General features: G+C 36.2%; 4 protein-coding genes across 4 annotated transcripts in view; 3 read left to right on the top strand and 1 right to left on the bottom strand.

Annotated features, from left to right (window-relative positions):
• ATG2B (autophagy related 2B) overlaps positions 1-40939 on the bottom strand; it is a 47455-nt gene extending 6516 nt beyond the window's left edge. The window contains exons 1-37 of the mRNA XM_059819168.1: positions 40778-40939; positions 36947-37109; positions 35071-35223; positions 33975-34077; positions 32485-32647; positions 31833-32012; positions 28543-28643; positions 27286-27464; positions 26469-26623; positions 25676-25787; positions 25257-25518; positions 24211-24361; positions 23740-23832; positions 23376-23564; positions 21781-22054; positions 20841-20946; positions 19592-19784; positions 19313-19455; positions 17994-18151; positions 17564-17736; positions 17097-17247; positions 16020-16219; positions 15044-15124; positions 13246-13352; positions 12897-12989; positions 12001-12071; positions 10918-10994; positions 10510-10680; positions 9887-10028; positions 8714-8916; positions 7494-7720; positions 6671-6779; positions 4651-4845; positions 3977-4078; positions 2227-2305; positions 1181-1385; positions 138-207 (exon numbers count right to left, since the gene is read on the bottom strand). Of these exons, the coding sequence (XP_059675151.1) occupies positions 138-207; positions 1181-1385; positions 2227-2305; positions 3977-4078; positions 4651-4845; positions 6671-6779; positions 7494-7720; positions 8714-8916; positions 9887-10028; positions 10510-10680; positions 10918-10994; positions 12001-12071; positions 12897-12989; positions 13246-13352; positions 15044-15124; positions 16020-16219; positions 17097-17247; positions 17564-17736; positions 17994-18151; positions 19313-19455; positions 19592-19784; positions 20841-20946; positions 21781-22054; positions 23376-23564; positions 23740-23832; positions 24211-24361; positions 25257-25518; positions 25676-25787; positions 26469-26623; positions 27286-27464; positions 28543-28643; positions 31833-32012; positions 32485-32647; positions 33975-34077; positions 35071-35223; positions 36947-37109; positions 40778-40939 (5496 nt within the window). The remainder of the gene's footprint in view (positions 1-137; positions 208-1180; positions 1386-2226; positions 2306-3976; positions 4079-4650; positions 4846-6670; positions 6780-7493; positions 7721-8713; positions 8917-9886; positions 10029-10509; positions 10681-10917; positions 10995-12000; positions 12072-12896; positions 12990-13245; positions 13353-15043; positions 15125-16019; positions 16220-17096; positions 17248-17563; positions 17737-17993; positions 18152-19312; positions 19456-19591; positions 19785-20840; positions 20947-21780; positions 22055-23375; positions 23565-23739; positions 23833-24210; positions 24362-25256; positions 25519-25675; positions 25788-26468; positions 26624-27285; positions 27465-28542; positions 28644-31832; positions 32013-32484; positions 32648-33974; positions 34078-35070; positions 35224-36946; positions 37110-40777) is intronic.
• A 1720-nt stretch (positions 40940-42659) lies between these two features.
• On the top strand, positions 42660-44523 carry GSKIP (GSK3B interacting protein). The gene is made up of 2 exons (XM_009820461.2): positions 42660-42947; positions 43577-44523. Exons 1-2 carry the CDS (start codon positions 42660-42662, stop codon positions 43736-43738), a joined length of 450 nt encoding a protein of 149 aa, XP_009818763.2. The 3' UTR covers positions 43739-44523.
• A 1985-nt stretch (positions 44524-46508) lies between these two features.
• On the top strand, positions 46509-73370 carry AK7 (adenylate kinase 7). The gene is made up of 18 exons (XM_059819753.1): positions 46509-46586; positions 47210-47386; positions 48496-48604; positions 49596-49690; positions 50498-50608; positions 54426-54509; positions 55091-55179; positions 55710-55800; positions 57479-57556; positions 58303-58452; positions 59954-60082; positions 60383-60524; positions 61978-62106; positions 63142-63210; positions 65134-65331; positions 68709-68929; positions 71978-72136; positions 73332-73370. The coding sequence occupies exons 1-18, from the start codon at positions 46509-46511 to the stop codon at positions 73368-73370; spliced, it is 2148 nt and encodes a 715-aa protein (XP_059675736.1).
• A 10553-nt stretch (positions 73371-83923) lies between these two features.
• On the top strand, positions 83924-123096 carry PAPOLA (poly(A) polymerase alpha). Its single transcript, XM_059819503.1, has 23 exons — positions 83924-83964; positions 87612-87782; positions 88441-88507; positions 89939-90020; positions 90562-90671; positions 92655-92708; positions 95829-95940; positions 97261-97350; positions 97448-97586; positions 98867-98939; positions 100426-100546; positions 101496-101580; positions 106269-106322; positions 107096-107215; positions 108910-109019; positions 111713-111834; positions 113500-113642; positions 114850-114950; positions 116503-116720; positions 117124-117189; positions 118729-118803; positions 119002-119070; positions 120952-123096. Exons 1-23 carry the CDS (start codon positions 83924-83926, stop codon positions 121045-121047), a joined length of 2319 nt encoding a protein of 772 aa, XP_059675486.1. The 3' UTR covers positions 121048-123096.
• The last annotated feature ends 21083 nt before the right edge of the window (positions 123097-144179 follow it).

The following is a 144179-nucleotide window of genomic DNA, read 5'->3' as shown; positions in this document are numbered from 1 at the left end:
AAAAAAAAAAAAGTTCTACATTTCTCAAGATCACATTAATAATGAGTAGGGAGCATATATACCCCAACTCATGGACTCGCGGGGCGGGGGGAACAACATCAATTCTTTGTTCTACAGCATCAGCATTATACACAAACCTGATCCATTGATACATGTTTGCCATGGTAATCAAGCCGTATTGGAACTTCTGATGTAAACCGAAATTCTCTAGGATATACAAAGAAAATTTTACAGTGAGAAACATGAAAAGGAAATAAAATTATTCTTCCAAAAAGAAACCCATGGTTTCCCCATCCTCCTTGATTAGGGTGCCATACCCTTTTCTGTAAACCATAAATCCTCTAGTTACCGTCTTAGTACTTCAGAGTAAGTGTACAAAATACAAATGGCAAATTCTGCTTTTCTTGGTTTATTAACATCTAGTCAAGGTTAGCATTTTTAAGAAATTTTAAGTCCTGCAATAGAGCTACTAATCCTGCAGGTGAAGATCTTCCCTCCTTTTTCACAGCATGAATTTCACTTACAGAAAAAAAGTATGGCTAATGATGGTTCTGTGGGCAAAATTTAATAAATTCCAGCTTCAGGGCTAAAAAATTGCATTGGTGAGGCATGTGATGAAATAGAACCACAGCCATTCTCTCATAATTTGGCTCTGCACTGCTTACCAAAGTATACATCTGTTGTTAGAGGCACTTACGATCTGAATACACAAGAAAAAACTTCTGCATAAGCTGAAATTTTTTTAATCACTTCCCAGTCAGGACATTAGCGTTTCTCTTGTGATATATTAATCTCATACCTGTCCCATGATAAGCTTTTCCTTTATAGACTCTTATCTCTGGTTATATTAGATCTAATTTACACCGTTAGACATAAAAGTACAAAGACTACTCTTTGTACTTATTTGTAAAACATCTCATTACTGATTCTGTACATGGCAGTGATTTAATTGATTTTTTTTCTTGTCCACAGCAGTGTGCAAAAGTTAATTAAAAAACCGTTAGTTATCTTCCAGTGATAGAAACAAATATATTTGATTTCCACAATCAGTCAATAAAACAAACAAACAAAAAAACCCCCTGCACCTTATTGTAAGGTCTGAATAGTTTATCACCACACTTTCTGAAAACATTCAGCAGAACAGCTCTATATCACTGAAAATTTTGTAACAAAAGTTTACCTGAAAAATACTGGCTGATCACTGTATGACGTCACTTCTTGTGAGAAATTATAATCATCTCCATTAACCACATCCATAGAATCAATGATACCATTTTCATTTGCTTGCTTGTGTGATGAGAAAGAAATGACTGGACTTGGGTCCTTAAGGCTGCTGACATGCCTGGGCAAACTACACATAACTTCAGCACCAGGAGACTTTTTAACTAAGATAAGAAGTTATACACAGTAAACTGACTTGTATTTTTCACAGTGATTACAAAAAGATTGTGTTTATACAATTACTGTGTCCTTAGTAAGCTCTAATGCTTATTAATAGGAATTACTAGCAGGACAATATTTAGATTCTCTTACTAAGATAATATCTTACAAGAAGCTTAAGTTGAAGTTTATGCATCAGCATAAATCATCCATCTAGTTTTAATGGTAATATTGCATAGTACTTCATTACCTATGCATTTCAGTATGACATCCCAACAGAGATACATAAAGCATAGCTGCTAACAAACTCACAAATATAGTTAATAGACAAAATATGCTTTTCAATATATACTTGTTTTTGCATCAGATGGTGTAATGGATTAGAAGTACTGCTTTAACTGTATACATACATTGTACTGCTTATTTATAATCTTGAACTCTGTTCCCTTCTCTAGCGGTTACACAACTTCAAGCTATTAGACACACATACACTTTTATGCAAGAGGTATTAAATAATCTATTTTGTTTGTCTAATAAAAACTCCTAACATCATATACACAGTGCTCAATTTTTTTCAGAAGTTCTTGTTAAATATGCTCCAATTTTGTTGAAACCTTTTACATAATGGAGATCCCAGGTGTTGAAGACCTTTCTTGGTATTTATAAAATACAAAACTAAAATACCCAAAGTTTCTGTGTTCTAACAAATTAGTTACTAATGTTAGTGACCAAACCCGAACATAAGTTCTTTTACACAGACAAGATTTACATGTGAATTTACTGACATGTACACACATTAAAGCAAAAAGAAGCAGCACTTTCATATTAGATTTTTGAAAAGTATACCTTCAGGATCTGGAGTAACTAAGAGTTCTACTTCTGCGGAGAGGCTAGTGAAAAAATCCTTCAGGAAAAACAAGGCATCCTAATGTCAAAAATAAAACACGATCAGGTTAAAAAAAATACCCAATTCTCTAAAAAAAAGAAAATCTCTACTATTTCAGCTCTTTATTTCTATACAGATATGAATCAAAACACATTTCTTCTGTTTGACCCTTTAACATGTGCAGAAGCCACACAAATATAGGACAGAAAACAGAAAGACCCTCTTGGTCATTGCCCCCTTCTACATATAATACGATTTCATTATCTATCTAGCTGTCTTAGAAGTCTGGGGTTGTTTTCATCATCTCTACTCTCATCTTGGAGACTGTTCCAGAACCCAAGTGTTTTAATGGCTATAAACTTTTCTCTGACTTCCAATAAAACGGTATTCAAGTATAGCTTATATTCATCTCTAATACTGCCAATGTCAGACAAATCATTCCAGATCAGAACTTGCCACTGCTTCATTATAAGTCATTAATATCTCTGCTGTTAATGTCCTGTTAATATCAGATGCATCACACTGATGCCTTGTTCATCCTATAATTAATGGCATCTGGGCTTTCTTTTCCTTTTTTTGTTTCCAGCTGATAAGCAGACAGCTTAAGTAGTAATAACAAGAATTTCTAACATGACTGCATGCAGCCTTGTGCTTCCAAGAAAGCTGTGGTTAATTTTGCGGAAGTTGTAAAGGTAAATTTTGTTTATGGTACAAAAGATAAGACTTTAAAAAGTAATCAAGAGGGAACATATTGCCTCACTAGATGGCAGTATTTCCATGCTATTTTCCCATATGAAATTATTACAAACTATACAGAGTTCAATTTTTCTAACAGTAAAATGAAAACCTCATCTCTCATGTGTGTTGAGGGAAACAGAAGATAGGTATGGAACTCCTAATTGTGCTCCTCAAAAAAACCCACACCTCCCTGCAGATGACAGATTAAGCAAGAAATGCCTCAAAGAGTAATCACTGCACTTTAAATTTGAATGCACAAACATATGTGGCTTCCTTACTGGTGTATAAAAAACCCAACTGTTTCTTGAGTATATGAAAAATACTTTGCACAAAGACTTGCTAAACAAAGTAAAACAATTTCTCCCATTTCTGTTCTTTGTGCTACTGCAATTGATAGCACAACCAAAGCCTTCAGAGTATAGAAGCAGTCCTCAAGTGTAGAGTGCCCTTGACTTAAATGTTGTGAACAGCTTCTGGATTAATGATTAACTTTTTCCAATTAAAAACACCAAAGCCACTTCAAAGTAAGATCGTTCAAGAATAAGTATATGCTTTTTAAAAGCCACTATTTCAAAACATTGGAGATCATCAGAAATCTCAGGAAGTAAACTGGTATTGAGTAAATAGCCAAGTCTATAGATATTCTTAGTTTTTAAATTTAAAAAAAAAAAAAAAGGCTAGTCTCTGTAATAGCTGGAGCAGAAGGCAAGTTCTAACGTGGATATAAACAGAGCAGCAGAGATCCAAAGATATGCATGATTGATCATAAATAAAAAAGGTATCAAGCCAAAAAAACAAACCCATAAAACGTGTATGACAGTTACAAGTAGCTGGTAAAAAAAAAAAAAAACAACCAAAAAAACCCACCAACTATCTTTAAATAAATAGGGTGGGGGGGGGGGGGTTGGGTTTTTTGGGTTTTTTTTTTGTTTTTTGTTTTGTTTTTTTTTTTTTTACATTGGCACAACCAACCTGGTCAATATTGAGGCGAAGTGGCATTAGCGAAACACGTAAACAACATTCCTGTGGGGATCTGCCAGACTCTGGACGGACATGTAATGCTTTAACCGTTAACTGAGAAAAAGCAACAAGAAAATAGAAGTAGTAACATTCACAATTATTAAATCTCAGAACACTAGCTAGGAAAAACCATTTACTGTAAAACATCTCTACTAATCTGATTCCACTTACCAATTATAAAGCTAATCTTGAATAAACAACTTAATTATGGATGTTACAAAAAAGAAAATTAAAATAAGAAACCCCCAAAAACCAAATGCATAAATCCTTTATAGAACCAGAAAGACTACTGTATATCATAAAACTATAACTCTGCATGTGTAGTGAAAAGTCTAATCATACTCATACAAGCAGATGTTTGTTCAAACCCCAAATCTGAAAGCTACCAAAGTAGTACTGCCCATCTACTTTTTTTAAACTGACAGAATCTCAAAAACATTAATACCTGACATACTAATATTTAATATCAACAAGGAGTCAAGCAAATAACTATCAACACGTTATACTACTTCAGTGTTCCATGACTTCATGGTCCTTCTTCTGCAAGATTAAGAAATGTATACAATCCCCAAAATGATAGTCCAACCACTATAATTACAATTAATTAATATATTCCATCACTGTACCATGTTTGAATGTGCTTTTCTGGGCATCTCCTTACTGCAGTAGAGATAGAGAAATTTATTCATCTGTGATGTAGCTAAGCGATCTCTAATCTCCAGGTCTTGAACAATAAAAACCTGCCGTGACACTGGCTGCTCCAACAGACTGGATTCACCTTCTGCACCACCTGGAGGATATACCTCATGCTGGAATTTCACCTTTTAAAAAGAAAAGAAAATCAGCATAATCAGCTTCACTGAAAAACGACCTTTAACAATAGAGTATTACTTTTAAAAAAAAAACCACCACCACACATAAGAGCTTTAAAAGCTGTCTACTTTACATTTACAGGAATAATATTAGGATTTCTGAGAACTATTCAGATTTTTACATGTCTAGCAGTAGAAATCTTCCGATTCCTAGTTGTGTACATGTTTGTATTTTAGGATGCAAAACACCGAGCCAAAACGAAGAGTCAGTGTAAGACAAAGAACAAGTTTTGCTTTTTGTTTTAATATCGACTCTGCTTTTTCCTCTCAATCTTGACATCTTTCTTACATCATGTTGAAGCCTGTACTGGGCAATCTTTCAATTCTTGAATCCTGCACTGTCTACGCTTAGGAAAGTAACGTTTCTTCCCCACCAACAGAATTCTCAAGTAGCTTCTTCCAATCTCAGTTTCCTTTTTCTTTACTCACTTTAGTCCATATAAATTCTTATCCAATACCTTTCCTAAATTCTAAAGAATTCTGAAATCTCTCCTTTTCCTCATCTCTTGATGTAGCTCTCATTTTCAGTCAAAGACCTGTGGCTACCTACAAATCATTCCCTGTCTCAGTAACCCCCACAGCACCCTTGCCTGCAATGTAATGAAGCAGAGCACACATAGCAAGCAGAACAGTGGCCTCTACTGGCCAGATAAATACATCTCAGTAAGTGCCCTGTATTCAAGATAGATGTGATAAGGAACATTTCAAGTGTTGAAGAGAAAAATAGATGTTTATCATAAACTCTGCTTAGAAACTTTAAGGAGAAGAGTGTCAAAAACGTAAGTTCTTGTTTAAACATTATTAAGCCTTGTACCAAGTTAGGGGTACAAGTAGGGGGGGAAAAAAAAAAAAGACACTATGCCTCAGTACAAACACCAACTCATTAAATAACTGCAAATTAAGAGAGATTGCTATATTTCTGCATATGAAGTTTTCCACGTGGAATATCAAATGCTTCTTTTTTTCCCTCTTTTTTTATTGCCATGTCATGTTTTTTCTAGAAAAGGCTAAAATAAGTATCAAACATTCCTGGCAAGTTTCAAATGCTAATGGGATGAATTTTAAGCTTTAGAAACTCATGTAGACTACAAAAGGCATTTAGTTTTATGTAGTACCTTTCACGTTTATGGCAATGTTTGAGAAAACCTTATTTTAAAAAGGTTTTGTTATTGATCCATTTAACATGAAATTTGCTTAACTCCTTGCCAATATTCTTCACAGCACCAGAATCAAGCATCTAGTTTATATGTTAGAGCTAAGTGCAGGCTTAAAAATAACAGTAACATTCTTATATCTGAAGGGTGCTAAATATGTTAGGGGAAATACAGGAATGATACTGTGATATAGCTGGATGTTATTTAATATCCAGTTATCAACTGATACACTGAGTGTCTCAACAGATCTACACCCTGGTTATTTTGCTAGAACTTTTGATTTCATAATGGGTGTTATCAATTCAGAGTAGAACTAAAGACAGAAAAACAGAACATCAGTTGTAAAACGTGGTTATAATAAACAAAAACTTAAAGAATATTATAATAAATATCCTTCATCTTTAGAAACATGTCTATTCAGCAAATAAATAATACTGTGCTAGAAGAACAAATACATTTTTTGTTAAACAAATTCTAAATTCATCACCTGCAAGTGATTGCTTAGATGTAGATACGAATGGAAGAAATCCTACTGAATTCTAATGGAAAGCTGTTATCAAACAGATATAACACGTAAAGATATTCACAAAGAGACAGTCACAGCTGTTTTTGTCATTCACCTTGCTTAACTGTATTTCCATGAGGAAGTCTGGGTTTCTTCCTCTTCCCCCACATGCTGTACCCCGGCCATGCCTCGTTGGTGTATGAGAAGGAGAGCTATGGGGACTTCTGGGGAAGTAAAAAAGAAAAATACACTTTTGCAGATTAAACTTAAATCTACCTCACTGTTAATCTGACTCTAAAAGCATTTATGTTTCACCGGATATAACTTATTTGTTTTTTAATGGTTACAAGAGAAAAATACTAGAAAATACCAACACAACTGGAAGTTGTGTTACTGTTAACCAAATAAATACTTTCTTTTTATTGTTAAAGTAATGCATACTTAAGCAGAATGCTAGGTGTATGCTTCCCATCAAATTAACATCCATAAAATATTTCCTTAATTTTGGCTGCAATAATATTAATTACTCTTTATTTTACACGACATCCTGAAAACCAGACTTCAGCTACCATAGCGATAGTCTCTCATGCTCCTTAAGCCCCAATCTATTCAGGAAAATTTAACTTCTAATATAATGCTTAAAAGCAAACCCATTCCTCCATCCCCAAAAAAACACCAAAACCAAACCCGGCTTGTCCAGGTTAAGACACGGGAAAAATACACTCTGGTGTGTGGAGCTAAACTGAAGACGACTCTAGATGATCTATAAAGATCCCTTCCAAGCCAAACCATTCTATAATTGATTCCTTGTGAGGAGGGAGCAAAGAAGTAAGCAAGGGAGAGTTGAGATTGAATAGTGAGCTTAACCTCTAATCAAAGGAAAAGTAAATAAATATTTTTAAAATGTTCTAATCTACAGAATTATATCAAATGCTTACATGAAACTTTTAGCTGGAGATGTTGGTGGTGCATTCCCAAAATCCCTTCCGCCATAAAGATGCCAAATAAGAGAGATTTCCTTTACAACATAGCGTACCAGAGGAACAGGAAAATGAAGTGGAGCTTTGCTTGTATCTGTTTTTTTAATAGGTTGGCTGAAATGATTTTCTTTTATGATAATTGCATCATCAACCATTATTTTTATTACTGGCTCTTCCTCTTTTTCCTAAAAAAAGAAAAAATTTAAAAAGTATATAGCATTGAGAAGGTGAAATCTCCTTCCTTTTTTGAGATGTCTATAAAAAAAAGAAAATATTCTGTACTGTCTTCTAAAGCTTATACAACACAGGCTTGGTTTAGGAATGATTCTTATAAAGTAACTTAAACACAAAAGCACATAAAAATAAACTAGAAGCTGAGAAGCAGTTAAAAAAAAATCCTCCTCCAAACTGTAAACAAAACCAAAAGAAAACAAGAACTGAAAACAAACAAAAAACCATGGAAGAGCCCAGGCTACCATATTAGCACTTTTGGAAACAAACAAGCTCAAAGGTAACTGGGCAAATACAGCTTCTAATCAGGGACTCAGAACTGTCTATTCTGTCTATTAAGAAGAATACAACCAGAGATACTATGAAAAACATGAACACAGGCTGTTTTCAAAGATTTTTGAGTATAGTTTCTTAAATCTTTTAATGCAGTGGACAGACAGTGGTGTAAAGTGACACACAAGCTTTTCTCTGATGTTTGGCAAGGATCTTAGGCCCATAAAAGCATTGAAAGCTTAGACTATGAGAGAAATGAATACAAGATTAGATGTGCGAAGCTGCTATTTTGCTAAATACTGTATTTTGCTTAAAACTTTTTTTTCTAGCTATACCATTATTGTAAGTCAAAATGGCAATGATAAGCCATGACTAAAAGGTAGGAAAACTGCCAATATAGTTTAAATGTAATATTCAGATCAGAGAACAACTACATACTGCTGAGATATAGCAAAATCATATATATTCGAAAACACTTGCATTGATTCCTAACAGTAACAATGCTTTAAGTCCTTTCAAACAGAAAGATTATTTTTCTGCTACTCTGCCCACTAAGAAAAATATCACTAAGCAATCACAAAAAGCTATGAAGTCTAATTTGTCCAGGTCTTACATAGGCTTTTCTCTAATTCAGTTATATATGGATTTTTTCAGTAATTCTCAAAGCTTCTTACAGCAACAGCAGCTTTAGGTGCAAAAAGAATGCAGAAATCGTCACTTTCCACAGGAACATCTCCCATGGCCTCATTTATCAGGTGATGAGTGAATGAAGCATAAGTGGGACTTGGCTCTTGTGAGACATTTCCACTTTCGTCTGGAAACAGGAAAAGATCTGAGCAAGATGGCTCCTGACTTTGAGATCTGTCATCCAAAACTCCTGGGAGTTGAAGAAGGGTGAAGAAAAAAACGTGTTTCAGTGGGGAAAAAAAATAAATCTTTACAAAATACATAAATATGAACAAAATAACACAACAGTTAACTAAAATTTGTTACTTCAATTACATCAAGGGAATTTGTTTATTATATCTTGAATCAATTCTTACTATAAATAAAATACAATTTTCAAAAATTAATCTACTGTACAATTGAAAGTGATTACAATATAATCATAACTAGTTACTAGTAGAGATGAACTGACAGAATATAGAATAACTATTTGTAAAAATTCCCACATACACAAAAAAACCCCAACATTTTTGTGTCCAAGTTTCTCATTGTGGTAGTAAGACCACAGCATCAATAACTTTCAGTAGTTCACTGACTGCTCCCCTTCCACCATTAAAAAGAGGACAAGACACCATGGAAATAGTGAAATTCTCTATTTGCAGTACAAAATCCTTAGCCAATTTAAACCTGGACTTAAATCTAGCCATGATGCAGAAGTCATAATCCTGTGATAAAATCAATTATCTTGTTCTATCTGCTAATCGAAAGATTTCCTCATAGCTAAAAGCTCTTTCTGCGACTCAGAACTGTATCATCCTTCTGGACTGCCTTCATACACAGAACAGAGATCTTTGATTCCTTCACACTGCAGTATGCCATATAAACTTACACCCATACTTAGACTCCTAGAGAATTTGGAGTCTTGACAGAGTCTCACAAAGTCAGATTCCGTCCTTGCTGTTTTCATTACCTCAGTAATGTGTATTTGACTAGAATCTTTAATTACTTTTGCATTACTGTTATTAAAAGCAAGAATCTGTTCGACAGTTTGAAGACTTCAGGCGTCAAAGGTATGCACCCATTCTTGTTGCAGCATCTCTACATACACAAAACTTTCAATTCCACTTTCCGTCCAGAAAAGTGGTACTTTATGTGCTTTTATGCCTCCAGAGGATTCTTACCATTAGACTCTGGCTTCATAGTGGAAGCAGTCTGCTGAGTCTCAATTTCCTCCATTGCATCACTCATCAAATCCCGTAAAATCTGTTGCTCCGATTCAGCGAGTACTGGTCCATGGGAAGATGGTTGGCTAAAGGTCTCTACCTGTAGGACAGGAACTATACACAGTTACATCTTAAAGACAACTGCAATATCATGCTGAGTAAGTTTTTGCTAGAACGGCTTGATACACATCTCAAACTGTAGAAGTAACACCTTAACTGTATAAATAATCACGTGAACTGAACTCTAAGCTAGACGATTCGTAAAGTAGGTTAGAACATTATGGTTCAGGGTATTTAGATCAGAGTATTTGGACAGCTTGTATATGTCCTGGAATTTCCTTCTTTAGATAAGAATAAAGTACAATAGGTAAACAGCACAAAATATTTTAAAATATTAAGTAGTGACCGAAGCAGAAAAAAAAGGCACCATTTTACTCTCAAACATATTTTAAGTTAGATGCACTCTGTTAATTTCTTTGCAGGAAATCTCATATTCTTTGGAAATAGAATGGGAATATCAAAATTAAAACATATTACCAGGAAGCGTAAAGTTAAGTTGATACTATTTTGCCATTTTATACCTTCATTTTGGGCTTGCTTACTCCACGTTTAATCTCTGTCTTAGCAGGTGGATGTAAATCACCATAACTTGCAATGTATTGTATAAGATTCATTAGTGCAGCACATGAATCAGAGCAGGTGCGAATATGGATTACATCACTGGAACAGTGCAGCTCAAAACGTGGTTTAGTCTAGACAGCAACAGTAAAAAGATAAGAATACATTGCAAATCAACCTAAGGTTCCATAAAAATAGCATCTATACACAGTTATTTTTAAATTAATTTACTTAACTAGTCAAAAAAGGACTTCAAAAATAGTATGTAAACTGAAAAGCCTTCCTTGATTCTAAGCATAATAAAGTAATTTTCAAATCACTATCTGTCATGGAGATTTTACTTTTTTTTTTTTTTTTAATTAAATACTTACTCTTTCCCCATCAGAATCAGATTTTACTGCTGTAATGGTCAGTTCCAGCAGTCCCATATCCATAACACGAACATAATCTGAAAGACAATGAGTAATTAAAAAAAACGATTAAGACTTAATAACAAACACCATCCTTACTATGTTTTTTTAGTTATTAAACCATTGGAAATAGCACGAGCATAAACAAAAAAGATTCCTTTTAAAACCTTTTTATGTCTGCATTTCCTTCTTTTATGAGGATTACTCTCACAGAGTTCAAGTTTCAGCTACTCAAACCAAGAACTCAAATCTTTTCAATCCAATATATCACTCCCACTGCCACCATCTGTGTGCAGTGTAATCTTTTAAGATATTTATCCTCATCCCATCTGTGTGAGTTAGAGAAATAGAGGCACACAGAAGTTAGGTGACTAAGCATCCTAGCAGTTTTTTAGTTAAAGTGAGAAAGAGAACATTTTCACATTGTACTAATTTTTCAGTACCATGAATAACTTCCCCTCTTTCTTGTTTAAAGAGGCATATCTTTACTCTGTCCTTCACTAGAGATCTCTTACCTAAGCTAAACACACGCATTTGTGAGCAAGGGGTTTCATTATTTCTCCAGTTCGTTTGTTAAATATTGATTCAAGTTCCTCAGCCCTAAAAGGTTGTTACTGTATGAATGACAGCAAACCAGCTGGTATCATTCTTTTCGGAATCTAGAACCCTGTGCCATATAACACCTTTCAAGTTCAACTATTTAGAAATATATATCTATGAAAATTTCTATTTTATGAGAAAAAAGATCTTTTCTATGCCAACTCCAGATTTTTAAATATATGCTTTTTTCAAATACCCATTATGGAAACGTAACAAGAAAATTAAGGACTTGCAAGTTGCTGTTCTCTGACATATCTCTGCATCCACAAATCCAAACTAGAGCACTCAGATTTTCATCAACACTGCATTATTTATTCATATTCAACTTGCTGCTCCTTATGTCCTCAGATGACTTCTTCAATAACCTTTATATATGCTGCATATGCCTGTAATTTTGTTTCTTTAGGCTCTGCAATTCATTAGTCACATCTAAAACACCCTTACCTCTATGGAGGTTCACCGTAACAGTGTTGCACTTGTCAGACAGATGCAAAGCAGCTTCATCTAAAATTATCCTAAAAGATAAAAAAAAAAAAGAAATAAAATGCTAGAGAAATGCTGTGCCATTAACAGACAAAAAGAAATTAATATAGAAAAAAATATTTTAAAACCCAAATATATCTAGCATATCTTAAATCCAAACTCTTCACTTCAACCTTTCATCACTTCCAAATCCATTGGTAATTAGCCACTGCAAGATATTTTTGCCATCGCTAATTATATTTTATTTGCATTTCAATGTATATATTTGATCCTTCCTAGAATGAAAAGTAATGCTTTTGGCATACAGAATTAACATTTCTTATTTCCTTTTTTGCCTTTTTTTCTTTTTAATAAAGTAACAGACACATTTGTTTCAAAGTTCATTTATAAGGTTTTATCAATAGAAACAAGCAACTTGGCAGATGTTTCACGCCAGAACAGGCGTAACAGAATAAATATTCAACTAAAGTTGCAAGAAAAGTTATTAAAAAGTTTCAGAGATGTTCAGTAATCACTAAGTATTTCCTTAATTAATATACTGTCTCCAAATAACAAATCTTTAAGAAATCTTAAGGTGCTACTAATTAACAAAATAGACACATTTTCATTTCAGGACATCTTTCAACTATATTAAAAATTGCAGAATTCCTAGTTGTCAAAGAAAGCAATCCAACTAAAAAAACCCAAAAATCTATTTAACTTAATAAAACAGAAGGATTACACATGAGCAAAGTATATTTCAAGAGATGCAAACCACTGAACATTTACACAACACAAATGCTTCCTAGGTCAAAAAAGCAGGCAGGCATTACAAGTTTTACAGGAGCTTTCCTGTTTCACAATCACTTAAGTTATACCTGAGTGTAGAAGAGGATTTATCTACTGCAACACTGCTGGAAATGCTGAAAGTTTCAACAGTAAGTAGAGATCTGACTGGCAAAAACAAGGGCCTAACAACAAATAGGAAACAAAAATAAATTAATACTCTGGTACCTATTTAGTATAGGTTACCTAACTAGATCTTCCCAGACCTAGGCAAGTGTTTATCCTACTTTAAATTGCTTACAGTTTAAGGGATTTCTGTTAAGTACTTTTTCCAAACAAGCCTAAATATATATTCTTTACAATATGCAAACTCAAACATTCCTAAAGAATAAATATATAGCTGCAGTGCCACCAAGTGACATATACTTGCATTTTATTTACCTGTAATCAAGAGCACAACTCCACAGATGTACATGAAAAGTTGTAATTGTAGCTGGAGGATTATATCCCAGAACAGGCTCATCAGAAATATTCAAAAAACATAAAATCTAAAAGTCACAAACATATTATTATAAGAACTTAATATCTGTTAAATTAACAATTATGCATGAGAAAAGAGAAAATCTGTAACAGGTATGACAATAAAATGTTTGATTAGTAGAAGGAAAAGCGAGTGAACAATCTCAGATATTTAAAGGCACTTACCCAGTATCTGAATATAGAAAAGCACGGAATGTAAACAGGGCAAAAAATACAACATCAAGACACCTAAGTGGCTACTTGTACAAGGCCTCACAATCCATTTTTAAAGCATTTCCCAAATACAGTCTCATTCATCTTTCTCTGCAGTTATTATTATAGCATTAGTATTTTCTTTGTTCTCTTTTTCTGAAAAGCCAACTTCTCTTGTAATACTGTACATTGTTAAAGTTGCTTTCACGTTATCTTTCTTCTTGGGGGGAGGGGGGGTGTGGTGGGCAGGAAATATGCTCAGAATCAGAAATATGTGCACAAGCATTGTATACACTGCTTTTTCATGTATTACTGCATAAAATAAACTCCTATCCTCCTCTAAGATCTGTCACAGTTCTCTCTCAAATCCGTTATGGTGTAAAAGTTCTTAAATTATTCCAAGCCTGGGGCATACTAACAGTGCTAGCTTTTTAATCGTTTCTCTACTTATGTCTTTGGCCAATTTTTTATTTCCGCCCTCTCCCTCCAAAAAAGATTCCCAAGTGCATTACAGGCAATGTTAATTGAGCAAAAATTCACAAAGCAAATAAGCGACACGGTGTAAAGCAGGCTACATGAACACATAGGAATACCACGCTGAGAAGAAAGTAATGACACAGCGGAGTCCAAAGCACTAAGTTCAGGTCCATGCAGTTATACAATAAAAATGCATGTAAAAAATAAGCATACCATACATACTGGAAGATAAGCAGGATAAACCTGAGTGTCAGGACTTACTATCTGTAATCCAGTTTGGAGTCAGTACATGCAGCTATACTGCTACTGTGCTAATGGCATGTCCTAGCTCATGCATGTTTACACAAAGCTTCTGGATCAAGGGTCTCTAGCCCTGTCTGCTATGCTATACCTCTGCATCCGCACATACCAGTACAACCCTTCTAATTCAGAAGTTTGCATTATAACCTTTTATGTAAACTGCTGCTTACTACTTCCCCAAAGTCTTATTCTCCATTACTGCTACACAAATGATGTAAAAAGGAAACAGACAAGGAAGAAAACAGGACTTGAGGAATGAAGTGAGCAGAAGGGAAAAAATACAGAAACACTTTCAGCGCTGCAAGTAGCATGTTTGTTTTGAGGGTGGTTTTACACGTCAAGGATTATCTAAGTACTTGGATAGCACTGGACTACTGAGATTTTCCATCTGAACTTTTTTAAAAAACAAAACCAAAGCCATAAAAATGAAAAAAAGACCCCAAAAAACCCAGAACCTCCCTGGTATGTTGTGGGCAGAGATTTAGATGAGAGGAACTGTAGAAAATGAATACACAAGTAAGAATTTAAGACCAAGAGTACAGTCTGCCAATGGTCTCAAAGAGAGACAAGAAAGAAAGTAAAGAATAACACTTTCAAGAGCAGAGTAAGATAATAAGGGACAACCTAACACAAAGATTTTCCATCGAGGTTTAGTTTGATACTTAAAGCAGCTGTTAAAGCAATGAGACTGAAATTGAAGATGTAGTTGAGAAAACTGTAGCAACCTGACCTGTTCATGCCAGCTTAAACCTGAAGGAAGCACTCTATGCTGAAGTGTGGCTCCTCTTAGTCCAACAGCAACTAGAAATTCCTGCACAAGAAAGTCATACAAGTTAGTTTACACGTACTTTATGTAAACTATTTGACATCTAGATTATGAAACACAGTCATCCTTCTGCTCCCAGAATCTCCAAGTGTCTAGAAATAAAGGACTGGGCCAGGATTAAACATTCAAAAAACCTTGCTTCCTAACACAGAAACCCTGGCTAATATAGTCTAATACTTTTTGCAACAGGCTAGTTTAGAAATTACAATGTGTTGGTGGTGGTAGGAAGGCAGGCTACCTTTTCATTCATTCTGGGATTCACCAGGAATTACCATGAGTATCAACCCAATGTAGTTCTTTCTTATGCTGTTCAAATCTGTCAATTGAGCACCCATGACATTGTGCTGGTCTGCAGATTCCTTCTTCTCTGGATAACTCTACCAAGCTGTTTGTCACCACTATGCCAGCTAAGAGGTCATCTTTTAGCCACGCTAATAAATGCTACTGTCAAAGCCAAACATACCACTCATTTACCAGTGCCATTCCAAACAGGTAAGCAAAGGCTGTCTATTAGATCACACTGCTAATAAGCTGAGCAGAAAGCTTTTAACTCTGTATTTGTGCTGGCCTGGTTTGGTGCCAGATTAAAACTCAACCAAAGGAAAACATGAAAAAGGTCAACTGTCCGAGAAAAGCATTCAGTAAAGAAAAATAGTGTGATCAGCAAAGTGAAGCCCTGGAAGAACTAGTAAATTATGCTGATAGTTAAATTTTACAATCCACCCAAAAGATTCTAACAGAAAATTATAGTTTGAGGATGAATGGCTCAGAATTATATGGCTTCTTCATCTATAGCCCTTGTAACCCCACAACTAGATGCTTCCATATAAACTGAGATAACTCAAATAATTTATATAAGCACAAATTTGAAAACACAAACCTTTGTATTGCTCTCTATTTTATCTGATTGGATTTTGACTGCAACAGTCAACATACTTGGACAATCCACTCCTACACCATCTGAAGCAGTCCTACTAAGACCGTCATCTTCAGAAAAACAAATAGTAGGTTCTAACCAATGGGGACGTATTGTGCTGGGCAGTCGTACTTCAGAGGAAGGGACAACCCCATCTACCATACCTGCAAAGAGATTTTAGAATGAGTTACCTCATGCTTCAAAGCTGTTACTGATGAAGAGGAATCAAGGAAAATCCTTTTTACGCTTAATGCCTTTAAAATTATTTTAATTACCAAAGTTAATCATGCACACTGACCACCAAAAATTGTGAAGGGGAGGTTACAGGTGATCCAATATTTAAAAACATGGTTCTAGCCAAAATCTTCAGTGTTACTACAGGATTTCATTTTTTATTTGCCCAACAAAATGGCAAACTTGAAATAAAGGACAGAAATCTCCCATGGCTTACATAGAGGGAGAAGAGTATGTCTCCCCTTTTCATTTTATGAGATGGTGCCAAGTTAACCTCTAAAGACACAATAATTAAGCCTTGTACTTAAAATCCATTAACTTGACTACCACTGATTCAGAGACATTTGAGAGGAAAACCTTAAAAGGTTTAACTACATAGGGGTTACCAGCCATACAAACTACATAAAATTCTTCACCTGCTGACTACAATTAGCTACCCAGGAAAGATACAGCAGCCACCGGTAACCTGTACCTTTTAAATTAAGTAACGAATAACATGTAGGAAGTGTGTACTTTCATTATAAAGAACAGACTGTACAGTTAATTTGCCAGAGGACCACAATATCTTTAAAGACCAGCAGTTGCCAAGGGAAGTTTGAGCTAAACTGTAACTATGTAAATACAGTTATCATGAAGCTGTATTACTGTAGGATTTAGGAGCATTAGTCATGAACTGAATCTGTCATGCCAAATGATACGCTATCGGCGCAGGGGCGGGGGGGGCGGAAGGACAGCATTTCTCCTAAAAAACTTCAAGTTTATCTCATTTCAAATTTAGTCCCAAAGCCACCTCAATCCCACCCCTACCTTGATGATACAAATTGAGGCTGCTAGAATGGAGACAAACATAGTGTCTGTCCTCAAAGCCTTCATATTTAGTCACGCTGAAAAGTGAACCACTGTTGAACTCTAGCCAGAATTCGCCGTATTTTCCTTCCAGTGTATTTCCATCATCCTGCTGAAGGAAGAATAGAAACGAAAAAAATGATTGCTTGCTGAGTTTGCTGCAGTTAGACAGTCTAAACTAACATTACACTTGCTATCAATACATATTTTCCTGCTTGCATTTAGTTATTCTCAGGTAAAGCAAAGTAAACAGAATCGTTAAAATATTGTGTTGTATTATTGTCTAGTTATAATACAATAGTATGAAGATTACAGAATTACTGTTATAAACACTTGTTCCTTCCAAAAAACAGTACATACAGCATGAAGGGGATCCCATGGTCAAAAAAAAAAAAAACAAACAACTTTTTCCAGCCCCAATGCCTCACCTTTACATCTGTGAATATTGACACTAATCCATGTGTCACATTTAGCAGAACAGACAGAAAGCTTTGTGAGTTCTTATTCTGAGAGTCAAGCTTTTTCCTTCTGCGTGAACGATAATTTGGATCCACAGTGGAATAATACTGTAGTGTTTCTTCCTCAGATCCACTCTCGTCATCTAATAGATAAAATGAAAAATAACTAACTCTCTAGTTAGTACACATATTATGCCAATAACTCATTGTTTTTCTATCGGTAATGCAATTCAATTTCACACTTATTTTACTTAATTAAACAATAATCTACGTTTTCTCTTCTTGGTTTACGTAAATCCTTTCTTATAAGTTTGCAAATTCTTTCCCTATCAGCTTCATCACTTCAGCCACTTATGCTTTTGAATCATTATAGCTCTAGATGATTTATTAAGTGTATTACCATAATGAACTGCAGATTTAAATTGACTAAAGCTGTCTTTACTGAAAGTGTTGATGAGCTGGCTGGCCACAGATAGTCCAACACCGTAAGAAAGGTTTTCAAAAGTTTCTACAGGAGATGGAGCTGTGGGTTCCCACAACAATAAATCATTGCTGATCCTAGGAAGAAATACATTATCATTATATAAAATATATGACCATATTCCCACTTAATATAAGGTCAGTCAAGCAATATTTCCTTTACTGACTTCATATAACAGATTTCTGATTTCATAAACAAGGAAGAGAAAAAAGTTTAAGAGCACAAGAAAGAATAATGTATTCATGTGTAAAAGCAATAAATAATGAAAGTAACTTTTCTTCTGTAATTATGGTACGCACATATCAAAGTCTAACATTTCACAGTGACACAAAAGCCTCTATTAGTAGGTCTATATTAGCTCAGTAGGTTGGGGGGGACGTGACAAAACCCTATTTTGATGACATCAATTTTCAAGCAAAGTTGGAGGAAACATTAGTTCTTTTGATTTCAAGTGAGTCTATGTCTGTCGGGGTAAAGATATATGTGACATTCAGTACAGAAGTACACCAACAGAATATTCTATGAAAGGTTCAGCTTCGCCGCTTCAGAAGTGAAAAAATCCTTTGAAAGTAAAGTAATGCCTATCAGAGGCTAAAACAGATCAGCATCTCTCTCTATGTAGCTAATGTGTAGCATAATACCTATTTTTTAGTTGATTTAATTTAGTTGTATTTCTTTGTTTTTCAGAGAGAAAACTAAGGGAAATAAATGCTGAACACCTATCTGTAAGTTGGGTTCACTTTCTCTACATTTCTCTACGTAGAACTGGGTTGTTAGGGTTTTTTGTCCCACCTGCCTTGTGGGCTCTCCATTTTTAGATGGAGAATCACTGAATGAAAAGGAAAGAATAAAACTGAATGCAACAGTTTTTGAAGTACAATGATCTATTTATAAAGGACAATCCAGAAAGATTAGAGCAAAATGAAACACTGTGAACAGAGATCTGAACAAAGTATTCACTGAAAGCAAGAGACTCTTTAACTTTACCTTTACCTTTGGTTCACAAAACCTGCCAAATGCTTTTTAGCACCTGGCTGCTATGGCACTGATCAGATATATGACAGAGTGGAGTCTCTGATGTTAACTTGGAAGAATATTCATATAGCATTTTATATTCTTAGAAAAACTATACAAATTAATTCCTTCTATAGCTGCTCATTCAATTGCTTTTATCAACAATGAATACAGAACTAAAAGTACAGGTCATGATAACCAAGCAAAACAATTATCATACTTGCCTATTGTAAAGTCTTTCATAAAAGCTTTTGTTTGGTAATGTTAAGTGAATGTTTGGTAACATGAGTTCCAGTACATAATGAGAATTGCTAATTGTTTTATCCTGAAACTCAGTCATTTCAACTACATCTCCTGGCATCACCATCTGAAAGAAAAAAGAAAAAAAAAGCTCTCAAATAAAAAAAAAAAAGTACTGATAGACAGAAAATGCATATAAAGTAGCGAGAATATATTCATTTTGTCTACCATAAGCACAAAGCAATAACAAAATTTTATAGTACCTCTTCATTTTCAAACATGACCCTACGAGAAGAAAAAGGAGAAGGCTCTGGTCTTCTAATATCACAAACATCCTTCAAAGAATGAGACCCTCCTTCTTCCTCCTCTTGAAAGTTATTATCACCTTCTTCCTCCTCAGCTGCTATCCTTTCCAGAATAGAGTGCACAGCCAGAGGGTTTATTTTCAATACAATCCTGACATTGGAGAAGTTATGCAGAATAAGCCATTAGAGATATTCAGAATTTTTATATTGATGCACAGTCACATGTCCCCTAGCTCTACTAACTAGCCATTAAATACACATAGTCTAAATAGCTCAAAGACCAGGGATTTTTTTATTAGACAGTAACCTATTTTATTAGGCAAAGCAATACCATTAAGAAAAACACCAAACAAAGGGACATGGAAAAAGAACCATCAGGCGAAAAGGTTAGTGTCTGCTTTTTTCAACTCCATCAGGTGACTTAAGAAAAACCTAGCACTCTCCCAGAATAATGCTAGTATCATCACATCATCAACAGCTATTAAAAAATGCTCTGCTATATGACGTAGTGTATTACGTGTACGTATCGTTATACAAAAATTTATTTGTACCATTATAAAAGAAACCCACGCTGAAAAAATGTCCATCAAACATGCTGTCAGAAAGCCACTAAAGTTTGTGGCAGAAAACGTATGTGGCAAATTCTGTGGCAAAGCTAAAATTACCTCTTTAAACATCTTATTACATGCTACAGCTGTTAGGTCCTTCTGTTCAGTAACTCTGAAGTATTGTATTGCCTTACACGTGACGTAAGCTGCAATAATTCAGTCACAATATAATTATTCTTATTGCTGTTATGGCTTTATACTGGCTTATATTAATATTTTGAGTTAAAATTTGACTGGGATTTTTTTTTGTTTGGTATTCAGTCTTGAATGTAAAAGTACGAGAAAAGGTAAAGTGACAGAAAAACCATAAAAATGGGAGAAAGTTTCAAGTCTCTAATCACCCACCTAACTTTCAGTGAAATTTATGCAAGTCTACACAGAAACCATTATACATTAAAACCATTTTGCATTATGATAAATGGAGAAGTTTTGGGTTTTTTTTTTTTATAAATTCTTGGGTTCTTTTCAATAGCTACATGTTCTTTCTTCGCAAATTTTAAAGCATTTACCACACAGGCAGTCTGCATTAAAATTAGAAAAATAACAGTGCTTCATAAAAATCCAAACAACCTGCATTAAAAACGAAAACATTATTTTACCGAGGCCAGTCAAAATTGTCTGATGATGATGTTATATCTCCATCTATGCCACCAGACACTTGAAAAAATTTTATTGGCGCTTCTGCATTATCTTCTTCAAAGGAACCTAAAAAAAAAAGATTGTTTTAAAAAATTAACACAGGAATGACAACTGCTAACTTCAGTTTGCCCGCTCCTCAGGTTGGAGTCCAACAGGCTAACTTGTCAATGCTATTACTAAGGTACTTATAGAAATTTTGACTTTTCCTCCAAAAATTAAATATCAATTTTTAGAAACAAAAATTATTTCACATTATCTTCTAGCTAGCAGCAGATAGAAAACCAGATGTAAATGCAGATATCTATGCATTGGAAGCATTTATATCATCACTACATTACATCACAGCCTTGAAAAGTACACGGAATGATAAATCAGCAGAGAAGGTTGCAAATACAGACCAGTCTCACTTATTACTTTGACAGATATTAGAGGCATAAAAGTATTAAAGTTTTCTCAATGACAGTTACTTAGGACCTTATTCACTTCATTTCTAGACAAGACTTGAGATTGCTAATTTGCACAGCTAATTGATATGTTGTAGTATTCCCCTACAAATCTACAAAACTTACCCTAACACCATGATAGAGATCCCAGAGATACCTGTTTGTTTCAATTTAGGGTATAACAATATAACAGAAAATAACAGAAATTCTAGCTCAGATCTCATAAACAAGAATGCAGGCACTACACCTACATGCATTAGCCTCTCCTCCTAGCAGTATTATTTTGACTTATGCTAATACTTAGCACAGAACACTAAACTGCAGCAGAGATATCTGCTCCAAAATTCAGGTGGAAAGACACTTCCTGCGTTAATCCGTATGAGAGGACCTTTGTCTCAACTACGTAGTATCTGGGAAAATAAAAAATAATATTTGGATATAATGTTAACATTCTTACCAGTTAGCTCTTTAAAGGTAAGTTCTAATTTAACTTGTTCTGGAGTTGACCCTCCTATAAACTCAGTTTTAAATTCCATATCTGTAAATTCAAGGTGAAGAATCTCCTTCTGAAGTGATTTCTTAAACCATGGTCCTCTTTCCTGATCTGACCGTAGGTCAGGTATTGGGAAGCGAACAGAGAGATTTAATGTTGGGGCAGTGACTTGAACTGAAACTCTACAGTTTGCAGGAGTGTGTGAATCATCCAGAAAAACTTCAGTAAATGCTTTATGCTAAAAAACAAAGTAAAGGGAAAAAAAAAGCGCTAAATTAGAGAAAATAGTATTAAAAATGACCACGCGGAAAGCTTTTGATGATGTAATATCTGAAAATGAAAGATTATTCATTTTTCATGTATCACACACAACACAGATATTAGGACCAATTATTATTACTTTTAGGATATTCTTCTATTATTGGTGCTGTTAAGATTCTACTTAGTTAAAAGTCAAGTATTTGCAGAGGTTAACAATCTTTCAAAAACATCTGTCTTTGTATTTTTTCCCTTAAATTAGAGTGAGAGTACCAAACAATACTCAGCTGCAGTTCAGAAACTTCGTATCACATTTCACAGATTTTTTATTTTTTTTTAAAATGCTATTGTTGAGAAGCCAGGAACTATTATCATGCATATTTGCCCGTTTCAGTAAGTCATGGCTTCCAGCTCCTGTCACTGATGTGTCATTCAAAACCCCCCCTGAGTGTAGCTTATTGCTGACCATCACTGAAAAGAATCAAACTTTCAGGGCGTAACTGTATTGATAGAAATTAGTGGTCTTACAAACTTTTAAAATAAGGATTCACTTAACTAAGTTTTGAAGACTAATTTTTCTGTAATCAATCAATGCAGGAATAAAATTACATGAAGGTATTTGTTGCTTTGTAGAAAGTCAGTTAATTGCATTAATCCTTCGTCACATAGTTCAAGAAAAGCCTTCGAGTTAAACATTATCGTGCTCATTATACTAATACTTAAATCCTACTGACAACCTGAATCAAGACAAACAAGCTCCAACTTCTTCTGCTGGTCCTCAATCACTAGAACGCAATGCGTATATTCCCCATCGCTTCTATTACCTACCCCAAAAGCGGGTAAGTCACAGCAGAGGCAACTGGGCTCTCACTGTGACACCTGAAGATTTCAATATAGAAGTGGAATTGTCAACAACTGTTTATATCAGCTGCTAGAGAGCATGATGGGACAGATTAGGGATTAGAAGTCAGTCAAGATTCCTTTTTTCCCAGTTCTGCTTGCTTCAGGAAGCTGAGAACTTAGGCACTTTGTAAAGTAGCTACCATTGTCTTTAGGTCTGTTATCAAGCATGCAATCACTGAATCCAAAATGAGTATCTACATCAAATGGCTACTGTTCTGTACCAGGGGGAAAACCAAAAAAACCCCCCACACACCACAACACCCACAAAAACCAAAACCAAACAAAAAACCCAACCACCACAAATCAATCCGGATTAGCAATCCCAGGCTTAGTGCCATCCTGCCTTCCGCCTGCAAAAAATCAGCAAGTTTATTCATCAATTTCACTGTTAAACTTACCAGACTTACGTGCTGTTTGTAAGAAGTATACATGTGAGATGCCATCATCTCCACTGTAGTTAGTTTCTGTGGTTGAAGTAAGGAATTTAATCTGTCTACAATACTAATATCCAGCTCACAAAACACTGGACTTAACTTTATTTGTAACTCTGCTTTCTGTGGAACAGAACTGAGTCTCCCTTGACTACCCTGAAAAGAAAGAGAAAAAGCACTAAAATCTTTAAAAACAATTTAATGAAACAAATTATAAATAACTGAAAATTAAGGACTCTGTTTTACGAGAAAGACACCTTTCTGTTAAAATGAACAAAATAAGACAAAAACTATTATACAGAAACTTGGTGGTTTTAATCTCCCACCTTACCTGAGTTCCTCTATTATCTGAATGCTTATAATGAAGCTGAAGGCATGGCATAGCATGAGAATCATTTCCTTCTTCAGAATGAAATGTCAGCAGCTTTAGAATAAAAGAGTTAAAAATACTTAATAGATAAGGAGAAAAGAATAATTATCACACAAAGAAAACCTTCACATTGCTCAACTCCATGGGTTAGTTTTTGGGAAACGTTTACTCTAATTCCCAAACTGTGTTAAGCATATTTAAAAGAACAGTAAACTAGTGAAGTTTGGCTACTAAACGCTGTTCCTGTCAAGTATGACAGCACTATTTGGTTCACTATTTGAGCCTGCAATGAAAATATAATTTGCAGGTCAAAACCATAACATACTAAAAAAAAAAAAAAATCAAAATTACAACCATTTTAAAATCTAACATTCTCAGTTATACAATTAACATTTCTTTTCTAGGGAACTCCCTGTAATTTTTTTTACATACCTCTGTATAGTGAGGCTGAATGGAATGAGAGTCAGTAGAGAAAAGGCATTCCAGGAACTCCATATCCCCAATGGATAAATCAGTACTAAAACTTCGAGAGGCAGTCCTTTGTCTTTGTTCATAAGACACTTTGATGCCAGTACCTATAAATCTGAATTATGAAAATTATGAATTATGAAAAGTAGCATAAACCAATAAAAATTACGAGAAGTCAAGATTTAAATATGTAAAAAGGATCACTACTATCCATCCAAAAAAAAAGAAAAAAATCATTAAAACCGCCATAATTTCTTCAAAAATAAGGAAAAAAATTCTAATTATAATGGATTTTAGCTTTAGCAACAAAGACCATGGAGCTCACTTATGCTACACGTTCAACAATGGTCGCTGTAGAGAAATTTGTGAAGAATACTTTAGACATCTAACCCAAGTTGCAATTCACATAAAGCTAGGAATCTAACATCCTTACATAGACAATGAAAAAAGTCAAATGCCTCAGGATATCTCTTATGACATGCATAAGATAAGAAAAGATATATACACCCTCAAATATTTTACTTCATACACTGTACTGGGACATTAACAACTTCTGGAAAAAAAGACTGTTGACTAACTTCACGATTTTGCTCACACTTAATTTTTATCCCTACTGATATACTATTTTGCACTAAGTAAAACCCTAAGCTACTTCAAGCAGAAATCCCTATATTGGAATAAAGATGGTCCTGTAAAATACAGCTATTTCTAAAAAAATAATTTACTTAATGATTCTTGACTCTGCGGATTTCTGTGGTAGAAACTGTACTTAGCTTAATTCATCTATCATTGAAAACAGTAAGTTGATTTTAATGTTTATGCACTTTTTTTAATTAAAAAAGAGTCTTGGACAACAGGTATCAAAATTCAAGGCTATTTTGAAATTAAAAAGAAGTCTAATGCAATTCAAATATTAGGTGACATATCCTATGGAAATAAATTTACTTTATTCTAGGTTACTCAAAAGATAATTCTGTTAATTATATTTATTAATAAAGCAAAAGTTATACCTAAGGTGATCATGAGAACAAGCTTCTGCAAATACTTCTCGGAAAGACAGAAAATCTTCTGTTGAAAACTTAACTGGCTCAATCTTTTCTATGCGGGTAAAGAAATCCCGAGCCATTGGTGTCAATGGGTTAAGGTTCAGTGAACTTTCAGGTGGGGGTAAAGGGTCAATATGAAGTACAGACACTGAGAAAGTTCCAACTGCCAGTCTAAAAAGAAGCTCAGGTCTGGATTCATCCACAGAAACAGATCTGGATGGAATAGCTGAAATACAAAAATTAAGTTCACGTAATTTTTCAGCAATAACACATTTATAAATCATCTTACTTTTGATTTTCATTTCTTTTTGCCAAGTTGTTGCATAACAATTCATTTCCAGAATTATCTAAGGAGCAGAATGCAAAACAACATTTTTACTTACATGTTCTTCTTAAGGAAGTCTGGTGAACCATGTTGGCTGTAAGAGAAGAACCTCTTGGAGGTTGTAGTTCTTGTTTGTTACGATCAAGAAAATCACCCCAAGTTGGTTGAAGCTAAAACAAAAATATATATGATCTTAAGTTTGACAAATAGATGTCAGACATTACCTTATTATTTATGTTAGATCTAAAGGAACAAAAAGAAAATACATGCATAAACAATCAACAACATGCCATTTCACAGTATATTAGTGCTCAACTAAACCATGTTTTTATCCAGCTTTAAAATTACATGGGTTAAAGTTGCTGTCTCCATGAGCATATATTCTCCTGTTTCTCTGTAAAACGCACAACTGTTCTTCATGGCTTTCATTAACCAAAACAGTAGGCACGTAACAGATTTGGGAAAGATGGTGATATCAACAGCGTAATTGTTATATTGTTTGAGGAATAATGTAATACAACAATTTTGTATTTTTTATTGTCATTGCCTGTATAAGCCATATTAAAAGAAAGCCCAGATGGCAAATATGAGTTATTAGAAAGAAAATAAATCATAAAGTGTCAAGGCATTTGAAAACGATTACATTCCACTTCCTTCCTGTCTTGGTAGCCAAACAGATGAGAAACTTTCCAATACAATTTCCATAGCAGAAAAGGAATACTATCAGCTTTAAACATTTTCAGTTGTCCTAGAATTTGGCAATAGTTCTTGATATTATAAAAAATATTTATGCAACAGTTTTATCTAAAAGTGTTCAGTTAAAAATATTTTAAGTGTAGTTAATACTATACCACTGTAGTGCTCAGTGGAGATCCTGCTGGTGTAGTTGTATATGTACTGGTTAAAGACAAGTCTAGATCCATAGTTGGAGGGTCTCCAAGAGGTGGAAGGGAGGAAAGGCTGTGAGACATGTCCATTTCAGCCATCGAGAAGAAAACTTCTTCTTCTAATAAGAACCATAGATAGTAAAGAGTTATTTTCTAATGCAAAAAATAACTTTAAACAGAAATGTATTCCTAAGTTCAGAAATCTAACCGCTAGACAGAATAACCAACTAAGCATATTATTTACAGAAGTTCCAAGTTCTCTTGACACTGAAACTAGTAGTATCTTTAGACAGAGATTATTTTAAAAAAGGCAAAAAACCTAATAAATACTAAAACAGTTAAATGTTCCATTTTCATATTCCAGTTGGTATCATTTCTATCAATTCACACACTCCTTTTGACAAATCAAAGTTCACACTTTCACATTAAAAATAATCAGCAAAAAATTATTCAAATAAAAATACAAGTATCATGGCAATGCAACTATTATTCGATATTTAATTTCCTCAACCATGCATTTGAAAAAATGTTACACTGCATGTGTATTTACTGTGCTGCACAGTAACATACAGATTACTGAACAGTTTGAATGAAATACTGAATCAAGTCTAGCCTGATACCTAAACTAGGTGTTAATTTTTTTATTCAACAGTACAATTAATAGCATACAATTATTCCATGTCAAAGTTCTTTTGATACTTAAGTTAGTAAGATTAAAAGACAAACAGTCTATATAACCTTAACAGGCTATTTGCTATGCTGCATCATCTTTTATACTTGCCACGACTAGAAGGCGTTCTGGCACTCTCTGTGTCATAGAAGCTTTGTTCAGATGACGCTCCTGCAGATAAAGACTCTTTTCTTAAATAACGTTTCAACTCCATCTGAATCCGATACTCATCTTCCTGTTGCATTGGCCGGTTCTTCCTATCTTTATTTGACAGTTCTATCCTGCTTAGGCTTTCTGAATTCAAAAAAAGGACAGAAAGCCCACTGTAATTTCCTTGCCAGTATCCCAAAGAAAATTCAAAAATGAACCTGAAAATGAACCAACTGTTGTTGTTGCATATATCTGCATCTGTATAGATATACACATATCTGTTGTATATCGGATGTCTATATACATGCATTTTGTTGTATTGGAGATTTTAGTTGTCCAGCACAGATTACTCTCTCCCTAGAATTCATTAATTTCAAGTCTGAAGAAAATATTTTTAAGGTCATGTCATATATGCAAATGTGTTCACATATAATATCAGCATATATTTCTCTTTTCAAATCAGCTTTAGGGACTGAGGACAAAATATCTTAAAGGTTTTACAATTAAGGAATTATTAAAATTTCAGGTTTGAAGATGACACATATGGAAAACTATATGTAATGCTTTTCCAGTTATCCAAAAAACAATGAACAAGTCCAGTACAACAAATATATCAGTATCACTGTAAGAATATTAAGCACCTACCCAGGACTACTTCATTAATCTTCAAAAAGAAGATTAATGATCTATACCTAATGTAACAACACTTATTATTAGGAGATTGGGAAGGGGGGGGGGAGCAAACCAAAACACCCTCATACTGCTACTGCAGTAGTCTAAACACTGCAAATATGGATAAACGAACTCAATCACTGTCTGTTTTATGTTTTCTGTGCCTGTCACTAAAGCACAGGACAGAAGGAACCAGGCTGCTAAGCCCCTCTGTGAAACAGAAGCTACAAGAACCAAAATTGTTCCAACCTCCTGATTTTCCCCACCTACCATTTCCCCATCTCTTGTCCTATTATATAGTCAATTGTCAAGCCTTATTTGTTACCTAGATTTTCATTACCAGCACCTACAATTTGCAACTAAAGTCAATAAATTGATCATAGTCCTACTCAGAGCAGCTACAAAACATTTTGCTAAGATCAGACAGAAGTTAATAATAATCTACGACCACAAATATATTTTTTTTCCACTGAGGAAACTTGTTTATCTTGCGAAGTTTATTTTTCATCCACCATAATACATATTTAACATTTACAGAATGTTCACTTGCCTGGTCCAGCAATAGCTGCTACCATGTCCAATAGAAGATGCACCTGCCTCGGTGAAAGAAATAAATGTACAGAGTCTATTTGTCCATCTACGTCCAACTAAAAAAAGAAAGAAAAAATTTCAAGAATACTTAAAGAGTTTTTCTTTAAAAGTCTTGAATCACTTCTTTTGATAATAGATTTTGATGCTGTAAAGGATACAGCCATTCCAGCAGTATCTTCATATTCTACACAACAATAGCTTGAAATTTAATTGTGTATTTTTTCCAATCTGTAGCTTGGCAAGACAAATGCAGGTGTGTCACTGACAATTTATTAGCTTAAAATAAATACACAATAGGAAAAGTCAAGAATACCATTAACCTGCTAGTTGTTTTGCTTCTTTAATAATTCCAGAAGTAATCAAAAATATAAAATTAGCATTATATACTAATTATAAAATACTGAAGTCAGCACTTTCTGAAGTAGACCTTAAAAACTGTAAAGGTTCTCTTCAGGACTTCTCTTTAGTATACAGATGAATAAATTCACATACTTTCTTCATAAACATCCCACTCTTTATAGAAATCAATTGGTTTGATATGGTATACAACAAAGCAAGCCACTTATCTTTTGAGAACAGCTCAAGCTAAATTTATCCTAAGCACTTGTATAGATTTACTTTTCAATTCTAGAATCCTGTACTCCCAGACTTTGGTCCATTCATGATTTTTACTCATTGTATTGAGTGTAGGCAGCAAGGTGTTGGCAGCAGAGTATGCTGCAGGGGCAGCCTCTATGCTAAGAGGTCAGGGTCTGCCCCTGGTTCCAGCCAGTCCTGTAATGGAGCCACCTCAGGACCCACCTCAGCTGAGCCCATTAGCAAAGCTGGTGGTGCCTCTGTGAAGACATATTTAAGAAAGCGTAAAATGCTGCACAGGCAGTGAGGAAAAAACAGCAAGAAAAACAATCCTGCAAACACCAAGGTCAGGGAAGAAGGAGGGGGAGAAGGTGCTCCAGGTGTCAGAGCAAATATTCCCCTGCAGCCTGTGGAAGAGATCACACCAGAGCAGATACCGACACTGCAGCTCATGGAAGACCCCACTCTGCCACAGGTAGATGTGCCCTGAAGGAAGCTGTAGCCTGTGGAGAGCCCACACAGGAGCAGGCTCCTGGCAGGTGCTGCAGCCCATGGAGAGGAGCCCACACAGCAGCAGGTTCTCCTGTCAGGAACTGTGGTTCGTGGAGGACCTATGCGGGAACAGGTCTATCCTGCTGGACTGTAGCCCACGGAGGGGACCCACACTGAAGCAGTTTGTGAAGGACTGCAGCTTGAGGGAGTCACACCGGAGAAGGGGAAAAGCATGAGGAGGAAGGAGCAGCAGAGAGCAACTCTTACGATATGGCTGCAACCCCTCAATTCCCCATCCCCCTTGCACTGCTCAAGGTGATGAGGAAGTAGAGGAGTTTGGAATGAAGAAGTAAAATTGAGCCTGGGAAGAAAAATGGGTGAGGGGAAGGTGTTTTAGTTTGTTTCTCATCATCCAACTCCAGTCTAATTGGCAAGAAATTCAACTAATTTTCCCCAAGTTGAGTCTGTTGTGCCTGTGACAGTAACTAAGTGGTCTCCCTGTCTTTATCTCAATCCATGAGCTTTTTCCATCACATTCTCTCCACTCCTCTTGAGGAGTGCAAGTAAGAGCAGCTGGATGGGTGTATGACAGCTGGCCAAGTTCAATCCACCATACTCATGGGGAAAAAGAAAAAGGGCATGCAGTGGAATGCATTTATATGAAAATACACTTTTGCTCATAAAGACCTTAAGGGAATATTTACCTAAGCAGGGAAAATATACAAAACTAATTGATCATTTACTGTTTCCTACTATTTTTTTCCATCTTTTGGAAAGAGTTGAAAGAAAATTAAATTATTGCAGTGTGTCATACTTGAGATGAACTTATACAGCATATTTTGTAGTTTACATGCTTGAAACACCTATTCTAATCAAAGGTGTTCTAATATAATTCAGTTTCCAGAAAAAAAGAAAAAGGTTAACCTAGACTAAGCAATATACTGCATCTATGTTCTTTCCAATCTGCATGAACTCTAACTAATAAATCAAAAACCAAGTCCTTCTTTAATTTTGTCATGTAGTATTACATCCATTCACTAGTTCAGATGTTGCTCTTATTTAACATACCAACAGTGTTTTGCCTCTACTAAAAGCCAACTTGCAGAGACCACTGCTCTGCATTCTGTTATATTCAACTTCTATAAAATAAAAGTTACTCTCAACTCTGACCTTGATGTTTTTCTTCTGGCTACCTTAAAATACAATTAATGATATCAAAGTGGAAAATTTTGATCTTTAGAAACATTTGGACATCAGTTAATTCAAAGCTTCTAACTGCATTAATTATTCATACTTTTGAAATACCTAGCATTTTTCTATTTCACACCAAACAAAATACATTATTTCACTTTTCAAGGGCTTTTCTTAACTGAATAGACAAGTTATAAGGATTGACTAGAAATCGCTGAACATAAGAAACTTTTCCACTGCAGTAGATACTTTCTGCTTTCTGTAGACTATAGTGCACTATAGAACACAGGTCAACAGCCAACTGTAAAATTGGAGACAAGGGGAATATATTTACACGACTTTACTTATATACTCACACTTTAAAAAAAAAAAATAGGGCTTTATTTTCAACTGCTTCGCTTCATGTATCTTTATGTAAAAGTCAAATAAAATATTACTTTAACTAGTAGCATTTAAATATAGCATTATTATTCGATTTACTATAAATTTTAATATAAAAATTCAGAAGTACAAATGTTCATGTTACTTTTACAATGCTGCAATGCTGCAACCTAATTAACCATGTAAGGTTTACTTGTAATTGTTGAAGTAAATTATATCCTTTTAAAACAAAAGTGATTTTAATCAACCAGTTAAACATTTGATACATACATAGGCAAAGTAAGTCATAGTGCTACAAGAATAAAAGAATAAAAGAATAGCAGGAGTTTCATGAAAACAAAACAACTTTCTCAGGAGTTACTCCAATACATAAAATCAGTCTCTCGTAACATACAGGAATTCTCCTTTAACAGATTTCAGTGTGCTATTGACTTGTCTGGCAACATTAAAGATGTCTTATTAGACATATATTAGTTTTGAGACTCTAAAACAAAACTAAGGCGTTTCTGTCCCCTTGAGAATCTCACCATTTTCTGTATACAGTTGAAAAAATTAAATCCTACATAACTATTAATTTAGTTAAAGACCAGGAAAGCATGACTAACCTTAGCTCCAGGAAGTACTTCATTTTGCTTTAATGTTAGGCTCAACTCCATTCTACCAATCAGCTTACTGATCTGTACAGGGTCAGAAGGAGTAATTTCTGGCAAGTTTCTTGTTAACTGTGGATGTGGCTCATAAATGATTTTTGGATTCCAGCTGGGTGAAAGCTTTGGTTCAGTTGCCTTAAAATGTCACAGAGAAGGAATAAGAATGTATCCCATTTCTTATTAAAAACCCCACAAGTATTTCAAATAAACTTATCACACAAATGATCATTTTACACAAATATAAATTTGGCAGTGGCATTAAAAACATGTATTGGTAACTCTGAAAGAAACAAGGCATGTAAAATGTGAAACATTAGGTCTTTGCAAAAAAGTGGAGCAAGTTCCCACAGAACAGTGAATTATAGAAGGACTTTTACACATTAAAGTTGCAACCAGATTCCAGTACTGTACATCCTAAATTTTACTCAGTCCTAGAGTCTCTATTTCCTGCCCCCTCCTCAAAATCAACAGGAAGTGATTATGGAACTTATCAAACACAGATTCAAGTGAAAGTTCAACTCCTATATCCTTCAGAATTAATCTGATATATAACAATATACTCTATCCTTCATCAATTTACATTCTTATATAAAGTATTTAATTTTACCAGCTGTGTAGCTGAACACACTGGGGAGGACTTTGCTGATGCAGGAAACTCATCCCAGAAGAAAGAGACACCTGAGAGCTGCAGTAACTTGTGAGCAAAAGCTGTGGGTTGATGTACGTTAATTCCAGAGCATTCATCTGCAGTTTCATCACAGTACATAGTTCTGGGAGACAAAAGCAAGGAAATAAATATGGCAGGTGCATGCAAATTGTTACCTTTATTGTGCCATTTAGCCTCTAAGTTTGTACATGCTCTCTCTCTTCATATGATTTACAATGCCATTGACTGTCCTGAAAGGAGAAACCACCACTCTCTGGGAATGGGTGGAAATCTTTAATTTTCTACAGGACACCACAGGACAATTGTGACATGTTTCCAGTGTGAATATATCCTAGTGTCACTTCTATACACGTTTCCATTAGGACACACACAATTCTTCCTTCAGAATCTGAATTTTTTTAAATATGCCATCTAACATTTTTCTGTTGTCTAAAAGTACTGCTTGAAAGTAACATTCTGTGTCAAAATGAAAGTTGAAAATTGAGAGAATAGTCTCCAATCCTGTAAGATTTTTGTGAAACTAAAATTTCTTACATTATAATACTGAGAGCATAAACAGTAAACTCTTAAAAAGATTCAAGTCTCCACTTAATAAAATTTACAGTGGAAAAATACACCTACCTTTCCATAAATAAAATGTATCAAACACCAAAACAACATGTTATTTAACAGTTTGTTTCAATCTAGTTTTTAAAGTACAGAAAAGGAGGTTTGTTCTGGGAATGGACTTCCATAAGAAAAATAATCACAATTTTACTGACATCTCTCCTGAATTGAACATAACAACCTGAAGTTTATAAACGTTTAAAACCAAATGTATTTCACTAGCAATTCTCAGTTAGAACCAGTTCTATTTGGTAATGATTTCCACACTTTGCAAGAAAGTATGATTATACTATCCCATAGGTCAGAAAAAATACTTTTAGAACACGTACATTATTCAAGTTCAAAGTAATTACAGAATACATGTGGGCTCTTCTGAAAGCTCACAGAGCACCTAAAAATCTTCCAATTTAATTTTTTTCAGGACTGTATCCTTCTTTCTGAAAATACTGAAAGTGTCTTCGATATACAAGAGGAACTGTTAAGATATTAAAACCCCTTTGTGTAAGACATAGCCTGATTTGCCAATAATATCCATAGACTGTTGAACATCTGAGAAATGGTATTCATTAATTGTAGAAGTGGTCATTAACTTACCTTTGGAAAATCTAGAACTCTTCTAATTTGATGGTTAAATATCCTTAGCTTAAACATGTTAGGTGGAAGTTGAGTGGAGAAAATGCTCGCTGGCATTATAAAAAAGGTGCTCAAGAGGTAGTGTCTGACTATACTAAGAGTGTGTGTGCACGGGTGAAATATATTGTACGGAAAATGGCAAGAAGTACCTTGGAAAAAAAAATACAGGTTTTAAAAGAAAAAATCTTTACCTTTCGATTCTGATTTCAAGTGCAGTTCCACTTTTAGAGTTTTCCGGCACATGTTCTATTCGCAAAACAGTATCTAAAAAGATAACCTTCACTCTTCTTAGAACTTAAATGAGAAAACAAAAAGATACCACGCAAGCATTTAAGCCAAGTTACTCAACAATGACTTTTATAACCAATTTAAAACGGTCTTTCATTTTGTTTAAGTTCTCAATATTTATTTTAGTGGAAATAATCAATTGAGTTTAATAATGTAACAAGACATCAAGTGGCAATGTAAACTCCTATTACATGTCTAGTATGTACATCCATTTCAAGCAATGGACCTTTAATGCACGTATATTTGAGCAAGTGACAACTCAGACTAAGTTGTTCTATGGTTCAGTGTGGACGGTCCTCAAAGAAAGTATTTCATTGTGCACTATGTTTGAACTCCTAAATGTTGCTATAGCACCACACTACTTTGGCTGAATACTTCTATTTCTAGATCTGATTTTAAACATTTCCCTTAGCTCAGACATTTCAGTACAAGGTTCTCCACTGCACAATGTGGTCATAACTCCTTAGTTTCTTCCACTTAAAAAACCCACCAACAACAAAAAACAGAGTTTCTAAAGTACTTCTCACAACACAGTGTGATTATTGAGATACATATGTCATAACAGGTCAGCTTTGTGAAAAAATAGCTGAAAAGCCATTCTCTGTTTCTCCCTCAACAGCATCACCACTAACAATCTAAGTTTGTGTGATGAACTAAATTGGAACCTCCAAAACTAAGGCATCTCACAAATCATTCAAGCACAGATTTAGCTGGGTTTGTTCTGGTGCAAACAAACACCAATTTGCCCTGAAGTAGCGTTCATTCTGTCCACTGAGAGAAGTATATACATATTTTAGTAGGTAAATGGGCTTTTTTCCCCCCGCTTCGAAAACACTATCAATTGTCCTGCCTTCCTGTTTAAATTTTATAAGTAATGCTAACAAGTGAAAATTTGTGAGACAAGTTATGGCAAACAAGATACCATTCTGTAAAACTGAGACACAACATAAACTGATTTAATCTCAGGTATTCATTCAGATCTCAATAATTAATTCATACCTGTTTCAATAGTTTCTGCAAATTTCTCAAGTCCTTCAAAAGGCTGGGACCCTTCTCCTTGTTCATCTGTCAATTTTTGGCTAAGACACTCTTTTGCAAGCTGCATACTACTGGTCATAAAACTTGACCAATACATAGGCTCAGACCCAGATGCTATGGAGTAAGAGAAGTCTTAATACATTTGACTGTGAACATTTTGAAACAATAAAGACAAAATTAAATAATACATTCAGCACATCCAGAAAAGAGTTTCAACAGCTTAGTAAGAAGTCATACTTAAAACCAAATGTAGTTACAATCTCTCTACACTTTACTACCTTACAATTACTTTAATCTATTTAGATTGCATTGATAAGATTCTGGTATTTGAAAACTCAATTTAAACAAGATGAAACCAGGATTTAGTGTAACTAATCTTCAGCACTGGTTTAAGTGAATGATTTCTGAAGTACTTTTATTATATTGGTATGATTTTGCAGGCATAACCAGCAAAATTAAATCAAGGAAATAAGTTTGGTTTTTTTTAGAATTAATTTCAGGTTTCTTATTCCATTTGAAACATATCCTAGATGGGGAAAGACTAAACAAGGTTTAAGATGTTATCTTAGCATATTAGAACACATTTTATATGTCTAACACAGACCTGACATAATAAGTAAACCATAATAAAATCCAACAACACAGCACATATTAAGCTGAACAAGTTTTTTTAGCAGCCAGATTAACTTAATCAACAGTGTGTTCCTATCAGCTAATGCCAAGCCCATTGTGAGCAAATACTATAAAACTAGATGAGAAAAGTTAATCAAATTCAACTATAATACTCTAGTAAAACTAGCACAAATACAAACATGTTAAACAAGAAAAACATTCCAGTTTGGCATTCAGGTCTGGAAACATCCATGTGGCCATAGAAGTGTGATAAAACCAGTATCGTGGTTTTTTCCTACTGTATTATAAAGCACTGTGCATCAAAGATAACTAAATGGATGCAAGTGAATAAATGAAGCTTCCTCCTAACACTACCATTCTTTCAAAGCAATAGTCTTATATAAGAAAGTAAGATAGCTCCAAATTTAGTTCCAGTTAAACAAATAAGAATGAAATGCAGCATATATATAAGCAAGTTACTTAAGGTAATTTGCAAAAGATGGAAAATAGGGTTTATGCATTTTTTTCTCTTCTTTATGATGCATTTAAAGAAATATTTTCTTCCATCTTCTCTACACTATAAAAAGGAAAACAAATTAAAATCCTTCAGACAATCATTCAAAATTTCCACAGACTAAAAATGCCCTAAGTGTCCCACACATGCTATAACAACACATCTTAACAGAATTTATGGAGGTTTGATAGTCAGTGAAAATTTATCACCAGGACAGTCTAAACTAGATCAGTTAGATTCATATGGATACAGACAAGCTAGAAGAGCTCAGCCAATCCTCTCAGCATTATGATCAGAGTTAGTAAGTATTTAGAGTAACCCCTCCCCATAGTCTTAAGCTATTGTGTCATCCTACTACCACCTAACAGCCAGCTACTAATGCTGACTAACAGCACTTGGCATACAACACCCAAAAAACCTAGCTAACAGAAACTCCTTTCTACATAGTATTATTTTCATTTCAGTATGTCTGAAACAGCTTGGAAGAAGAGATACAACAGTAGGAACATTATAAACATTTTAAGTTATTTAACAAAACAACAATCAATTGAGAAACACTTGACAACCAATTGACGAACACCTGACAGTTTCTTTTTTATTATGCAAATTAAATGGCACTTTAAGACTAAGAAGTGACTAAAGCAAGTGTAGCCTTTTGCCTTTGAAAAACTGTAAAGAATCTCCTTTTCAAAAATTATAAAATAAGCCTACCAAGCCTTGGTCTTGGCCTGAAGACCATCTCTAATCCTTTTACTTCTAATGCACAGTTATCCTGTAGCAACGACCCCCATGGAACAGATAAAGAAATTGATTGTATAAATCCATCTGTGACTTCCAGAGGTGCGTCTGCAGACTCCAGGATCTCATTAAGACACTAGAAGAAGAAAATAAAATAAAAATAATAATAATTTAAAAAAATCATCACATCCATAATTTTGAGTATAACAAATAAATCATATTGCGGCTACCAGAAAATTAATTATACTCAGAAAGACAATAAACTGGCCACTTTCAAGTATTTTGATTCCATCATAACTTGTTTCACATTAATTACTTAGCTTTCAGCATAATACAGATTTCTCTGTGGTAGCTGTATAACCTTTATTTTTGCACTCTACAAAAAAATTCTGATATCTTACTGTTATAAATACTACAGTACTGACACAAGTTAATCTATTCCTCCTCCGGCAATATTTGAAGAAGGCTAAAAACAGGCTGACAGTAAAAACGCCAAAAGTACCTGGTTTCTGCAGCAAGAGTATTTCACTAGCATGTAATTTCGATGTAATGTTCATTTTAACTTTCCCTGTGACACTGGAACAACAGAACCAAATAATCATCTCTTGCTGTAAAACATACTTGCCATTTCTAAATCATATTTTAATGTGTTTAATGTTCAGCACTAATTTAAAAAGTGAAGCTTGCTGGACAGACAAATATTCTACAGAAACTGTTCTGTTAATCCAGTCCTTTATAGTGACATTATAAACAAAACTACAATCCAGTTGCCCTCAGTATCAGAGTAAGTGAAATTGATGAGAAAAAAATGGAACACCAGCTCTGAAGAAGTAACTTAGGATTTTTAAGTTTTCCACAATCCTCAGAAAAGACTTACATGTTGCACTATATATCTTTCATTACATCCATACAGAGTCTAAAGAGCCTATTTTCAAAGAAAACAATTCTTCGCATTTATGTTTAAAAAGAAAAATGCAAATCCCCGATTCAAAAACTTAGTTAAAACCGAAATTATTGAACAAGAACTATCTAGGCTGTTTTAAGAAAATAAAAAAAAACCAATCTAGATCACATACCGAATCCAGGGAGTGCAACTTTCTAATATATACAAGACCCTACTGAAGACTGGGGTTGTAATATTATAACACAATGTTCATCTGGCAAAAAAAAGTGTGGTTTTGACCTTCCTGTGTTGAGCAGGGCCACCGATTTTACCTGAGAAAATGCATAAATTCGACATCAAAAGTTTTTAAAAAAATAAGGATTTTAAAAGTTGCTTTCCATTTAAATTATATTTAAAATGTTGTTTTAATTATGCAGAAAAATTTAAAAATAAACAAAAAAAGTCTTCAGAAAAATGACATTTTTCATTCTTATGTCTTCAGGTGCAATTTTCCCATCATGTTAACTTGTTGCTCTGCTTATGCTCTTAATAACTTTGCTTTTAGAATTTTGTTTGCTTGCATGTTTGACTTTTCTAGTTTCTGTTCCAAAGTCCACTCAAGCAGCAGAAAGACATCAGCTTTAAAGAAACAGAACCTGAAACAGTTCTTTCAGGAAATTATTTAAGAATCAAATAATCAACTAAGATTCAGTGACATTAAAAGTTCGTTTTGAACTAAAAGTAAGAATTATAGATGTGATAATAGCATAAGATAAGGCAAAAAAAGTTATTTGTCATGAAACCTATATTTGAAAATATCACACATTCATTTAAATTACTTTAACCTTTACAAAATAATTTGCTATAGCAGGAAGTAAGCTAGCTACCATATTTTGCATAAATCTGACCTCAGATGTCTTTTTGCTATGAACATACATGGCAATAAAAATGAGTGTATTTTAGTACATTCCTTATTACTTTGAAATAGAAATTTACTATCTAAAAGAAAAAAAAAATCCAGTATTCTTATAGCTAAATTACTTCATAAATGAGCCAGTTGTTCCCAGAAAGCAGCAATTAGAGCATTCCAAGTGAAATTTTAAAACTGAAGCACAGTATTCACACCACAACTTGTTCCCACGTTACTGTCTGAAAATCTCCAGCTGGAAATCACAGTAATACTCGTAGCGAAAGTACTATTCAATATATATTAAAATTCCACCACAAACATCATGGATAACATTTTGATTTTTCTAAACAGCCCAGGTCCCAAGAGGCAAAGGAGTTACACTAATAGCCCCAGGTATTCCTATATATCTCTATAAATACGTACAATTTTGGCTGAAGTATCTACAATGTTAAGATGAACAGAAGTATCCGTAAAAATGGATAAGATAATATCTAAAAATACAGTCATCCTGGTGATTCATAGAGAACAAGCTTACAATGACTAGGGGGAAAAAAAAAAAAAGAGCTGTAGTACTTCCGCGACATCTGTTTTTGCAATCTGTCATACACGAGTAAGTCACGTGCAGAGAACCTCAAACATGTCATTGTTTACAAGCCAAAAAGAAAAATGCTGATCTACAAAGGGGGAAGATAACCTAACCATTATTGTATATACATTTAATCACTGCGTATACATAATTAATTGTTCATTTAGCACTGGTCCATAACTGCTGCTGTTTCAAAGTATTTAGATCTTAAATAATGTCACTTTCAGTAGCGAAGGGTGCTGTGATACCCACTAGAGGGCATAATAATTCAATTAAAGCGAGACAGCCTTACCGCCTGCCCCAGAAAACAAGCTACAGACACAGGCAGAAAAGAAAAGAAGAAAACAAACAAGCAAACAACAAAAAACCACACTAAAACACTGGTAATATTGAGCATTTCTGCAAACATCAGTCTCCTGCCACTTTCAAACATATTTTCACACAAACAACTGGAAAAGCATTATTTGAAAATACCACATATGCACAACTATTTTAAAATGTACCCAGCATGGCCTAATACCAGAACATAGTACAGTAAAGATGTGTTTTGAAAGTACTTTGTAAAGCAATAAGCCTGTGTACCTAGTTCATCACCTATGCTACCCTGGAAGTCAATGACTGACGCACAGCAGTGCTTAAGGCTCCACATGACAGTCACTTGACTAGCAGGTAGAATTCAGTAACATTGTGAAGTTTCTTGGGTTAATTACCAAAATATTACAAACACCACAGTAGGCTGGAAGTATGCATACGTGTGTGTATAGACACACACACACATATATATACAAAAACATACACACCGGGACTGAAAAAAAAGCTTCAGCTTGTTCAAGGCTTGACAGCCCACCTGCAAAGCAAACTCCAGCTAAAAACAGCTTTCCATTTGTCAACAAGTACTTTCAGTGTTGCAAGACTAGGGGACAATTTTTATAGATCTACATGGACTAAGCTCAGCATAACAGTGTCAATAAGAACTAAGATGCCTCCAAGATGAAGACAAAGCACAAACAGAACAGGGATTACTTTATGTTTTTATCATCTCTAGTAGTAGTCCATGAACATGCTCCTCAGTAACTACAGCAGGAATTTCTAGTAGTTTGGGTTACACTACCTCCTTCTCCCTGAAACAGCAGCCACTGACTTCTTATAGTTTTTGTTTCCTTTCTCATAATTAAAAATAACAAAACCAAAGTGTGGCTAGAAAAACATATCCATAGTAAATGACCAGATGGTCTTTTTTTTCCTGTTTTAAGTGCTTACATACGAGAGAAGAGTTCCCTGGATAAAACGCTAATTACAGCTGTAACTTTTTACATAAAGGAGGCCGGGTACTGAAAATAAAGTGGGTGGCAACCGGGGGCAGGGAATCAGCTGGTCCCTCAGACGCAGCAGGAGCCGAGGGGGTGAAGCGCCGGCATCTCTTACCCACTTATCCAGAGGGACCTGCGTCAAGGAGCCGGTGCCCTGGTACAGATCCAGGCTGAGCTGCTCCAGGCTGAGCTTCTCCTGCAAGAAGTGGCCCAGGTACCTCTGCAGCAGGTACCTGCAGGCCCTCTTCTTGATGGACTCCGAGAAAGGCCACGGCATGGCGGCTGTGCGCCGGGGGCCGCGGGCCCAGGTGGCGGGACGGGGTCGGGGCTGGGCGGCGGGACGGGGCCGGAGCTGGCCCCTCCGGCGGGCGGAGAGCGGGAGGGGAGCGGCAGCCGCCGGGCCTAGCCTCGCCCCTCAGCGCGGGCTACCGCAGGGGCTCTCCGCCGCCCCTCACACCGCCGGTGGGGTGGCACCGCCTCCCCTCAGGGCGAAAAGCCGCTGACAGGTAGCCCCATCCTCACTCGGACACCGCCGCCGCCATCTTCCCGGCGGCCCGCGAGCGCGGAGGGGGCCGCCGCAGCCGCGCTGCGCAGCAGAACAGTGCGCGGAGCAGGGGAAGGGGCTGGAGTCCGGCAGCGGGCGGACACCCCCCCCCCCCCCGCCCCGCGTCAGCTCTCCGCCGCCGGCGAGGGTGGCCGGGCTGAGCCAGGCTGTTTGTCTCCTTCCTCCCCGCCGAACGCCGTCACCGGCACCGTGACGTCCGCGCGGAAGTGGCGTTGCCGAGGAGGCGGGGGCGGAAGCGGGGGCAGGAGGTGCGCGAGGGGGCGGTGTCGCGCCGCAGGGGGACTCCGCTGCCAGGCGGCGCTGGGGCGAGGCGGCGGGTGGCGGTGGGCGCCGCCTCTCTAGCGAAGGGCCCCGCGGGAAGCAGCAGGGCGGAGCGGCACGCGCCGCTGTGTCCGGAGCCGTTGGGGTCGGGCGGCGGGGCCTCGGCCGCCCGCCGCCGGCACTGGTAGGTGAGCTGCCGGGGCGCGGCGCTGCCGGTGGGGGTGGCGCCCTGCTCCTGCCCGCGCTGCGCGGGGCAGTGGCGCAGGTGTGACCCGCGGCTGTTCTGCTGCCATGACATGGGAGTGATTCACTGCGACGGGGAGGCCGCGCAGCCCTGTTGCCTTCGGTTTCTTTGGAATTTGTTTGTAGGTCCGAGGTGGTATTTGTCAGGAAGGGACGAGTCTCATGCTGTGAGTGTCTTGCGTGTTGCAGACCGGTTATTGCCAGCCCCCATTCCCTCCTGGCAGCAGGGCTCAGCTGTCCCGAGGGGTTTTCCCTGCTGGCCTCAGGCAGGTTTCCCTGTGGGTGTAAGTTAGCTGGGGCCTCATGGTGACACTGATACCCGAGAGGCAAATGCGGGAGCCGCTGTGCTAACCCCCACAGAGCCTGTCCGTTTTCGGTAACAGTTGCTTACCAAGGCCAGCTATGTATGTCTCTGAAATGTATTGACAGTTGTGCATAAAAGCCTAACAAGATAATTGTTCTTCAGTGATTGTAAACAAAAAGCTGTTGTTAATATGTGTTTATAGTTTCTGATAACCCATTTAGTTCACAGACTTTTCTAAGTCTTCCTTAAATTCACCAACAATAGGATTTTATTTTCTACAGCTATTGATTTCAGTGTTTCCAGGCATTACTTGTCTTCCTACTGCATTCCGGATCAGCAAAGTGCTGCTGAATCATAACAGAGTCTTACACAACAGAATGCAAGTTACTTGCATAAGAAGCAGCAACTTCAGTGATAGTGGTACTGATACTGCTTCTATGGGCTAATGTAACCTTTCTAAGCAGTTGTTCTCAACATCTTGGTTTTGAGTTCTCTGGAATGTCATTTCATGAGTTATGGAAGTCACTGGGTCTCATGTTTTGTTTTTTTTTGGACAATGTTAAATACATCTGCTTAAGGTACAACTCTTGTTTTATGGTGTTAATATATATTGAGTATAGTGGTATGACAAATATAAATGTTTCCATATGCAGACTGGAGACTGATTGCAATCCTATGGAGTTGCCCAATAATAGGGGGTTTGAAGAGGATTCTGATTATAAAGACTTTGAAGGAACGGATGTGAAAGATATGAGACTAGAAGCTGAAGCTGTTGTGAATGATGTTCTGTTTGCTGTCAGCAACATGTTTGTCTCAAAAACCCTTCCCTGTGCAGAGGATGTGGCATATATCAATGTGGAAACCAGGGAAAGAAACAGATACTGCCTGGAGCTCACCGAAGCAGGACTCAGGGTAAACTAATTTGTTCATAATTTCTTAAGCGTCTTTGTTTTGAACAATGATCGTGTTCAAAAGTTGCCTAGAAAAATACTTCATTGACACCGAAACAGCATACATATTTCTCTTGTACTTTTATGAAAGCCTGTTCTACGTGTTTTCTCCTAGAAAGTGGAACTTCAGTTAGTTAACGTCCAACAAAGCAAGAAGGGAAGTTGATGAAAAATTGGGCATTTATTTAAGACACAAAATGATGAAGATTGAAGCAGCATTTGTTATAGGCATGTCAGTCTTTGGGTTTCTTGGGTACCTAGATAAGTCAGTAATACAGCATGTATACAACTCCTTTTTGTACCATTTGTATTTTTCGTGCAAACGTGTAGATGTAAGATTTCTTTTCAAACGTCGTAATGATAGATTTTACTAATATTCTGAGTTTTGGATAAAAGGTATTTGAAACTGTCTAAATACTGTATTACCACTAAGCCCCAGAGCAGAAAGCACAGATTGTGATTTAAATCCAGTATCTTTTGTTCTCAATTACTGTACTACTCTGACTGGCAAAGTTCAATGTTATGATACCTGTTTCCTATAGCAAGGTCATCCTAACCACAGAAATTTAACCAGTGATTTCTTTGTTGCAGGTAGTAGCTTATGATTTTGATCAGACTGATGACAGATTGCAAACTCCGTACCATGAAACTGTCTACTCCTTATTGGACTCTCTCAGCCCTGCATATCGAGAGGTGTTTGGAAATGCATTACTACAAAGACTAGAAGCTTTGAAGAAAGATAGTCAGTCATGATTTACCCAGAAGTGAGGAAGGTTTAATTCTAGAAGGAGTTCTTAGTATGAGGCACTGAGATCTTTCTTAAAAATGTAATCACAAACATCTTAAGTTTCATTTCTTGCATTAATATCTAATTCATGCTAGTACTACTCTATAACATTTTGCTACAGTGGATTTGCATATATCACAGTGCTATTAAAAGCCACTTCAATAAATTGCAAAATTAATAAACTTTTTTGTTTTCTTTTTTGTTGTAGGTGAGCAAGTAAGTTGCTTCTTAAAACATTCAAAAAATTTGGTCTCTTTTCAAAGTGTTTTATTCAAAACTGAAAAAATATATAAAGATTGAGTGTTATATATACAAGTAGTAATTCTTTTTTGTGTGTGCTTACCGATAATTTTCATATCTGCTTTATAAAATATAAGCTAACTACTTGCTTTACCCAATTAATGAAAAATAATTGGGAAAACTACTGTTCTGCAAAGAACAGAATTTCAGCTTGATTTGCTATACATAAATCTGAAAATTCGCAGCTTTGATAACAAGAAAGATAGTTCTTGAACAGTTGGGCGTTTCTTGTATACTGACAGTATCTGAGTTAATAGCAAGGCTCAGTATTATTTGATCTGTCCTTGTCTATGGCAACCAGCAAACTCAAAATAATAAATGAGAAGTACTGCTAATATATGAATGTATTGTCTGAATCACAAATGAGTTAAGCACAGAATTAGGATGTAATGGGCTACATTTCCTAAAGATTATGCTATATATGTGCTATATATATATGTATGCTATACTGTAACTGGGAGAGGCTTGGAATACATTTTAGCCTGTTTACTATTCTGAATGTGTGTTTACATGATGTACAGGATATACCTAGGAGTATTTTTGCTTCAGCCTTTTCTTTCTATAATACAGTGCTTTGGTACTCCTGTTTTTCACATTTTCTCCCTCAATTGTACAGCATCCTCTCCTAATGAATACTAAGTAAGCGCTGTAACGTTAATTGCGTTGTATTGGTTTGAAACCAAAGGCTGTATGAAATTTGCTAAGACTAATACAAACTGGAAGATATAACTTGTATTTTCTACTTAAAAACTGGTACAAATCTCTTTATAAATCTGTTGTTCTGCTGTAACTTTTCAAGTATGTACTGAATAGTAGACTTTTTAAAAATTACAGTTGATTAGAAATACCAGTACTGTTGAACTAATATTCTGTGACGTTCATACTTTTTGTATTCTTGTATTATTCAGTATTTGTGCATCTTTGTTTAAATAATCCTGCCATTATTCCACCATGCTTTTGTGACAAGTACATGCAGTAGCTTTTTTGGAGCCACACTTAGGGATGCATCTGTTCTCATGAAGACACAGATTCCAGTGACTTTAGTAGAGCTATACTGACTTCTACCTGCTAAGGATTAGTCATATTAGTTGGAGAAGCCTAGTAGAGCTTTTGTAATAGCTTTGGGGTGGTGATTTGCAACTATGACTGACAAGACATCTGTATTAGCGCTTCTGTTTTCCAGACTTCAATTTCGTGTTTATTTTATTATCTTTTTAGGTTGAAACTTCTGATTGTAATCCTCTGCCCTAGGGTATGCTTCCATGCTCTAAAAATTGTTCATAGGCTCTCTTTTGCACACAGGTCTGTGGCACGTGGTTAGTCCTCTGTGAGGAGAATGTACTTTACCAAATTTATATTTGAATATTTTCCCTTGCAACTAATTTACTTGTTCAGTTTCAATTACTAAAGCATTAAATAAATGCACCAGTGTGTTGTAGTTTTCTTGAGGGGCGGGGGAGCTACTGGAAAGGGGGGAGTGAACAACCAAAGTCGTCATGCCCATAAATCTTAAATATCAAATAGTTAAGAAGTATTTGAAAACCTTTGGCTGCAAAATTGTATCTGATGAAACTTTATTGTGAAAAAACAAGGTAGGCGATTGTAAAGAGAGACTTGGAAAGGAAGTGTTAGAAATACAAGTGGGAAAATGCTAAAGTAAATGTTACATTGCTAAGATATTTTTTTTTTCCTTAGACATCTTTAAAATGATCTTTCATTTTGCGTGTTTATTATAAACCTAAGCCGAGAAATACTTTCAAAACAGGTGTTTTGTAGGTGCTATCAGAAGGAACATCTGTTGTTTCTGATAACATACTGCAGTGTTAACTCAAAAATGGGAAAGATATGTCACTGCACGATGTCTGGGTTTTTGAGGACGAAGAAAATGCTCTCCAGTCCCTATACTTAGTCATTGCTGCCTATATGGAGGGAGCTTCTCTAAAGCACTGGCAGTAGAGAATTTCAATAGGTCGCCTTACACTGTCAGTTGTTTTCATTATCCAAACTCCTGAATGAGTGCTGCTTGGCCTAATCTATGGATTACTTAAAACGCCTCGAAGCCTGCCTGCTACCTGAAAGGATGTCTAATAACCTAATTAAAGCTGCTGTTGTCTCAGCAGTACTATACACGTTTTGTCCTGTTCGGCGCCTAGAAGTCAGGAATAAAGTCCCTAATTATTGACTGCCGCTAACCCTGTCTGTCCGAGGGTGGATTGAATCAGGTACAACGCAGGAGTACACGTACAGACTAAACGCCTGGTTACGCTGGCGATGGTCCCTACCAGCCCAGCTGCGCGAGACGGCCCCGCGCCGGCTGCCAGGGGAGGGCCGCGCCCCCCAGCCCCGCCCCACCCCGCCCGCCGCGCCCACTGCGCAGCCGCCGCTGGCCGCGCCGTCGCGCAGCAACGGGCCGCGTCCCCGGCGCAGGCTGTGGCGATGGCGGCGGGGCGGCCGCGGAGCCGGCGGGTCTTCCTCAACCACCTCGACTCCTACTGCGGCCGCAGCATCGGCGAGGTGACCGCGGGGGGCGGCCCGCAGCTGCTCGCGGCCGCGGCTTCTTCCTCAGCCGTCGCTGTCTGAGGCGCCGCCGTCCTCCCGCCCGCCCTAGCCCGTCGTGGGCAGCGCCCGCCTGGCCCTCGGCCGGTAGCGCGGCAGGGAGCTCGGCCGGGTGGGAAGCCAGCCGAGTGGCTGGGGTCACCTAAAATAGCTGCTGAGGAGAGGGCCTGGGAGCAAGAAGGGGTTAAGATAGGAAGGAGTAAAAATGAGAGTTAGGAGCAGGAGGTGTGGAGAAAGAGGTCGGGAGATCTCAGGCAACAGCTGGTCACCGTGGAGAGAGAGGACGTCTCTCCGAGGTAATGCCCTGCCTGAGAGGAGCCAGGTCGCAGAGAAGAGGCATCTAGGGACTCACCAGCATCTTCGACTTTGAGGCGTAGGAAACAAGTCATGACAAAACGTTATAGCGGAGGTTGGGGAGTCCATAACTTTTTCCTGTTCATGGGAAAGCTGTGTTCTGAGCTACATTACCTACAACAGGATCAGGACTAGTCAACAGGGCGTTGTTGTCTTCCCAAGACCATGAGAAGCTGTGTAGGATTCAGTATATATTTGCATACAAATGTGTGTCTTGTATATTGCAGTATTTATCCAGGTGTGTTGTGGGGGCATCGCTTGAAAGCATAGGAGAAGAAGAGGAAGATGAAAATAATTCAGCTGCTGAAGTTCCTAGTAGGCCAAAGGAGGGAGTCTATCAAATAGTGGGTACCCTTTCTAAACCAGAGAGTACTAAACCATGTTTTGCAGAGGAAACATATGCAGTAAGTAAAAGTCTTATTTCAGGTTGCCATTAGACAACGTTAGAAATATTGCAAATCATGTAAAATGACCTGCATTATTAAAATGGTCTTCTGTTGATGCAGGAAGCTGTATGCATATATTTTCTTCCTTTTGCTTCCTGCACACTGTTGTCTGCTCCCTGCTAGGTCTGATACAGCAAATAGTAAAAGGAAGGAACTCAGACTCAAAATACATTTTTAAAAAAAGATAGTTAAGGACAGGAGATCATCTATCCTGATGATCCACAGGTCTGCTTTCTTTTTCCCTCAAAACACACACCTCAAGTATCTCTCTTGCCTTCTCTGTGTCTTTTATCACCATTTTAAAGCTAGTGGTGCTGAAATCAAAGTTAGTGCCCCCTTCTTAACTGTTCACTGAAATAACAGCTTTCACTAGTCGCTAATTGCTGTGAATACCTACATCTTCGTATAAAGATATGTCCAGAGTTTAGTTAAGTAAAGGAGGCTTGCTTTTAAGACTCTGTTTATTGCTTGGTTTAGTTTTCTGAAACTAAATTGTCTGATACTTATTATCCAGAATGTCTTTAAACGTTTGAAAAGTTTGATTTACAGCTGAGCTGTTCAATCAGACAATTATGGCTGGCAGTATTTAATGTTAATAACTGCTCTTGCCTAAAGTGTTTGTTGGACTTGCTCAAGTGATGCAGACAATCTGCATTTAACAAAAATGATAGTATGTCATTTTGCAAGGAAATGGACATCTTTTGTGTCTTCTCCATTCTGCCAGTTGATCCTTATTTAAAATACCTATAAAAGTAATAGATATTTTTTCATACTCGCAATTGCACTGAAAATATGAAACCTAAAATACTACTAAAAATTGTACATATTTTTGAACTATATTAATACGTACAGTAAATTAGAAGTTTCAGCATTTAATTTACATTTTGTCACCTTAATTGTATCTGACATAACATTTGATATCAGTCTTATGAATTACTCTAACATCCTAGTGTTAGAAAACTGCATTCTATCAGTAAGTTAAACTTGTAAAGAAAAGGAAATTTGGATTTTTTTTCCTTTCTTTTTTTTTTTTTTAATGTCAGATTCTACCTGTTTTTTTTCCCCAGGTCTCTTCTCAAAAAGAGCTCTTAAGTCATTTGCTTGAGTGTGAGATTGTTTTATACAATATCACTGAGGATACAAGTCAAATTGAGGAAGCAACATGGGCTGCTTCTGGTTAGTATAGCTATTGACTAAACAGAAAATTGGTTGCTATACAGCCATCAAAATTTACTGTAAATGTATAATGAAATTATCTGGGATTTATAGTTTACTGTAATATAAAACTGGGTTCCTTGATGGAGAAATGCTGCATGAATTGTTCAATTAATTAGCAAGGGACCATGGAATGCACTTTGGCATTCATAAGCTAGAGAAGCTGTCATGGAATGGTCCAACACTTTAAATGACATAACTGTGTAGGCAGTTATTTCCCTAAATAACTATGAACTGTCGTCTTATCTATTTGCATTGGGAGGTGGGTAGAAAATTTGTTCCTGTGATATTTAAATAATGTTTCAATATTTTATATAATTTTGACTTAAAAGTCCAATAAAAACCACTGTTAACAGTCTTTCTGAAACTTTCTCCTGATTGTTATATCGAAATTCTAATGGGCATCTGGAATCTTTTTATGGTGACAGTGCAATACAATTCTTTTATATGATAGTTAAACTAAATTATGCTTTCCTGTTTATAGTATAAATACTTGGATAACATAAGTTTTAGAGGACTCAACAAAACATAACCCACATTTAGTTATCTTGCTCTAAATTAAAATAAGGAAGCTTTACTTGAATTCTGTAGAGTTTCTGTTTCAGTTATGAAAAAACTGCACTTTTATTTTCTTTCAGTATCTCAGCAGTCAATAAAGATGAATCATTTCCTAGCACAGATTGTTTCTTTTTTTTCCCCCATGATAAGTTGCTCTGTGGAGATTATGTTGATTCCCAATTATTTATTCTTTATTACCATCATTTGGCTATTTGTTTTCTTTCTTTATTATCTTTATTTTATACCAACCCAAATAAAGAGTATTTGCTTAAAGATACATATCACATAGAACATTATGGTATAAATGTCTATACAAGACCTTTATATAAAAGCAAAAATACAGTTTGAATAATACAGTTTACAATAAATCAAATCCTTTGCTTTCATTTAACAGCTCTACATATGGAAATAGAGCATTTTACAACACCGAAGTTATTCATCCTCATTTCAACAATAATGAGCTGGGCAAAAAGCAAACCCCCTGACCCTGTAAGTAATATTAAAATATTAATGTTTTTTTTTAACTGAATATTTCTATTTAATGGAAAATATTCATTACATTCAATTAAACAAAGTATTTCAGTATGTACTTCAACGATAGCTAATAAAGTTAGTGTCAGCAGGTGTGTTTTTTCTCATGATCCTTTCACCCTGAACTACTACTTACTGACAAAATTGTTAAATTTATTCCACTGAATAGAGAAGTTTAGGCACTGGGCTACAATGGTACAGGCAGGCATTAGGGACTGCTTGGACAAGAGGTAAGACCTATGCTAACCACAGTATGCACTGTGCTTCAGTCATAAAAAATCCCATATTTACTATATATTTAATGAAATACATAGTTAAATCAGTGTATAGACAGATAAATTGATACCTCTTTATTTTTATATATGTTAAGTATTGCTAGGAAGCGTGTGGGACACTTTGTAGTATGCTGTTGCAGTTCTCAAATTTAGTTTTACAGAAATTGTGCCAATTAATGTTATCTGTAGCAGTTCTTGGAGTTTTTCAACCTCGTGGAATGCTATATACAATAAAAATTCACAATTTTTAAATATAAAAGGGAGTTAAAAATCTTTTGCTGTGAAAATTTAAAATGAACTATTGACATTTTCAAGATGTTGAGCCTCAAGTATCAGAATCAGAAGTTTTAAGAATTTCAAATGAAAACAAAGTTAAAAGACATTTTTAAAATGTTTTTTAAGAACTTATTTTAACCATCTAGGTCTTTTTTTTTTTTTTTTTTCTTCTGTTTTAAGACACGTATAGCAGTCACATTTTTTTCCTTCATAGGAAGATCCTGAGATTCCTTTTACTGATGAAGATTATCGCAGAAGAAAATCTCATCCTAACTTTATGGATCACATAAATGCTGAAAAACTCATTCTCAAATTTGGGAAAACTGTATGTAAAGAACTTTTTTATAAAAATAAGTTGTTTGGTCTTCTTACTTAGAGCATCATTTTAGCAATGGAAATTACCAACAATTTGAATAAATTTTAAGAGTATGTTATTCTTTTGATAAATATGAATAACATCAATTATTAATAAAGTATCAAGTATGGAGAAGACAATAATGTCTCTTAAAACATAAGTGTCTACATAACACAAATCCCAAATTCCGTCTTTTTTCCTTAGGTAGTGAATAAATCATGTTTATCTGATTTAAAAAATATGTTGTTTCATTGGTTGTGTGAGAGAGAATTAAAGCTGTGGCCTGTGTGGGAAAAGAAGATAAAAGAATGTACAGGAAAGGGGTATTAGTGTAGTTTCAAAGAAAAGCAGCATCTTTAAATATCAGCAAGCCATGTTAATGTTATGTCTCATTTAAGTACTTATGTCTCATTTAAGTACTACATCTAGCATGTTCCTGGATAGTTTGTGCTCTTGGAGCAGGCAGCTTGTTGACTTTTATTCCACTCTATAATTCACTTTAAAATCATGGCCATAGAGCTGACCCAGAATAACTAGAATGTATGTTATCACTTTATATGTGTTTTAAAATCACTTCATTCAATTTTGTTTCAATCTGATTAGACTATTAATCTTACTAGAGAACAGACCATGCCTCTCTCTGTATTTAAGATATTAGTAAATAAATACCAACAGTGGCTCAGAAAGTTTATGCTCCACAACTCGGGGAAAATCGACGCTGTTGTCATTAGCGATGGAGTACTGTGGAGGTTAGGAAAGAGAACTGGAAGACAATGAAATACACTGTATGATGAAGGTGTCATTTAGTCATTCTCTTTGCGCGTTAGCAGTCTCCCTTAATACATATAATTTAGTGTCCATTGCAGAAATTTATCAGGTTAATTACAGAGGGGGAAAAAAACCTTTACTCTGATTTGAGTATACACTTGTCATCTTTTGCCCTGATGAGAAAATAGCACTAGAAATTATATTCTATTCTAACATGCGTTTAATAGCACAGAATGTCAGTAGAATTTGGCTTACAGCTTGGAAAAAACAGTTGTAAATTTTTCTTAATTTTACTGGGCTAACATGGAGTTATAAGACTATGGAATAACTTCCATACTTGTGTTGTAAGAAACATGAAGATTGTAAACACTGTCCACCAAACCTCGCAATAACTTCTGCCACCAGTAACACCCAGATGAACTATTGACTCAATTTTTCTGACTAGTCCAAAGCACTGAGTCACTACGTAACAAAGGTATTAATATAATTAGCTTCTAAATGTTTGCCAGGCTGAATGTCTGTTGAGAAGGCAGTGGAACAATATGTAGCAGTACACGATAAAGCAACTTGAATATTTTCGATATGTACCTCTTGTAGGCCTTTCAAAAGGAGCCCTTTTCCTCCAGAACTCCAGGGGCAGCATCAATGGGTATCATTTCGCCTGTTTAGTTTCTGTCAGCGCTTTGGAACAGGAAGGCTCCCAAGCATCTGCTCTTCCCAACAGATCAACATTAACTTCCTGTGATGGCTGGAGACTTCTGGATTACAGTTCTTACTGATCGCTAAATTGTGGCATCTGGGGAATGTGCCATCTGTGAAAGAAATGAGTGTTACCACTCGCCTGCAAAAAGCTCAGCAGGAGATACTAAGATTCAGCAGCCATGTCAGTCACGGAGAGAAGATCTTGCAACTAAGAATAGAAGGGTTTCTTAGCTTTGATACCTGTTCAGAGTGCAATTTAATGACTGTTGTTGCTTAAAGCAAGATTTCACCCGAGTTAGTGTATCTCCCACCTACATTTTGCTTAAAATTCAGGAAGAGTTGTGAGCTAGAAGTCTTTGCTTTTTACCAGTAGCATTTTTTTACCTTTACCTTTGTGGCAGGGCATTCGGGCTGTGTAGCTTTTCTCAGAGAGAAGTCGCTGACTCTGTGGTCCTGCCAAATTCAGAATCCTTGGAGAAGCATCTGCCTACCACAGGCAGAAGAGCTCTTCATCACCCAGCTCTGTTCTTAGTGGCATCACAGTTCCCGAATCCATTCATTTAGACCTGTTCCCCACTTTAAGCATTTTATTAGAATAAAACAAATAAACAAACAAAGGTGAAACAGTCAAAGCCTATACCTGATTATAATAGCTAGAACGTGACATCTAGTGGCCTTAATGAATATTACACAGGAACTTGAAGGTCTTCACCCGTGACTAAACGTGCTGGATGTAACTGGAGCTTCCCTAATAATTCCCTTATTTTTTAAATTAAGTATATCCAAGACATCTCAAGTAGTACCTTCTCATATGTGTGACTTGTGACACTAAATAGATATTTTTAGAGGACTTGAAGCTGTTTCAAAGGTTTCTATTTCAGTTAAGTAGAGCACTCAGTGCCAAACTGTGGTTTGTCTCCACAAGCGTCTACTGCAGAAGCTACTGCAAGGGAAATGGAAGAAAATCCTATGATGTGTTACATTCTTCTTAAGGGAGATGAGAAATAACATCTCCTGTGCTTTCACAAGAGGCAGGTTTTTCCTGCTGGGAGATGGAAATTACAGCATGTCTTCTCCTGAGGCATGTTTGCAGTCTGTCCAGAGCAGTCCTGGGAGCTACTGCTCTTAGAGTACAGTTTCTATCAAGGTACTATCCAAGCAAACTAAGTGTGGGAGGTCTTATACTATCTGTAATGTTTTCTAATTTTAATGTTTCTTGTGATTACTAACAAGCTGTTGCATTCAACTGAGTTGAGATTGTTTTTATTACAAAGTTTTATTTTGTAAGTAGATAGATAAGAACACATACACAGATACAATACACTGATGTTATAACTTGTCATCCCTTTATATGATGCTTTGCTTATACAAGCAAAGATTGGCTAACAGTGTTCTTAGTTTTATGTTTCTGAAATATTGTAAAGATGATAACAAAAGATGCATTTTTTCGGAAAAAAAGTAGATCCCAAATCTGGGCATTTATTCCCTCTGCTGGTAAATGCAGGTTCTTTTACATAGTGTTATGTAGATACATAACATCTAGGATCTTTACAACATGAGAATTATTTAACAATTTTGTTTCACCTTAAAAATTTCCAAGTGACTGGTCCTAATTTAAAAGATTTTCTTGAAAGTTTTTCTTCTTAAGATGATTTAAAAATCTTTTTTTTTTTTTCTCTGTATAACCATCCTCAACATTGATCCAAGCAGTAACATTTCACATAAACAGGCAGCCAGGACAGGCAAATTTATGACATTATGCAATAATGGTCAGCAAAAAATATGTGGCTTGATCATGATGTGTGGTTAGGAAAACACTTAGATAGTTCACGGATTTTATTTTTTTTTTAATCGTATATCAAAATGAAAGTAAAGCAATTGTAAAATCATTGATACAGCATTTCCCACTTCTTTATGAAGTCAAATGCAAATATAATGCAATTCAAAAATAGCTTCAATGAATTTCAGCGTTATTTTTCTTGAAAATAGAAAGTTAAAACATGAGTTATCCTGTTCACTTAATTGATTTACATAACTTCAAATTTTTTAACTCTTTCTTAAAAAGTTTTTAGAATCTCAATTCAAATGTAGACAGGTCAATTCTGATTGAGCAATGCTTTTTTTTGAAGAAAATGTTAGTAATGTAACTTATGAAACTACAGGATATGCAACAATTGATCTAGCTAGAAACTTTAAGAGATTTAATTTTCACACTTTGTATATTTAGTACACATATACTCAAGTTTCAGGGTAAGCCAGTATCCTATTTGTAGTACCATATTTTTTTTAAATCTTTCTTGTTGATTTTACTTTATAGAACAAACATAAATTTTCAACTTATGTTGTTGCCTCAGGACATCAATATGGAGCTGGGGAAGGAGTCTTGCACTACTTTTTTAAGGTAGGCATCCAACTATTTTTGAAGGTTCATTTAATTTCTAGGGGCAAACCACACTGGAATTGAATGCATTTTTAGTAGCTTTGGTATCATAAGCTTAATGCATTTCTGAAAAAAAAAACCCTGATTATTTGATCCCTTTGAAATGTTTTAGCTATAGTGGAAATGTTTTTCACTTTTTTGGCTCTACATGTTTTTTAGTTTTTTCCATAGTTTTTGAACAGTATCTGCATATGTAGTTTACAGTGAAAACATGTCTGTCATATCAATGGAATCAGGAAAAATTTATTTCTTCTCAACATTATATTCTTTTTTTTCTCCCAAGCATTTCTTTTGTTTGGGATATAAAATAACATTTGTCAGGATCAAAGAATATTCTTTTAAAAAAAAATTCTTGGTTTTTGTAGGCTGCCAGTCAGTATTTCTCAAGAATTGTTTCCTATACTGCAGTTCCATTAATCATTCAAGAAATTGAGCTTCAAATCCTGAACATATAGATTTGCCTAGTAAGCAAATGCTTCTTTTTTAGCTCTAGTTAAAAGTAACCTTTTTCTTCTCACTTCATCCTCCATTTGTATTTTCAGATAGGTTGGCTTAGTGAGACTCCTGCAATACCTGTTTTTGGAGATGGAAACAATTTTATCCCAACCATTCATGTTCTTGATTTAGCAGCGTAAGTAAAAAAAAATTCCCCTGGCCAATAATTGATACCTAGCTAGATAAAAAATCAAAATCTACTAGAGAGTATTGAGGCTTTTAAATTGGGGTCGGTGGGTTTAAGAACACTCTTTGGCCCTTCTTACTGAGTCAAACAGAGAATTCCATTTCTTTAGTACTAGATATGCCTTCTGGAAACCTTAGCTGACTGTTGCACTGGTGCTATGCTTTTAAGAAATTACTAGCAATGCTCCATCTAGAGTGTGGTACCAGCTAACTGACAGAGAACCGGAAATGGATCTTGGACTCTACAGCAGGCTAAGATAGTATCTTCCACAGATGTTGCTTTTTATCCTTTGAACTTCTTTCAAAATAAAATATCTAGCTGTGCTTCTTTATTAAAGAAACTATATATGAAAATGACATGCTCTGAAAAGTTCTGCAAGATTTTACAAACTCTTTGTACTGTTTCTTAAACACATTTAACAATGAAAGCCCAGTATGCTTCTCTAACTATCAGCCCTGGATGTACTTGCTATGTTTCAGAGTGTTACAAAATGTAGCAGACCACAGGCCAAGGTCTCACTATATACTTGCAGTAGATGTATCAATGCACACTCTTGAAGAATTAATAAAGGTAAGAGATTTGACCCTTTTTTTTTCCAGGTATCTTTAAGGTTTTAAAAACTATACATTTTACTGAAGTAGAAGTTCCTAGGTCTTCCTGAATTATCTTGTGTAGTAAATGACATCATAGAAAATTATTTTGAAATCCTCCAAGACTTCTGTCCTTTGAACAAAATACATTACTTGGACCTGATTTTGCAGAACTAACTTTTGCAGTATTATCATTAACTTAAGTAGAAATTTTACCTAAAAGAAAGTTCTGGTGAATTGTTATGGGATTCACAGTACTGTAATTAGATACTCAAAGTCTTTAAGATGTTTTTCCCTTCATTTTATAGGAAGATATCTTGTTTTTCCAAGCATTTTGAAATTAAGCCTAGAAATTGTCTGGATGACACAGTTGAACTATGCACTGACAGTGCTAAAGTAACTCTAGAAAAAAGTCATAGAATGAACTGACAAAATGAACACTAAGAAACCACCAGAGTCTTAAGGTATTCACTGAAGAGGCCTGAAATAGCTCAAGGATGAAATAACTCTGAATTGCTAATTCACGTATACAACCACCTGTTTAGCATGGTCCTGGCACTTGAAAGCTGGCGGATGATAAATGTGATGCCAATGTAAAAAGAGAGGTCGCTGAAATGTTTAGGGAATTACAGGCCCACATGCCTAATACTGTTGGCTAATAACCAGGTACATAATTAGACATTATAATAAATTAAAAGCATGAAAGGACAACCAGATACATATGATCTATTTGAGAAGAGTGAATGCGACTTTTGTAAAATACTTTCCCAAGAAATACTTTCCAAAAAAGTACTTTCAAATACTTTGGAAACCTCCTGAAGTTCTTTAATGTCACCAGTAAATGTGGATACGGCTGAAGAAGCTGATGTAGTCTACTTGAATTTCCCAAAGGCTTTCAAAGAAGTATTTCACCAAAAGCTGTTGAGAAGCAGCTAGGCACCCTAAGAAAAGTGGTTGGGTCCTTTCATGGGTATGTGATTGTTTAGAAACAGGAAATAGAGGGCAGGAGTAAGTGGACAATTCTTGTAGAGACGGGAAGTTGGCAGTGGAGAGAGTGTTGCAGTGAGCACTGTGGAGAGCTATCTTGTCAGGGAGCTGTACCAGCCCAGGGGAAGACTGGAAAGGTATATGGGAGAGGAATACCTTGAGAGTTACTTAAATGTACAGCAGCTGTTTCTAGTTAGAAAGTTTCTGAGCTGAAAATAGTTGAAGATTAGAAGAGTATCTGGAAGGAGTATCATATATGCTTTTCCCATTCTTACTTTCATTTAGGCATCATTGGAGACAGAATGCTGGGATATATGTAGATTCGATTTGATGCTCTATATCATAGAGCATATATCATAGAGCATAGCATAGGAAGTTGTACATAGATTTAAGAGCTTTGGAACAGTTTTCTGTGGTTTTGGGTTGGGTTTTTGGGGTTTTTTTAATTGCAAGTACTAAAGAGGAAGTGATACATAGTAAAACAAAAGTGTTTAATACTAACATTGAAGTTAATATACTGTTCTTTGATTTGTCTATTTGAAATCAGTATACTGATTTTTCAGGTATAGTATAACATAAAATTTAAAGCACATATTTTACCTGCAGAAATCCTGTTCAATTTTCTCTAAGAATCTGATTTGATAAGCGTATTTATTTTTTTTTCTTGGTAGTGTATCAGTAAAAATGTTGGACCAGGAAAAATTGAGAAGATTCCAAAAGAAAATGCATTCCTGAGCAAAGAGTTAACAGTTAGTACTTTTTTTCCTTTTATTACTTAAGGAAAGGATGTAAACTTAGAAGTGTAATATCATGAAAGATATAATTACTTTTTTTATTTCACCAGAAAAATTTAACCCTAAAACATGCCTGAAAATATATACAGTGAGTTTAAATTTAGAAAATGAACAAACTAAAATTTAACCATCATAGAACAGACTATTTTGAAGAGTTACAGCCTGATTTAGAAAAGCAGTGAAGCATTGATGTCACTGCTGCACTAAGCATACTGGAGCACTCTAACAAAACCTACATAAAATGATAAAAATAACAGAAAAAGTTAATAATGAGGTGCTACTAAGGCTGATGAACACAGCATACATAAATTATGTTGTATTCCTCTATTTATCTGGAATAAACTGTTCATAGGAGAAAGAAACAAATTACAACTCTGGTAGTTTTAAGATGGTACTTGATAAATTTATGAAAGAAGTTATTCCCTGCAATAATATGAAACGTTTATTTTGTACAGAATAATTGTTTAATGGTTCATGTTCTAATAGTTCATGAGAATACTTAAATACAAATATACATTGAAAATGTTTATATTTCTAAAAAGCTTAAAATGTCTGTTTTGCTTTGTGCACAAACATTCTTCCCCTATGCTTTAATTCTTTCTATTCTCACCCCTCCCTTCTAGTCTTTAGTTTAAGCTAACAGTGTTCTTTTAACATGCATAGCTTAAGTCTGTAAAATAAATATAGCTTTGCTCCCTCAGCAAATGCATTTGGATATGTTGCTTGTGAACCTGCGAATGGAACCTATGTTTCTGAAAGAGGCTTTCAACATTAAATGGGTTGCTCAGGCAGGACTGGTGGAGAACATTGAACAAATCGTCAAAGAATACAAGCAAAGTCGAGGATTACTGGTAATGCCTAGGTGTACGCTATTTTAAAGTGCGCCTTTCTTTTTTTCCCAATAGAAATGGTTATATAAACGCAAGGTATAATTTCTTCAAGTAAAAATACATGGAAGACTGATACAGATGCAAAATAAGTGAAAAAAACCCTGAAAATTAAATTGAAAAAGTTTAAAAAAGAGGAACTATTAATTAAAACAATAATCATTAAGTTTTATTTCTTTCATGCCTAAAACTGAAACCCTGTAAATCCAAATAAGCTTCCTGATGGAGAAGCTGCTGTTCTGAAACTAGTTTCTGTATGCAATATATGGCATTCCTGATCTACTTTACTTCAAGAACACAATAAGTGTATCTTTTAGTTAAGCTTTTTTATAATAGTCAGTAGTTAGGCAAGTATTTTGTTTCAGTCATTACATTTAGTGAGCCAGGTTATTCAGTTACAATGTAGCTTTCATTTTGTCCTGCTCTACTGTGTAATGTACTGAGAAACTGTGCTGTTTCCTGTATTAGCATAATATTTAGAACTTCTGTATTCAAATATATAGGGAAGTAGTTATTGAAAGGTGCAGAGAAATGCTTGCATACATTCAAATATTGATTGTTATGCTAAAGCTGTTCAGCATGTCTAAATCCTGTTCAAATTTTGAACAAGAGTTCAGGAGGTGTAAAACAAAATACAACTACGATCATTCGAGGTTGTTCGTTAAAAGTCCCTGTGTACCTTTGAAAGGATTATCAGATCTGTGTTTGGGTTAAACTACTGCATCTGAGTACGTATGCATGCGATTCAAAAAATTCAGTACAAATTATAGACATACCAAGTGGCAAGGAGAGAGAAGGCTAGCTAGACCTCTGTCCCTGTCACTACTCCATTAAATCTGCAGAGTTTGCACTGTCAGATTTACTGAATTAGGATAGGAAATTAATGATGTATGATTTTGAGTTTGTTGCATAATATATTTAGTAAGTGTATACTGGAATCTTAATTACACTTATTCATCCATGGGTTAGGTAGGCTGAAGTAAGAAATAGATAATACCTAAAGATTGTGACGGATCTGAAATTTTTGAGGTCAAAATAACCATTGTGATGACAACAACTCTTCCTCAGTTGGGAAATAGAGCTATTGCATGTGTATAGTAGAATATCTGCCACCTCATTCCAAAATTCACTGCATTCTGTCTACAAGGTTTTTCATCTCTTTTGATCATTCAAACACTAATAGTGCCACTATAAGTTGGTCTGTGAGTCTACTAAATAGAAGCGTGCTTTTTCTCCAATGGTGAAGTTGTACATTTAAATTAACTGTTTTACTCAAAGCCTGTGTATGATATAGGAGCTATTCAGTGAGAAAATATATATTTGGTGTGAATAAAACTAAAATATATTTACAGTTTTAATTATAATAATTGTTATTTCCTATTAGTTATAGTAAAAAGATTGTTTCTTTTACGTAAAAACATCTCTATTGTTTGAATTATGTTATATCTTTATCTTTTTTTTCCAGCCTCTCAAAGTTTGCATTCATGGTCCTCCTGGGGTTGGCAAATCTACCATTGCTGAAGAGCTCTGCAAACACTACAAGCTACATCACATTAAGATAAATGATGTGATTTCTGAAACAATAGCAAATCTGGTGTGTTGCTGTTTTCTAATATTGTTATTATTTTAATTTCTGTGATTTTAAAATGTTTGGCATCATTTAAAAATTAGTTATAATTCCACTATTTTAGAATGGAAATACCTTTTGACATAGTGATCACCTCTGGGGGATGCACTGTACTCTTTTTAGAGACTGAAGGTTGCTCAGTATCTCACTGTCCAGGAGCATAGGTGAAACTGATTTTTTTTTTTTTTCCTTTTATTACATCTGTGTATAAAAGAATTTCAGCTATGGAATTTCTGAGCCTATTCATATTTCTGATCTTGCCTTCAGGAGAAAGTTGTGGGTCCTAAAGAACTGGACACTGACAGTGTGGAAGAAGAGGGAGAAGATGATGAAAAGGAGGAGGGTAAAAATGTAGAAGCAGCACGCGAGTTATTAGCTGGAATAAAAGAAAGCATGGAGCAGAACAGAGGTAGGAAAAAAAAGTACTAGGATGGAATTTAGGTAACTAGTGCAACTCTATGCAAATTGAAAATCAGGAAATAAAACTTTTACACCCTACTGAAAGCAAGAATCATGCCCTGTCCATTTGTATGTACCTTATTTAAAAATCAAATACAGTTTTTTACATTATATACCTTGTATATTAAAAGTGATATATTTTTTAAATACCATGGTGCTTTTTCAGTTGTAGAAGTTCCATCTTTCTACTTTTTTATATATTTTATGTAATTTTTTTTACCCTATAAGTGGATATATGAGTAACAACGGTATCTTCAGAAGCATTAGATTCTTGGCCAGATTTTTTTAATAACATCATGTTTTCTTCTCAGAACACGGAGCATAATTTATATAATGTAATGTAAAGTTAGTGAAGTGTATCTATCAAATTTGCAATGGAAAGTATTCTGGTAAAGAAAAAGAATTATATGAATGTCATATGAGATGGTGGGATTTTTTCAGTACCTTATACCTCATTTTGGCCATCTCTAAATAGTATTAGAATTAAGAATTTTAAAGTCTGCAGCTTGAAAAAGGTCCATAAAAATTGCCATTACTGAAAAGTACTAGTTGTCGTCTATATATGAATAAAGTCATGTGGTTTTTGACTTAGTGCTTAACGTTTTCTGTGTGGTATAAAGTGATCCCCCTTAAAAATGCATTCTATCACTAAAGGTTTACCTGATTTGGATCTTGTGTATCTGCAGAGCAATGAACTTGTAATGCACCCAAAAGCTTCAGTAATGAGATATACGGCAGCATCTCTTCCATGCCTTGCTTTGTTGTTTAAAATAATAGTGCCTTTTAAAATAGTAACATACTTTTATGATTACAATGGTTTATAAATATTTCTTTTAAAAGCTGAAGTAAAATAAACTAGGAAACTGGAGTCAATGGTTGCAAAAGGACAAAAAATTACAACAAACCAAACTCTTTACTCCCACACATTTGCTCAACAACATAGACCAAGTTAATAAACCACTTCATACCTCAGCCTATTCATCTGAAAATAAAACTTGTAAAACCTACCTCATGTTTGTTTTGCAAGACTATCTATAAGTCATACTGTTAATTGTAAATAGAAAATGATTGCTTTGTCACACTTTTTTCTAGAAATATTTCTTTGCTGCTTCTATTAAAATCTGATTGCATTATTCTAAGAAAACCTAATTTCATGTTTAGTATCCTTAAAGTTCTAATATTTATATCCTTGCAAACACAAATGTAATTTTATTTTACAGCTACATATTTATATTCCACAGATAGCTGACAACATGTAATATACAAATAGTAACTGAAAATACATAAAGCTTTTAGGGTCTAAACAGCAGTTTTTCTGATAAATGAATTTAAATGTTAGTAAAATAATTTCAGATATCTCTTTTCCATAAACTAAGTACCTATTAACCTTATTTGTGTCTTAGGTCATCTAGATGATCAGTATGTTGTTAAATTTGTGAAGGATAAGCTCAAATCTATGCCTTGTAGGAATCAGGGATATGTTTTAGATGGGTTCCCAGAAACCTATGACCAGGCAAAAGATCTTTTTAATTGTAAGTACTGCTGCTTTTGTTTTTATTACGGCTTTTGTTTTTATTGCTGCTAATATTGTCATTAACATTATTGTTCTCAGTGCCATATTAGTTGAAGTTCATCAGCATGTAATGACTGCAGTGCAGGACACAAAAGAAACTTGTTTTCACATGGTGCTTAAAATGTAAGAAGGCTTGTAAATGCATTTAATTTAAGCACAAGATAGTTTTCAGAACTATCTTTGCTGGCAACGTAATAAGTAAATGCACAAATATGGAAGACGCTTTCTTGTTCTGTGTTGGTCTACCCCACTCAAGGAAGCTCTAAGACAGAATTTCTTCATAATATTTAAGGGCTGCTTAATGAGGGGATCCAGCCAGTGCACCGATAAATGTTTTGTGAGCCAGGTTAGAGTGGGAATATTAGATAAGCTACAGTAGATATGACTTCAGAGGAGCTCTGCGACATATATTTCAAATTGTGAGCAAACATTGTCCATGCATTAAGACCAAGAATCACCTCCATATGTAAATTACATCATGAGGTTTGAAGGAAAAAAAATCCCCAGTCTTGTTCAGTTTAATATGCTGGGCTGTAAATTAGCATGCTCAGCTGATGCTCTTCAGGCAGTTTCACTGACTATTCAGAACAGCAGACACTTCTTGGTAGAAACCATTTTAACCATACTACTGTAAAACATTTCTGCTCACTGTTCTGAGCCCTGTCTCTGTTTTTGGCAGAATAATATACTTGGCAGGAGGAGAGGTCAGGGTCAGGACAGCAGTATGGACACATTTTAAAATTCTGTATGCATGTGCATACTTTTGCTGTATAGGCAAACAACTATTAGTGTCCCAAGGTAGAATTCTGTGGTGGCTGGCAGCACAAATTACTTACTGAATTCTCTAACCTGGTGTCCAGGTTAGATTAATTTCCAACAATTAGTATAATTTGAATATAGACAAACCCATGTTTGCACTGGGCACATTTTTAGCAAATATAATTATATTGTTGCTTCAAATGAAAATGTCAACAATTTCTTACTTCTGTTTTAGTGGAAAGTGAAGATGAAGAAGAAGAAATTAAAGGCAAAATACCTAAATCTGATAAATTAATCACACCTGGTAAGCTTGATAGATTTCTTTTTAAATAAACAGTGGGGCTTTCAAGTACTGCTGCCACCAACGAGAAGTCTAAAATATCACTCCATCTGTTCATATTTAATTTCACATAAAATAAATATCTAATTCATGTGATGCTGCTGCCCTCTTATTTGAAAGTGAACAATTAATCAAAAGGAAGGTTCCAGTTCAGTTTGTAGATGTTTTATTCTTTTTTTTTTTCTTTTTGTGAAAATGCCATTAACTGTTGGCTGATAACAATAGTAGTGGCTGCCTTTGTTGTGATTACAGCAGATATTGATGGAATAAACATGAGCTCCTGAACTTGGCATATTAAAAAACCATAAGTTTATCTTTAGTGTGATATCTTGAAAGATGTTACCAAATTCGTTTTAATGCATCAGTTAAGTTGGAAATTAAAATAGAGTGGTTTTCATCTATGCAGAAATGGCTTCATCCTCGTGTTTTCACTATTCCTGATTTCTTTGGAAGTTTTGATTACATTCAAACAATACATTTGGCATATTTTGCATTACAAGATGTGTTTGGTTAGATAGTATAAAGGTTGAATATCTCAAATGCTTACTGCTTCAGTAAATGATAATTTACTGGCTTCAGTGGAAGTGAAGAAAATTCAGAACTTCCTGAAAAATTCCTTAGTCTTTGCACTTACATGAAGAAGACAAAGGTTCAATTTAAAAAGCAGTCTTCTGCTAAGTTTGTAACCATTTATGAATTGCTGATTTCTGAAGTAAATAAATTCTGTTATTCATAGACAAAACCACTTTTAGCCTCCATTTCAAAAAAGGAAATGTGAATGAATTATTATGATGGGCTGGAGAAGTATCACTTTCTCTCTCATAACAAGGACCTCAGGCACAGGATCTATTTTAAGAAGATACCTTCTCAACCTTTGAGAAAACTTGTTTTAGAAAACAAAATGGTCCAGAAAGGATTTTTGTTAGTATGAGGAGGTTTTCTTGGGTTTGTTTTGGGGTTTTTTGAGGTTTTTCTGGGGGTAGGGAGCCAGGAGAGGGATTGTGTCTGTGCTTGATTCTGCAAATTTCTCTCTTATGTCAGAAAAATTACTTCCTGGCTTTGTTGAATGAACAGGTTTCAGTAGTATTGAGTAATGATAAAAATAGAAATATCAGAATATATTGTGATGAATTATATGAAGTACTATTTAATAAATACAAGCTGATTGTTTGACTTAATAAAATACTGCAAGATTCAGCCTAATGAAACTACAAATATGAGACTTCTGAAGTGAACAAAGGAGGCAGGGGTTTTTATGCATCCTTGAAAGTTTTCTGGTGTTTTTGTCCACCAGTAGTACTAAAATAACATTGACACTAAATTTTATGGCATGTGGTGGCATAGTATCTTTAATGTACTATTTGATTATTATTTTTTTAAATTTACTTTAATTCAGCAGATGCACCTTTATTTGTGACATTAAAAATTACAATACATGGTGATGACTTTTGAATACTTGACAAACAAGTGAGTTGTTAAATTTTCCAGTGTTACTATGTGCTTTGGCTGCAGCATTCATAAGAATTTTTTTCCTTCTATACTTATTACATGTATGGGTTGTATGATAACTTGGACTACACTGCATTGCTGTTCTTAAGATTTTTGTGCTGCTTATTGCAAGAATAGTCTTGTTGATAGTGCTAAGAAAGAATTTGGCGAAACTGGAATATGTAGCTTCTTTACAGACATGTCTCTTCAATATTGTTGGATTGCTCTAACTGGAGAAGTTGAATATAAGCATTTGATAATTAAATTCCCTATAAAGATATATACAATTCACATCTACTTATGTTCAATTGTAGTTTAAAATTTATTATTAACACAAAATAGGTAAAAAAGAGAAAAACCAATAATATATGGTTGCTAATGATATGTTCTTCTTCACAGAATTTATTATTTCTTTGACCGCATCTGATGAATTCCTTATAAACAGAATAATAAATCTGCCAGAGAGAATTGTTGCTGGAACTCATTATACCCAGGATCGGTTCCTGCAATCTCTGAATCTCTTCAGAGAGTTAAACACAGATGATAAGACTGTTCTCAACTATTTTGATGAACTTGAAATACATCCTCAGTTTATTGGTATGAAATAATAAAATTAGTAAATAAAATATGAATAAAAAATTTTTGTTGTTACAAATTTAACATTTGCGAAGATCATATAGTAACTGTACATATATCAATAATATTTTTAATTAACATTGCAGAATACAGATACAACAGGCATTTCATTATATACCTGCAAAAATGTCTGTATACTCATAAGGATTCTGAATTGTTCTCGTACACTTAACCTGTTGTAAAAAATAGGGGGTTTAATTGTTCGTTTTTGTAGGTTAAATGATCAAAGTAATTTTATGAACTTAGGTTACAGACCTCTGCGCTGGCATCCTTCCAGGTTAGTGTAATAGTATATTTTCATGGACTTTCAATATTATAGTTGCTTATATTTTTTCTTTAGATTTATCTTCAGATGCCATGACAATATATGGGTAATCTGTAAATGATGAAGCATGAAAGAAAATTATTAGAAATGAAAGGTGGACGGCTGGGACTGAATCTGGTTTTGCACTATACCTGTATGTGAGAAAATTTGTCTTCCCTACATACTATCTAGAAAATTGTGATCACTGGGAAATCTTGAGAAGATTACTATAATCTGATTATTCAAAAACAGTGAGATTAGGGTGACAGCATTCTTAAGAAATTTTTTTTTTTGGGGGGGGGGGGGCAGAGAAAAGAAAGAACAGGTGAAAACCCTGCAACTAGAATCAAACTGCTGGTATTTGGAATGTCCTTTTGAGATGAGCTATAAGAAGTTAATTGTTGAATAGCCTCAGACATAATTGTTTTCCTAAGTGTTTTTATTTAATGTCAGTCATGGAGGTTATCTGGAGACTACTAACATACATGTATTGTTAGGAAGTGTAGCAGTGGAAAAAAACAGTGTGTTAGTATAATCATTTTAGAATTGAGGTAGTTCTGCTACAGAAAGTAAATGTAAGAAATGGTAAATATTAAGGTCTGATGCCATCAGTTGGTCATATTCTTATCTTATATACTTCTAGATGTGCAAGTAGTAGCGCTGTCCAAGACCATATTTTATTGTGGTGGGGAATGGAAAGTGTATACTCTATGGTAGCATATTGCAGTGTTTTCTGCTAAGAATTATGCCCAAAGATTACTCTGAAACTCTAGTCCATTCCAACTATGGAAATTCACTGGCCTACTAATTCTAATTATTGAGGTACCACAACTGTGACATTCAGTGACTTGCAGATGGTTTTCATATTCAGTTTACAGTGTTGATTCTCATCTTCAAAGGAGCATCGTCTTAAGGTGGAAGAAAGATTTGATTAATTTGAGTCAATTTAACAAATCAAGCACAATTTTTTAACCATTCCCCACTAAATTCCTTCAGAATATGACTGAGAAAGCAGTTGGCTCTCTGCTTAAATCTGATGCTACTTAATTCTATGGATCTGAAAAAACAAGTGGAACATCAGCTAGAATGGAGGGGTATTTGCAGAGCTGAAGGTTCCTCACTGAAGTTATCTTTGTAATCTGTCCTTACCATTTTACAACAGAAAGCTATATGCTTGCATACTCTGGTGGGTAACAATCAGTGATGTGAATATAGGTAAAGAGGCAGTTCCTGAGATAAATGGGCCCTAAATTTTAGAAAATCATAACATATGGCTTTATGAATTCATTTTATGATTATTATTTTTTCTGAGTCTGAAATATGATTAGTACAAGGGAGCGGGCTTCAAGATTCTGGAAACCCAACTTTGCTACAGTGACTCACTGCATGAATTCTGCAAGTCAGTTATCTTGTGTCTTGTTTTTCTCATCTGCAAATCGGGGATGGGAACACAGGCATGTTAGATCATCTACAAAAAGGCATGTAAAAGTTATAACAGCAATTTCCTTTGAAGATCTTAATTTATGAACTCCTTTTCTGGTGATCTTTCATATCAATTAGTGTCAGTGCTAAACTCATTTTTTGTTTAAAAGGTATTTATTTTTGAGGATAAATGCGGTTATTTATGATTGCTGTAATATTTGCATTGTAATCTTGCTTGACCATCTAAGAAAAAAATGCAGTATTTGAGACCTCAAATTCAATGCTGAGAGTTCTTAACAATACTTTAAATGACTAGAAAAGTGGCTTGCACTGTAATTTTTATATCCAGGTGCAGCTAAAATTGCTGAAACAATGGAGTGCTTGACATAGAAAATGTATTATTCTTTTAATTTTGAATACTTCAGGAATGTAATTCCTGATTTTTGAAAGAAGAAGCTGTAAAAGAAATTTTATCATGTAGAATTATGTTAGTCTTCTCCTCAATTCATTAACAGAGTTTGGACTTCAGGTCCAAATCACAAACACTTAAACTCTTGGAATAATGGTGTTAATACTGGACAGCTATCTTCTGTCTGAATTAGAAGATACTAGAAAGAAATGGGAAGCATGCTTTGCCAATGGCTTTCAAAATAACTTCATAAAGCAGAGGACTGTGGAATAGGGACTACTGGATTCTCATCTAAATTTTGTAGTCTAGTTGTTCTGGTTTTTCCCCTTCCTCTGCTTGCTCTCCTTACTCATTTCTGCGCCTTTACATCTCCAGTCCCTTACCACTGAACAAGCCCTTTATCTCTGTATTCTCTGGATACCTGAAATGCCCACTTTTCCTCTTTTCCATGTACATTTCTATACCCTTTCTGCCAGATGCCTCCCCACACTGAATGCATACAAAGCCCAGAAAGCCCTGGAGGCAGTCCCCATTTTTCTGTGTTTTTTCTTTTCCTTCTTTTTTTTGCAAGTTTATTACGCAAGTAGCCTCCAGCAATTAAAAGGGAGAAGGAATGAAATGAAAGAGAAGGTCTTGCTCAGTCTCTGTGCTCCTACATGAAGCTGCAGATTTGTTTTGTAGAAATAACACAGGAAGAGTTCAACTAGAGATAGGTCTGTGTATTTGTAAATCTGCATGAGTGAAAACTTTGGAGTTTTTTGCCGAATACTAGCAACCTATTGTGTAACCTGCAGGGGAGACGGGGTCAAAACCTGGTGGTTGTATACATCTGGATAAGTTGACATAAGATTGGTGACAGGAACATCTCTCATAGTTGAATGACCTTGTTTTCAAGTTTCAAAACTTAGGCAAGCTGCAACTGATAAACAGAATAGTTGTAAAAATTGTTTTACTATCTTTCTCCCTTACATCACCTTAAAAAGACAAACTATTTTAGCTGAAACTAGTAAAGAAAATCAGATGTAGAAAACTGCATTCTGTGTAGCAAAAACCTGACATTTATAAGCAACTGAAAACAACATCTTGTACTTGAAAATTCAAACACTATGAACAACATATATTTGTAGGTCTTGCAGTTATTTACTGATGTCCATTGATAATTGACAAAAGCCTTGAAAAGTTCTCTCTTGTATTGTTTAAAAGATGTAGCCAAATTTGAAGATCCTGAGAACAGATTTATTGTAAAAAAGATCATCAAAGAAATTGGGGAACCTCGGAATTATGGTTTGACAGATGAAGAAAAGGAGAATTTGGAACGCAAAGCAGCTGAGGAACGCCTTGTCAAAGAAGCTCAAGTAAAAGCTGAACAAGAGCGTAAAGAAGCTGAGGAAAGGGCTGAAAGGATGGCAAACTGGGAAGAGTGGGTAGGTTAATACATATTTTTGGGAAAGCATTATTATTCATGTGTTTCAGATGGCTTTCAGCAATCTGTTATGTAAATACACTTTGAAAGCGTGGCATAAATTCTTTAGTTCCTTATATCATACTTTAGATCCGGCTTAGATTATCTTCACAGTGCATTTTGAGGCCCAGCCTAAAGAATATAGTCTCTTTTTGATTACAGACATAGCATTTTTTTTTTGCATGTTGGTATCAGCATGTCTTTAAAATAATTTTGTGATACTCTTCTTGTTGTTGCTGTGCCATAGCTCTTTCATTTTACCATTTATAAATATCTACTATAATCAATGGTGTTTTTCCATAACCAGTCTTCCAGGACTTTAGCATTTTGCTCACTTTACTTCTAAGCAGCTGACCAAGTCTGAATTATCATGCCTTTCAAACAAGATTTTTAACTCAACACTGATCAATATTCCAGTCTGCATTGCAGAAGGGTTTCTGAGCCTGCAAGAGAAACACCTTGACAGCTGAGTCCTCAGTTCAGTGAGGACTACCTGATGCAGTATGAAGGATGCTTTTTTTTTGCTAATACTTTAATAAGTACTTGGTATTTAGGCTACCTGACCTCACAGAATTTGCACTTGATGCTTTTTCCTTATTTACTTCGCCACACCTAAGGACATTTTAGGTAAATAACCTGAAATGCATACTATAAGAATGTTCTTGTTCACACCCAAAGACAGGTTGTTTCACCAGAAGACAGTTCTCCTATTGTCTTCTTCTACAGCTATTTAAAAAGAAATTGATCATTCCACAGGGAAGTCCTTTTCTTACATTTGAATGCCCATATACATCTATGGAGAAATAATACCCTCAAATTACTCACTTCTAAAGAAGCATTTACATTGCTCTGATGTTGGCTTCAGAGTTTTCTTTGTTATCTCTATGTTTATTTTCAGCTTCATTCAACATTAAATAGCATTTTGTACTCTCTGTAAACTTGTCTAAAAGACTATTAAGGGTAGTTAACACATTTTTAGCTATATTGAATCCAAAGCCATCTAACTGTCAAGAGAGCAAACTGTGCATTATTCAAAGGTAAAGTAAGTGTTTAAATAAAATGTGTGCTTAAGTTTATCCTTTTAAATAGGCAGATGCTCAGGAAATGTAAGCAACTATTGATTTGTCCTTGAGGCTGTAGATTAACTGCTGTCTCTCAGTAGTGACTAAAGACCACTTACAGGATTTATTCAATAGCTCTCCTGGACAGAGTGAATAAGGTAAATACCTTTTCCCAATACTGGTATATCAGTTTTATCTGAACATTGCTTTTGTGTTATGCCTTGAGTATAGAAAAGCAGCCTTCAGAATATCATCTGCTTGCTGTATCTGTATATGACTCAGGCTACTGATGAATAAAATGAGAGAAGAGAGGACAATAAAAATGTTTTTGAGTAATTGTCTGGCTAAAACTATGCTATGAAGTACTATTAAATGGAAGAAAGAAAAAGTCACACCAGTTTTATTTCCCTGTCCTTCCTACTTTTTTAGAAAAATCATTGTATTTGATTTAACCTGAATTCGTGTAAACAGATGCAATTCACTGTGGTTTTAGTTTGTTTAACTCTCATTCCCCTCGAAAACTGATATAAATGAAATAAAAACAAAACAAAGCAAAGAAACCAAACCTAAAACAAACAAAAAAAACCCCAATACAATTTACAGTTATTTAGAGAGTCAGGGCTCTCTTCTGAGTAAAAATATTCTCCTTCCCCTCCAGTTCAAAGAACCCTCAAGAAACACTGCATTTGCAACAGTACTAATTTTTAAAGTGATACAGTGTATTCCAAACATTTTGCCAAATACCTTGTGGAAACAGGACCACTGGAAGACTTCAGAATAAACCTCCTTTTAGGTGTTAAAGAGAGAAATATAAAATAATTTTACTAAGGAGATTATTTCAGTTTTCATCATGCTCAATTCTGTGTCCTCAGTGTGCTGTGTGCTCTAAATTTAATAAGCAGTTCATAGTTTTTCCTGCCAAGCTGTGAGTTTTAAAGTTCTGTCTGTTGTAAAATCGCTAAATTTAGTTATAGTAGAAGTAGAATGTTAGAATGTTACTTGTTTTGAAACTTGCAACCTCACCAAGTAGTCACTGTTTCGAATCAAGGAACTAATAGAAACAAGATGAAACAATGAAGAATCAAATAGAGAAAGTTTTTCTGAGTTCTATAACTGTAGGAACTTGTTATGCACCAGTGATGCTGCTTGGAAATCCTCTTACCCTTCCCATATTGATTGAAGAATCAAGGATGCCAATCTGTAGATATTAATAGAAATGATAATTTATTATTTTAAGTATGGATATTGATAGAATTGTATAATCAAGAGAGAAATTAATGAAAATTAAATAATGTATTTTGTGTAATGGTAACTAGGTATGATTTATATATCTGATTTAATTATAAACTAACTGTTGAACAATGTAGCATTGTGAATAAGCAGGATTTGCTTGTCAAGAGAGTGATAAGTTGTAGGCCTGGTCAGTAAACCGAGAAAAACTTACAAAGATTCCAAGATTAATGAAAAATGGAATTTTGCAGCTGAGCTGAGCATGCGCAAAGATCGGGTTCAACTAGCGGACACAATGAGGAAGACTGCGGATGACCACCAGGGGACCTTGGATGACCACCTGTGTACCTGAAGGCGCATGCGTAACGAGCATTTACATATAACAACGAGTTTCTGGAAATTGTATGAATATGATAATCATTTCTTGGAAATATGATGAATATGTATATTTTGATTGTATATAATTTCTATAGTGGAGTAACTAAGCACGCATACTAGGTGGAGCGATCCCTGTGCGTCCAGCGCTGCAATAAAGAAGTGCCTGCTTTCTAAACTTCAAATTGAGTCTTAGAAAGTTCGTATCTTGCCGACTTATGGTAACATGTCCACAGCTTCTAACTCTATTTTTTTTTTCTCTAGGCCATCATTATTATTTAGTCAAGTGCTATTTGGTAGATGTTATAAACCTTATTCTTTATGATTTTTTTCATTATTTGTAGAATAAACATCTGGAGGAAGTGAAAATACAAGAACGGCAGTTGTTGGAGGCCCAGTCCATTCCACTACGAAACTATTTAATGAAGAATGTCATGCCGACACTTATGCAAGGAATAAATGAATGCTGTAGGATCAGGCCAGATGATCCAGTCGATTTTCTGGTAAGGTGGTTACATTTTTTTTCTTAAATATGTTTGGAAAAGCTTAATGAAAATATTCATGTAGACCCAAAGAATGTCTGTTAACATTAAGGACTTGAATTATTTTTCCCCACTGTCATGATAACAATTACTTAACGGATGGTATCTGCAATTCTGGTGAGCAGTAATTAAAGAAAAATTAAAAACTAAAAACCCAGCAACTACTCTTTATGGGATCAATTAATACTGGGTATCAAGAAATGGCATAATCCAGCTTTGCTAAACAGTAACAGGACAAGAATCACTACCAGAATCTGTTTCTCTTTGGTATGTGCACTCTGCATGTCTTGCGTACCCTGCCAATTCTGCTGTGACATAGAGGCCTGCAGAAAGGGGGACATCACTCTCCATCCTGCTTACACCCCTCTAAGCACAACAGAACACGTTACTGTAATGATGAATGAAAGCTCTTTGGTAATACCCTTCACAATACACAGATACATTAATTAGTAAATCCTATAAGACATTCATAGAATAATTCCAGTTGCAAAGGACCTCAAGAAGTTACCTAGTTCAACTTTGGGCTGAAAGCAGGGTCAGCATTGCATTCAGACAAGGATTCAGATGCTGTGAAGTTATTGCTCTACTGCTGTTCTTCCTGCACATCCTAAGAAAGTTCCTGTTTTAATGAACAGAAACATTTTACTAACCAAGCAAAAGCTTAAAATTAAAGCATCAGTGTTGCATGCCACTTTATGCACTAAGGAACGTTTAATTGTTTTAACCTATTTGCTTACTGATGAGGGACAACTACCTGTAGCTGTAGGAGCATGAGGTCTTCCCTACTATCTGCATAAAGTTTAAAGATTTGTATTACCTACTCTTCTGGGTCTAGAGATCAGGCCCTAGGGTACTCCCTAGGATTCTCCATGGAGTGACAAATACTGTCATAAGGTGCTCACTTCCTTCTCTTGCCCATGATAGAGATGGGGTGACTGCTACCAAGAGGGAGCATGAGGTGGATGGTATTTTGGATGGAATTTGTGGAGAAGTTGTTCCTCTGACGTATCTGCCAGAAAATACATTTTAGAGCCATTTAATACTTTCTGTGATTTTGTTTAAAGCAATGTCATCCACTATATTTTTGTTATTTTGTGTAGACTTTAAAATTGGAGACTTGACAGTATCTGCAACTTTGAAACTCTTCTGTTTATAGGCAGAATATCTCTTCAAGAACAGTCCTGATATTGAATGAGATAGACATTAAATCGTAACAGCTGTTGAAATCGTGAAGCGGAAAGGGAGAACATTCCTAATGCATTTTAAATAAAAATACTTAGTTTCTGAAATTATTTTTGTTTAGGCTTATTATGTAATCTCCATTTTTATTTCTCATACTTTATTACTATGTTGTACTAGGTTTTTAATATTCCTTCTACGAAAGTACTGTTTACTGCACATATCGATTAATACATTTACGCATCTGTATTTTCATATGTCTGTTTGAAACTGTGAACCATAAGAATCTGTTCTCTCTCCAAAATTTTCTTCCTGGATTTTTTTCAGTTACACGTTCTATTTAAGCAATAAATAGAATCAAATTGTCCTGATCCATAGCGGATGTAGGCAGCTAGCCTGAGAAAAAACTTTTCTTAAAAAAAAAAAAGGTATTTTAACTGAAACTGGAAATAAGAGAGCTTGCTGCTTCTATTTATTTCCCCTCCCAGCTACCAGAAGTCACACAACGTAGTCTTCTTGTGCTCCACTGAAGACTGACTGGTAAACAGTTTCCCAGCATAGGTATGTCATAAAACCTGGGTTTTTCTTTGGAATCAAACAAATGGGTGCAATTCTCATTTAATTCTCATCATCATTCAATATTTGATACATGTTTTTTTATAGATCCTTGAAGAATCTAGACTTTTCAGCATGTGGCTGTCATTCCTTTTTTTATTGACTTCATATACCTTTCACAGAAACTGTCAATATTTATGCTGACTGAGCTAAAACTGATAGCATATTCAGTGTAAAACAAACACAGGATTTTGTCAAAACAGAAAGCAAGGACTGTTTGGGAGAAGAGCGGAAAAAAGAGGAAGAACTGAAAGAATGGTGATTCAGAAACATTGTGCACTTATTTTACCTATTACTTTAAGTATTAGAATTTTAAATGTATAAATGCCCAATGTGATTATTCAGATATATTTTTACACAGAAACAGTCCTATTTCATCTGTTTTCACACAGTAACACAGTCAAGTCAGTGATGATAGCCAGGAACAGAGTTTAGAATCATCATCTCCTACTCTAAAGAAACAGCTTTCTTTGGGATCTGAATTTCCTATATGCTGCCAGTCCAAGTTACCATTTATCGCCTGAGGCAGTTGAAAATAAGACAGTCGGTAATTTCAGAGAAATTTTTAGTTTGAGTCCTATTTTTCAGAGTAAAGATGAAAATAGGACACTAAGAAAAGCATATAAACCAGCGGTTTTTTGTGTAGAGTTGCTGTAATCCATTTACTTTTGTAAGAAGAAAGTTTTGAGCTGATGTGTAAAGAGCGTGGGGTTTTTTATTTAAAATTTTCTGAGATTTACACAGTCTACTACAGCCAGAGCTTTCAAAAACAATTATTAGAAAAGGACCTCTTTGCTCTGTGCGGGGCATAAAAAACAAAGTAAGCCTGGTGCAGGTAGGTGTGAACAAAAGATACGCCCAGAGCTAGCTTTGAACTCAGACCCTGCATTTTTCAGAGCAATAGAGCGGCGCACCCAAGCGGGTTGCGCTCGGCCCCTGTGAGCCGATTACAAACCCCGCCGTGCCCTTCCCGGGGCTGCCGGTGGGGCACTCCACTCCCCAAGCGGAGGGCAGCGCCGGCCGCGGCCGCCCCTCTCCTCAGCGCCTCCCCGCATGTAGCCAGCCAGCCGCTGGCCCGGCGCCGGGGCCACCAGCCGGCGGCGGAAGCAGCCCGGAGCGGGCCCCTTTCAGGACCCTCTGGGCGGTTTGTTGGGGTAACGCGGGGGCGGTCTCGCCGCGTGTGTTCCTCTGGCAATTAAAGTCCGCGGTTTCCCTCTCTCGGGGCCCCCCGGTGCCCAGGCACGCCGCCAGTTGCACCGAACCCTTCCCAGCGGCCCCGAGCCACATCCCCTCTCCGCCCAGCCCGGCTCCACCGCCCCTGCCGGGGCGCTCCGCTCGCCTCCAGCCTCGCCCGGCATGAACCCGGCAGCGCCGGAGCCAGGTACCGCCTCGCCTCGCCGCGCGCAAGCGCCGCCTCGCAGCCGTTAGCGCTTTGTTTTCAAACTCCGGCTCGCCCCCCCCCCCCCCGAACTACAGCCCCCAGGATGCCCTTCGGCCTCGCGGCCGGTTGAGCATGCGCGGATGAGCTAGGGTGCGCGGCGTGCGGGGGTAGCCGCGCCGCTGCGTCAGGCCCCCCCCCGGTCTAGAACGTTGCTGTGGTAGCGTCTGGGCGCCATGTTAGAAGGCCGGAGGGGAAGAGGAAAGTGAAGCGGCGGCGGCCGGGCCTAGCGAACGGCTTTCTCCTCCTTCTAAGGCCTGACCCCCGCCCGTACCATGGTCGCGATTCTCGCTTCCTGGCGGGACGAGTGACCGGTCCGGAGGCGGCAGTGGTGGGGGAGGACGAAGAAGAAGAAGAGGAGGAGGAGGGAGAAGGGGACGACGCGGTGGTGGTGGCGGCGGCGGCGGAGGAGGAGGAGGAGGAGGGGCTGGAGAGACGATGCCGTTGTAAGTTGGAAAGCTCGCGGTGTGTCTTAAAGGCCTGTGTGTTGCCGGCCCTTACTCAGCGCTCTCCTCGTAGCGCCCCGTGCTCCCTGCCCGCTTGGGCCCTTTCTGCCGGCTCTCGCCCTTCCCCCTCTCTCCTGTCCCCCCTCCGGTCCTGGGCTCTTCCGGTGCCGCAGTGTGAGGGGCTGTGGATCCGCTGCTCTCCGCCCAGCCCTCGAGGAGCTGCTTGCCTTCTTTCTTGCCCCCCCCCCCATCGCTACGAGTCCCGAAGGAGATGCTGATGTGGCTTTTACGTTTTTGTCGTCGTCTTCTCCTTCGCGATCTCATAGCGGCAAACGTGAGGGGCCGGGCGGCCGCGGGGCGGATGTTTGCGGTGGCTCTCTTCGACCCGCTGTTGAGTCAGGCCATACGAAGTGGCAAAGTGCCGCATACTTATCCTCTTCTCGCCTCGGCCACGAAAGATGTACCTCTTTTTCTGTCAAGAGTCCCGACAAAGCCTCTCCCCTAGTGGCCGCGCGAACGGTTTTTTCTCGTTCCGGGGGCAGGAGAGACACAGGCGCTGGGTCTAACAGGCGACCTGAGCTGAGACCGCTGTCCTTGCAAAATTCACCCGGTCCTCGGTGGCTCCGAAATGCCGAGGCGCTGAGGGGAGCTCGCTGCCGGCCCGCGCAGGCAGCGCCCCCTGGCCGGCAGCAGCGGCCGGCGGTCCCTCGCCGGCCGCCCGTCCCCCCGCCATTCCGCCGCCGGGAGGCCGGGGGTTTTCTCACTGAAAAAGTGGGCCTTGCGCTTTGGACCTGCCGTGCTGTAACACTGCTGGTAGTCATGAGTAACGAAGTGGGACGTAATTTCATCCTAGTTTCTTCGCCCATTTCCTTCACCCTACCCCCTGCTTTTTGCCTTTTTTTTTTTTTTTTTTTTTTTAATCCTTTGCTGACGTTTTGACCGCTCCGGGTTGAGACGACAAAAATTCCTGCTCCTCAGTTCCGTAGTCCATAATGTTAGCATTTTATTATCCTATATAAGTCGAGGGAACCAGCGACGGGTAGGTGGTCAAGTGGCTTTTAAGAGTAAGGCATGTTTATGTGCTAGGTTCGGTTTTTTGTTTGTTTGTTTTTTTTTTTTTTCCATTGAAGGAGAAATGTAAAGGATTTGGGATTATTCACTGTTGTTTCATTATTATTATTATTTGGGATTATTCACTGTTGTATTATTATTTGGGATTATTCACTGTTGTTTTAAATGTGTAAAGTTTATGCAAAGAATAACCGTGCTTGCCTGTTGTGCTTTGTGCTTGTTTTATTCAGTCTGAAATAATAAATTAGTCGTGGGGTAGATAACACAAGACAAACTTAACTGAAAGAGTTTATGGCAGGAAAAACACAGTGGGTGAATGCAGAAGGGAAAATGGTTATGCCAAGTAGTTTCTAATGCTTGTATAATGAGGCTGCAATGTCTTTATAGGTAAGTTTTGTACATGTTCATTATGGCATTGAAAAATTACCAGAAACCAACTTTGAAGTTGGCTACGCTTATTGGCCTCAGGAAAATGAGAAGGTGTTTATTCTGCCTGCTTTCATTCTTAGTTCATTTTGTTGTGAGGATGTAAATTTCAAATGCATAATAACAACACTTTAAAGTTTAGGCTATTTCTATGAATTGTAATGATAGTGATCTTCAACTTTGAACAAGTTTGGAATGACTTGATAATTTTTCTTAATGTGGGTGTTTATGATACTTTAACTAGAAACTCTTAAATAACATTACATAGTTATATTTGTACTAATATATTGCTATTTTCAGTATAAACATTACTTGGCAACTTCTCTAATACAGAAGGTTTATTTTAGTTAGGAAAAGCAAAGCTTTCTCAGATTCTGCATTTGTTCTGTCATTTGTATGTTTGGAATGATTGACTTTGTATTATTCAGTCAAGACTTCAAAGGGAACATTGTAATGCTAGGAAGTTGCAATGCTGGTAATGTTAATTCTTGAGTTTATGAAGTGATACCTCTGACTTAAGTTTAGAGGGAAAAAAAAAAAAGGCAAGCTTAGGAAGTTCCTTTCCTGTATAATTCTTTCCAGTTGATGCTTTCATGCTTTTGGATGATAATCTTGTTGAGTGAGGGTAGAACAACCCTATGTCACTGCCAAACTTTCAAGATGACAAACAAAATACTATTTTTCTTTTTTTGTATGTGTGTCTGACCTTTCAAGATATCCTTTACATTTCATTTTTTAGAGTGTTATTTACACTTGACAGGCCTAGTCAGAGTGGGTCTCCCATACAACCAGAAACTGTCATCACTCTTTACTTGAAAAGTGTTAGTTCAGAGTTCTCAAGATGTGTACAGCATTGTTGATACTGCACTGTGTGTGTATGTATGTGTATTAGCAGTACGGTACAAAACTAAAACCAAGCAAATTATTTATGTACAAGGCACATCAGTAGTAAGAGAGCAAACTCCGGTTCTGGTGATGCTGATAGCTGGCATTTGCAAAAGCCTTTTAGTATTTTTTTTAACTTTAAATTTATCCTAGGAATTTATGTGAGTTTTTGTTACAATTCTCATTAATCTCTTGTGGGAAGAGATAGCAGCTGCATAAGGGAAAACTCTAACTTTCAGTTGTTCAAAAAAGCTGGTTAAAAATAAAGGTGAATATTTCCCCTATTATAAAGATACATTTTAGTGAACTGTTAGGTACAGAATACTTGTTTCTGTGCATTTTCTGAAACGTCTAGGGAGAAATGAAGCTCACTAAGCTGTTCATGTGTTTCGGTTAGGTAGGGCTAGGTTTTACACAGAAAGGCTACTGACTCAGTGAAGCAGCACCTATGTTTATGTGAATTGGTGATGTAGTCTTTTTATGTAACCTGGGCCTTTCTGACCCTCCAAATAGAGAAATAGCACCATGAATCTGTTTCTTGTTAAGCTACTGATACTATTGCACTTACAGCTTCCGTATCTGCTGAAATAATTGCAAAAGACTTCTTTTTTTTTTCTTTTTTTTTAAACCAGAAGTGGAAAAATGCATTGAGTCATATATCTGACCACTTAAAAGTGCTATAAGTGCTATAAATTTTAATTACTGTTGGTATTGGTAACTTTCATATTAGCGTTTTGGAATGTCATTAATTAATTTATTTTTTTCAGTCTTTATTGTAGAATACAATAAGCCAAGCTTATTCTCAGTTCCAAAGTAAGACTTTCTATATGTTTTCTTTCACTGAACTGAACTTCAGACATACACGAAGTCATTGTTTTCTTGACTTTTAATTAGCAACTGTCAACTTGTATGCCAGAAGAAGTACAAGGCTGTATTTAAAATGGCTTGCACTGATTGGGAGTGGATAAATAGTATGTTTCTGAATAGAGAGAGCTTAGGTTTTTATAAACTGTGTTGTGGAGGGAATTAAATTATTCCTAACTTCGCAAAGCACAGGACCTGCTTTAGAAGAATGGTTGCCTTAATTTAAAGTGATAGCTTTATTAATCAAGAAGAAATTAATATAAGAATCTATACTGAGGATTAATTTGTTAGATGTGGTACAGAGGAACTGGATGGCAAATATATGTGGTTTTACAATAGCTTTCAGTCTGAAAAAGACTGAGTTTATACCTGTTAACGTGGAGGTACTGCACAGAATTTGGAAACCCAGTTATTTTGGGCTGAGCAAATTTTGCCGCTGAGACAAATTAATTGCTTACAGTGAAACATTTAATGGGATTCCTAGTTCTTAGTTTGATACTTCCTAATATCTTTTTATTGAACCTTACTAATTTCTTATATTTCTACTTCTGGAGTTTTTTGTCTCTGGAATAGCAATAAACCTCATTTTTGGTTCAAATGCTGCCTGCAGAGTTCAGTAGAAATTTCTTTTGTTTAACTTGAGAAACTCCTTCTGAACCTGTTGTTGGTAGGAATGTTGTGGATGGGTGTGTGTCTGGACATGCTGCCTTCGCTATTCTCTCTGGCTCTTTCATTTGTACAGAAGAACTCAGGATTGAGTCAAAGTTTAGCAGAATGTGTATGAATGTTCTTTCTTTTGCCATAGGTGAGTCTCTTCTCCGTAGGTCTGTTGCCTGTCGTTGCTTCAATACTCATGTTCAAATCTGTTACACATATCTTGAACATCGCATGCTGACCATTGAAAGCTTAATTCATGGTCTAAATGATCCACCAATTTTCTGCTAGATATTAAAAGTTCTGTTCAGGAAGGACAGCTGGATTGTCTTAACAACTTAAAACATACGTTCCCCAGTAACTGATTTGCATAGACTTCATTAAGATTTCCTGCCTAGATTTCTGAAAATTTGTGTGGAGTGATGGTGTTAGTATTAAGTCAGAAACTTTAATCTGAAATTGCCAAAGTTAGTCCTTGTTGGAGGAGACTTTAAAACAAGCAAACAAAACCCCTCAAAACACTTCCTCTGAAATCTGACACAGTGGAGCTTGAGCTTAGTGCATTTAGCTCCAATTGATTGACCAGATGGTGTGATGACCAGTATTGCTTCAGGAATCTGACTTGGGTGTCTTACATCAGTAAATAAGAAAGACTGAATTTTACCGAGGTGGTCAGTAGAGGCAAATAGAGGAGAGAGGATAGTCATTGAGATTCCTTCAGTTCTGTGTTTTGTCTTGGTGTCTGGAGGCAAGACTGAATGAGCGAAAGGTCCTGACTGAAGTTAAAAGTTTAAAGCTAACCTTCTGTGGGTTGTTGGCACTATTTTAAGACACTTAACAGCCCACTGTTTCTCTTGCTTCACCAGTGCTGGCCTTACTGTTCCTGTCTGTCTGGACAAACTTAATCCTCATCTGAGATTTAGTGATATATGAAAGGGGTTATATGACTTCTGGCAAAAGCAAGGATTGATGACCAAAAGCTGGAAGGGATTTTTGCATGCACTTGGCACACATTTAGATGAGTTAGATCTTGGGTGGTTAAGATCTATTTCAGGGTGGATCAGACATGAGTTTTAAACTTGCATGGGATTCAAACTGTTATAATTTGTTAAATATTATGGCATCGGTTTTTAAGATTTCAGTTGTTTGTGTTGTCTTTTATTTCTATGAAGCATCCCGAATTTCAGGAGTATGATGTTTAGATAATGTGGTGCTGATTGCAACTGTATTTTGTTTGTGATAGGAAGCATAAAATCTTAACTCAGAAAACACGATAAAAATATTACCAGTAGAACTGGGGTAGAATACCAGGAGTGAAGAGGAAAAAGTCTGTAGAATGACAGAGGTTTTCAAGTGGGAGTAGGAGGAGGGTTAAATACAAAGCATGCTTGAAAAAGAAGTTTGTGACAGGATTCTTGTTTCTTCTGAGGATGGAGAAAGGTGCCAGAGTTGTAAAAGGAAACAATAGTACAGTACTTAGAATTTGCATCTAAGCCTTAGTTATGTATGGAGCAGTATTGTATAGATATACCTGTATTTGCTCTAAGTCTATTTTCAGTTTAAGTGGAACACACTGTGTAACCTGGTCTTTAAAAGATGCATTTGAAAGTTGTTTTGTTTTTTTTCTTCCCCTTATCTCACAGTCTTCCCCCCTCTACCTTAGAACAATGTGTAGTCACGTCCATTTGAAGGAGTTTAAAGGTGTACAGATCTGGAAACTGTAAAGCCTCTTACAAGCTTTATTTGTTGTTCTTCTTCCACTTCTGCACTGTCCTAGTTTGGCTGGGACAGAGTTAATTTTCTTCCTAGTAGCTGGTATGGTACTGGGTTTTGGATTTAGGATGAGAATAATTTTGATAACACACTGATGTTTTAGTTGTTGCTGTGCAGTGCTTACACTAAGTCAAGGACTTTTTAGCTTCTCATACTGTCTTGCCAGCGAGGAGGCTGGAGGTGCACAAGAAGCTGGGAGGGGGCACAGCCAGGACAGCTGACCCCAACTGGCCAAAGGGATATTCCATACCGTATGATGTCATGCTGAACAACAAAAAACCCCAACTGGATGGAGTTGGGGGGGGGGGGGGGTGGTGGTGGTGCGGCTGCTGCTCAGGAACTGGCTGGGCATTGGTCAGCTGGTGGTGAGCAATTGCATTGTGCATCACTTGTTTTGTATGCTCTTTTATCATTATTATTTTCTTCCTTTTCTGTCCTATTAAATTGTTTTTATCTCAACCCATGAGTTTTACCTTTTTTCCCATTCTCTTCCCCCATCCCACTGTGGGGGAGTGAGCGAGCAGCTGTGTGGTGCTTACTTGCTGGCTAGGGTTAAACTACGACGTGCACGCTGTTGTAAAATGCTCTTAGCAGTGGCCATATTACCAAGGTTTGCTCTTTTTAATTCAGTAGTTATTGGTAACAATATAAGAAGATACTGCCTACCAAAACTTTGGGTTCTGAAGAAAAAGCAGTTTAGCTGTACTTGCTGTCAGCTTAGTACAGACTAGAACTTTGTGTGTGTTTGTGTTTTTATATGGGGAAAAAGTACACCTGCATTTCTCTGAGAGATGAGATTAATTCATATTTGAACATGAAATACTGGATCATAACACTTTAGAATTAAACCACTCTAGCTGTTGCCCAATTTGCGGATGGTTTAAGCTGCCAGCACGTGCACTTCAAAAATTCAGGTCAAACCAGAGCAACAACAATAGCATGTTATATTTAACTCTACATCATTTTCTGCAACTTTATTTTCTATTTGTGCTATTGACCGGTAGCTCATACTCATAGCAGAGCAAGAGCAGTATCTTCATGAGTATGTGTAGTTGACTATAAACAAAAGCCCCAAACTGTATCTTAATTTTCTTCGTGATGTTAAAAAGAAAAACTTTGTCGTCTTTTAAAAAAAAACCCAAACCCTAAACATGCTTTGAGTTGAGTTGAGACCTTGACAAAGTCTGCCTCTGCTGTTGTCAAGATTGAGTGGCTGGGATGGGACTTTCTGTTGCTGTTTAATACTCTTTGATTTTTGTTAATGCTTAACTTCAGTGACTAGCAGATTTGACATACCCCCTCGGCCTTAATTTCCCTAGTGCTCTCAGGTAGAAGGTTAGTAGTGACAATTACCTGTCCTTTCTCTTTGAATGAATTTGGTAGTGCAAACTAAGGGATTCCAAAAGTGATATATCATGGCATGTCACAGGTAAAAATGAGAATGTCCATATGCCTTTTCAAAAGGGAATATAGTGGAGTAGAGTGTGGTCTTCATGGTTTTAAGAAAAAGTAAAAGATAAGTATAAGAGGATCTAATGCTATTAGATCATTAGCATTTTCTGGCTAAAATGTAATGTATAAATACAACATTAAAGTTGGAAAAATGAACACTTAAAGTTTATTTCTCAGTGATAACTTACTTTTCATTTAAAAAGCAGTCAGCATTATTTGAAGTTTCTTAGCCTTGCGGAAGGTAGGGGACGGGGAGAGGACATACCTTTACTTGTTCATTTTATAGTAACTTTAATGACTTGCTGTCATTTAAACAAATGAACGTGGGTTACCTAGCACTAACTAGTTTATTGTAACCTTAAATGAGTGTAAGAAACTTCCTTGCCAAATACCCTTTTCTCTTGTCATTTTACAAAGGCATTTCTCTGATATATTTTGGTGTGCTATGGAAACTTTAGAATAGTCTTAACTTCAGCAGGTGTAAACGGTTGAGCTTCAATGTAAATGTTTTTATCTGGAAATAAACTATATTCTCCTCAATACTAATATATGTTAAGATGTAAGGTTCATAGTATCTTCTGGAGTTGTAAAATCTTCTAGAAGGCAGCTGTGCTGAGAATTGTTACATACCATCCCAGTGAAAGTGTTCTTATTAACTCCTCAACCTTCAAACACAAGCGAAACATTTGTGTAGGAAGGTCCTGTGCTGCTGCCAACATGCTTATTTCATTCTTATAAAATAAATGACTATAAAAGCAGTAACCGTAAAAACTCTTAACTGTTTTTGTGTAACAGTTCCCAAAGATGGGTATCAGGTGATTGATTTAATAGGTTGTTTAAATCTGTTGTTTTAGTGAACAGTTTCAAAGCTTATTTTGTGCCCCACAAACATGCTCTGATGGTCCTGTAGGGCTTGGAGATAATACCGGTTTAAGTCATGTCAACATGGTGTTTGTGAAGACAGACCTGCGTATTGCACTGCCAGGGTTATGCTGTAAACTAGATCAGGGAAGCCATCTGATGTTTGGTTGTTTTCTATGTATTGTAATTTTGGGGCAAGGTGAGGGATTATTTTTAAGTTACTAGTTCTCGAATTGGTGAAGCATGGCCCTTAGAAGCAGGTGGAAGACAGAGGGCTCAGTCAGCATTACTGACTTCAGGAGTCTGCTTCACTAAATCTGGCTGGGTCCGAGTGACATTCAGTCTTTTTTTGAAATCTAGTAACAGCCTCTGTCAGGCTATGTTTTGTCAGCCCTTTCAATGAAGTCTAATATCTGTTGAATTGGATACAGTTTCTAGTTATGGATGGGTGAAAATTACAGTCAGACCATCAGGAAATTGTTACACAAAACTAAAATATTGATTGCTTTAGATTACTGCTTTAAAAAAATGTAAAAATAAATTGCAAAATCTTGAACTGAAAAACAGGGTGGGTTTTTTTTTCAGATTAAGAGTTGGCAAAAGGGGAGAAATTGTAGTTCAAATTTAACTACCTGCTTCGTGGTATAAGTAAAAATATTCATAATATCCAAACAATGTTTATGTATTGAGACCTTTTGTTTTCTAACTGCTCTTTTTAGTGGCAACTAAGTGGCTGAAGCTACTATTTGTGTTGACATTCCTAATATTTTTTCTTTTTTAAAAAGAGAAAAATTGTTTTAGTGGCTTCCTTTGTCCTTAATTTGAATTCCTGTTTTATATAATTTATCTGGACAGCTTTTTTTTTTAAATGTTTACAATCACACATAAAGTCCTAAGGTTTATAGATATGTTCAGCTGCTATCAAATTCTTCATTAGGTGATTAAAACCTCTTCGCTGAAGAAAGCAATGTCAGATAATGTTCCCAGACATGATTACTTGGGGGTTGATTTTTTTTTTAAATGTACAGTTTTTTAGTATTTTTTTCCTGCTTTGCTTTTTTTTTCCTTTTGCTAATAAGCAAAGGGACAAATGTGCTAGAACTTGCTTTGTGAGATACTTGCATTGGGACTGGAGTCTTGATTTCAAAAAAATCATAGTACCCAGAAGAGTTTTAAAATGGGTTTAACTCGTGGAAAATTATATTAGGTTTTGTTGATTCCTGTCAATTTTAAGTTAAGATAATCTTTTTTTAATACTTGGTCCTCATGGAAATGAGGAATGAAATCCTGAGGAGATGACAACAGATTATGGAAGTAAGAGTGAAGTTGTACTGTAGTTTTCCCACATGTAATACATAGGTAGCCTGAAAAATTGTTGCTCATTTTCTATGATAGAAATAGTATATAAGATGCATAAACATGAAGGACTGATAATACAGCAATATACAGGGGAATGTTATGCTTGCCAAGAATGGGACTTTCGCATAAGCTGTCAGCTTGAATTTTTGAGACGGAGGATTCTCTTTTCTTTAGACTTTATCTCTATGAAAGTTGAAGGACACCAAACTGATGATAAAGCTTTTGCCCTAGTAGAATGAATAATTGAATTCAGGGAAAAAATATATTAATGCATATTCTGAATTTAAAAAATTAGTTATACATTTGGTATTAAAATGTTACTTTATACCTTTGAAAGGGAGTAGTCTTACACAGTAAGAATATAACTTAAATAATGCAGATGTAACACTTCTACACAAGCATTGCCTTAACTTTCAGGTAATACCTGCTTTAAATGTTGGTAAGGCTTTTTGAATAGCTGTTGATATAATAGCCACATTTTCTGAAATGTCTTTTTTGATGAGAGATTATAATGTTTTTGTTGGTCTCTGAAAGGTTGATTAAGTAATTTAATTATAAGTTGGTTTCAGAAAAGAAGCTTTTCAGTATGCTTAAAAACAGTGATTTGTCATCTTCAGAAATCAAAGGTGGGGGAATAATATTCATAATTTAGAGGAAAGTTGTCTGTATATCAATGTAAAACTAGTATTTAATGCTGCAACTAATCGTTAGAGCTTTTTAAATCTAGATTTAAGTAGTATGGTTTTTTTAAACCTGTGAAGTATATAATGACTAAGTGTTCTTAAAATTTGGCTATCTTAAATGTTAAAGTATATAATTTATTCTTCAATACTGAATACATTTAAGAAGTTTTTTAATGGCTACCTGTTGTTGTTTAGTATCGGTTCAAAAAAGTTTTAACTATATGGGTATAGCATGCATGAATCCAAACACTTGTATGTTACACAGAATCAAGTTAAGTTTTAAAACACTTAAAATTATGGGCCTTAAAGCTCAAACTGTTCTGAAAATAAGGCTGTGTTTAAACGTCAACTTCATAAACAAATATATGCCCATTATGAAAAAATGCACGGCTGTTTTTTGTCCAGGATGCTCATCTAGGAAAGCTGTTACTAGTTTTCATAGTATGATGATTTAGGAAAGCTGTTAGTTTTCACAGTATGATAACTTCACTCCTGTGTGTCTGCTGAAGTTCTTTTGCGTGTTCTCCTCTCCTTTCTTGCGATGTTGAAATGTGGGGGATTGACTTGAGAGTATCATCCTTGTGCTTGAGGTTTGGCTCCATATCTATTCGCATAGCTTGAAAAGTGCAAGGCAAGGATGCTATGAGGGCTTGTAATTGGACTGTTTATTAGTGAACTGGGTCCTTGCAGATTTAACCCACTGTGATGGGTTAGGTTTACAGAATCACATAATGATAAGGGGTTGGAAGGGACCTCTGGTGATCATCTAGTCCAGCCCCCCCACCAGAGCAGGTTCACCTAGAGCAGATTGCACAGGAATGCGTCCAAGCGAGTTTTGAGTATCTCCAGAGAAGAAGACTCCACAACCTCTCTGGGCAGCTTGTTCCAGTGCCCTGCCACTTTCGGAGAAAAGAAGTTCCTCCTCATATTTAGATGGAACAAATCTGTGCCCGTTACCTCTTGTCTTGTTACTGGGCACCACTGAAAAAAGACTGGCCCCATCCTCCTGGCACCCATCCCTTACGTATTTATAAGCATTAATAAGATCCCCCCCTCAACCTTCTCTTCTCCAGACTAAAAAGACCCAAGTCCCTCAGCCTTTCCTCATAAGAAAGATGTTCCAGTCCCCTAATAATCTTACTTTAGGCTTACTTTCCTATTTAGAGAAATAATTCTATGAAGTAAAATGTCATGTTAAGGAAACATGAGGGATGTGGATAGAGTACTAACATCCTTGGTACTTGTGCTAGGTAAAGTCTTATCACAAACCTCTGATACTCTCCCCCCAGCCGCCTAATGAAGCAAGGCTATATGTAATATTGCCATCATGGATTGAGCTGACATTGTTTGTCTAACCATCCTCTCATGCTAGCTAGAAGAGACATCAGCGTAAAGCTAACTGTATGGTGCTGTTGGGCTCAAAATATACTAAAGCCTCCTTATTTATGTAAATGTTTTGTGTGTGAAGTCAGCTGATGTAAAAGGTCATGCCTTGTAGCAACTTGTAACCCTGCAATCAATATTTAGAGTTGGACAAAGGGAATTCTGCTGTTGTCCTTAGTAACACAGATTTAATACAGATTGATCTGGGATGTAAATGCCAACAGTAGGCTTAACTTCTTATTTCCTTAGTATGTCTTTCTTGTCTCCTACTCTGATGAGAAAAAATAATTTAAAAAAAAATTTTTGTTTTGTTTCTGTTAGTAACTTTATCTAATTGCCTTTATTAGTCCCGTTACAACCCAGGGATCACAAACACAGCAACTACAGAAGCATTATGGCATTACCTCACCTATCAGTTTAGCTGCCCCCAAGGAGTTTGACTGCATGCTTACCCAGAAATTAATCGAAACCCTAAAACCGTATGGTGTATTTGAAGAGGAAGAAGAACTGCAACGCAGGTGAGTAAACACTCATTCTAGCAGTGGTTTTCTCCTATCTTGAGGTTCATGTAGTTGACTGCTGAACCCCAAACGTGTTTATGTTCTTTCAAATGCTTTCTTAAAAGCCTAGTGGAATACAAAGCTTGGTGGTTTTTGCTTCCCCCCCCGCCCTGCCACACCCCCCTGCCCCTTGCCTTAAGAGGAATACCTCAGAACACAGAAAGGAATTAAAATAGCTGTTAGATTTTGCATGCTGGCTTGCATTTTTTTTTCCCCTTCATAACTGTTTTGTTGTAGTGGCCCCTATGCTTTTTTTCTTAAGTTTTCTAGAGTTTTTTACTCTCAGTACTGCTTCTCACTGTTTTTTTAGGTGCATGTGTTTTATGAATTAAGGTGTTATTTTGAAAGTGAATAAAATTCATATACCTAAAATGTGTGTAGGCCTTGCATGCTTGCATTTTTTCTGAACTTAAATCACTTGAATGTCTTTAAAGGGGAAAAAATAGTGGGAATGTTGTAAGAGTAACTTTGCTTTAGTGTATATATATAAAACAAGATCTGTAATTAGATCTCCAGTGTTACTGTAATTGATTTACTGTGTTATGATTATCAGGGTCTTAAATACTACTAGTTTGATCTAAGTTCATGACGTATGATTCTGTTGTTTTATCAATAGGATTCTAATTTTGGGAAAATTAAATAACCTGGTAAAGGAATGGATACGGGAAATCAGTGAAAGCAAGGTATGGATGTATTTTACATGGAACTGCTCATACTAAGACTGCGGTAGGAAGATAATTCCAAAACATGTTCCCAGTCTAAACAGGATGAATCTTAGATTTGGGGATCAAATTTGATCAAATTGGAAAAACAAATACCACCTTTGTGTAGCTTCTTTTGTTTCCAGGTAGCATCACCCCTTGAAAGTAGAACCTTGTCAGAGAAAGAAAGTGATAAATATTGGAAAAAGTCGTGGTAGTTGTAATAGTAATTTTCAGTTGTTCTCTCTTCTCCCTAGGTAGAAATAAAGCTTGCTTTTTGACTTTTTGTCAAAATACATACTTATAGTGCTATCTTAATGATATGCTTAGATTATTTGTCTTTGTGAACCAGTGCTAGATCTTAAAATGGACTTCTTGCAGCTTTATGATCTGTGGTCTTTTTCTTTAACGTCAGTCCTGTAATGTTACTTCTGCAGGCTCTAATAATGATAGTAGTTTTTTTGCCAGATTATAGTCCTCCCCACCCCTACACACACCTTTTTTTGAATGATTATAGACTTGCAAAAATGTTAAGATGGAAGTGGCTTTTTTTAGGGGTAAAACCCTAATGTTTTAAGCTATTTTGCTTTGAGTATATTTAGGATTGTATTTCTTCTGCACACTTTTCGTATGAAATGGGAATTTATACGTGAACAAGATTATGGGAGGATGATGACCCTGCTATATATGTGTTGACCCTTGAAAACAAAATAGTGAGAGTATCTTGTCTGGTGTAAGATTGGAAACTACTTAAGTTAATCCAATATATATTGCAAAATAATCCATTTTTGATTTGTTTATATCTTTTGCTCCATGACCATTAACGTAGGGCTTCAGATTGTAACATTGCATTCTGTTACGAAAAGGTAACTGTCTTTGCCCACAATACTGTGGATTCAAGATTTTTTTTTCTAGATATAAATCTAGGAACCTTCAGTATATGTACCTGAACAATTTTAACATAAAAATAAATACCTGTTCCAAAACGGAACTTTTATTTAAAGAATGTAGTATGGGTGTCTTTGAAAGCAATTTAATGAACACTAATACTGTAAATAGTATTTTTCTGTTGCTCTAAATTTGAAACCATCATCAATTTCTAAGTCAGTCTAAAATGCCTGAGTATTAAGCAAAATGTGTTTAATGTCCATAATATTTTAAAGAGGTTGCACCTGAAGTGTAGAACTGCTAGAACAATTACCAAGTTTGAAGCAGTAATGTAGTTGAAATGTTACAAATAGTTCCCAAGTGGCAAACATACCTCCGTCTTTTGTGTAAATTCTAAGATTATTATTTCAGTAGTAACTACACCTTAAAAACATAATTTTTGTGGAATATTTTTCCTATTGTCCTAAAATAAATTGTGTATGTTGTTATTAAGGTAAAATAACCAATTCTATTTGCTCCATTTAGAATCTTCCACAGTCTGTAATAGAAAATGTTGGAGGAAAAATTTTTACATTTGGATCCTATAGATTAGGTGTTCATACAAAAGGTAACATTTACTTTTATTATAAAAACTCATATATTTGAGCTAATGACGTATCTGTAAATGTCATGCTGAAGTAACAAAAACTTGCTGTCTTTTGAGGTGGTGTTAGATTTTTTCTTCTTTTTTTTTTTCTTTTTTTTGTGAGCCATCCTCAATCTTCATTCTAAATGAAATACGTTCCTACATTATGTTCTTGTCATGGATTGGGAAACAGACAAAATTTGGGGATTATTTAAAAATAGACAAAGCTGTATTCTTGGCTTCTCATGGTTTGTTCCTTGGAACATTTGTAGTAATTCTCACAATTGAAAGATAGATATATGCATGTATTCAGTATGCTTAATGGCCGTGAATGTTGGTGGGTTTTGGGTGTCGGGTTTTTTTGGTATAATTCTCATTTGGTTTGACTTAGTATTCCCAAAGAAAAGCCATTTTACAGGAAGAGAAACTAAATTTTACTGTTTCGTTTCAGAAAAATTTCTGGCTATTACTGGCATTTCATGTGTGTGAAGCGTGAGTAACTTGTGCTAATAAACAATTTCAGGTGCTGATATTGATGCCCTGTGTGTTGCACCAAGACATGTTGAAAGAAGTGATTTTTTCACATCGTTTTATGAAAAACTGAAACAACAAGAAGAAGTAAAAGATCTGAGGGTATGTGAACTGCCTGATACAGCTAGCTGAAGTGATGATGCTGAAAAGTTAATAGTGAAAGATGATGCATTAAATAAGTAAATATAACTTTGCTATTAAGGCTTGCCATAGATTTTTAGTTAACCTGCAGCAAAGCCTACCACCATACTTGAAATAAATAGATATTCTTCCAAATTTTCTCTGTTCCCACTTACTAGAGACACTCATTTAAAAATCTGGATGGCAGAATGATCTCCTAGCAGGCGTGTTAGTATTGCAAAATTTCTGCTTGCTATCTAGCAACAGGCAGATGCAAATGTAAATGTTTGGTCCTGATCCTTTTCAAGCTAATTTGCGTGTTTTTAATGAAGGTTTTAAAGTATATTGTTATGCTGCTGTTTTTATAATTTCATGCTTAAATAAACAACTAGTGGTTGGTATTAACTAAACCTTCTATATTGGCTGTCAACTGTGCATTTGAAAATGGAGGTTACGTTTGCAGTGTGTCTCATTATTAGATGCCTGTGCAAGATTTTTAGCGTGTAAAGATGAAGATTTCCCTTGTAGGAATGGAAGACACACTGGTATACAGTATTTTGTTTCTATTCTACCTAAATGACAGGCCTTCCTAGGTCAACTGGTGGGAGCTTTAATCTTCTCAGTGTTGGCTCAGAGTATATTTTCTCTGCTGCAATTCTTTCTTTTTAGATGAAGGTAGTTGCTGGCAAGTATTAAACTTTTATTTGATATAGTTCTGCTCCCATAAAATAAATAGGACTGTCTCTGCAGCATTCTTTCACTCTGTGCATCCTGTAGTTGGTAATTACCAGGGTAGTGCAAACATCTGGTGGCAATACTATATGCACTGAAACAGCTGTTTTGAATGCTTTATTATCTGAACACTTTTAGTGATCTTTTAATTATAGCATGTGGATTTAGAGGATTCAGATTTTCAGATTTCAAATTAACTTTGCTATAAACTCTATCTAACTCAAGCTAATGTAGTTGATTTAGCAGCAAGGTAGATCAGTGTATGCTGTGCAGTATAGTTCTGCAGTGATGCAAATAACCTTTAGGTCAGGGTGTCATAACACTTTTAAATCATACCAGCTAGGTCTAAGAAAGTTTGTACATCTCCATCTTTAGGGAACCTAGACTTTCTTAATGGTTGCTCTAGCGAGTGAGTCTGAGACTTGTATTTTGCTTAGGACCCATCCTGCCAACCAGTAACATTAAGGTAACCTTAACTAAGGTTAAGTGCATAGAATAGTGTTGTCTCCTCCTCTTGTTATAACTGGAACACTCTTAGAACTGTTTAGCCTTTGGCAGTACCTAACATTTCTTACTCAGAAGTATGCAGCGTTCTTTGCTTTTACGAAAGTAGTGCTCTGCAGATCTGCATTTAGTTCAGATGCTCAGTTCAGGAAGGTGGTATTCCTAGCTGATTGCGGAGTAAACATCAAGTTCCATCGTTTCATCGTGGATACTGTTTGTCAAAGTACCTTATTAATGACCACGTTTAGAAAAGATGCTCGAGCTCTGGAGACGGGTGACTTGCAACTGGTTTAGGTGAAGTCAGAGTGCATAGTTACATAGTTGTCTCCTTGTCATTTCTCATAAAATACTGACTGCAGAAAAAAATTGAAGAGGCCTGTTAGAGTAAGAATCCCTATAGAATACTTAGCGATGCTGTGAGAAGTAAAAGGTACTTGATCATGTCCCACATGCAGTGAGGAAGAGAGTTGGGCCTTGAGGTAACATCATCAGATCTGGTTGGTATGGGTTTGGGTTATAATTAACATCTAGACAGCTGTAGCACATAGATCAGTGCTTACTGCATAAATCCTCAATGGTGGAGAAACTCGTTACTGACAGAAATAGACCTGAAAACGGAAAAGCGTCTGTATATACAGCATTTCATCATGATTGTTTAGACCTGCTAGCTATTGCTTGTAAATGTTCTTCTGTGTACTGAAAATAAAGTACAACTTTTTCCCCCCCCAGGCTGTTGAAGAAGCTTTTGTCCCAGTTATTAAACTTTGTTTTGATGGAATAGAGGTAAAGATCTTCTTTTATTTTGTTTTGGTAGAACATGGTTAAAACAAAGTTTTCAAGATCTCCATAACTCATGTAGTATTCATTGATATGAACGCTATTAAAGTGACTTTCCTAAGTTCATAACCAAGTCTTTGACAACAGTCCTCAGTTGTGTAATTTAAAGTGGGGCTTTAAGACTGAAACAAGTCTTTCTTGATGTACTGAAAGCTACATGTAGAATATCTCCCTGCTCTCTTTTAGGCACTGCTACCCACTTGTACTGGTTAGTTTAGTGACCTGTAGAGTACCAGTATTGGCATTATTAAGACTTAACATTCAGTAGAAATTATATTCATAAATAATGTGCCTTCAGTAATCTTTTGACTGCTAATGATTGACTGTCCAAACCTTGAATTCAGATTTGCTTCAATACTTGTACTACAGGAAGTTGTGTGATCGTTGCTCAGTTCTCAGAAATGCACTGTTGAAGGCAAACTGGGTATCCCCTTTGTCCTGATCTCTTTGGATGTCTGTAAACACATGACAATGGTTTTGGTCTACCAGTTTCTATCCAGTTTGCCTGTAGCTTGAGGGATTAGCTGTCTTGGAGCGATGAACTTGCTTAAATTGTTTTTTACTATTTTGGGAGAAGTTGCCGAGAAAACAGGAATGCTGCTTTCAAAAGATACATTGTTAATGTTGCTCAGACTGTTTTATAGTCAACCTGTCATCTTTTCTTAGTGGCAAGACAAAAACAAATGAGCTTTTCAAACACACTGTTCATCAGACTTGTACCTGGATTATGTCAACCAGTAACTGGTGGGATAAGAACGGTACTTCACAGTGCAGGAAGAATTTTCATGCTAATCCTCTGACACATGACATGATTTGAAGAGCTGTAGTATTGTACGCAAGACTGGACAGTTCCTTCTTTCCCAGTTTAAGTTAAATAACTGCCTTGCAATTATAATGGTCATTAGTTAGGGTATTGGCGATTTTTGAGTCTCAGGAAGAAGATGAACCACTCCCCTTGCCCTCATCCATTCAGCTTTACTTACTTGTTTTTTCACTGACACTTGTGTCAGTTGACACTTAGGCAGAGAGATGTATTTTCTCCAAATGAGGGAGATGTGCAGAGAAATGTAATACCATGTAGCAAGCTAGCCCGTGGCTTTGCATCTGTGTCAGCCAATTTATTATTATCTGTATACAGTTGGGTATTAGGAACATTTTTTTTTGAGAATTTGTTTTCTGTTTACATAGCTTAGGTATTCATTCCCCAGTTAGTCTGTTATTTGTATGTTTTTTTCCAATTTACATTCAAGCCAGTGTTGTCTCTCCTTTTTTAAAAATGAAATTCAAAATACGAGCCTAAATAGGGAAATAAAGGATTGTCTGCTATTAGAGTAGTAGTCTCTTGCTCCAATATAGTAATTTATGATGGGCTCTGATGGCTTAGGTTTGTGACTGAGACTTAACTCCTGTTGCTGACAGTGCATGAGAGTTCTGTAGTCTTGAATGCTAACTGATCATAAGCACTCTTTCTATATATACAAGTGTTGTTAGGCCAAAATTCCTGATGGTTGTGTTTGTGCCCAATGTGTCAGTATCAGAATATTTTAATTTAATTTTCTTTTTCCTAATCCTGGCAAAAGGTGTCAGAAGTTATTCTCTCTGTAAAGAAAACCTTAGGACTGAGGAAAAGGACTTTAGTTTTGTGGTGATCCTGTCAGTTAAACTTCAGAAGTTTCTGCCAATACCAGTTTTTATATGTGCATTTTATGTTTTTGTTTAAAATAAACAAGAACCTTCTTGATTTTTTGTTTTTTTCCTGTAGAAAAATTCCTGATTCCCTCTGTGCTGCCCCTCCCCCCCCCCAAAAAAAAAAAAAAATGTAAGGCTATTAATTTCTTGGTTTGAAAATCCTTTTATTGTGAATGAACTTTGAATCTTGAGAGGTGCTAGACCTTCTAGAGATCAGAATAAAACGTCAAGCTGAAGTTGATTTTGAACTTCTTTTACATTGAAAAGTAGTACTTCTGACTTAAGTAGAAACTTCTACTTGTAGTACAGAGTGTTGTTAAGAACAGCTATTAAAGACTTTAAAATCAAAAATAGGCTGAATACATTAGAAATCACTTTGGAGAAGTGCTTCATAGTTTAACACATGGATGCAAAGTTTTAAACACCTATGAAAAGTTCTTCATCTTAAGGTATCTTCAGCTTCGTTTTATCTGAAATAGTTTTAATGTAACTAAAATGGTTTTGTTCTTGGTACAGTAGCACTAGGTATTTCATCATCTTGTAGGTGAAGTGGTATCAGTTTATGATGATTAAAAGCCCTATCTGGTGAAGGGGGCTTGTTGCCTAGCAGACCAGCTGCTGAAATGCACTTTATATTCTCATCAGTCTGACTGATACCTAATTAAAGACTGAAAAGGCAAACTGACTTCTCTACTCTGTGTGTGTCCTTGCAGTGTATGGGACGATGTAAAACTCTAGTTCAGCACTGAATAGTATCTTAGATGTTCCTGACCTAGAAAAAAGAAATTTGTCATAATTTTGAAATTTATGCAAATTTATATACTTGGTCAGTAGCTTGCTGGATTTTCAAAACTTCCTGTTTTCTATAATCAGATATCTAGACTTTTCATAGATACTGGTCCTATACAGAGGCAACTAGTTGCATGTATGCTTTACAGTGCTAGATGGGAAAGGTCTCCTACTCTTTCTGTAATTCAGTGATAATTTTGAGAATACGTAGGTTATAACCAGGTTATGTTTTCATGACTTGCTCTGACGTAGTAGAACTTTATATTCTGGATCTAGAAGTGGTGCCTGTCCGCAAATGATTTTTACTTACATTGGCAATCGACACAGTTTTTATGTGTGTGCTGGTTCTGTATTGATCTTAATGTGTATTTTATCTTCTTGGAAAAGGAGCCATAAGATAGATGAAGCATGTGAAAGTGTTTCTTTTAACGTCTGTGAAGGGTGTTAGTATGTATTGTTTAAAGAGATTCCTTGTACTAGGAAGACTACTGTTCTTACAATTAGTAAACTTGATGAAAATGGGTTACAGAATTAATTCTACAGAAGAAAAAACAGTTTTCTAATGTCTTCTATGTCTTTTTTTTTAAGATTGATATTTTGTTTGCGAGATTAGCACTGCAAACTATTCCTGAGGACTTAGACCTACGAGACGATAGCCTACTTAAAAATTTAGACATTAGATGCATACGAAGTCTTAATGGTATGTATATACAGTTCTGCATATAAACTTCTTGTCTAATCTTTTAATAAGTATCCTAGATTGTTTGATACAGTAGTGTATTTGTGGAATTGACTGAAAATATAGCAACTTCACATTTGGAAATGAAGTAATAGCCAGTTTTATATATCTTTTTGGAGAGAAGGGTTGTTTCTTGTTGGCCAGATTTTTATAAATTTTTTCTTTTATTTGGGTAGTAAATGGTGTTGTCTAGAAATTAATGGGACTTGCAAGACTTTTGTGTGGTGCACTATCTATTTATAGAAATAAAGATGTGTGCATATTTTTAATATTTTTTCATTTGTATATTTTTAAATACGCATAAACATACATGAAATTGCTTCAGTGCTAAATTGGGGATATCAAAACACTGTCAGTTTGAGCTCAGGTCTTTAGTAGCTTACCAGCTTGTGTAACCCTTAACTTTTCTGGAATACCGCAGCTTGAAAAATTGTTATTTATGTATGGGATGGTAGGGACTTCAGCCTGTATGCAACTTGGTGGGGAAGAGGAGTATTTGAGATATCGCTGATTTCTGTTATGAACTGAAAACTTAATAAATTGAGATTACCACAGCAACTTGCACTGTTTCGTGAAATTTGCGTTTGTGCAGTCTCTCTAGAATTCATACTTGCCTCTTACTTGCTTTGAAAGGAGCTCCTAGTCTTAGATAATACTACTTTCTTGTAACCAGCTCTCTGCAACTATTTGGTAACAATAAACAACTACTTATTCTTGACTAAAAAAAAAGAAGAATCAAGTAGTTTAATGCTGTCATCTGTAATGTAATTTTCTTAAGCCTGAAAATATCCCATCAAAGTAATGATACAACTTGTATTTTTAAAAACTATTCTTTTTAGCCTGTTCTCATAAATTCAAACAAAGCTTTGACCTATGACTTCCAGGTTTTCTGTAGGTCCATCAAGACTCATGCTTTTTTAAATTTGTCTGCGCGTTCTATGATGTGCTGCATGTAATCCCGTAACAGCAGAACTTAAAACCTGTTTGTTTCTTAAATGGCTTGTACAGTTCATTAATAACAGAAAACCAAGTAGCAGTCCGAAACTGTAACTGTGTGTGCATGAATTGTCTTCCCGAGTGCTGCTGTAAAACAGTAAAAAAGAAAAAAAAAATCAAATGAAATGATGTTAAGCTTTCAAATTCAAAACAAAAGTGATCAAAATGAGAAACGAGTTTCTAGCATGCTGATCTACGAAGTTTGATAGCTTTTAAGGTGAGGGGAGGGTAAGCAAACAAAAAACTTTGGAGGCAGTAAGCGTAATGGATTCTTTCTTTTGGCAGGTTGCCGGGTAACCGATGAAATTCTGCATCTAGTACCAAACATTGACAACTTCAGGTTAACACTGAGAGCTATCAAACTGTGGGCAAAACGTAAGCGGTTTTATTCCAAAATTTGTGAAGTTTTCATTGACTCCTGTGGTTACTGATAACTCTCTCTCCTTTTGTCTCCTTCCTTCTCAATCCACAGGCCACAACATCTATTCCAATATACTAGGTTTCCTTGGAGGTGTTTCCTGGGCTATGCTAGTAGCAAGAACTTGCCAGCTTTATCCAAATGCAATAGCATCAACTCTTGTACATAAATTTTTCTTGGTATTTTCTAAATGGTATGTTTTTTTTAATTTAGATTACACTAAAATAAAATTGTTTGTAGACACTACATTTTAGTCCTGTTTTTATGGTATCATTTTCAACTGTTACCAGATTAAGATGGTAGTTACAAGCATTGTTCTTGTTGCCAGAAAGTTGTTAGCTTGAGTTTTTTAGTAAGTCATCCAACATGTCTTGTTCTTAAAAGTATCCAAAACAAAACCACCCAGTTCTTAATTTAAATTTTTCTTAAGTATTTGTTGTAACTCAATGTTACTTTTAAGACAAAATACTTACATAGTGCAAAATAAGAGCAGACACCCCAAAATTTAAAGTCTTAACATAACATCCAGATACTGGAATAATGGGAAAAGGAGGTATATTAGTATCTGGTTTAGGCACATAGCTGAAATGCCGTTTAGGAGAACCAGTGGCAAAAGTATGGTTTCTAATATTGTCAGTGCGGAGGGGTAGGTTTCATACTCCTGAGCGAGTTACCTTTAGAAAGATGGTTTGAATAACTCTGTTGGGAACAATGGGAGTGTTCCAAGTAAATGTAGAATGAATGGGACAAAAGTGTACTTAGCAGATTTTGAGATGGCTAGTGTTTAGTAATATAATGCCACGCTAAGCTAATAGAGAAAAATTGGTTGCAAGCTCTGTTTAATGTCTTCCTTATACTGCCGTCCATTTTACATGAGCATTAATGTACAAATACCAAGAGATTAACTGACTTCTACTCTTCATATGAAGATAACTTTACTGATGGCAGTAGAGACAACTTGAAGAACAGAAGTGTTACTTTTCTTTTTTTTTTAGTGTTTCATTCAGCATGGTTTCTTTTTTGTCTCAATTGGCATTTTTTTAAAATACATATGCTTTTTAATGATACTATAATGCTGTAATCATGCTGGCTCTTTCTTCTGTAGTTTGTCTATGAAACAGCTAGCTTGAAGATGGACCCAGTGTCGATCTTCCTAGAGGAATTTCTCTTTGATAGGTATATTTCAAGAAGAATTTAGAGGAGTTTATATTAGTTACCTTAAACCAGTGGTTATAAAGCTCCAAGACTACTGAAAATTCATTGTTCTGATGCCCTGGAGAAGCTATTACAGCTGTATTGTAGTTCAGCAATACAGGCTATTTAAACAACCCCAGTTAGACCAGCATAGTCTTGAGGAAATGGTGCTTTACCTTGAGCGCAGAGTTAAGAAGGATCACATTCAAAAGTATTGTTTGTTGAACATACGTGGTTGTATCCAATAGTCTTATTCGGTGCTACAATCTTTTTGAACAGGGAATGGCCAAATCCAGTGCTATTGAAACAGCCAGAAGAATGCAATCTTAATTTGCCTGTATGGGACCCAAGGGTTAGTGTATTATTTTTTCCCCTATAAGTCACACTGTACAATAAATTCAGTTGCTTAAAGAATCCTAGGTGAACTTCATTCTGGGTTTATTAAACTTAATATTTTTGGTATTATGTCTTCTTTAAAAGTAACCTCTAGTTCTCCTGAGTGTGGAACAAAGCTTAATTTTCTAAACTGACCGCTTGAAGGATACTTGCTGAAGAATGTACTTTTAACTCCCAACTTTTGCAATAAGTGATCTTAAATATTCAGCATAGTTAGATACACGCCTTAAAGCAATGCATTTTTGAGAAACTGCTTATCTTAAAATGGTTTGCTTCTGACTTAAAACCTGTTACTTTTGCAAGTATATGGAATTCACTTCAGTGGAACAGTCACAGCTGGATAGGTCCGGTTCCATATAGTTGTAGTACTGTGTCTTTTCATCTTGGACCAAAGAAGATTGTAACTTGAAGACTTTAACTTGTTTTGTATATTATTTATAGTACTTGGTCTCCCTCTTTGTCACACTTGAGGACATTGGACATTAAATTCCTTCAGGCAGTCAATGAAACAGCTTGCAGCAGATGCACAGCTCACATTCTGAGGTTTCAGTAGGGCATAGCGTGAATGTGTTCAATGCTGTTTTGTCAATTTTAGAATAGTTGGTGTTCAACTAAACTTTCTTTGGTGAGTAGTGTAAGCACCAGAGGTTGAGTTGTATGCCCTTTTGTACTTCAAATCTTTCTGGTTGACAAGAGTCCACATTTAAATAATGTGAGACAGTTGAAAAAGTGTTCTTGAGTCTTACTCTTATTCCTGGGATAGGGGGTTTGAGGTCAGTGTGTGATGGGAACTGTCTGTGTTGTAGTAGCTAGACAAACTGGGGTAAGTTAATGACAGGGTTTTATCTTTAATTTACCATCTACAAGATTGCTACCCTAATGCTATTTCGAATGTATTTTGCGTGTGTGTGTTTTGTCCCTTCTTTTTTGTTTCCCTGTGTGCTGTTGAATAAAAGATAAGTTAACGCAAGTGATGCTTCTGTCAGGTTGCCTAGAGCCTCTCGTCTTAAGCTGGCTCTTTATTTTCAGTAGTGTTACAGAAATAAAGTATAAAATATTTTTCGCAAGGTCTGAAGACGGTCGTTCTTCTGAAGGTGCTCGTGGTGATAAGGTATCCTTGTTTTGATGTGATTGCAAGCTAATCTCTATGAAAGAGAGAAATTGTTCTGTTCAGTTGGTATTTCTGGACTTAAATGCCTGCAACTTGGTCTTGATGTGCTGACAGGTTACAGCCCTCCCACATCACTGTGGTTCAGAATGATGTCCTTTGTGAAAGCATTATCCTTGTTTTCTAAACTTTTTCTGAACTGTTGGTAAATTTGCTTGGTCTGCAAACTAGGGTCTCTTAGAACTTAAGACTCAGTTGTAGTAAAGGGAGAAATCCAAATTTGTTAACTCATGTGTATGCTTGAAGAAAACTGATTGGCTGTTGTTATATATAGGTAAACCCCAGTGATAGGTACCATCTTATGCCTATAATTACACCAGCATACCCACAGCAGAATTCTACCTACAATGTGTCCGTTTCCACACGGATGGTCATGGTTGAGGAATTTAAACAAGGTAAGTATTATCTTATGCTCTCTATATAAATGTTTTCAAATGGATTTAAAGTAGTTCCATTGTGGGTATGCTTTGTGGGGGGGGGAGGTGGGAGGACGGTAAATAGCTTCTTGACATGCGACTCTCTTCCGAGGGAGGTAGAACTTAGCCTGTTATGCTTATGTGGCTTAAAGTTCCAAATTCAGGAGAGACTTCTGCACATCTGTCCTTCACCCTTAGAAAATGAAGGTAACTAATTAGAATACCTTGTGCTTTCAAAATGAGAATTAAGGGTACAATATCTTTTTTTGTTTGTTTATTTTAGTGGCTTTAGATTGTGTCATGCCACATGGAAGATTAGTATAGTAATCCCACTTGATGGCCGTTTCTAGGCCTAATATAAGACAATATGCTTGCTCAGAGATGAGCCCTCTGGATTTATCCTAGTAATCTACTTGGATAATTATAGTAGACAAGAGAAGATGTTATCAAAGCAAGGATAGACTTGATGCAGAGAGCAACTACTATTAGTTCTCTCAGGCAGAGCAGTAGCTTATTGTCGTACTGTTTCTTTGCCTTCTTGTGGAATGCCTTGCAGAAGAGATGATTCAAGTACTGTAAGGAAAAAGATCTCTGTCTTCTTTGGACTGAGTAGTTACTGTGGCATACACAAAAGATGAAATTGAGCTGTGTTACACTGCAAAGTAAAAATATGTGAAATCATCAGTCTGATCAATTAACATACATCTCTAAACATATTTTATAGAGGTTCCTTTTAATAATGTGGTTTGTATAACTAATGACCACTTAAGGTATGACTGGTATATAAAGCTTGTTGGTAAATTCCTTTGAATTTGAAGAGGGGGGGAATAATTCGTAGTAACCTTTGCTAAGTTAATAAGCTGCTTTTACTCTGAGTACTAAACTGTATTTTAAAAAAAAAAAGTTTAAATGTTTTTTTATAATTTAGGTCTTGCTATCACAGATGAAATTTTGCTGAGTAAGGCAGAGTGGTCCAAACTTTTTGAAGCTCCAAACTTCTTTCAGAAGTACAAGTATGTATTTTATGGCATGGCAGAATATTTTAAGTTTTACCAGTTAAAATATCTAATGATGCTCTGTAGCACAGGATCTTAAATATACGTACATTAGACTTCCAAAAAGTGTTTTGTTAGGATTTTTCTATACAAGGGGGGAGTGAATGCACTATTGTCCTTTCTCTTAGAAAATGAATAATTTCCTCAGATACTTTTTTTTTTGTCTTTAGCATGTATTTCAGAAACCTGTTAGTCCCTGACCAGATATTTAGAATGTCACCAATTAACTATACAATTGGTATGCTACCAATGAAATGGAAGATATATCAGCTGGTTTGACTAACAGAAATGTTCTTTAGTGGTGTCAGTAAGCATTCTAAAAATGGGTCTTGCCTCTCAGGAAACAAGATATTAAAAGAACTAATTCTGGAGGTCAATATTTAAAATGAATACGTACTTGAAATTGTGTGTTTTCTTCTGTCAATATAGTCAACAGTTCACTTTGATAATAAAAGATATTTTTGCAATTGTGTTGACTAACTGCCAGATGTACTAGTTATTACTAGCTTTTTTTCATTAAAGCTTAAGGCTTTTGGCTCTTAATTAATATTCTTTCACACCTAGCTTCTCTAATTTTGTAATGTCTCTAAAGGAAATACTGAAGTTCACACTTCACATTTTTAGGGTTTCTAGTAATATGCTTGTGGGGCAGAAGTTTGTTAAATGTATGTGGACTTGCTGAAAGTTGTATTTTTATAATAAATATGGATTATTAAAATATGGACTACATCTTCTTTGCCCTCAGTTGAAATTGGAGACCCATTTTTTCTTGAATCAAGATTAAATATATTTTACACTTGTTTGTGTTGGGTGGTTGGTTGGTTATGTACTAATCTAAACAAGATTGAAATATACAGTTCCCCCATTAAAAGAGACTGATGACCTTCATAATGTGTCTGTGTTTTGTTTCTATACCTTTTGCATGATAAAAGCTTTAAAACATTTGGATGGCTTTTATGTTGTACCGTGGAAATTAAGTTTGAAAACACTTAAAAGAACACTGTAGACTTCTGTTGTTTTCTGAAGATAAAAATGGACTGCAGACAAATCAGTTTCTGCTCAAGAGGTTGCTAATAAGTTCCCTAGTACATTTTGTGTTTCTTTCAAAACTAGGAAAAAAATAGGAAACATTACATGTCATTTGAAATAATGTCCATTTTTTGTGTACCAGCTTTAGCCATTTTATCAGTTTTAGCAATAAAAGCTTCTCTTGCCAACATGAAATATACAGGTTTTGTATGTTTTGCACAAAATGTCTTTGCTTTAATTTTTTTTTTTAAACTGTGGAATGATATTATGGAGCCTGCTTTAATTTAAATTACCCAAGATTTTCTCTGTTTTACCCTTAGTAAGTTAATTTAAAGCTTTGGTTAGTAATGTTTACGAAATAAAATCGTTATATGCAGTCATCAGTATGTAATAAATGTGGCTCTGTTGGTCAAATCTCCATCTGAAAGCTAGATATTTCCGAGGTTTTTTTCCCCTCTTCACACTCTCCTCCTGTTTAAATTGTAGACGCCTTGACTTGTTCCTGCTGAAATTCAAAGCAGTATGTAGTGCTCTGCCAGATAAGAGAAGATAAGATATCCTTGCTCTGAGACATACTTCTAAAAACATTTCTTTTCTTCTCTGAAACCATAGCTTTAGTAATCTGTATCACTCTCAGTGCCAATTAGTTGCTAAATATCTATGTTGATCATAAACACTTTTGACTTGTTAGCTGTGTTTAAAATAAACGAACTTTAATGATGTGTGACTAAGGAAATCTGGAGGCTATTGCGTACCTGCATGGCAGGAGCAGATTAGAAATTGGGAAAGTGGGGATATCTGTTTTTATTTATTATTTTTCTTATTTTTAAAAGGCCAAAACTTACTTGGAGTTAGGGAGTTATAACGTGTTATCTGCCCTTCATGTAGGTTTAAATTTTTCAGATGGGGGGAAACAACAACAAAGAACATACACTTGCTGGATATGGTGATTTACAGGGAAATGATAAGAATAGTTTCAAGTGGGTATAACATGAGTATAATGTGTTACATGAGAATGAAATTATTAGAGCTTAAAACCAAGAGGGAAGTATGGTGATAAGAGAAATAACATTCATTTAATGAGCTCTAGCATATTGTTTCTCTGTTACAGACACCCAGCAAAATAAGTAGAATATAAACATACCTTTTAAAGAGGTACTTTGAACACTTGCCTTGATAGGACTCTATCTAAAGCACTGCATAATTTAAAGTGTAAATCCTGGACAGCTTAATAAAGAAAAAATGAAATTAACATGTTCAGGTGTTCTCAGTTTTTTTCAGAAAGTAGTGTAACTCTTAAAAATATGGTTTTTTGTAGGTGCAGGTGTTAATGGTGTAAGACAATTCCATATCTACATTAAGTTATTTTTATGAAAACATAATGCTGATAGGGAGACAGTGGGAGAGAAACAGCACCAGTTTCTAACAAAAAAACAAAAACAAAACCCCAAACCAACAACAAACCAACCAAAAAAACCCAACCCCCAAAAAAGACCAAACCCATATACTTCAAAATAATACCCTGCATCTAAAAATCACCATTGAGAGGTAGAAGCTTAACTTTAGAATTTTTTTTCTTTATTGTGAAGTAATGGATACTTCTGAATTAGATGTATTCTTTGTGATAAAATTATGAATGAAGAACTGATAACAAATCTTAACCTTTGTAAAATGTAGGAGTGAGACCTTGGACTCTAAAACTAAGCATGTCTTAATTTTTAACAGCTTGTGCTATTTAATTTTTACTGAAGATGGCAATAGCAGATTTCCAGTGATTAATTCCCTCTCAGCACTGTTTAACATTTGGGGGGGGGGGGGGGGGGGGGGGCAGGGGAGGGGGAGAAGTGGCATCTTTGCATTTTTCTTTCCTTTTCAGCTAGCACTACCTGAGCAAAAATAGCTAATTCTTACAGTTATTTTCATAAATAAGGCTTAGGGTTTTTTTCTAGGTCCTCACCAGCTTGTTGAGGCTTTTAGACATAGACAAATTAAAAGGTTTTTTTGAAATTGTTCTTCAGAAATTTGTTTCAAAGAGCTGCTTTTAATAAGTAACTGAAAAATTAGTTTCTTCAAATACTTGCAGATTTGAGATTTGTTTCCTTCAGTTCATACGTGGTTAAAAACAACAAAAAGCTTAAGTTGTCTTTCCTACTAAATGAAACATTCTGCAAGTGTGTGTGGTATGTATGATGTAGGAATCTTGTGGATGTTAGTTCCATATCCAGTGCTCCGTAGAAGAAATTGATACTAGAAATTATAACTTCTCATACCGATGTTGAGTAAAGGACCCTTATTCTCTTTTTTTTTTAATATAAATGATTAAGTCATGGTACCCTACAAGTAACTAAAATGAGTATTTCAGTAAGATAACAGGAAAAGCTCCTTAACCTTTTTATATGAAGCAGTTAATAATGCGAAAATGCTTAAAATAAGTAGATAAAATGCCCTATTCAGAAGGGGGAAGATGTTTCTCCAAACCTCTCTCTTCCAGTCCTCTTATTTCATGTACCTTCTCTGACCGAATTCAAAGGACTGTAGCATTTAGCAGGTTTTTTTCTCTTGCCACCTAAAGATAAGTACAGAAACATGCAGTTACTGATTTGATCTGTTGATTTTGATTTACTGTTATGATTTGAAGGCCTATAGCATGAGAGGACTCTTTTTGCACCATAGTTTTTCACCATCATTGACCTTGTGTTCCTTTCTATGAGGAGTATTTACTAGGGTCTAATCCCTCATGTTACTATTGTTCTTTAAATCCTGCTCTGAAGATACCTAAATATACCATGTCAGTATAGAGTAATGCCAAGTTGGATGACTTAGGATCCTAAAATAGACTTCCCAGCTTCTGAAAAACCTGACTAGACATGTAAGGTTGCCCCACCTCCCTCATTATGAACTCAAGTTAAAAGTAATCATCTCCCATTCCACTGTCATTGGGCTTCTTTGTTTAAAATACCATTCTTGCTTTGTATACTGTTTCTTTGAAATTTACTTACAGTGGGTATACACTGATTATCCTGGAATATAATTGAGAGCTTAAGAATTATCATCAGAGGAAACATTCCTTGTGAAGTTTCAGATAAGTGTCTTCAGACAATTCTAAAATGCAGATAAAAAATTTATTTAAACCACATTTGATAGTGTTATTTTTGACTTTGAACGAATGCATATGTGCTAACCACTCTTCTAACTATCTAGAAATAACATTGCGACTAAGAAAACTGACATATGTATAGATGATTGTGAACAATTGTTTTTACTTGCAAGGAATCTCTGGTAGTCAGTTAAATCCCTGATCTCGTTAGGTATTGAAATATCTGTACTGTTTTTCAACTAGTGCTATGGTCCTAGCCTTTTATTAAGGTTACTGGTATTAAAGTGTAGTTGCAAATGTCCCTAAAATCTGAAATGTTTTGAGAAGTCCATTAGTCACATGCTTGGGCGACATAGCCCCTTTGTCTACTTAACAATGCTTAATTTTATTATAGGGTGTATACTTAAGCTAATAATCTGTAGTTTGTGATGTAGAATTTACTGCAAATTTTTAATATTAAGGTTTGAATGTCTAGTTTTAGAAGTATAAATAGAATAGCATATTGTCTTTATCTCCAAAGGCATTATATTGTACTTCTAGCAAGCGCACCGACAGAAAAACAGCGACTAGAATGGTGAGTATAATGCTTGCTATTTAAAAGAAAAACAAAAAACACCAAACAAAAAAACCAAACAAAAAACATGTTAGCCTTGGATGCAAGGGAATAGCTAGTGTATGTAGTATCTTTTTAATGAAACAAAGTGGAGCTTCAGCGTTTCAGAATTAAATGTATGAAGATGGTACACTTCTGAAAAACAGTAAAAATTAAGAACCAGGGAGTGAAGGCTGTTGCTTGAATTTTGCTTCTTTACAGCATGGTCAGGTTCACTTTACAAATCTTACTTTCTTAAGCCTTACGCGCTTCTTTTAATAAGCAGTGTGAGGAGGTATGTTTTCAATCTCTTGAAATAACTGTATCTCAAAACAAAAATGCCTCTTGTTTCTGCTGTCTTTTACTAGAGAAGTTTTAAGATTGTCAGGTATTGGGAATTTCTTCAGCTTTAAAATTCATCGTTTGAAGCCAAAAGAATGTTGGAGAAATATGTAGGAGCTTCTTGCTGACTGCCTTTTGCTTGATGTGTAATGTCTTGCTATTTAATTCCATGTGTAAAATCAGGCCATAATGAGAGCTTCAGGGCATTCTTAAGCTTCCCTTGCATTAGTTTTTGTAAGTCTTTCACTTGGTTTATTGATCTGAATTATCTGTCATGTGTAGTGCATTAGTTTATTTGTATTCTCAAATATTAGTATAAGGAGAATGTTGAGGATTTTATCCTGATAGATGATGTTAGATACTTCCATTATTTCATATTAATGAGAACTTGCTAATAAATGACATTTATGCAGGGTGGGCTTGGTGGAATCAAAAATCCGTATTCTAGTTGGAAACCTGGAGAAGAATGAATTCATTACACTGGCTCATGTGAATCCACAGTCATTCCCAGCACCCAAGGAGAATCCTGACAAGTAAGCAAAACTGTTTTTTTCATGTAATGGTGAGGAACTAACTTAGCTAAAATATCAATTCATTAATAAATAAACTAGCATTTTTGTAGAATCTTAAATGGATTAATTTGTAATGACAGCATCTAAAGGCAAACAGTTTTAAGCTCTTTTCAAGTACGATTTGTAAAATTAGATACTCTTCATTCTGTGTAAGAATGTTTGTAAACCAGAAAATAAGGAAAGTATATTTTTACTGATAAATGTATTAATTGCATAATTTCTCACCAATAATTTGTGTTAGTTACTGCTACTTAGCTGCTGTTGTTTGAGCATCTAGCATCAGTTGGTATGACAGTTTTAATTATGAGGCAGCACTGAGAATCGGGAAGAACATCAAGCACAGTAGAACCAAAATCTTGAGTAACTAAGTACATTTAATGTTATTAAATTTAGCAGTTGAGATGCATATCTTTTAAACTTCGTAATGGCTGATGTTAGATATCCTCGGGATGTGGAAACAGTGGAGAGAATACCAAACACTTCAAATTGTTTAGGATTCTATGTTTTTCAACTCCTTCCCCCCTCTGCCACCCGCTCCTCTCCCGTTCAAAACAATGATTGCAGGTGTGTGGGCTAAAAACTCCTTTTAAGACTTAATTTAATTTCTAGATAGTGTTGTAATTAACTTGTAAGGAGTCATATTTTTGTGTGAAGTGTGAGAATGGGGAAGAAATTTTTATATTCACTGGGAATATGTGAAAAGCCTTGTTTACCTTTCACACAGATTTTTCCAGACATACCTGCTTTAAGTGACAGTATGGTGCTACTTTTTGGTTTTTGAAGCTATACATAAATTACATGCATGTTCCAAGTGAAATTGGACAAAAGCAGGCAGTACCTCTTTAGCACCATTTTAGTGAGTAAATACAGGTACAACTGCCTGCATAATCACAGGCTCTAATCAGCTCTTATTTCAGAGGACTTGATGCTTTTAGGAACGGTCATTTTCCCAATGTAAACAATGTATGTTCTTTCACCTGCCTGTCTAAATTTGTTCATTGATTGATTGGAAAACAGTGTTCTTCTGAAATAGTCTTACAGGGAGAAAACATTTGAATTAAAACATTAAATGTCTTGAACTGCTATAAAAGTGTTACACTATATTCTGTAATAGAATGTAATAGTTCATCTCCCTTGTATATTACGTGCAGGTGAGCTGTCAAAGGGAGGCTCTTCTTACCTGGGAACTGCACTTTGTGGTCAGTTACAGCTAAGAAATTTGAGAGTTGAAGACAAGTTTAGGTGGCAAAATGGAAGTTGTTTAGTCAGGGAATAGATTCTAATGACTTTCAGGGTCAGGAGCTGAAAATCTGTCATCTCCTTTCAAATCTATTTCCTTTACAGTTGCAATGGCTAGTTGTAACTCCTAAAAATGAAAGAATCTATACAAAAGCACAGTTGAACGAAGTAATCTACTGATGATCTCAGTTCATTAAGTTTGCTGGAGATAGATGTGTCAGTGTTCCATGACTTTTTGTATTGTGAATGAAAAGGGAATGTTGTTAAGTCAGTTTTGTGTTTTGCCTTTCTGTGGCTAGCTCCCCATTGCTAGTGGAGCTACAATGTACAACTGTTGTCTATTGCAGCAGATAATTTACTAGTTTATTCAGTTCTTCTGACAGTATTATATGACTGTTTTATATAAAATTTTCCAGGGAAGAATACCGTACAATGTGGGTGATTGGGTTGGTGTTTAAGAAAACCGAAAATTCTGAAAATTTAAGTGTTGATCTTACCTACGACATTCAGTCTTTTACAGACACAGGTGAGTTTTGCTTTCTAGATGTTCTGGTCTTGCTAAACTTGTTGAAGTTATTGTCTTTGTTCATAATGTAGTCTGTTTCAGTAGAAGACTTGTATCTAGACATAGAGTAGAAGGATTCAGTTAGGGAGTTAGGGTGTTATTTAATGAAATACAGTTTTAATGAGTTTTAATGCTTCTTCAGAAACTTCAGACTAATTGTTTTTAGTTTGTTTTCATTAAAACTGACTAAAATGACGCACACAAACCTTTCAGATCTCACCAAAAATGGTACATTATATTGTGATCTTGATTAAACAGCAAAATTGGTTATCATATGCAAACTACTTAGCCTAACCTCATTTTGACAATATGTGGATAGTTTAAATATTTTTATTACTTGTTGAAACTGAATTTATCAGTGGATTAAAGCTGAGTATCTAGTAGACTCTAGAACAAAATGCCTTTTATTCCATGGCGTTTCACACTAGGTAGTTGGTTCAATAACTTTTACCTAAACATCTAACACTCAGTGCAAGAAACCTTTTTGACTTTCTCCAATATTTACTTTTTGATTCACAAAAATAATTTAGAACACAGATAAGAAATTTGTAAGCAAATAATTGGTAACAGCTGGAGAGTGTGACTACAGGGTCTAAGGCTAAGAAAGGAACATTACCTTTGACAGGCTTATCTAATAAATTTGCAGTTAATGCTCAGGTATTACATGTTTACAGAATTAAAGGAATAGGTTCAAGTGCTTCCTAATGCAACCCTGATCTCTGGATTTCTAAGACTCAGTAAGACTGGAAGCGATGAAATTTTACACACAGCTTCCTCCCGCCCCCTGCAGTGTGGGTGTTTGAGTGACTATAATATACACATATATATATTTTTAACTAAATCATGCTGAGGTTTCAAAGTTCTTTATTGTCCTATATAGCTGCGGGGGGGGGGGGGCGCTGTGTGTGTATATATAGCTATGTGCCTTTTTCAGTCAAAGGGATTTTTATTTTCTTGAGAGTGGAATATTCCTTTTGATTGTAAGTGGTAAGCTGAAACTTCAGACACATTCTAATTTTTGAGAATTTAGAAAAGGCGTGATAGCTTGGCTGCTGTTTTGAAGGAGTGAAGGAATCTATGAATTCCAGTTTCTCAGGTCTTTTATAAACAGATATTTCAATAGTGTACTTGTCGGAGATTTTTGGTATCAAAATAGTAAAACTTGCACTTACGATTTTGAATTTGATTTACTTGCACTACATTCAAATCTGAAATTTGTCTAAATAGATGCAATTTTAAATGAAGTAGAATTTCATCAAAGTCATTTAGACTGTGATGCATAGTTTTCTGTTCAACTTGTAAATACACTTCCAAAGATAACCAACTAGCAAACAATTTCTGTTTGTGTGTTTCTTTGTCATCTCAAATTAATGTAGGTCTGTCTTCATTGTTTTTAATCCGTCCCGAAAACTTCTGTTTGCCCTGCCTTTTGGAATAGATCCTAAGATTTTATTAAAACTATTAAAGCATTTTCAGCAACGAAATTAGGGAATAGCTTGCTTTTTAGTGGGAGCAGAGGGAGGAAGAGAGCCATGAAGAGTGGGCTAGGTTTTCCTTGTATTGAAACTTTGGTAAGACCTAATGTTAGGAATATGGAATGCTTTAACCATGTCTGGCTTTCCTGAGCATGCCCCTACCATAACTGTAACTTTTATAATCTTTACACAGAGGCTTTATGAGCTTCTTCAATACCAAGAATTAGTGTCGTAGGTTCTTTAATGTGCAGTATTCATCGAGCTGTTTGTGTGTATGGCTCTTAACAGCTTTTTAATTACACGTTCACAGCCTATTCAATGAGATTCTGTAACGTTTGTAGACTAGACGATGAATAAGGGAGATTCCTCTTAAGATTTTGTATTTAGGATCTACAGAACACTTTTTTAATTCATATGTCTGCCACAGCTTTGTTCAATGTTGTATAAAAAGCTGCTGTTAAGGAACAACAAATTTTTCATTTTTACATGGCTTTACTTGAACCCAAGATGTTGGGTTGCAGTGCAATTCCTTTACTAGCACTAACCATGTTGACTTACCGGAAGTAAATGTTCTGAGGTGAAAAGAAATAGCTCAATATAGTAGACATAATTAAGAAAAAAAAAAAAAAGCAAAGCAAACCAACCAAAAAAACCCAAAACACAGCAGAAAAAAAACCAAATGTAAATCGCTTTTGTATAAAAGCATAGTGGTAGCTGAGTTGCCAGAATGATTTGTAATATATTAGCTGGCACACAAGCATTCAACTCCTGAGTTAGAAGCCGTTTGTTGTAGGAGCTGCATAAATAAAAGCTGAATCAACTATGTAATACTGTAATGAGGAAATCTTACTTATATCTTTAGTCCCTTTGAGATGAAATGAAGAATTCACTTCAGAGCTGTTACTGTTAAAACTTGTTAACAATATGGTTTAGAGAACTGTGTGCTTGCAAGATATTTTTCTTGGAAAACAGGTCATCTGCTTCCAAAGTAATGTTTTAGTGTTTGTACTATCAGTGCTGGCATAGTAGGCAGTTTGCTTTCTTCCTCCAGAACAAGGAAATGCTATGCTTTTTCTTGAGGGTAATGAATGTTCTGAAATGTAAATTGTTTCTGCCTGGGCAAGTAAGTGGACTTTGCAAAATGCTTCAATATGTCTTAATGTTATTCTAATTGTGTAGTTTATAGGCAAGCAATAAACAGCAAGATGTTTGAGATGGATATGAAGATTGCTGCAAGGCATGTGAAACGTAAGCAACTTCACCAACTGCTACCTAATCACGTGCTTCAGAAAAAGAAAAAGGTGAACTTGACTAATATTTGAGAGCAATAAAAATGCTATTGAGAAATGATTCCTCAGCTTTTTAGATTTACTAATCAAAGAACTAAAATTACATTTTGGAAGCTTAGTTTTACGTGTATAAGCAATGTGATCTCATTTGGTTGTAGCAGTAGTACTAGATGCACTAAATATAATACTAGATTTCCCAGAACATTAGCATCGTGGATAGTATCTTCAGGTGTGGCTAAGAAATCATATTTTGTTGGCCTTCCTAAACTAAACAGATTTAAAACAGTGTAGTAATAAGGTTTTAAAGCTCTCTTGCTATTTTAACATGTAGGTCACCTAAAGGAAGCATCTGTAACAATACCAATAGAACAATCAGTCAAGCAATTCTTGCTATCTCCAGCTTTTTCCACTTAAGTTATTATTACTTAGATTTTCTTGTAAGTCTCCTAAATGTAAGATTTCAGGTCATCAAATAGAAGCAGAGTAGAATGTTGAAATTGTTGCTGCCTTTTTGTATCTAAGACGGTAGTCTGTTGTTGTAACTGATGTTGAATACTTTGAGGATAATTTGAAGGAAAGTATTCTTCAACCTCCAACTTGCTAGCTTTTGGTATTGAATGCTCTTTTAATAAAGAGTAAAACATTTAAATGATGGTTTTGACATCAGAAAATTGCCCATTGCCTAGCCAGGGTTATTTTCTCCCTCAGTATGTAGTTTACCTGTGTGGCCATACATGAGAATGGTAGCAAAATTTTTAATTAAGCTGTTGTATTGGATGTGATGTACTTTCAGTGAAGGCAGGAGAAAGGGGGTGGAACATTGAATTTAACAATTTATTCTGTGTTTCAAAATCCCTGCTTCTTTGTTAGCTTAATCTGAGAGCAATACAGCTTTGCTTGTTTTTGTGAATAGCTAAACCACTGTTATATACTCTTATAGATATATCTGAATAACATGCTTTTTTACTATAGCTGTTTTATTTTAACTGTTTTTTTTTAAAGAATAGGAAATCTTGTATTGGATCCAAGTGTAAATGTGCTTGTAATAAGTTTCAGAGGACAATGTAAATATTAAGTAATGCATCTCTTTAACTAGTACTATGTCAGAGAAGGGTTTTTCTTCTCCACTGACTGTCTAAGTTCAAATCAGTCTCTAAATTCTTTGTATTAATTGTGGTTTTGGTGTACATCAGTATTACTTTGAAGTTAATCAAAGCAGTATCTATAAGCCCACAAAACCAAAGAAACTTGAAATAAAGTTGAAAATACAATCACTAAATAGAACAACAGTTTATCTTATGTTTTTGAACATTGCTGGTTCAGACAAATCTGTACGTGAATTGTGAATGTGAAAATGTAAATGCTTGTAGTGACAGGATAGTGGATTATTTACATGTAAAATGATTTGAAAATTGTCCGTTTATGTTTTGCATTTTAAAATGTTCATACTTTCAGGGTTTTTTTCTAAAACTGTACTTAAATTTAACTGCATTTAAGCCACACAAACATGTTTAGTTCATGGTGGAAGCTCATCGCTGTTAAATCGCCTCTCATTTTTTTTCACAAATGTCACGGCTAACATCTTGCCTAACTGAAATATTTCATCATTTGAATCTTCATTGATTTTTAAGCCCTTAATAAGACTAATATAATTTTCGTTTGTCTTGTGGGTTGCAGCATTCGACAGAAGGGATCAGGTTGACAGCTCTGAATGACAGCAGCCTAGACTTGTCTATGGACAGTGATAACAGCACGTCTGTGCCTTCGCCTACTAGTGCTATGAAGACGAGTCCATTGAACAGTTCTGGAAGTTCTCAGGGGTAATGAAGACTTTCAGTCTTGCTGCTGCTATCTGTTCCTGAATTACTTGTGTTAAAAGCCTAGCAAATATGGCATGCATGAGATACTACAGTTACCAAAGTGTGAATGTTCCAAACTGGAGCTTGCAGACATTCTTATTTCTAGTTTGAACACTACAGCAGGGCTGAATTTGGGGGATAGGGAGCATGGCGTTGGACTTCAGATGAAGAATTATAAAGTTAGGTGAAGATGCTTAAAAGAACAAGGAAATAAAAAAACTTGGGGGCACTGCAGTAGGAGATTGCAAGAGGGAGCGAGCAGGAAATTGAGGTGTGAGAGTGAGGAAGAGTTATGTGAGTTTTGGATCAAAATGAGACAGTAGAGAAGTTTAGGCTTTCTGTCTGGGAAATCAGTAGTGCTACTGCTGATACAGATGATATCTGTGCAAATTAAGCTTAGGAACATAATTTTACATTGTGTTTTCAAATTGTGCATATTAATGTACAGTTGTGCAGTATTAGATGTATATTATAGGATGTTGTGTAGGATAATACTTAAGTTCACTAAACTTACTCCTTTTGACAAGTGCTCTTCTAGTTAGTCTTCCTTGGTAAATGATTTCCAGTAGTTGATGCCACTGATCATGCTATTAAAACAAGCCTATGATATCTAGGATGTCACACTTGAAGAGGAAATTGCCCAGTGTTGCTTTTAGACACATACTGCTTCCTTATTTCTTGAAAATGAAGAAACAATTTTTCTGTCATGTGAAATCCCAGGCCTTTGCTTGGGAAGTCCAGGCTGAAATCATAGTCATAATGGTGTGTGTAGATTGAAAACAAAATTTCTGTTCTAGTCCTTCTACACTGGTTTTTGTTCCATCCTTCAGGAAAAGAGTTGCTACGTTTTCCCCTGCACCTTATTTGGGCAGACATTGCCTTAATTTTTGCCTTTTTTCATGCAACTTCTTACTGGACTAAAAAACTGACTCTGAAGTAATTCAGATTGAATATTTGAAATAGTTTCCATTGCTCAAGTTTGGTAGTAGATTGCCAACTCTCATTTCTGTTTTCCTGTTGTGACATAGTATTATAAGTTCTGCTCTGTAATGTAGGTAAAATCCTATCAGCTATGGTTACTGGCCATGTGTATGATGTGACAAAAGGAGGATCGTATAGTACCATAGCTTTACTAATGTTCAGCATTTTGTCGGTTTTCAATTTTTAGCAGAAGCAGTCCTGCGCCAGCTGTAACAGCAGCATCTGTGACCAACATACAGGCTTCTGAAGTCACTGTGCCACAAATAAATTCCAGTGAAAGCTCAGGGGGTAAGGAAAATGGCATAGTATATTGTTTCTATTGATTTTTTTTTGGTAACATTTATAAAGCAGTTTTTCTTCCAGTTTGAGGTCTTTACTTAACACATGCTATAACATGTTCTCCTTGATACACAGATCTAACTAATTTCTTTAGGACTCAGGAGATCATGGCGGAATATTTTGTGCCGTGATGTTTGTTTATTCTTAGGGAGTTACATTTGCCATAGACAATAACAATAGTTTTCCGATGACCTGATGCAGGTCTGTAGTTCAGTTGGTCAAATGTAGAAAAACTATATAAAGCTGGAAGAGCATTTTTTGTATTTATTTTTAATCCATTTTGTAGTTAAACCCAAGAGGTGGTTCTGTACTGTCTATAATCTGTGCTCCCATGTTCCTGCTCTTTGTACTTCATGAAATTGACTCTAGGAATGAAAAAGACTCAGATGTAAGCAGAACACACGTCCTTACTGATGTCTTTTTAAATATGTCCCACTGTGTGTGCTGGCTTTATCCTCCATATTTTCTATGAGAAAAAGTACACTTCACTTTATACTTTAAAAAAAAAAAAATTTAAAAATTGACTTTTTAGTGAAAGGACAAAGGCATCTGGTGAAAATGCTCACTTAGCACAGTCAGCTACTCTTTTTTGATGGAACTTAAGCTGTATACAAGGAGCAAGTCAGAAATAGATGGAAAAGGGGACCAACTGGTTAGCCTTTCAAGATGAGATCTTTCTTATTTCACTCTGACATGTGGGACAGTGGAGTCTTACTGTTCTCTGATTTATCTTAAGTCACAGGTGCATCAATGTGAGTAAGTTTGTCCATGAGCACTAAATGGAGCTTAAATGGCATGACTGTTTTTTGGATTTGGAAGCATATCAGAAGTTGTTCATTCCTGTATTTTGGTTAATCAAAAGCAGTCACCTGATAGTTAATGAAAAATTTCCTCAATGTAACTTTTTTCACCCTGGAGCATCTCCTATGTGCGCTTATTGGTTTGAGGTAGGCAATTGATGAGGTAGAGCTTTGTCATATGGAGCATTTATCAAAAGGATGTATGGAATGTCAGATGTTCTGTGATGACTTCATGTCTGTCATTACGTACAATAAACTTCATGTTTGAGTGATAAAGAGAGTATCAGATTGCTCTTGGATTTGATTTAAGGCAGTCTTTGGCAATGCATATATATGGCCAAGTACAGAAACGGTAAAACTTCTTTGGGTACCAAGAATAATGCAGCTATATTAGCACAGAGCTCTGTCTGGGCTAGTATACCCTGCCGTTAAGCAGGGTTAATTAGACCAAGCAGAGTGTCACTGCCATGGCTACCCTGTATCTGGTGCAGGAATTCTCTCTCAGAATGACCTTGAAACTAAACTGTGCTGTGTATGCACACCTGCTCTTCCAAACATGATGCTTATACCACTAACTGTACCACTTCCTTGATGCCTACTTGATACTAGTGGTTTTGAATAGAAACCAAAATACCAGTGATTGAACTAAAATGTTTGCGTCAACTCACCTTGTTTAAGCTTTTAAAATTATTTATCCATAGGTACTTCAAATGAAAGCATTCCTCAAACTGCCACACAACCAGCCATTTCTCCACCACCAAAGCCTACCATCTCTAGAATTTCCTCAGCGTATCTATTAAATCCATCACCAAGAACTTCAGGAAATGTTGCAACAAAAATGCCTAGCCCTGTCACAGCAGTGAAAAGGACATCTTCTCCCCATAAAGAAGAGTCTCCCAAGAAAATGAAAATTGAAGAGGTATTTGAGATTTTGAGATCGTACCATAGCAATGTCCAAAACTTTGAATAGTCATTTCAGCTGCAGAGTGCTGATTCTCATATTCCAGGTTTCAAATTTTTTTTTAAATGGGATGTATATTTACTACTCGTGATTGCATTGCTGCTTTATGTATTCAGCTTGCTTAGGTGTTAGTGTGTTTTTGTTATGCTGATAATCATCACGCGACACATATACTTCATTAGCACAAGTGCTTAAGATTCTAAATTCTTGTCTTAAAAACAATTCTTTTGTTAGAGTATAACATGTTAAGTATTACAACTAATTCTGACTTCAAAAACACTTTATGACCTTATTTTCTTGTTCATTTTTTAAAATACGTTTTTATGATTTTTAATAGTTTCTGGGTTTGTTTGTATTTCAGCAGGATGAAATAAGTGAAGATACTAGCTGTATAGATTTGAATGAGCATGAAAAAATGGAAACTAAGGTATCTATGCCTAGACCATACGATTTTGCGTACATTAATCAGGACTCTTCCTTGTGAAAATTACTGTGTTTCTCTATAGGAATGACTAAGAGTGTTTGTAGATACCGTATAGACTCTCCAGTAAAGATATCAAAATGATACGTTATTTTTTCAATGTATATGTCAATATTAATGAATTGATATTTATATGTAAATTTGATAAATCAGATCAGGGATGTGTGTATATGCTTTGCTTTGCCTGCATCCCGAACTCGATGCATGTTACTTAGTTAAAGAACAGTTGTCCTATGTATTCCATTGGGATTTTTGCATGCTGGCTGAGAATCCCAAAGCCAGGTGCTACCTTGTTCACTTTTTAGATTAAAAAAAATATTTTAAATTATGGTAAATAAATCTTTTCTGATAGTGAAATTATTGTATGAAGTTATGGCATACCTTTTGGGGACTTCCAGAGATTCAAGTGTGCCCCTCCAGTATCTTGTAATTTAGCAGACAGTTTTTCTGCTTATTGATGAACAGAAAGGGTGACAGTCTGTCTTTAGCATTATGATAGCAGATCTCCGCTTGGGTGTACACAGTTTTTATAGGGCACATTCTCTTGTCTTTGGAATACTCTAGAAAATATGCTGAGAAATTAAAATATCTATTAAAATGTTTAAGTGCTTTGCTTTATACGTTTCCACACCCTTAAGTGAGGAATTGTGTCTTGTTATGTAGTCACCTTGAAATCTCTTTGAACGCAAGACAGGTGAAGGCAGAAATGCATGTAAGCATTTAATCCTAACATTGAAAATAGATTCTCTGGATACAGATCATTATAAAAGACATAGGTAATCCTGTTAGAGGAGACTGACAGTAAAGGCTAAATCTTATGTCCTTAATATGCATGGAAGCAAATGGAGGAATGAACTACTTAAACATAGTTTTTTCTCCATTGAAATACATGTCTTTTTATTAGGGTATGGTTTACTAAATGGTACAATTTTAACTAACAGGCTGTTTTCATTAAAATGAGCATGTGGCACTGTCCTGCTTTTAACCATGCAGTCCCACTGTTTTACCTGAAAAACTGGCTCTGACATTCATCTGTTCATCCAGAAAGCTGATTCAACCCACTAAAGTAGCAGGAAAACTTTTCTGGCAGAATGGTGAAAGGAGTGGAAAAGCAGTTGAATTTGCAACAAATTCAGTAGCTTTTCACATGGTCTTCCTTGTTACTATACTTTTTGCCTTTAATGAGTTGAATGACATGTAATGTTTTCCTATAGGATTCTGTATAAAAGGCGTTAAGTGGTTAAACAAGTGATAACTGAGAAGTGATATAGCTTGTGTTGATTTCAAATTCCTAATCAACAAAATGTTCTCTAGTGTAGTAATTTCTGTATTATAAAAGGATGTGTATCAATGAAGCAAGTACTGATACTTGCCTTTTTTCTTTTTCTGTATATGCACAACTTAAGGCATTCTGATTAATGGAGTTCTGTATAAATAGCTTTTACAATTGGAAGTGGTATAACTGTGATGCTTTTGTTTTTTTAGGAGCAACTTGAGACAGAAGTGAATGTTAATTCTCAAACAGAAACTCTTCAGACAGCTTCTCTGCAAGCTCCTCAGGTACTGTTTTTAAAAACAACACCTCTGTGTGTGTGTGTGCTAATCTGTGGTGCAAACATTGAAATTAAAATTAGTCCAGATGTTAAAAATAAATGTATAATTTTTAATAAAAATCTATTTTATGGAAAGCTGCTTGTTGTTACTGTCACAATTTTTGTGTTTTAGATGGTCATTGATCTTATTGAATGTGCATTGTAGCTAAACATGTATGGCTTGCCATACAAACTGACCGAAGCTGGATTCACTCTTCTGAATTGTGCCTTCAAAGTAAGGGGCTCAGTTTATTCCTTTGTGCTTTGCACATCACAGAATAATCCTTTCTAACAAGGAAACAAATGCTTTAAATAGCTGCTGCTCAAAGATATCCTGGTAGAGGTTGAGAATGTCTGAAATGTAATTTAAGGTTATGATATTTGGTACGAGAGAGAGAGAAGTTGTAATCTTGTAATTCATTAGCCAGCTGTGTTGCTTCACTGCAGGTATTATAAGTATAAGGAGCATTGGAAAAATAGACATTAAGTTAAGAATTCTGTGGCATTCACTTAAATTTTGTTCCTAATATTGTAACAACTTTTAGAGAACACATCTTTGTCTTTACTAGCATTTTTAAGCTTCTCTTAGTGCTCTACTGATTAAAGTTTCACTATCACAAAGCATTTTATTCACGCTTTACTCATTAAATGATGTGTAGTAAATGTATAGATTGAAAATGGAGTTATACTGCAGTAGTGTTAATGGTATTTGTTATCAGACTTTTTGAATTATATGAGCAGTCCTGAATAAAGGTACCAAAATTGTTTTGCAAAAACTCCAGGTGTTACATGGGCACCCTAAACTGTTTCAGGGAAGTTTTTAGATCGTTTAGTACAACAAGTTTATTTCACCTATTGTTGAGGGATGGTTATATAAAGCTTTGTCATTTTTACAAATTGAGTAGTTGTTACTTTAGCAAAAGTAGCCTGGAAACTGCAAAAGAATGGGGGCCTTTTCTGTCATTTTTCAGTATTCTTGTTGGCTTGGTTTAAAACCCTGCTCATGATGCAGAAAATAGAAACATGTTAAACCACAGGTCAGCACCAACCAGAGTGGGCTACTGGCAGCAGAGGGGAGGTGGGAGGTCAAAGCTATTTTGCCTTGAGTCCTTGTTGTGTTGTGCTTTCCTACTGTATCAGTCAGTGTTAACTTGGCTGATTTTTTTTAATAAAACAACAATTAAGAGCAGTCATCTTAATGCAGGTTTTTCCCATGTATCAAATGTACCTCATATTAATTTTGAATGTTAACATAATGTAAGAAAATATTTTCTGATAAATCATGGGAAGTAATGCATAGTAACTCTGTTATTGTGATGTCAAATAATCTGCTGAAGTGGAAGAGAAATACTTCAAAAATAAAAAAAAAAAACAACAATAGAAGCTTGTTAAGCATGTGAGAAATTAGTGAATCACACTGAATCTTGAGAGTGGTGTTCTTCTGCGTTTTCCTTTATTTGGCTTTAGATATAATTCTGCTGAACAGGATTTAAGTCTTTTAAGTGAGGAAAAAAGTGTTCAGTTTATTTTCAAGATGAAATTCTTAACCCAGTCATATAGCACTGTTTTAGAGTTCATCATATGTTTTCCATGTAAATCTAAACCATTATGAAAAGTTGGAAATTTGGCTGTAAAGAGCTTTTAAACATTCTGAAATATAAAAGTGTGAAGACACATATTTGTATTGGGGACAGTTTTTCATCACTCATCTGTAAGAGGCTGCGGCTTAACACTGAATTGTTCAAAGGCATTTTTAAATACTAAATATGTAGATTGGATAGTAGATGTCACCAATCAAGCACCCTTGTTATGTGGATATTATGTTTTATTGTAATATAGGTTATTAGTAAGCTCAGCTTTATCTGCAGCACTTCCTAATTTTTTGCAGTTGTCAAAAAAGGAAATGTATGCTATACAAATTCCCCTTAATAGTGACTGTGTAGGCAAAGGAAGTATCTGCTTCTGTATTTATAATTTGTAATTATCCTTATCTTGCTATATTATTAAAAACCCTTCTAAAGATCTTGTTTTTGAAAGTTAGTGCCAATTACTACAATATTTTTCTTTTGGTATTTACAAAGTTAAAATGCAACCAACCTTTTTCTTTTCTTTTCAGAAAACACCCAGTACAGACCTTTCGGATATCCCTGCTCTCCCTGCAAATCCTATTCCTGTTATCAAGAATTCAATAAAATTGAGATTGAACCGGTAAAAACAACCTCAGGGGTCCATAAACAGTATCTGCCAACTTAACCTGTTGTCTTCTAATGCTAGAAAAAAAGGAGAACGGAGGGTGCAAGACTAGAACACGATCACAAATGGATTTAGGTATATTTTGTGCACTTCCCTTTCTGGGCTAAAATCACCACTTGATTGGAAGTCCAGGTTAGTATGTGAAGCCAGGAGTACAATTAATGTGTTAGCAACAGTTGCATTAAATATTTCGAAGGATTACTGCCTTTAAAAACATGAACACTATTTGTAGCCATATTTGACATTCTGATTGAATTTGTTTGCATTGTTTCAAAATTGAGATAAAACTGGCATAAGAATCCCTTAAATGCACTTTTATGTACTTTTTTTATTGGAGTATGACTAATTTTAGATCTTCAACTGATACACTTTTGTTTTATTGAAGAATCTCTTCAATACTAGTAATCTGCAAATTGGATGACATTCTATGATATACTATACATTGAAAACAAAGTGTATCGTATATCTAGTTCAACTGCCATCAAGCAGCAGTAAGCCTTTAAAATGAATTGTCAAATCTTGAGGTTATAAGACATATGTTGAGGAAGTAATTGGGAAGTTTTGGTATTGGTGGGACATGATTACGATGTGGTCTACTTTTATTTATAGGATTGTTTTAAGGTGCATACAGATCAGCAATCAAACAGCAAATAAACTTTCCTTTGAGCTAATCTAACTTCTTACTCCCTTTTTGATCCTTTTATTTCTTGGGAAAAGCTTTTGTGTTTAATGTTGGGGTTTTTTTGCAGCTTGTATGCACCATATAGGACAATAGTTATTTATACAAAATAAAAACAAACCAGACTCATTTGAGTTCATCCCAGCCCCTTATCTAATCATCATACCTTGTGGCCTGTAGGCACAAATTCAAAATTTTGTCCCATGACTAAAGTGTTTAAGTAAATATTATGTGCCTGAGAAATATAACACCTGTCTTGATGGCCTTTGAATCACTAAATATAAGATGATTTTTGTACACTCCATAAAAGTCCTGTATGCATTAAAAAGCTTCAAATTTTAAATAAAGGCAAAAAGATTTTTCCCTAGAATTTTAACCTTTTTATTTTTAGATGGCTCATCAGAAATAGTTTTACATACAGAACAACACTGAATTTTTAAAAATCATATTTCTAGTAAGCACTTGACATCTAGTAAGCTCTCTTACTCCTATTTTTTGTTTTTGTAGTCCTATCAAAAAAGATAAGTAACAACTTTTTCTTTTGAAAGAACTGAGTCTCTCATGGCAAAGAACAGCAATATTCGAGGAACATGAGAGATACCAACAGTAGTACCAGATGTAGATAACAAACTTCATGTTACTATTACTTAAGTTCGAAATATGTGGGATATCAAATCATACTTCCCATACTTTGATTAGCATGTTTTATGAACTCCCTTCTCCCATTGTGCTACATCCTATTACACGTGCATCTTTCATGTTAAAATGAAAATACTTACACTCTTCCCCTTATCCTTCTAAATTAATTCTCCAAAGTCAGAGTGTAGCTTATCTTTTACTTAGGCTGTGCAGTAATTGAAGGGGTTTTTTTTGCCATTTGTCTAAGATGTCTAGTATACAATATTTCTCTCTTCCTTGCCCTGTGCAGCCTGCTGTCGTCCACCCCCCAAAGAAGGTTATATTAACAGTTGAAGTGTACAAGGTGTCTGTGTATTTTGTGTAGCTATGGAGTTTAGATCGAAATTGCCAGGCACAAATTTAGTCTTGTCATTTTGTTTACACATCGGAAAATCTTTTTCATTTTATTAAACGTTTCATGTAACTGCACCCAAGTTTTGCCAAGCTGGAAACTTGGAACCTTTCTGTATAGTGACTTTTTAATTCTAGTTTTCATAACCTGGAGATCAGACTGTTGCTTTCGCATGATGTACGTAGTGTCTCATGACTGGAGTTTGCTTTGTTTTATAGTATCTGTACTCCTTGTATTTTTCAAGAGCTATTTTGTAAACAGATGATGTATTTCTCCATTGAAAACACAATAAAAAACAGCACAATCCCATAGTTGTCTGATTTTTCTGAATCTACAAAATAGATTTTACTCTCTTAATTCATACTTAGCTCTTAAATTTTATGCTAAGGCAAAATGCAGTATGGCCTAGAAGAAATAGTACATAAATGAATGGTCTCTAAATAAGCATGATGTTAGATATAGGGAGTGGAGGTAGCACTCAGCAGGATGTTGAGTTCTAGTCTGTTAAAGGGGAAGGTTGTGGATTGTGCAGTGGCTTGGTGGGGGCAGAGTTTATTGCCAAAATAAAACCCCCAAAAAACCCACAACAATACCCAAACCCCACCCATTTTAAGAGCATCCATTCCTTGTCTCCTGATTAGGAGTCCATCTCAAACTCTTAAATTCTTAAAAGCTGACAGAACTAGAAGAAATGTATGCATAAACAGTTTGGAGCTATACTATTTTCTTTAAAATTTTGAAGTCCGTTTTTTAAAAACATTAGCTGTAACAGTTTCGGCATCTTATGCTTGCTTTTCTTACAAGTGACTATTTCTTATGTCAGCAGATGGCACTATTTCTCTTCTTGTCAAATCGTTTAAGCTTGCCCTGAAATAAAAGTAAAAATCGCAAGTAGCTGTGCATCACTTGATTGATCTTTGTATCAGCATAAGACCAATCCTCCAAATGCTTGATGTTGAGTAACTTTAAGTAGCCTCCTTTTGACTAAAATTTCTTTAACTGCTAAAACTGCTGATGATTATGGTCTTCATATTGTAATTAGCCTGCCTAAAACAATAAACCTTTGTGTTGTATGTATTTTTCACAGCATGCGGTTGCTTGTCTTGTTTAGAAGAGATTTATCGTCTATATATCTTGCCCACCCAATCTCCCCTTTCATCACAGCTGATCTCATTTATGGCTTTAATTTCTCTTATTTTCTCTGACGGGTAAAAATCTGCTAGTAGATATACAAATTTCTGTTCAGTGTTTCTCAATTTACTGGCAATAGGCTTCAGTAGGCTTGTTCTTCTCAGTTACCCATCCCTCATGAACCTCCAGAAGTAAGTTCGTGGACCCATAAGGATCTGCAAACAAGAAGCTGAAAATTACTGTTGTACTCAAAAGAATTAACATTAATAAGCCGTGGCTCTAATAGATGGCTTTAGACGTACTGATTTAAATTCAGACATTTGAGTTATAGCTAAAGTTGTGCTTCCTTGCTGTAGGTAGTATGTGTGCATGCCATTCCTTAGTGCATTTCTATTTTTTAACTGCAAAATCTTTAAACCTGTAGCTACAAGTATATAGTAACTGAATAGTAATGAGTATCAATTGATAGTCAATGTACCTTAATGAGAGAACCTATTTTAATCAACAATAAATTTAAAACTGAGTTCTTCAGGTTCTAGAATAACCGAAAATAATTCAGTATAGCAGGAACACGCTAGATATTACTGAGCCAGAACCTATACTTAAATGCCAGAAAAAATACTGTGGTAGTTACTTGCGGAAGCCGAGTATGTTTATTTTCTCACATTACATATTTTCTAGGAAGTTGCGTGCATTTGTACAAAAGGCATTTCGCATGTTGAAGTGATCCTGGCATTCTTTATGTAACTTTATAAACACACTAGTCAGGTAGCTTTGCTATGCTTAATCTCTCTTTGGCATCGTTGTGGCTGAACAATACTGACCAAAAATTTGTCACTTAAAAATATGCAAGTCTTGATAGTACACTCATGAATGTCTGTATACACATACATTAGCTGAGTACTTGGTAGGTTCACTTTTTTTAAGATCCTGTCATATTGGAAAAACATCAGTAATAAAGTATTTTTAGTTTACTTTCATAATCTTAGAGTTAAGGATCTGTTCAATAGAAACAAAGCATCTTGGATTTGTTGATAGAGGCAGATGCAGTTTGATACGTCTACAAAGTTCAAACTAATAATTTGAAATATCTACAAACATCAAACATCTGCTGCTATCATCACCAAAAGAATGCAGACTTTGATATCAAACTTCAGAGGGCATGTTTTATTATGAAAAAGATAATACGATGAACCACTGCTGGATGTCCCATCTGCTTTTTGGATATTTAAACTCTAATGGGTTTTTAATAAAGTTTAGGCATATTTGTATTGTTCTGACTAAATTCTGGAATGTTATCTTTAAGAACTTTTTTTCTTCCTCCCACACTTAATGAATTAACTAGATCACAGTTCCTATTATTCAGCATGTCTGGGTTTTTTTAATGACCTCAGTATTTTTATGACCTCTGTATTCTAGTGGAATGTTTAAAATAAACTAAGAATGACAGTGCTGTACACGCTTTATTAAATTTTAACCTTATAAGCTCTAAAGATACTGAATTTAGAAAAAGTCAAATTTAACAGCATACTAATGGTTGGGAAAAAAACCTGTTTAATGGTATATGCAGATATTATCAAGCTTCATTTTTGCAGTAAATTACTGTCTTTAAATAAGAGCCAGAATCCAGGCAATAGGAAAGGATAAAGAGGAAAATTACTATTGATGTAAGGTGATAAAACCTCCGACTTGTTGGGTAAGGAAAGCTGTGTTTATTTATTTAACTTAAGAAAATAGCCAATGCATTTAAACTGCCCCATAACTGTGGCCCACACAAATACTGGACAGCTTGCAAGTGCAAATATCTTTTTGTCTGTCTTATTTGCGAGCTAGCACATCTACTTCATGCATGCATTTTATGTTTGTATTTTTAGAAGTAAATTTTCTCAATAAGGCTAATTAAGTAAATGTTTTACATGCTTAAAATCCACACATTTCAGTTCATCTAAGATTATTTCTCTGAAGTTTGCTTCAGTTAGGGTAATATGCTAATTTAAAGCAGATAAAATTATTGAAGTTGAATGGAATGTTAGGTCACGTACCCTTCATTGATTGGGCATTTCAAATGGCATTAAAATAAAACTGGGGGCAGTGGGAAGAAATCCTTGACATTTGAGGAATAACTTCCCCCCTCCCCCGCCTCTCCCCAATTAGAAGTTTGATTCTAAGTAGATACAACAAACATGATACTTCTTAAAATGGCATGTAAGAGTTTTGCACTACAGCTTCTGCTTCAGCTTTACTGAAGCCTTGCCCTGTATGGTGCCTGATGCTGTGTGCCTTCCAGAAATCTGGCATGCGCACTGTCCTTGTTTGCGTTCTCAGTCTGCAGTGGAGCTGTTAATAAAGAGATTGATGATAAAGTTGTCGAAAAGAGACAGTTGGACAGGACTGCTCGCCATGAGTGACAGAGGGCATGCTCTGCCTTCACAGCCAAGAACGTTGCCCCCAGCAGAGAGCTGGCCATGCCTGGACGCCGTGCCAAGCCTGTTCAGTGTGTGGGGAGAGGAGTCTGCAGCTTATATGAAAGATTTCTGTTAGATTTTTAGCTTGCATTCTTAAAGTGAGATTTCCTTTATTTAGGATCTTTGCACAATTTTTTAAAAACTATGGCCTCTTGAGAGCAAATGCAGTTTCAGCAGCAATATAAAGGCTAGTGTAGATAAGTTCTGAAATTTTTGTGAATGATCTGCTAGGATTTTTAAAATACTTCATTGTGGTTTCCTTCAGTGAAGTGAAATAGAGATCTCTTGTTTTTAAAATTAACATTTTTTTGCTTTTATGAGGAATAAATGCATTATTCATGTACTCAATCTAGATACTAGCTTCTGTAGGAATCTCCCTGCCAAGATGTCATAAACTTGATTCAACTCAGTCACATGGTTGGAATAAGAGAAGCCCAGAATGATGGATGGAAGCATTCATTGTCTCAGCCACAGTTTATCATGTGTTTTTTTTTTTTTATCCATCACAAGGTAAGAAGCAATAAGACTGATAAAACATTGATAGTTCAGGCCATCTGCTCATGCAGTATATTAGAATTATTAGTGATTATTCCTACTGTTTCTTATCTTCATCCAGAACAGTGTGTGGATTTTCTGTACACTAATGATCACTGATCACTAAATGCAGTATCTCGTCTGGGAGTACTTTTTTTTTTCTTCTTGCAGTATCTAGTCCTTGTAGGTAGTGAGATAAAAAGATCCTCACAATCCTAGTCAAGAACAATGACTTAAAAAGCAGTTTCCATAGCCCACACTTAAATGTTTTGCTTTTGAATGTATTTACAGGAGGAAGATCAATCCCTTTGGTCTGATCGCATTTTAAGTGGTGGTAGATCATTTTCTGATGACAAATTGTACAAATACTAGTATAGAACTTTCCCAGGGTTATTTCCCCCAGGACATTGTTTCCTAATTATTTTTAACTGGATTGAAATGTGTACTAGTTTACCAATGAATTAATAAATTAATTCTTTTTTTATATATATTCTTTCTAATTTAAAAAAAACCCCAAACAACCCAAGAAAAGGGCTTCTGTTCTATGAGTCTTTGACCTAAATAGATAGGGATGAAATTATGTTTTGCAATAGTTGCTGTGAATAACAAAATGTTGAATTGATGTAGTAATGTTTTTCCAGTAGCTGATATAGGCACAGGGAATTTCTTCTCAAGTTTTAAATTTTGCATCTTGACTGAGGCTAGTTAAAAAAAAAAATCAAAGTTTGTTTTAAGAAAATGTAGGTTTAATTCTGGACAGTCTCAAGTCTGTCAATTAACTGACTGTGATTATAGTAACCTAAGAAGATCTTTTTTTAAATGTAGGGATATAAACTAACTCACTCTTGCGTTTATTTTGAAGGTGTAGGAGTTGGTTTATAGTCTCAGTAGTGCTGCTCTGAATAGGACCTGTCTAGCCAGAAGCATACCAGATGTTCTGTCTTTGCAGATAAAGTCAAAATGGCAAGTTTGCTCTAGTACCATTAGGACTTTGGGGTTTTAAGCTTAAATAATACTTTTACGTTTGACTTACTACAGGCTGTATTTTAAGCAAATGCACCGTAGTCACACTTTGAGTTGTTGCAAACACCACAAAGAGCTGATTTTTCCTTTCTGGCCCATTAGTTTTTCAATGATAATCTGAACATTCATTATGAAAGTAGGCTTCTAGTTTTGTTTAAAATAGACTTGACTTTACTTTTTATTACTATTTAATGTTCTAGTATGTTAAATTTTTAGTTTACCGCAAATTACTCATTTTTATTTTCAGCACCCACTGTTACGTGTCAAACTTAATCCAACATGCCTTACCTGACAACAGACAAAAAATTTCAAAGAACTGTGGAAATGAATTGTCCATTCCTGTGCATTCCACCATCACATGTCATCGGTGCCACCTTCAGCTGGAACAGCTCATTTTGGTGCTACAGGATGTTTCTTGTTATAAAATAGCCCTAGTGTTTCAGTTTCTTCAAAATAAAAGGGGTCATAGTCATATTATTTCAAAGAGGCTTTAATGGGGCTATATGAGGAGAAACAATACATAAAGTGTAAGCAAACAAGCAAACCTCAGCTACAACTCATCACTATGATATGAAGCAGTTTGTTAGAAAGACTGGCTCATAGCAAAGCCAAACCTGAATTCTAATCCTGACCTGTGTATATGTGACCTTGACAGGGCTATTGACTCTTTGCTTCAATCTTCTTGTATATGAAATGAGATTAGTGATTATCAGACATTTCACAAATACTGGCTGTTAACATTTGAGACTGTCTTGGAATTTTTGTATAGAAGATGCTTTAAAATTATTCAATGGGATTTTACTGTAAGCATGAATCACACACCACTTGAAACTCATACTAGTTTTCAGATCTCTGTTTTGTATCAAATATATCATCTTTATATCCTGCTGTAAATTAGTTCTAAGGCATCATATGAAAGAGGAAAGGTTCCGGTACATGTCTTCCAGTAGAGAAAAACAACGAAATCGGGCAATTTGACACTGTTTTTATTTGGAGACATAATGTGTCCTATTTTGCCTTTTTTTTAAAAAAAAAAATTATATAAACACACAGACCTGCATGTGGTGGTTTTTCCCCAGGAAAAATACAGAGATTTAAATCCTAAAAACTGCATACCTGTTTGCTATTCTGATTATCAGCTATTTAATCCTGTCTTCCTCTTTCCATTTGCTTATGTATAGTCTGCAAGCTTTGTAGCTCACTGATATGTTGGTACAATGCATATTAAGTATAGCATATCTGAAAATAAATTTTGGCTACACCACTTTTCAGCTTCTGATGGTACAAACTAATGATGTAGATCTGTGGTCTAGCTTGCCCTGTAAATAAAAACAGTGAAGGTGGTGAGGACGTTGTTGGAAGACTGGCTTCTCTTTTCTTTACAACTTAAGAGGTTTTTCTAGTTGTTCTAGCTCCAGTTGCTTTCATATGGAAGCTTGTCTGAAAATTGGGGAAGACATTATTGTATGGGTGTGTTCATGGTTTGCGTTTAGGTTCTTTACAATGGTAAGTGTAAAGGATTTTAATTTTTTTAAGGAAAACTTAATTTTGAAGTGCAATTTACACAGTAAATGCAAAAATAACCTACCACTTCTATTCTTCTACTGATTTTAATAAAAAAAAAGTCCTTTTTAATGTAGTATGTCTGACAGCTCTAGATGAAAGAAAAGCATGTTAATTTTACAAAGCAGCAAAAGGCAGTGCATTGCTACTCCAGTGCGCATAGCATCACGCCAGAAGAACTACCGTGGTTTTTAGAAGTTAGTCTAAGCAAATAGTGGAAGTTAAGTTTACCACCTTTTGAGGGTCAGCCTGTGCAACACTGCGGAATAAAAACTGGAAGTAACATTGACCCCTGTAACTACTTGCAGGCTGGCTGACTTCATCCGAAAACAAGAGTCTGTACTCCTATACTAGCGAATAGGATGGGCCATGTGGTGATCCCATTTTCCCTCAGGTCTTCTCAACACCTTCCAATTTTTTCTAGTTTACTTCCAGCACTCTTTTAAGTAGTCCTGTTATTTTAAAACTCCTCCTACTTTCTTCTACCTGGAGGACTGAACTGAGGCAGCAAAAAGTAAACCTAATTGGGAGTTACATTAATGTCGGCTACACTGAACACTTGCCAATAATGCTTTGATTGATATCCTCATCTTTTATCTCTTGTTATCCAAGCCTGTCTCTGTCAAAGGCCTCTCAAAGTACCTAAAGCTTGGCCTCATCTTCTGCTTTAGCTGTCTTTTTCTTGGACAGGATGAACATGTTCAGTGCTTTCCTTTCCCACAGAAGCACGCTTAAAGCTTTTGTTTCTGGGAGGCAGGTTGCAGTTAAAAACCGTGAATACAAAAGGTGTGCTAGGCTTTACGGTGGGTGGGGGTGATATGCCATGACATCAACCAAATCTCTTTTTAGCTGGCCTGGTGCTGTCTGAAGTACAACAGGACCTGAAAAGTGAAGCTGTGTGGCAGTATCTTGGATTGCTTCTGTGAACAACTGTAAGTCAAGACTACTCCTCGTCAGTTTGGGAGGAAAATAAAGAGAACAGTGTCTTCTGATGGCGATCCAGTCAGCCAAGGAATAGAGTTTACTTGGGATCTTGGAGTTGGTTATTTCTATTTCCTTAGGGAAGAGGTTAACAGCAGTGACCTAGATGCTATAGCATTAGGATCCTTGGGGAGAGGGGAGTTTATTTAGGCACTGGTTATGTGCTTGCAGACACTAAATTCAAGCTCTTCCTCATAAAATAGTCAAGGGAAGATGCTTCCCAGTGTCCATTGATCAAATCATTACAGTATATAAAAATTTTAAATCAAACAGTATGTATGTGCTGCTAACTGCCACTGGGAATTTTTCTAGAGTATAGAACCACTCTGGAGGAAGGGCTTCTTTTGTGTTGGAGTTGAAATATAATATACATCTTCCCAAGAGTTCTTTTACAGCTTTCTAGCTGCTTTCAGATCTACAAACTGTAGTGACTGGTTCTGTACACAGTGGAACATGCATGAGACTTTATTTAAACAGCCGTGTATATTGCCACTGATAAACTGGAAACTGAAATATGGACAATACTGATAGGAGAAGCCTTTTGTCCAATTGACTCTCTTGGCACCTATCCATTTTTTTCTCATTGACTTTACAATATTTTGGACTTTATATAAGCACCTTTCATCTGATGATCTCAAAGCTTTTTGCAAACATTAATTAAGCCTCTTGATGCCCCTGTGAGCTAAATAAATACAATAGGTGCAGTTTAGATGGGTAAATGAAGATACAGAGTAGTTGTCTTGCCCAAGGTCGCCTAGTAATTTAGCAGTGGAGCTAAGAGGTAGAAAACGAGCTGTCTGATTCCCCTTTCTAATTGCAAGGTTTAAATCAGATTCTCCCAGATAACTGCAAATGACAACAGTCTTTCACACTGGGAAAGATGGATACAACAAATAATTGTAGTACATATTCTGACAATGACCAGAGCTTTTCTACAATTTTGAATTGTTACTAGTCTTCACAAAAATAATTATCTGCTTCATGCAACCAGCCCAGTGAAAGAATTAATTAAAAAAAAAAAAAGTCATGACTCAAAACTGTAGTTCTGGTTGTTTAATATTTCCTGGTTTTACCTAATGTCTCTTAAGGAGTGTAAACCATGTCTCTTTGTGGTTTACTTATCTGCATCTAAGGCTATGCAATACTTTAAAAATATTCGCTATCAGGAATGGGATTAGCAGGAATATGGAATAGGGATGAGGAAATAAAGAAAAATGGAGAGACATCTCAGAGGACATTAAGCTTAGTATTTGTGATATGATTTTTTTTCTTATCAGAACTTTATTGGATCTACCTTGACACCTGAATAAAGAAGGCATATACCTACTCTTGCTGCTAGCCTGAAAAATGGAGAAATCTGGCTTGCTGTTTACAGTATGTGAAGAGTGTGTACCTATAAAATGGTACATGTGAGAGCATTACCTTCATGCAGGACATTGGTCTTGCCTTAAGAAAAGAAGGATGACTTTATTTCTCATAGTTCTTTTAGTGCGTGAAATGTTTTGGAGTTCTTTTAGGATGTGACAGTGTCAAATTCATTGACTCTGGTGTTGATTCTTCTTGCTACTAGTAAAAGAGTTAATGCTGCTAGTTAGTTCAATGATAACTTAATTGATCAATAAATGTTTGCTTTCTGCATCAAATATCTTTGTTGGACTAAGAACTACCTACCAATCTCCTCCTATCCTGCTGTCTTTCTGAGCAGACTGCTGCAGATGCTGTGTTGCTGAACTTGCATCTTGCAGTGCAAACTGCATCTTTCAGAGGGAGATCTCCAAGAAGTTACAAATTAACTTCTGCAAGAAGACTTAGACTTCATATGCAATATACTGGCCCAGAAATAAACACCTCTAATTGTTCTGATACTTGATGGAATTGGCAAAGCATTTTGCAGCAAGCATTTTGTAGGCTGCTGCAGGGAGTTGGGAGACAAGGATAAATGTATGAACACAGCTCAGTTCAACAACTGTTTTGTTTTCCAGTTGATGATTCTCTTGCTTTTTGGTTCTGCCTATTCCTGATGCAGGAATAAGGACATAACTTAAGTCTGGAGTTGGGAAAAGGAGGAAAGATTATTATATTTTTGAAGAACTGATCACAAATACAGTTCTATCTTCATGTATTTTAATTTTCTTGAAGATTTGGTTAGGGGATTTGATATTGTACATATGCTTGTTCTATTACATCTATATCATGTCCATTACTTTTCAGTTTCTTTTACATGTGGCAAAATACGTAGGTTGCTACCCAGTGAAATACAGTTGTTTCTAGTCTGGCAATCAAATGCAGCGCAGTAATGATGGAAAACTATCAGCTCAATAATATCCTGATCAAACTTGGGCTAATTTGACCTTACAGTACCTTGCTTACCTCAGCAGTGTTCACTGAGATGATTGTGGTGCCCTTGTTTAGTCAGGAAAAAGAATTAATCCAAATCAGAAGCAGAAAGCACATTGCAGGAACAATCTTGCAGAGTGTAGAAAAGTTGAATAAGGTGGGAAGATTGTAATACATTTTGGATTAACTCTAGTTGATAGGCTAGAGCTGAATTTCTAGTTATTTTTAACATGACCACATAATGAAGATACATCAGTCTCATTTTAAAAATTCCTATTTGAAGTTCTAAGTATCTGCACAAATGTCTGTGAAATACATCTAATGTTTGTTGTCTACATCTCATTTAGAAACATTTTTTTCTTAAGTACCTGTTTAATCAACTCTACATTAAAGAAAAATCTTTCTCTATCAAGCTGTCTTATGTATGTTATTCTGATTTTTTTGGGAAAATCCTGAAACAGAGCTGAACTTTGCATCATGATCTGAAGTTCAGTGCACACAGATCCTGTCAGATTTGGATGGCAGACAAAGCGACTTCTTAAGATGAAGAGTTGTTTCAATAGCTTGCCTTCTAAACCACTGAGATGTGATGCATTTTTTTCTTTTTTCTTTTTTCTTTTTTTTTTTTAAAGAAATCCCACTGGCCAAGGTACCATTAGTTAGTTTGCCTAGCACCCTGGCAGCCACTAAGCCTGAGCCCTGAGAACCACCGGGAATGGGAAGAAGTTTGGCTAGTGTGTCTACAGCAATGCTGTGAGGACTGGATGATGTACATAATATACTGGACTTATATACTGGATAGGACCAGGATGCGTGCAACGCATCTGAGCACACACATACTTCATTGTAGCAGCTCCATACACAGTTAGCGTTGACATGCAGTCCCTCCGTCAGTACATTGTATCTCATTAGCAGTCTCTTTCCGTGGAGTGTAAGAAACTCCTTTTGACCGGCGCATGTTGTTTACTTCCAAACCTGTGTACAGCTGGCATAAATCCCTCCAGGCTCTGGTCAGAGCTGGAAGTTGGCCATTAATACAGGCTTCTTCTTTGTCATGATATAGACTTAAAGAAAAGAAAGCAGGTGCCCTCCTGGCATTTTATAAAGACTCATTCATGAATACAAGATACTGCATTTTGCATATTAGTGTGAGTGCCAATATAAACCCAGCTGTGTGCAAAATAAAGTGAAATATGTATTTCAAAAACTAGGCCACAGCTTTTCTATGGTGCAATCTGAAAGCATTTGAATCAGCTTTGCATATGCATAGCCTTTTCTTTTAAAATTATATTTTTCCTTGGGTTTTTTCTTTTATTTTTTTAAAAATGTGGTGATTTTATAACACTTCTCCCAAGGTAGTGAGACAATAACATGAGCACAAGCTGAGGAAAACATAAGCAGATGCCTCAAAAAGCACCTTGAAAATGCACCTTTGCAGCAACTTCCCATCCTCTTCTTTGGTCCCAGACTGGAGCCCTCCTTTTGTGTTGAGCTGCCATCCTCCTCTTCCACATACAACTGTTTCTGAGAAGGCCATCAACAATTTTGCTTAGGATTTTGTTATACTTAGACCAAATTCTGCAAAGCTAAATGTCCTTTCATGCTATTTTTCAATCCTAAAGGGTGAAAAAAGTGGATTTGAGGGTCCGTGGTATACAACCGGTATTGAGTGGTGATCTTCATGCAGAGGGCAGGAGAAATAAGAGGGGGCAAGGGAGTACAGAGAAAGTAGAAGAGAACCCTCTGGACTATGGTGGAGTTAGCCACTGTAGCAGATAACATCAGGAGTCGTAGGATGTGTGGGCCCGGGTGTAACTTGCCCCTTCTTGATCCCTTGCAAGTAAATGCTTACTTGCTTTTATCTTCTCTATAGATAGTCAACTATTTTAAAAAACACTTGTGTGGTGTTTTGGTCAGTTAATGATTAAATGCAAGATGCATTTGGTGGCTGCAGCGAAGGCAATGGTTATTTTCCAGTAGTTGTAGGTGGTTTCTGGTTGTGAGATGTTACACGCTTGTCCTTGCACCAAGTTTCAGCACTTTTTCCAAAGGAAAAAGAAACTGGCTTCTCATTGCTGTGATCCTGTGTTACCTTGCTCCGATGCAAATAAAAAGAGGTGAAAGGAGGAATACAGGGAAGAAAATTGTCTCCCTTGGCCTGTTAGGCTGGGGGAGTTTGCCCATAGATTAAACTCATAGATTCAGCTGAAAGAGGTCATTTGTATAGCAAATTTGCGTCTCCACTGCCCAGCCCCTGCTGTGGGAGCCACAGTTTCAGGATTGTAGTACCTTTCATGTGGCTCTAAGGATTCACCTGAAGGGCTGCTCCAGTCCCAAGGGGTGAATGGGAAGGCAGTGACCTGCCGCTGAGCCTCTCGCAGGGACCTGTGCCAGGGACAGCTGAGGGATAAACAGGCGTTCTTCCCATTTGTCCCTGAGCATCCCCTGCCTTCTCCTCTCTGCCGTCCAGGGACAGGAGGGATCATTGCTGAGGAGTTAATGGGCCAGGCCTGAGCGTCTGGCTGTGAATGAAGGTGAAAATGCTCTCATTTCATAAATGAAGATATTCAGGTGCTGTATTAAGCTGGGCGGGGGGGGGGGGGGGGGGCACAAAGGGAACTGGTGATGCAGCGGGAACCTCTGCACCACAAGCTATGCTTCCAGGTTCTGTAATCCAGCCAGCAGATGACACTACCTTCTTTTTTTTGTGCATTTCTCTTAAATCCCACAATGGAGCCATCTGCATTCATATGCAGTTAAAAAGTCTGATCTGATGACAACTCATTTCTCTGCAGCGAATTGTGACTGACAGAGTGTGGCGCTAACAAAACCAGAGGAGTTTAAAACTGCATGCACGCACTTGTGAAATGAAGATGGGGGGGTTCGAGATGCACTGATAATAGAAATTAATCTGTGTAGAACTAGATCTGATTTATTTTCATCTATGGTTAGCAGTGTTTTGGTTTAGTAGGATTCTTTGGTTTTTGCTAACAGGTGCTTAGCTTTAACAATATTCTTTCACTGTTTGGTTCTGGTAGATTTAATAACATAGTTGCTAAATTGAGTTTAGATAGCTTGTCCTGTATATATTTAGAGATAAGAAGTTCATTTAGGGATTAGGGAATGCTTCTTGTATATGCACCATTAGGCATAGCACATCTGCTACTGAACTAGCAATCAGCAGAATATTGACAAAAGTTATAAAGAAATCTTTTTGTTCACATGAACACACGTTTATACACAAGGTTCTAGATGCCTACATGATGAAGGAAGTAGCTTCAAGAGCTGTAAATTAAATCCAGATTCATACTGTGCTTGGGTGAAATACAAGTACTGATCTTGGTTAGAAACTGTTGTAGTGGAAGTGGGTCAAAAGAATTGGTGATAAAAAAAAATCTTCTTACTGCAAAGTAAGATTTACCTTTTATTTGCAGTTTCTGCTGTTAAGAGAGGAAGAGCTAGTATATAGGAGGAAGCTGAATAAACAGTAAGTTGTGAGAATAGCAAAAAGGAAGTAGCCTTCAGAGCAGTAATCAAATCACAACACTCTTTTTCGTCAAAAAAAACCCAACAAAGCAACCCAAACCAAAAAACCCTAAGTGCTTTAAACAATGGGGAAACAGTGAAAACTCCCAGACCATCTGGGAAAGAAGGGGAACAGAGTCACCACGTTACTGACACTCACCAGCTGGTAACCAAAACCAAGGAGGGAGCAGTGAAAACGAAGGGGATTCATCAAAATCATCAGGTTATCTAGTCCTTATTCATACCGAATGCAACGCTTTATATTGCCATTAACAGAAAAGTGATTAGATCTTTGAAACATGGAGAGGAGCCTTTCAGACATGCAGGTGGTTCTTCCAAAATGCCTGCTTGTGGAGGAGAGATCTGTGTGTATGTATATGCATGGGCAGCTCTACTCCCACCAAGCAGCTCAAGGAAGCTTTTCTGGGATATTTATATACTTTATGGCAGGCTGTTTGCTTTATAAGAGGAAAAGCTGATTCATGCTGGTGTGGAAGCTGATTGTGCTGCCAATGGGAGAGGCAAATTTGAGGTACATGAGGATAATTAAGCAGGAGATATGTACGATTCAAAAAGATGGATATATTTTTCTAAAGGAGATCTTTGCATGTTAGTGTGTGGGGCTCAACTGCAGGTGTCACTGTTAGATCTAAAATAATGGTTTGCTCTTTGACTACTGCTGTCACAATAGACTCTTTTTTCCTACCAAAGTCACACTTGTGATAGTAATGTAAAATCCAGAAAACTTGTAGTAAACTGTAATCAATTCAAGCTCTGCGTGAGCGTGTCCGTGTGTGCACATGTGCTTGTGTATGTACTGAGGGCGTACCTATACTTTAGGTGTGTATCTCCCCACGTATATGCGCCACTAAGAACTATCTCAGCATCTTTACAATAAGCTCAAACATCTCCACAAATTAGACTTACAACTTTTGGTCTGAATGTTTTAAAATCCTCCCATGCTTTGGGACGGGTATTTAACTTCACTGACCCTTAGCAAAGTGATGATGAAATCTTTAATACAGCTGTAGAATGTATAACCGTTAACATGGGGATTTGAGAGCGAGCATCTGAAATTGTTTACGGTGATTTGCAATAGCTCAGTAATTCCATCCTCTGCAAATGAATTTGCTTGGGTTTATTTGTGGTTTTTTGTTTGTTTGTTTTAAATGGTCTCTGGCTTTTTTTCAGGCAAACAGGCCTGATTCTTCCATGGTTGTTATTCAGATGATGAGTAAAGTGCTGCAAGTTTTTTTCTCTCTCTTTCACTTCTTTCTTTTTCTTTTTTTTTTCTTTTCTGTATTTTGAAGCAAAAAGAGGGAATGAGAAAGGACTAAAAAGGGGATTTAAAAAATCTTAGCAAAATCTTTCCCTGTGCCTAATTTGAAACGACAACATACTGTTTAGAAAGTGAACAAAAAATACGATTCTGAGTGCATTTTGGAGTAGCTCCCCAACAGCTTTTTATACAAGAAATTTTAAAAGAAATGATATATTCTCATTAAGTACCAATCTCCACAGCCTGTTCTTCCCCACCTGGATACCATGTCTTCAAAGCTGGTACTCCGGTGTATGACACTGATTAGCTCACTATCTTAACATTTCTGATGCTTTGTTGTTTTTTTCTTGGTGGTAGCATTTCCTAAGTATTTATGCAATTTTATGAAGTATATCCCTAATGTAGATTGCTTTATTTCCATTACTTGATTCCCAATTTTCACTTTTTAAAATGTTGTGTTACACACCTATGTGGGATTTTTTTGTTTCTTCTCAAATCCTGCCAAATGCTTTTGGTAAAGCAAATGCGTTTGTGAGACTGAAAAATACTCTTTCGTCAAATCAGACAATGGAGTTTTTCACCTGCACAAATAAATGTAAATATCCCTGAATAAGCTCACTCTAATTGAATCCTGGATGTTCTGGAGGGATTTAGCCCTCCCTTTTTAATTTTTCTCAAAACAAAACCTAGAAATGAGAAAATATTTTGAGGTGGGAAGGAAAGGGAGGGGGAATAGAAAAATAAAGCAAATAAATTTTTGAATAAGAATGACCCATGTACTGTGACCGGAGGGCAAATGCAAATGTCTGTTTTCAAACACAGACTCGTGAATTCTTATTAGGGGTTCGTGACTGTGCCTCCAAGCACATCATTACATATTCATAAGTGTGAGGAAAATAGACTCCTTCCACATTCAGGTGTGTTCAACTAAATGCTGCCCCTTTAATCTTAAAGAACAGCTCATTTGGTCTATTTTCTTCAGTTCACAAAGTGTTAAGGGAATATGAGATAAAAGATGCACACACACACAAAGAAAAAGAAGCAGCAATATTCCACAAAGATCTTTTTAGTGTCAACTTAAATGCACACAAATAGCAGATGATGATCTCTTTTATTGGACTAACATTTATCCAGTAATATCCACACACTTTTAAAACCATTGAGACCTCCTCTTCAGGTGTTCATTTGAATAGAAATAGCTGAATGAGTGTTTTTATAATTGATCCCCTGAGTACTGAATGTCTAGTGCTGCATAACCAACATTTTCCCATTGCTGATTTTTTTTCCAAATTGCTACTCTGCAAAATTAGGATTTTGTATAGTTTTGATAAGAAAATTAACCTTCCAAGTGCCAGATTCCCTTAATGTTACTTAGGAACTGGTGTGACACTACAGCTGGAACTCTTGTTCTCAAATGGATTATTTCATGTACGTGAGGAAAAAAATAATCTTTTCTTCCATAAAATTACACAGAAGCTAGAGCTCTCCCTGAAAAAAAGGTTGAAAGTTGTTTGTCTTGGTTGAGTTTCTTATCGCTGTCCTTTAAATAAGAAGGTGTCATCTTTGGAGTGTGCTTAATGAAATGTCTTTGCAGCAATACAGAAACTTTGTAGTACTTGTCTGCTATTGTTTGACTTTTATACTTGATGAAAAATCTGATATATTTTCAACTTTTCTTTTTATCTTTAAAGTCCCCTCTAGAAGACTTTTCTTGCAACATATATTCTGTGTCGTAAGAACTAAATTTTTCCAGAGACACAACCATGTACAGTGTATATTTCTTTCTTTCTTTCTTTCTTTTTTAAAATAGGAAAAGATGCCTACGTAACGCTTGCTTGGACATGGAGTTTAAAAAAACCTGTCTTCTTGTTCTGAAGATACAGAGCAGCTGAAGTTTAACAGCATGCATTACAGGTGGCTATTCCTTCAGTAGCCCCTTGAAGGAAATGGAATTCCTAATTGATATGAAATCATATTGTAGCAGCAACACCTGAATAGTAGAGAGAAAGGGAAGAAGATATGATAATGACTGTGTGATAAAACCGGTTAGCATTTGTGTGCTATAGTAAACACTCATGAGTATAAAGAAAATACTAGCTAGCCACTAGAGATATCCACTTATGTTCATAATACAACCACTACAAACTCTAGTTCTATCAAACTAGCATCAAGCACAAGATCCATCTTTAATTAATTTAATCCTGTAGAGCTGAGACTCATTTTATTTGTGACTGTGCAGAGAGAAATTACACTTCCATACTTGCCTTGAACTTCAACCTTATCCTTCCCTATCAGTCATATTGAATAACACAAAAGCACATGCTCTGAAATTCATGTCCTTTTTTTTTTCTCCAAAGATTATTCAGATCTTCCTACATGTGGCTTACTCAATAAAAAGCACAGAAAATGCCTCCCCCCACTCCTCCTCCTTTAGGAGAGAGAGTGATTTCTTTTGCAGAGGGGAAAGAGCTTATTAAGTCAAAAGTCTTTCTCATAATGAGTAAGAAGCATGGAAATTCTAGAATAAGGCAGAAAGATTTCTTTCCTGTCCTTGGTGCAGGAATGAACAAACCATGTCCCACTGAAGGCCATACCTAATGGACATAGGATAGTGTATTTTGCCTTCCCCCCCCCCCCTTTAAAAGTGTGCTTTGTGGAAATTATACATTCTGCATGTGCTACTACAGTATGGCTACTTTCTACGTCGGTAACCCATTCCAGATGCTATGCAGGTGTCATGGTACAGCGAGTGACCGAAGAGGCAACTGTGCACGCTCCTGGGATCAGCCTGGTAGCGAGGGTGCCAAAGTGCTCCTCATGATTGATTCATTTCCTGAGTTCAGCTCTTACAAGGAACAATACAAAAGGTCTTTTAAACTTTTTTCTTTTTTCAAAGAAACAAGGGCAGAACCATGACCCACCCCAGGGGAAGCAGCCAGTGGCGAGTGCTTCATGAACCTTTAAAACAGCACAATTTCTAGGGCAGAAGTGCTGCTTCTCCCCCTGGATGACCAGAGTCAGTGTGAAGTTGTGGTATCGTTGCATAAGGCATGTGTCAAAGTTTGTAGCATCTCTGATACAGCCATGAAAATATGTGGATTGGAGAAAAAACTGTGTGCATCTTGGTGGCACATCTTTAAGGTGCAAAAAACTCCAGGTTTCATGCAAGCCTCTAACTGTAGGCCCTAGCTGTGCTTCTTCTCATGTACAGGGACGCAGGGAAGCAAGTTCCTCACCTGCCATTTAAAAACAAAACAGTATCTCTCGCTTTTTCCTTCCAAAAGTCAGGAAAAGCTCAAGGAGTGCAAGAGCTAAATTTTGAGATCTAAAGGAAAAAATCGTTGGGCTTCCCATTACCAGGAGACTGCTAGAAAGCCATATGTGCCTTTGCCCCAAAACAGGACTTTTGCTTTGGGATATGTCCCAGGGAAAGGTTTGCTTTCTTCCAAATTCTTAGGCCAGGCCTGTGTGCAGGAAGAAGGGTGGCGCAAAATAATTTTTGCATGTCAATTAAATATACAGGAGATTTTCTCTGGGGGGAAAAAATAGCGAAAAAAAATTTTTTTAACCACATTCTCAAAAAAGCAAATATAAGGCTTTAGCTGGGTTTAAAATGGGAAACGTACATCAAAAGGATGCAGAAAAGTCAAGTCCTGCTGTCTACATGAAGGAGTACCTGCAACCTCCCAGGTTGCTCCTCCCCTAACTATCTCCATAGTTAATTGTGCCACTGGCCTTCCTCACCATGGCCACCCTTGTTTCCTGCTTTGGTAGAAAAACTTCAGGAATAACATAGTTTATTTTGATTTACAGACTAAATACTGCCAAGCTTTGTAGAGAGCAGCTATTATCTCTTTAGACTTTCTCTTATCTTTATGGTCCTCTGTCAATCTTTAAGCCCTCTGGTTTGTTATTCTTAATAGAGCAAACACTTATTTGTAAGTTTGAGAAACTCTGTGTTTTAAAAAAATATTACTGGTAATTTGCAGGCATACAGTAACATCACAGTTACACATAAGGTATTTCACATAAGTTAATTTTCATGTTAAACCTGGAACTATCTCCAGTTTACTAATAGGGAAGTGCAGAGAATAATACAGGCAACCTGTTCAAATTGACCAAAGAATTTTGTGATTTTTTTTTAACTGTCAAAATTAGACAAATCTCAGGCAAAATTTCTGTTCATTGCACAGTTTTGTAATTTCCAACTGAATCTGTGCATGCTCTGACTTCTAAAATACAAGCCCAGAACATCTCAGTGCAAGACACAAAAATCAAGACAACTGTCAAACAGTTTGATCTACGACTCTTCCTCCCAATCTTGCCCACATGAGCTCCTACCTTCTTTGGAAGATTACTGTTATGCCTGCTTCCTATTTTTCCCTTCAATATTTCTGTTTTCTCTAGCACATCAGATGAGAGAGTAAGAGAATTAAATGTCAAGAATTATCTCATTTTAATATGTGGGATTTCTGTGATCTGAGCCTGCTGCCAGCCTACCGTTCAGCATAGCCAAGTTCCTGTGTTTTATCGCTAGCTTTATCAACAAGGCCTTTGCTAATTCTTCACCGTCTACAAACACAGTCTTTATTATTATTTTTCCTATTGCAAGCCAGTCCAATAGTTCATTCACTAGTATGAAAAAGCACTGCTTTGGCGCTGGGTTTCAAAGTTTCAGCATCTTGTTGCTCTTTGCCGTTCTTGGCTTGCATTAACTCATTCTGCTGCCTTTTGATTCACCTTATTTTCCTTTTATAAATTTTACTCCACTGGTTGAGTTCCTGTCTCATCTTTTGTGCTTTTTACTCTGGTGTGGAGGAAGGGATGGATCTCCTATATGAGTATTTCCTGTGCCAGGCCACCTTTCTCTGATAATAGAATTGCCCCTTGCTGTGACTGAACAGGGGAGTTATTGTCCATCCTCCTCCCTATTACAAAGTCACTTCTGGCTCTTAATTCCACCTTCCTCTGCTTCTATGCTGGATTTATCTTTCTTATGGGCTAATATTAATAATAATACTTACCTGCCTCTCAGGGGTGTTGTGAAGATTGATTAGTTAATGAGCTCCAAAGATGAAAAGTGCTGCATCATTCCTAAATACTATTGTTGTTCTTACCCTGTGTAGATTGTACTCATCAGTATCAGTATTTCAATTACAAATCTCACCCTACCATTTTTCAGTTAGGCCCACTAGATCACCTTTTCCATCACTCACTCTACCTTCTGGTTCTTCTGCCTTACTTCTACCTTTTTGCTTTTGAGAATAGACACATAATGACCATATGTTCCTGTAAATAAAGGATTCACCTTTTGTTTCAGAATGTTCCTATCTTTTTTAATATTAAAAATCAGAGCCCACAGAGGACTCTGAATAAAGTGATAGTTCCTGCTCCTTTACCTGAAGTAAAATCTCCTTAAAAAGTCTGTTGCATTACCTACTGAAAACAGTATCCTCTGCAGAAGGTCTGTAGGAAGTCACATAACCAACTGGTCTCCGATACATCTCTCCTATTGAATCATCATGACAAGGTGACCCACTTAGTAGATGAGGGAAAGGCTGTGTATGTTGTCTACCTAGACTTCAGTAAAGCCTTTGACACTGTTTCCCACAGCATTCTCTGGGAGAAACTGGGTGCTTATGGCTTGGATGAGTGTACTCTTTGCTGGGTAAAAACTGGGTGGATGGCTGGGCCCAAAGGTTTGTGGTGAATGGAGTTAAATCCAGTTGGCAGCCGGTCACAAGTGGTGCTCTCCAGGGCTCAGTATTGTGGCCAGCTCTGTTTAATATATTTATCAATGATCTGGATGAAGGAATCAAGTGCACCCTCAGCAAGTTTGCAGACGACACCAAGTTGGGTGGGAGTGTTGATCTGCTCGAGGGTAGGAAGGCTCTGCAGAGGGATCTGGACAGGCTGGATCGATGGGCCGAGGCCAATTGTATGAGGTTCAACAAGGCCAAGTGCCGGGTCCTGCACTTGGGTCACAACAACCCCATGCAACGCTACAGGCTTGGGGAAGAGTGGCTGGAAAGCTGCCCGGCAGAAAAGGACCTGGGGGTGTTGGTTGACAGCCGGCTGAAGATGAGCCAGCAGTGTGCCCAGGTGGCCAAGAAGGCCAACGGCATCCTGGCCTGTATCAGAAATAGTGTGGCCAGCAGGAGTAGGGAGGTGATTGTCCCCCTGTACTTGGCACTGGTGAGGCCGCACCTCAAATACTGTGTTCAGTTTTGGGCCCCTCACTGCAAGAAGGACATTGAGGTGCTGGTGCGCATCCGGTGAAGACCCACAAAGTTCGTGAGGGGTCTGGAGCACAAGTCTTATGAGGAGCAGCTGAGGGAACGGGGATTGTTTAGCCTGGAGAAGAGGAGGCTGAGGAGAGACCTTATTGCTCTCTAAATTAACTGAAAGGAGGTTGCAGAGAGGTGGGTGTCGGTCTCTTCTCCCAAGTGACTAGTGATAGGACAAGAGGAAATGGCCTCAAGTTGTGTCAGGGGAGGTTTAGATTGGATATTAGGAAAAATGTCTTCACTGAAAGAGTTATCGG

The sequence above is a fragment of the Gavia stellata genome, chromosome 7 (genome assembly GCF_030936135.1).
Source record: "Gavia stellata isolate bGavSte3 chromosome 7, bGavSte3.hap2, whole genome shotgun sequence".
Taxonomy (NCBI): domain Eukaryota; kingdom Metazoa; phylum Chordata; class Aves; order Gaviiformes; family Gaviidae; genus Gavia; species Gavia stellata.
The sequence above is the reverse complement of the archived record's forward strand: the minus strand, read 5'-3'. Positions and strand labels throughout refer to the sequence as shown.

What these genes read in the sequence shown, in the direction of transcription:
- GSKIP (XM_009820461.2), top strand. Translation starts at nt 42,660, where the DNA reads ATGACAAATATAAATGTTTCCATATGCAGACTGGAGACTGATTGCAAT. An exon ending in TCACCGAAGCAGGACTCAGG is followed by an intron (nt 42,948 to 43,576) that starts GTAAACTAATTT and finishes TCTTTGTTGCAG; the next exon opens with GTAGTAGCTTATGATTTTGA.
- PAPOLA (XM_059819503.1), top strand. Translation starts at nt 83,924, where the DNA reads ATGGTGTTTGTGAAGACAGACCTGCGTATTGCACTGCCAGG. An exon ending in TATCAAACTGTGGGCAAAAC is followed by an intron (nt 97,351 to 97,447) that starts GTAAGCGGTTTT and finishes CTCAATCCACAG; the next exon opens with GCCACAACATCTATTCCAAT. An exon ending in AGAAAATGAAAATTGAAGAG is followed by an intron (nt 116,721 to 117,123) that starts GTATTTGAGATT and finishes TTTGTATTTCAG; the next exon opens with CAGGATGAAATAAGTGAAGA.
- AK7 (XM_059819753.1), top strand. Translation starts at nt 46,509, where the DNA reads ATGGCGGCGGGGCGGCCGCGGAGCCGGCGGGTCTTCCTCAACCACCTC. An exon ending in AGCAAAGTCGAGGATTACTG is followed by an intron (nt 58,453 to 59,953) that starts GTAATGCCTAGG and finishes TTTTTTTTCCAG; the next exon opens with CCTCTCAAAGTTTGCATTCA. An exon ending in GGCAAAAGATCTTTTTAATT is followed by an intron (nt 62,107 to 63,141) that starts GTAAGTACTGCT and finishes CTTCTGTTTTAG; the next exon opens with TGGAAAGTGAAGATGAAGAA.